Source organism: Polypterus senegalus, chromosome 6, assembly GCF_016835505.1.
Source record: "Polypterus senegalus isolate Bchr_013 chromosome 6, ASM1683550v1, whole genome shotgun sequence".
In the NCBI taxonomy this organism is placed as follows: Eukaryota; Metazoa; Chordata; class Cladistia; order Polypteriformes; family Polypteridae; genus Polypterus; species Polypterus senegalus.
In genome coordinates this window covers 154,794,145-154,938,323 of record NC_053159.1, presented here as the reverse complement: position 1 = coordinate 154,938,323, position 144,179 = coordinate 154,794,145, and the positions used below count along the sequence as shown (strand labels likewise).

The 144,179-nt window shown below is 38.0% G+C and overlaps 1 protein-coding gene across 2 annotated transcripts; it reads right to left on the bottom strand.

The window, feature by feature from the left end:
- Positions 1 to 39,447: 39,447 nt before the first annotated feature.
- Positions 39,448 to 129,421, bottom strand: wnt6b (wingless-type MMTV integration site family, member 6b). 2 transcript variants are annotated; one of them, XM_039757400.1, is made up of 4 exons: positions 128,668 to 129,421; positions 123,375 to 123,595; positions 65,603 to 65,904; positions 39,448 to 41,017 (listed from the first exon to the last, which is right to left on the bottom strand). In XM_039757400.1, the coding sequence occupies exons 1-4, from the start codon at positions 128,739 to 128,741 to the stop codon at positions 40,556 to 40,558; spliced, it is 1,059 nt and encodes a 352-aa protein (XP_039613334.1). In that variant the 5' UTR covers positions 128,742 to 129,421; the 3' UTR covers positions 39,448 to 40,555. The 2 variants fall into 2 exon arrangements, with proteins under 2 accessions (XP_039613334.1, XP_039613333.1); XM_039757399.1 differs by having other exon boundaries at positions 128,439 to 129,415.
- Positions 129,422 to 144,179: the final 14,758 nt, after the last annotated feature.

Sequence of the window (144,179 nt, the reverse complement as noted above, 5' to 3'; positions counted from 1 at the left end):
AAGATGGAGCAACGTGTCACACATTGGTAAGGAGCATGGCAGAAATTGAGTCCTTCTTCGGCAACAGGGCAATTTCAAAGGGGCTTTGGCCACCACGGTTGCCGGATCTGATACCACCTGACTTCTTCCTTTAGAGTATGCTAAGTATCGAAACAAGCCTCACACTTTGGAAGAGTTGAAGGAAAACATCCAATGTGAAATTGGAAACTCTTGCCGATACGTTCAGGAACATGGAGGAAATGTGTCTGGCAGAAAATGCAAACCACTTCCAGCATCGCATGTAATGTAATCGATTACACATACGCCAAGGTATATAGTGTATTTTTTGGTTTATATTGCGTCATCCTAACAGGAGTTACAACAGAATATCCGGGGCCTCTTTCAAGTGAATCTCCCTGTATTATATTATGCCATTTTAACCAATCCACTCAGACACTTGTTTTAACTTTTTAGGATGAAACAGTACTAGTTATCTATATTCAACTAATGGTGAATGCAAGAAATTATTTCTTACACTTTTTCACTCTTCACCTAACTTTCTAGAGGGGCCTTATTAAAGATAATATATTTTACTCATTAATTTTATTGCCGTTAAGGTAGAAAGAACAGTTGATGCCTATAAGTCCAAACTTGAAATGCTAAGCATGTATTACAGCAGCAATGCCTTGTTAATGAGCAACACGTGTTGTACCTTGGTTGTGCTCCATGCCAATTCTGTGCTCACATGGCGAAACTCACATTTTAGCATCTAGCACTGTACTCTTATACCCAACATCTTGTTGTCCAAAATAGATGAAACTTGATATTTTGCTGGAGAACTTGTTACAAGCAATTTACAAGAGTGATGACCATCTGCTCCCATATTGCGATTTTTTTTTTCTTTTCTGGAGTTATCGTGTTTTGATCTGAGACCACAGAATTAGGCCAGAACTAAACTGAAATCATGGCATAGTGCTGTGGTTTCTCTTTGCGAAGGTTTTCCATAAGTGGTAACTCAATCAAAATGCCTTGCCAGTTTCCTTGAAGTCTTGTTCCAAGTTTGTAAGGCGTTACTGTTAAAAACAATACATGGTAGAATGAAAATTCTCATCTTAAACAGCAGTTGGGGTACATATTAAAAAATGAATTCTTTTTTTGCATGTCTTGATTCATCCAGGATCCCATATTTCATTGTGTGGAGAATCTTTTTACTTCTGAACCTGTTCTTCAACAGACTAGATATCAGTGAATGTATTTATTTATTTTTGACCAGGGAAATGCGTGGCATGGTGATGAGCAAAACAATTGCATGTGCATCAAAATTTAAAGGTTTGCTTTAAAAAAATAAAGTAGCACTTTAGTTTAGATACTGCAAAAATGGACATATTACACATTTATTCTTATATAACAAGAATGTAACAAAAGCTTCTTTTGGTTATAATACACTTACAAGCATCAGTAAAGTGTACAATGTGGCCTACTAAAATAATTTCACTTTGGAGTGGTCCTTAAATTACTCAAGTGAGACAAATGTCTCTTAATATTGCATACTTCATTATAAGACCTGAGAATCCTTCATATTCTGAAGTCATTTTACCAGCATATCAAATGCCACGCTGCACAGAGATTAATAAACATATTACTGATGCTTTATAACCATAATTAAGACTAATAGAACTGCTTTGTTTAACAATGAACAATTGACAATCTATGAACAAATCTAACAATTTTGCTTTTTCTTTTTCTGACTATGATTTCAGAGCAGACAGTGGTTACCTAGTAGTCACGTGCCTAGAAGTGTTCTGACTCTGATATTCAACCACATCACACTCATTTCAGAATACAGTAGAGTGACTTTTAGCTGCAATGTGAATGTAAACTGAAAAGACTCACGCTTGTTCAGATGAGAGCTTTTTCATGTCAGCTGCAGCATCAAAAAAATGTCAAATGTGGGGAAACGCAAAATATTGGAATATGAAATCAGGGGTTCTACCATATTTAAGGTTAACAAGTAGTTTCTAAAATATGTAGCTAAGGAGCTGTTGGTAACCTTAGTAATTTAAGTGAAGCTAAAATTAAAAGATTTTGCCATATGCAGAAGAACAAGAATATCATAGAAGTAAACATGCTGATCTCCTGAGAGATACCAGCAAAAGACAGATTTTTACCACCCTGCACAGTAAAAAGCTGTAAGAAATGTATGAAAAAGGAAAAACTGTTTATAACACAGCAATGGCAGAGAGAAGGAGGCCAGTCAATCTAGGAGATAGTAATATTTATTAGGACAGAAGATACACAAAAGTAGTTTCTCCCGTCTTCAGGTTTGTAGGACGTCTCTATTGACCATCGTGATCATTCCTTAAGTTATGCCAGAAGTGTTGGACTCTAACAAGTTCATAAGGTGTTGTGTTATGTATTTGACCGCTATTTTTACTTTACCCTCATCACCACTAATTAAGTCAGGCTCTCCGGGACTAAAATGTTGAGTGTAGTTTGTTTTTTTCTTTTTGTAAATATAACAAATTAAATACTGTACTATGGAAGCTCTAAACCACACAGTGAAAAAAATGATGGAAAACCCTTAATCTCATTTGTACGTGAAAATACAGTATCTTGTACGTATGGGATAGTTTCACGTACAGGATGTTTTCATGTATGTACAGGATACTTTCACTTACGTACAATGTTTTTGTGTACATATGGGATACTTTTGTCTACATACAAGATAAAGTTAGATTAAAACAATTACAAAAGTGCATTTTAGGGGTTACAGAATTACTTCTTTACCAAAAAGCTCATCTGAACAATCTTGAGTCTTTTAAGTGTATATTCACACTGCAGCTAAACGCTACTCTGTTCTGATATTTGAATCGTATCTTTTATTTTTTTGCTCAAATCAATTTTGTAAGTGTTCCCAAAACAAGCAAGTAAAGATATATCGTAAATATGTCGTACATGTGCAGTCTGTGAGGGAATGCCCCCAATGTAATAAATTAAAAGCACTTTGCCCTGTTTTTAATTTAATTCCTTGAAGGCACCAACCTTATAAATAAAAGAATTAAAGGTACTTGTTCACTTACTGGATTGTTTCCAGGGTGCACACATGGAGTGGCCATGTGTTTTGGGCTTGGAGTGGACTGGGTGACACGTCCTTCCATTCGAAGGGCCCTCGGGTGAAGAAGTGTGCCTGCTACCCATCATGCTTCATTCCGATGTTCTTCTGGTGCGACCAAGGTTTTTGGAAGATGGAAGTTTGGAAGTGCTTGGAGGTGCTGTGGAATGTAGACAATGTTAGCGTGTGTGTGGTGCAGTCGGCAGAGATATCGTTTTGGCTAAGTGCTTGACCAGGGAGAGAGAGAGAGAGGTGTTAAACTCGGGTCAGATGATAGCTGATCCGGGATAATACAATACAATACAATACAATACAGTTTATTTTTGTATAGCCCAAAATCACACAGGAAGTGCCGCAATGGGCTTTAACAGGCCCTGCCTTTTGACAGCCCCCCAGCCTTGACTCTCTGAGAAGACAAGGAAAAACTCCCAATAAAAACCTTGTAGGGAAAAATGGAAGAAACCTCGGGAAAGGAAGTTCAAAGAGAGACCCCTTTCCAGGTAGGTTGGGCGTGCAGTAGGTGTCAAAAGTAGGGGGTCAATACAATACAATATACACAACAGAACAATTCCTTAAGACAGCATAATAAAAATTTTAGAATTACGGTTTAACAGTAGATGATATGACATAATTAGGTTTGGATATTTTTAGAGTCCTGGAGACCTCATCCATCTAGCTGCATCTCCATTTGGCCATGCCACGGCTGAAACATTGCTCCGATGAAAGGACCCTCTTTCCCATGATTCCTGTGATCCTCCATCAGGGATGACTTTACCATAGGCAGGCAAACAACTTGGCAGGTGGGCGTGGCACCAATGGCCACATTTGGGTACCGAGAAAAGAAACAGAATAGGTGAGGGTTAGTATTCAAATATAATTATCATGTTACTTATGTTATAGTGCTAATGACTAACAACAGAGATGCAGTATGTACAGTTAATCAGCAGCTCTAGTCAGGATATGCTAAACTGAAGTAGTGAGTCTTCAGCCGGGATTTAAAGGCTGAGACCGAGGGGCATCTCTTATGGAAGCAGGAAGACCATTCCACAGTTTAGGGGCCCTGTAACTAAAAGCTCGACCTCCCACTGTTATTTTATTAATCCTTGGAATCCTAAGCAGACCGGCATCTTGAGATCTTAATGTGCTCAGGTTTGTAAGTCATGATAAGTTCAGACAAGTAAGCGGACCTTGGCCATTTAATGCTTTATATGTTAAAAGGAGGATTTTGAAATCTGCCCTAAATTTAACTGGGAGCCAGTGTAAAGATTTAAGAACTGGGGTTATGTGTTCATATTTTCTTGTTCTTGTAATAATTCTTGCAGCGCATTTTGGATTAACTGGAGGCTGTATAGAGAACAGTTTGAACAGCCAGTGAACACCGCATTGCAGTAGTCAATCCTACTAGAGATAAATGCATGAATTAATTTCTCACAATCCTGTTTATTTAGAAAGCCTTAATTTCCTAATATTTTTAAGATGGAAAAACAGGTTTTGGACGACTTTGTAATATGCGCTTTAAATGACATGCTAGAGTCAAAGATAACTCCTAGATTGCGGGCTGATTCAGTAAAATTAATTGGGATTCCAACTGAGTTAAATGACGACAAAATATTGCTGTGATCAGCGTCATTCCCTCAACAATTAACATCTCTGTTTTATCTGTATTTAAAGACAAGTAGTTCTCATTCATCCATTCCTTTAATTCACTAACACAACTAATTAAAGACAACATCGGAGAAACTTCATTTGATTTAAATGAAAGGTATAACTGGGTGTCATCTGCATACGAGTGAAAATTAACATTATGTTTCCTAATGAGAGATCCCAGTGGAAGCATGTAAAGTGAAAACAGTAAAGGTCCCAGTACTGAGCCCTGCGGACACCATATTCAACTTCTGTGTATAATGATGGAGTACTGTCAGCACATTTCTGTACATACTGGAATCGATTTGATAAATAAGAACTGAACCAAGCGAGCACGGGGCCTGTAAGTCCAACATCGTTTTCTAGCCTGTGCAGTAAAATAGAATGGTCAATGGTGTCAAACGCTGCACTTAAGTCCAACAACATAATTACAGTGGAATTTCCTTCATCAGAGGATATCAGAATGTCATTTACAACCCGTGTTAGTGCGTTTCTGTACTATGACCAGTCGAAAGCCAGACTGGAATTTCTCAAATAAATTGTAATGCGTAAGGTGTGACTGAAGCTGACTGGCGACTACTTTCTCTAGTATTTTAGAGAGAAATGGTAAATTTGAAATAGGCCTATAGTTATTTAGTATGTGTGGGTCTAGGTCTGACTTTTTAAGTAATGGTTTAATGACTGACACTTTTAGTGCATCAGGTACTGTGCCATGCAATAATGAACTATTGATAATGTTTAGAATTGGTGCTACAAGAACATCCATTGCACTTTTTACTAGTTTTGTTGGCACTGGATCTAGGGAACAAGTAGTGGGCTTCATTTTCGAAATTAAAGTTACGACTTCCTGCTCAGTTACAGGATTAAAATTATTAAAGTGCTGAATGCAATGTGAGACAGGGTCTGCTAAGCTAGTATTTGGTTTGTACTGTGATGCTGAGATCTGGGATCTTATATTTTTAATTTTCTCATTGAAGAAGTTCATAAAGTCTGTACTGCTAATATCTGTTGGTATTTTGCACTGTTGATCTGAATTCCCATTTGTTAATTTAGCCACTGCTCTAAAAAGTACCCTAGGATTTTTATTATTGCTATCTATTAATGTAGAATAGTATTCTGCATTAATAGATAGCAATAATAAAAATCCTAGGGTACTTTAAAAGTAAAAAGATAAAAGCTGGACTTTTCTCTAGCCAGGGTTAGGTGAGTTCATACCAGGAGAAGGTCAGTGTGTGAGGAATTAAGGTGACTGCAGGGTGATTTAAAGGCAGGGAACAGACCGTTATTCTGATTTGCCAAGACAGGCCAGATTTTCCCTCCAAGTTTTTGGATAGAGAGGGAAAGCAGACTAAGTATTGTTTTTACTGAGGGGCTGATTCTTTAGAGCTCCTTAAAAAGGGATTGATTTTTTTATTTCTTTGGAATATTTTTTAAAGGTGAGTGCCATGTAGTGAATGTAATTTTTTAACATTTTTTTGTTTATCATCTTAATTCATTGTAGTTTTTGTGTGATTTTTTTATATTTTCTCTATGGAACATTTGTTTTTCAATAAACACATCTTTTTATTTGTGACATTATCTATGTGGACTTATTGTCCCAGTGACTCTCTGTCTCGATATTTCATATCCTGCTAAAGCCTAAGAAACGCTGGGGTATGACAGAGACAGATACTGGTTGTTTCATTGTAGGATGTCTGCAAATTTGTCAGTTTGTGATAGCAGGAAGAGAAACAGGAAAAGAAAATTCATAGCTGTTGTTTTGAGTGCAGTTATCCCTGCCATGTCCGTATGTAGAAACCTGTGGATACGCGAGACGAAAAAATCCATGACGATGAGATGTGGAGGGTTTGGAAACTAAATTGTTGTTATAAAAATAGTGTATATCCTCTCTGAAAGGTTTTGATTCCATGTCGTTTTTTGCTAATCTTTCTTCTCTAAAAAGATATGTCTCAAATATTAGAGCTAATATTGGAATTTAGATTCAGTGTGAATGTAGCCTTTTTTCCAAAAATTAAATGCAAATTTCTAAGAACCTCACATTAACTGGAAAATTATTTCCGGCGCCACATCCGAGTGGCAGCCTTTCCAGCAGCTCCGTATATATATAACTTTTTACCTTTTTATCTCTATTTTTATCTATTTCACTGATCACTTCTACCACTTTCTTTTATGTGGAATTGCTCCCTGGTCACTTTTTACTATTTTTTTTTTTGTGAATTTCCCCTTGGGATTAATAAAGTATCTATCTATCTATCTATCTATCTATCTATCTATCTATCTATCTATCTATCTATCTATCTATCTATCTATCTATCTATCTATCTATCTATCTATCTATCTATCTATCTATCTAATCAGGCTTTAGGATCTGTTGGTTTGACACCAGCTTAGCTGCTGTCAACAATATGGTGGCATTCATGATAAGGAAAAACAACTTGAAACAACGAAAAGGAAAATAACAGTTCCAGAAATTACATAGAATAATCAGAACATGTTTGAACTGGATTATGAGTAGTAATCGTAAAAAGGACTAAAGTGAAACTATAAAAAAATAAAAACTTAAAACTTAAAACCTAGACGTGATGGTTCTACTGTAGAAAGGTTTTTTTTTTTTTTCCGAGACTGGGGTTTCAGCAGATCCCCTTTCCCTCTTTGGGCTTTGCATATTCAGACTTTATTTTTGAAGGCTTTAAGCCCTTTTTCAAGTATTTAGGCCTCTGGACCACTTTATGATTTTTAGGCCTGAATTGTGACAACCTGCAACGTCACAGCACTGGGCCATGCTGTTTAAGATATCGGTTCTCACATCATTTGCCTTTGGCTTGTTGTTTTTTTAAAAGTATAAGACTAATTCAAAGTTCCTTTTGCCTTTAAGACAATTCAGATTCTTACTAGGTTTACTGGGGTTACCTGTTCAAAAACTCATAACTTGAACTTCTGTTTATTTTCCCTTTAATAAAGTTCTCTGGTTTAAGTGGCTGCTTAACTTTTCTTTTGGGTCATCTCAAACAAGAACAAATTTCTTTTTTTACTAAACTCTCACTCACTCCAGAAATATGAATGAATAATTTAAGTAAATAAACAATTACACAATCAATACATGTATTGTAAGATGTCACAGTAAATAAATAGATAATAACCATATTTGAGCATAAATAATTAAATGTACCACAGAGTCTGTTTTCATTGCTTATTTCCTTACACATTTATTTATTAAAATTACACCATACATAACATGAAATACGCCATGAAATGAAAAGTAGCTTTACCAAGTGTTGAAAAAGGGTTTAACAAGATCATGACAAAGATATGAGGAAGATGAGAGAAAGTTAGCTCACTGATACTTTGTTTTCCATTACACTAACATTTAAAAAGGCTCAAATTTTACAGTGAGAAGCTGAAATAAAGCTTCACGTGAAATGGGAAGGCCCAAGAGACTAGAAGGGCCTTAATTACAACATTATTTTGCCCCTAAGGCTGGAATAAAAGAACCAGGAGGTGAAATGTAGCAAAAACGAAGAATATGAAACTTTTGTATCAAAGTCTAACTCCAAACAGTACTGAAAGTCAGTCATCTTCCAACCTGTATATCCTAACTACAGGGTCACAGGGGTCTGCTGGAGCCAATCCCAGCCAACACAGGAACAAATTTAGGACCACCAATACACCTAACCTGCATGTCTTTGGGCTGTGGGAAGAAACCAGAGGAAACCCATGCAGACACGGGGAGAACATGCAAACTCCATTTAGGGAGGACCCGGGACTCGAACCCAGGTCTCCTTACTGCGAAGCAGTAGCGCTACCATTGTGCCACCGTGGCGCCCCCAGTACTTAAAGTCCAAGAGGAAAACAGAAAGATCAAAAACTAGAAATTCAGGATAGAAATTTGCAGAGGGATTGATTGATTTTGCTTTTCACGGACAAATGAACTGCTAATCAAGTATTTAAGGCATTTCGCTGATGGATAATATAGGCAAACATCTGAAAACCTTGTTCAATGGTAATAGGGAGCAGCATAACAGAGATCATAAAAAATTATTAATTTGAAATAAAGAATCTAAAATATTTGTTTTCTGTGCTGGAAAGAAACAGATGATGTGATTTTCTGTCTTGCTATCAGATAGTCTACAAGGTAGCAGGCAAGAAGTCATAAACTAGCTAAAGCAAGATTCGATAAACACTCTGAGAAATAAGTTGGCTTGTGTTATATATTCTATAAATACATAAAGAGGAAAGGCAACAACCTTTTATAATTCACAGCACCCAAGAATAGCAAAAAGTGGCCCACGTCCAGCTTACAGAGGAATCGAAGCTTTGCACACATTCAAACCTGTTCTTCAGGGAGTGATGGAACGATCCTTATGGATGACGCTGCAGTTGTGACCCACTTTTGCAGCTTTTTGTCAAATGCCGAGGTGAGCTGGCCAGCTACTGTAGGTTGTGGCTGAGGCTGCTATCCTGCTCTGTTAAAGGCGATGTCCCTGTGCTGCAGATGACCCCATTGTTAGCCATGGCTGTAGAGATGGCCTCTGGTCACGTCACCAGCTTTAGCAGCCCTCACTGAGAGCTATTATGCACTTTTTGCTCCAGTGAGCCATTTCTGGGTCAGAGAGGACATACTGGTATATAGATTGCCCCACCTGTGTAGATTTACCGAGCTGAGTAGGATGTCATACAGTACATGGCTTGAACTATGAACTTGATGTGCTGTGGTTCAGCCTGACAGATGTCACCCGAAAATAACTTTCTCTTCATCACTCCCTTCCACCTTATCCATGCGCCCTGCTGCCGCATGCTCACCATCCTGCTGATTCACTCCTCCTCCACACCTGCCTACACCTCCTCCTATTTCTTCTATGTTTTTCTGCCTCCTTTTGCATTTTCTTTTTTGCACTGTGGTACTCTAATGCTCATTTAATACTTAACTAAGTATGCAGGTACCCAAGCGGACTGTGGTAGAGTTAACAGACAAAGCAAGCCCTTGTGGGCTCAGTCTGGTTCTGTCAATCCTTTTTTTCACATTAATGTTAGGGATTTGTACCACATGTGGTGCATCTGTATTTCTCTCTCCTTGTCATTGAGTAATACCAGACAACTAAGCAGCTTGTCTATAAATATTTTAAAATGTATTTATAAATCATTTTTATTTAATATTTAAATGTTTAGAAATATTTGTATGTTTTATTTTATCTTCCAGCTGATCATGACACTGACTACCACAGAGGAAGACAGTGCAAATGAAGAAGGACTATGGTAATCAGCAGTAAGTATAGGGTCTGCGGTCAACTACTGTTTTGTCCATTAAGATATCAGAATTGATCAGAATCTCCAGAAACCAACATGTGTGATGGTAGAAGCAGAAGATGGACGTTAAACAGCAAAAGGGTCAAAACCAGAAAATCAAGAACACGAGTGAAACTGCCAAGACATGAGACAAAAACCGAAGTCAGAACTTGAAATTTTACAAGAAAAAGTTTTTTAGCAAGAAATCCATAACTTGGATACAGAAGTGCTTTTTTCAACAACCTCCTAACCCGTTGCAGTTCACAACTTCATATCCCTGGTAAGGCAGAAGGTTGTGCTAGTGAAGGCGAACAAACATGGCGATAATTACTAAAACACAAGATGCTGAGAAAAAGATCCAAATGAATGATAAAACTGGGAAAGTAAACATTAAATGAAAAATAAACCTTAGTAAATGATTCTAGAAATCCAATTGCCCACAACCTGCCTCAATGTGTAAAACAAACACACAAAAATGATTAATAAACACCTAATTCTAAAGTCAAAATGATTTCCAGGTCTCTGGTCTGATTTGTATAACAGTTGTTTTAGAACACACATCCAGGATTTAACACTATTCATGCATGGGACACCTCCATATAACGAAAAGGAGCCTCTGAACAACCATTTAAATTATATAAAGCTACCCTGTAGCTGTCACAGCAAAGCAATGCATGCGACTACTTTAGAGGATGAAAAGTAGTAAACATAAAGTTGGTATCAAAACCAGCAATGGTATGGTCAGCAGGACATCTGACTGGTCAGATCTGCCTGTTTTGAGCAGAACTGCAGCCCCAGAGTGCTTTTTGTTTGCTCTTCTGAGTACTGAGTAAATTGTTGGTTCAACATGCCCTTATAATTGAATGTTTTTAATAATATTTTAAAAATGATTAGGGGTTTGTGAGTTGATTAAATCTGAAATGCTAATCTCATTCCCACACTGGTAGTAACATGTGAATGTAACATGCTGAGATGAAGAACCCTACATTATATCTGCCTGCAGAGTTCACCTTTCTGTTTACATTGATTGTTAGACAGCAGAGACTTTAAAATGTGAAAAAATGGGAATCTAGAATCAACTAAATCTAGCAATTCTGAAACACTGTCGACGTTCTTGCTGCCATAAATCATTACTGCATGTTCAGCCACATTGCGTAAATGAAAATTTCAGCTTTTGCAGCTTTTTTGCTTCACTCAGCTTTAAGCTCGTGTTTACTTTTTTTTTTTTGTAAATCATGGACAAAGTAGGTATAAACAGCTACATTTTCAAAGCAGGGAGACTAGTGAGAGATCTGCTTTTGTTTTGTGTCCTTGAAAACCATTACTGTATACAAAGAGGGGAATTGAAAACGACTAGTGTAACCGACTTTTTTCAGATTGAGTTTTTTCATTATATGTTTATTGTTCTAATTGTGTCATTTTTTATGAATTCAGAAGGGAGCTGGGATAGGCAGCAGAAACCATTCCGTGGATTCATCTCCTATAAACATGTAGAAAGCAAATTGCACAGCAGCCTTTCATTTGCTAGCTCTGGCAATTTAAGGAATGACATGGTGTCTATGGTTTCTTTATACCTGGATGACTAAAAAAGAGGCAGAGACAGTTTAGTCTAGAGAGTGAAATGTAGTGGTAATCGACAACAAGCAGATTATCACCAGTTATGAACATGAGTCACAAGCCCATCATCAGCGTCTCATTTCACCAGTGTAGTTTTTGTCACGAAACAAGCAAACTTCCTTCTGCTGCATTTTGGTTTTCTCTAATTTTCTCAGATTCCATCCTTGTATGTTCTGCAATGTTTAGTTTAACTCCTCTGTGTAAATGAAAAATTGCATTTAGCAACAGAATAAACATAGAAAGTTATAAACAAAAACACAAATTATGCAACAGGAGCGATGGCTTGTCGGCAATGTAAAAATAAAATAAAGAAAACCTGATACTCCCTCTAGTGGAAATAACAAAAACAGCCAGAATGTAAATCTGTTGGATTCACACATTCACACATACTGTATATCCAATTTATAAATATATCTCTACATGTGTGAAGTTAATTTGCTCTGCCTATAAAAAGTACTCATCCCCTTGGAAGCAACTTTAAGTCACAGTGGATTTAATTTGGCTTTTTTGACACTGAACAACAGAAAAAGACTCTTTAATGTCAAAGCAAAACAGATCTCTGCAAAGTAATCTAAACTAATTAGAAATACAAAAAAAAAAGAAAAAAGAAAAACAATTGCTTACCTAATAACTGTGTTTTGCATAACCAGTGCAGTGTGTATTTTAATTTGATTTTGATCTGATATATTTTGTTAATCCCTGAGGGCAAATTGTCTTTTTGCATGACCTTCAGGGGGTCAGAGTGCAGGGTCAGCCATTGTACGGCACCTCTGGAGCAGTTTTCAGGTTAAGGGCCTTGCTCAAGGGCTCGGCAGAAGAGGATCCCTTCTTGCAGCAATGGGACTTGAACCGGCTTTGTGTTAATCATGCATGCAAACATGAATTTCATTATAATCTGAACTGCACCGATTATGCAGTCTTAACAGTTATTGTCAAATCAAAACCTTTGATTTTTAAAAGAGCAAGACATGCAGCCATTAATCCTGCACTTCCAATTAACACTGAAAAAGAAAGAAAAGAAATACTCAAATTACTAAATCTGATATATCCAAGCTGCAAGGGAAAAGAATGAAGTGGCACAAACCCAGTGCCAGTTTTTTATAGTGCATGCTGAGTTGCTCTTTTGAGAATATGGTAGAGAGAAAGAGAATGATTCAGGATGTCGTGTTGGAGTGAGTAAAACTATTTACTTGTTACTGACTTTCCCTGTTTCTTGTAGGTACATACTATGATGAATCAGTTCTCCTTTAAGTTTTAATGTCAATATAGAGTTGTAGTTCGTAGAAATCTCAGCATTGCATGATTTTAATTACCTTTATAACATTACTGACCACAATCTATTGCTCATAGTAGGGAGGTCCTATGGCAATCTCTATTTATCCCCTAATGGCTCACCCACCTACTGCACATTCTTTCCACCATCTTGAACATCATATAGAAGGCCTGAGGCCATATACCTTGAACTCTTATCAGGAGGCCCCAGACTTGTGAATACCTCTAAGGCTGAAGTGTTCAAAGTAAAGATTTTTGCTAAATGGTACAATACCAGGAGATGGAAGGCCTTTCTACTGCCAACAGAGTAACAAGTCAGAAGATGAAGGGTAAGTCCAAACCAATAAAACAATCCGATCTTTTATCAAAACCAGGATGTAAACCAAAGTCTTTGTAAGTAATATGATACTGAATTTTTTTGCTCTACATCATTACCTATAACACATCGGGGGTTGGAAACCCATAAATTCCTGGAATTAACCTTTATGATAAAGAGTATAGCAAGTCTCTTTTAGCCACCTTTCAAAATACTCTCCTTCAGATGCCATACACTTGTCCCAGCGCTTCTCCCATTCCTCGAAATGTTTCCTGTGATCATCATTTGTTATGATGTCTACAGTACCCTGGATTTCTCCCATGGTAGCAAATTTTCTTCACTCTCATTGTGAAAAAATAGGTTTGGGTGTGTCACTTCTCTGGACTTTTTTTCCCCCTGACTCTTTCCCATAGACACCCCACAGGTTCAGGGTAACGTCACTGATTAACGGTCTATCCACAGGGGAAAACCTCTTTATGAACAAGTCTATGAAAAACACAATCATTACTATCTCTTAAAAATCTGCTATGGTAGCTTAGAGAAAAGAAAATGACCAAGTACTGTGTACAAATATACAATAAATGCCGTAAATACTCACTTGATCAACTCAGTGCAATACCTGCCAGTGTACATGATGACTACACCCTACTCACATGCTATTGACTGATTCTGGGAATTTTCTGATCCATTCATATCCATAATCATGGATGTAGTCTCTTAGTGCAGAACTGCCTTATGATACTAATGTCATCATACAATGCAGCATCTAGGACATGTCCCTGAAAAAACAGCTGTTTCTTTATGGCAACAGAGCCAATAAATTCTGCTGACCCTAAGAAAAACAAAAGGGCACCAATGCAAAACAAATGATAAATAATTTCTAAATGCAGAAATAGTAATTCATAAAAAAAGCAATTAAATCCTCATATTTAAAACATTAGGAAACAGAATTGTATGTCAATGAGAACAAAATTTTGAAGCCTGAAGCATGAGAATCATAACAGAACCATTTGGGAAAGACAACAGGCAAAAGTTCAAAAACCAACTGAGATAAACTAAACAAAGAAAGCAAAACTGGAATATGGGAAAGGGGAATCAGGGTCAAAGATAATGCAAATTTGAAGCTAGACATTCAAGAGCTATGTTTGGATTCTTTCCTCTAACTTGTACCAATACTAGGATAACAATGGATGCACACCACCATCTTAAATAGGTGGTACATGATGAGTTATTATGAATGGCAAAGAACATGGTAATTGTAAGAAACACTGCTATGGCCATGCAGAGATAATCACAAAATGTATATGGCCATTATCCATAAAACGGAGCACAATAATCATAAAATAAAAAATAGGTGTTAAAAAATGTCTGCACTCCCAAGAACCTTAACCAGATGTCCCCACACACGTGTGTCTCTAGTAATGCAGAGCAGGGTCCCATGCATGCCCTATTGAGGCTCACAGCTGCCCTCTTTTGAGCTGAGCCTAACACCATAGCATACCTTAAGGTTTGACCAGCATAAGGCAGATCAAAGTTCAGGGACTCAGGGGATACTGTATGAACAATGCTAAAAGACAATATGGTGTCCTGAAGATGTTATAGATCAGCATATAACCCCAGAAATAATTCTGGCGTGTAAAGAGCCTACATGCCAGAGCACTGACTGAGTCTGGAGTTGGGAGAAGAGTCTGGAGTAAGAAGGTATGATTATGAAAAAGAGAGGGAGAAGGGAGTGCTTTTGTCTGGTACTGTGAATATGGGAAGGTTGTGATGGGCGAGGTCTGTGGCACTTAACGATTTTTAATTACATAAATAATTGAGTGTGCAGACTTCAGGCAGGAGCAGGTGCATGTGAAAATGTGCATGCACCATTCTGAGGTCGATTGAGATGCTTGGCTGATTGCAAATTCACGTACAGACTAGAGCGGGTCAGTTAAGTACTTAGTTCATGCCTTGGTTCATGCATGTGCCTGTTTATAGCCTAAAAGAGAGCCTGGACAAGAGAAACAGGGGAAAAAAAAGACAATAGATAATGGAGGTTAAAGAAAGAGAGAATAAGAGGTAGGATCGGGAAAGCCCGTGCCATGAGGAATGGAAGCAAGTGGTTGGGTGTGAGTCCCACAGAGAGGAGTGTGTGGCTGACTAGGGCTGGGACACGTGGGAGAAGAAGTGGGGCTATATGCAGTGTCTCCCACAGACAGTACAGAACTAGAAGCGGGGGACGTGTGTGTGGCTTAGTGTTGTCCCTCATGGACGCTAATGGGAACCCATGCCAGGTTTAGTGGGTGAGTACACTTGTCAGCTGGAGTTTCCTATTGCTGCAAGACCCTGAGGGTATAAACAGAGGATATGCCAGATTGTAGAAAGAAGCAATGGGGCTCATGTTTTAAGAAGAAGGATCTGCCATGAGTTTTAATCTTGCTTTTAATGGAATTGTTTTTTGTATTAATTAAGGAATATCACTCCGACTGGACATTTGTTTTATTGAGGATTATTTATTTATGAAGAGCACTGCACCCTTTAACACTAAACACTGTACACTACCTATTGACTGTGTGTGTACTCATTTCCCCGGCTTATCCTCAGTTATGGTTATCAAAGGCTCTGCCAAAGGATGTGGAGCCAACCCAAATCATCACAAAGGAAGGTGAGTCATCTGAACCATTAAAGAGGGATAGTAAGGTCCTTAGGCAGCAGGGTTTTACTTCTCTTGATTTCCATCAAAATCTGAGCTTACCCTGGTGAGACTCTACTTTGTATGTTTTGTTTTTTATTTAACTCACACCTTTTAATATACTTATCTCTCCTTTATCACATTGCTTCCTTCTTACATAGTATCCATTTATTTTCCAGTCCAGTTGTCCTGTCAGTGCTTTCAGGATGCTGATGCCTATCCCAGTAGCAGTAGACACAAGTCAGGAACCAAACCTCTGGATGAAAAAATTCAAAATGTCCTAAAGTTTTTGCAATACTATACTACTGTATAATATTTTGCAATACTAATACTATATTTCACATAAAAGGTTAAACAGAGCCAGAAACTTTCTGGGACATATGGTTTTAAATGAATTCATCACTCCATTCATCTGTTAGTGATCTAGATTCATCTAGTCCAAGGTAGGAACCACCCTTGGACAGAGGACCTGTCCATTGAAGGGCACACCGGTGTTCACTCATAGATTCAATTTAAAGCCCCCCAATTATCCATATCTGCATATTTTTGTGATGTGGGAGTAAAACTGAAGCGCCCAAAGGAATACTAACACAAAAGTACAGAGAACGTGCAAACTCTGACATGAGCGGGTGTGCCCTGTGATGGGTTGGCACCTCATCCAGGGCTGATTCATGTCTGGCAGTCATGACCCTTAGAAATGGGTGGATAGTTGGAACTTTCAGCATGCACGCCAATGCTGTGTACTTCTGACTGCATAAGGAAAAGCCATATTAAAATCCAGAGGGAATAATGAAATTTGTCAGAAGGATTAGGATACAGTAGTTATTAATGTTTTTAAATTATAGAAAGAGACATCTCAGCTCCCTAGAGCGTATTGGTTTCATAGTGATTGCAAGGCACAAGGCCTCCAGTTAGTGTGGCTGGCCATTTGTTTCATGCATTAATTTCCTAAAGCCTATCTGTTTTGTAAGATATTTAATTCATACATCTGCGTCTTGTAGCCAACAGTCTTATATGTTGTTATTTTTTTCATTTTCTCATGTGCTTGCCTTGGTTTATTCACTCTGCTGCTATCTTCACTGTCTGTGTTTGCTTGGAACCTAAGCGAGCATTTGGATGTGAAAAGGCTGAGACACTTCAACGTCTGATATTAGAAAGTGCTAATAACAGGAAAATGAATCATGCAAAATGCAGACAATATCAGTTTAGTGTCTGCTTTCATTGTCTTCTCCATAAGTAAAGCTTATCAGGGGCCAAGGGGATCTAGTCCTCCCAAAATCTGACCTTAAATGTTACGTACAAAAGACTAACTGTAGGCTAATTTAATAAGAAAAAAAAACAAACCTCTGGACGTGGTCCACCAGCCTTTGAAACTAACCTACACTACTATCTAATAAAACGCTAAGGTCTGTGTGTGTGTTTCAGGTCTGTCTGAGCGAATTGATTAGTGAGTTTTGCTTTCATGTGATTGGTCAGTTTGGCTCTCATCTAATTGATCAGTTTGGATTTTGTGATGCGATCAAAAGGAAAAGTTTCTGGCAAGAGAGGCTGAGACATACGAGGAGGAGTCAGAAGAGACATGTCAAGGGTCACCTTCAAAGATGGAACATATAAAAGCAGAGAGGAGGCGAGCAAAGTGCCTCGAAATGAGCATCTATATAGCATCTTTCCCATGTTCAAAGTGCTTCACAGAAATTATAAAAATTTTAAAAAACACAAAAAATAACAAATGTACAACATCGAATACTAAATAATATCCACATAAAAGACTAAATAAAAAATGCAGGAAACACAATACCTTGAATTAGAATAAGGGACAAAAAACCAAATACATCCATCCATCCATTATCTAACCCGCTGAATCCGAATAGGGTCACGGGGGTCTGCTGGAGCCAATCCCAGCCAACACAGGGCACAAGGCAGGAAACAATCCTGGGCAGGGTGCCAACCCACCGCAGAAAAACCAAATACAAAAATACAAAATACTACAAAAAACCCTTAAGCAAGTAACATGATATGTGATTCAAATTAATTTAAAAATGCAGACATTAATCTCCAGTTTTACCGTTCAACCACATTACCTCTGCATTTTTAACCCCTGAAAATGGAGACTTTTGAAAAAATGTTCTCAAGAGCCGAATATTTCTGAAAACGCCAGCTCAGCATAGCATTGTGGACGGGTGAAAATGTAGACTTTCAAAAACGCATACTCTTACTGTACTCTGATTTTCTTATGCCTTTTACGTAGCCCTTCCATGATTGGATCTTGCACATTACATTTCATTCCGTGATTGGTCAACCTACATGGAGGAAAAAAGCATATTCCAACACAGCAGAGATGTTTTTTGTGGCACTTCTAGTGCTGCTTACCTGTATGCATCTGAATTACATTTTATACAGTTCCAATGCTACATACCTGCATAAAAGGCCAATAATTTACCAGTCACTACCATTTTGTGACAAATCCCTTGGACAGCAGTGTTACCAGAACCAGGTTGAGCTGTGATAACAGACCAGAATGGGCACCTACTAGTAAGGAGCTACAGCAGTCCATGCATGATGTAATAAAAGCATGGAAACATTTCTAGGCATCAGAAAAGGAGTGAAAATGAGTGAACACAAGATTTGGTATGTTGGTGGAAGGAAGAAAGTTACTGAATATGATTTATGTGGTTAGAATGAAAAAGGGAGAATTCAAAAATGGCATCAATATTCTTTGCAGAAGGTCTAATGAGGAGCTCAATTTCCTAAGATGAGCTTTAGTGCCAATTATGATGACTTTGATTTTGTAGCAGTTTCATTTTTGAAGAGTTAAAAATAAAGGTGCCAGAGTAGTTCTTCAGAGCGATGCCATAGGGGAGCCATTTTTTCTGCCAAAATACCCATTCACATGAAGGTTCCAGAAAAAAAATCTTTATTTATTTAGATCTGTAACAGGCTCCATACAACAAACAGGCATGACTAGATGGTAATAGATTTGTGAAATTCCAATGGGTCCTGATTTGAAAGGCATATATACAATACCACAGACTACCACAGAATTAAATCTGTTAGTGTCCTGCTAGGCAGCCTACGAAACATTAAATATTTCAGTTTTTTTTTCTTTTCTCAATCAATCAATCAATCAATCAATCAATCAATCAATCAAACAACTTTATTTAAAGTGTAAAATCACTATGCTGCATGGTACACAAATTAGAAGAATACATGAGACATGATATAAGATAATCAAATAAAACATTAAAAGCTATGTCAACAATGAATTATATAATAAGGAACATTTCAGGGATGGTAGACCTGACTGAATTCCAAGGCACACTGTAATGAAGGGAGTGAAGGTGATTTAAAAGTCTCAATTGAGTGCGCTTCTCTTACACATAATGGCAGGCCATTCCAAAGATAAGGTGCACGAGAGGCAAATGCTCCTTGATCAACTGATTTTTTCTTAACTGAATGAATGACCACAAAGACCAGCATTAAGTAAGCGAAGAAGACGCACTGGAGTGTATGTAGTTAGCTCAGCTAAGTAAGGAGGTGCAACTCCATGCAAGGCCTTAGATGTTAAAAGACGAACTTTAAAATCAGCTTTTGCTTGTACTGGTAACCAGTAAAGGGAAGCTAGAATGTGTGTTATGTGCTCAAATGTTTTTGTTTTTGTCAACATTTTAGCTACAGCATTCTGAACGAGCTAAAGACTTCTAGTGGCACAACTAGGAAGACTGGAGAAAAGGGCATTACAATAATTAGAAGTCTAGAAAAGACAAAAGCTTGTATGAATGTTTCAGCATCACACAGAGATAGAATAGATCATATTCTTGCAATATTACTAAGACGAAAAAATGTTGTGTTAGTAATAGCCTTGATATGAGACTGGAGTGTAAGACGATTATCGAAAATTACTCCAAGATTTTTAATGGTTGAACTTTCACAGATAGAATAGCCATCAATATTAACACTCATGTTTTCACACCGATGTCCATATTTGGCTGGTCTAACAACCAATATCTCTGTTTTAACAACATTTAAGACCATTTTTTAATTTCTGACAGATATGCCTCTAAATTTAGCAGTTGGGAAAAGTCATTTGACTTTACAGGTATATATAGCTGCGTATCGTCAGAGTAACAATGAAAATTAACACCATATTTACAAATGATGTCGCCAAGGGGAAGCATAGAAATGGAAAAAAGCATGGGGCCAAGAACTGATCCCTGGGGTTCACCAAACTTTACTTCAGAAAATTCAGAAATTGCATTGTTGTAACTTACATGTTGAGTTTTGCTTGATGAATAAGAATGAAACCATGAAAGTACCGTCCCCTGGATGCCAATACATTTCTCCATATGGCTTAAAAGTATGCCATGGTGTACAGTGTCAAAAGCAGCACTTAAATCAAGAAGATGCAACACTGACATCAACTTTGAATCAACAGTGATCAGCACATCATAGATTACTCTGGTCAAAGCAGTTTCTGTAGAATGACAGGACTGAAATTTGTCAAAAAGATTATTGTCAGATGAGTAGGCATTAAGTTGATCAGCGACAGCCCTTTCAAGTAATTTAGACAACAAAGAAAGACTGGAAATTAGTTGATAGTTATTCAAAAATCATTTGATCATAAGCAAGGTTTTTTTAAGCAATGGCTTAATAATGGCAATTTTAAAAGTGGAGCACACAGAGACAATGGATAGTGACTTATGTGGAAAAATAAAAATCAGTTATTGATCAAATCTGGTGTGCGTGCCAAGGGCCACGAGAAGTCTGTCTTGCGACAAGTGCAGCTTCTGTTTTCTCTAACAAACAAGAAGTTACAAGTGCCCAACTGATGACCTTTAAAATTGTGTAACTACTGATCCAAACAAAATTATTGTAAAGATGTAATGTCTTGAAATTCTTGTGCAACTAAAGTCATAAGGTCAAATTTTGCGCTTAGCATTATAAAAGATTTAGGACACCGACTTCTCGGCGCAGATGAAGGGCAGGTGTCCTAGGACTGTGCTTCTCTGTCATTCTTACCTTTGCCTGGTGTGTATTAATAAAATATTTTTTACTAACTTTAATTATATCTCTCTGTCTTCAGTCACGAGAAACGACAATAGAGAAAAAGTGTCCACAGTTTTCTGCCGCCCAGACGTGGGGCAGGAGACGGCCGGCTGACTCCTCGAGCGGGAAGATCTCAGCGATCTGTCTTCTTGAAGCAGACTGCCGCTACAGTGTACACCAGCAGCAGAGTAAGCAGCTCCGATAAAAGTTAGGACTGCCCTGTCCTGAGACGACTCCTGCGTGAGGAGTCCCCGGTCTCCTTCTGGTACAACCACGGTGACTGAGAAGGCTCTCTGTGACTTAAAAAATGCACTTTCGGTGGCACCAGCCTTGGGCCTTCCGGACTTTTCTCGTCCCTTCACTTTGTTCGTGGACGGAAAGGGGGGATATATGACTGCAGTTTTAACACAATTACATGGGGATAAACAAAGGCCAATAGCTTATTTTTCGAAAAAATTGGATCCTGTGGCCGCAGCACTTCCGCCTTGCCTTAGGGCTGTGGCTGCCACAACAGAAGCTGTGCTAGCCAGTACAGATATAGTGCTCATGAGCCCCCTAACAGTAAAGGTGCCTCACGCTGTACATTCCATTTTAGTACAGGCTAAGACCTCCCATCTCACTACTGCTAGGGCAATACACTATCAGAATGTACTCTGTACTTTGTCAAACGTCACAATTGAAAGATGCTCCACTTTAAATCCAGCCACCCTGTTGCCAACAAATAACGATGGCGAACCGCATAATTGCCATACAGAAATAGCAAAGGTTGTAAGCCTCGAGTAGATCTACAGGAAACACCTTTAGAAACTGGAGAAAATATTTTTGTAGACGGATGTTCTTTGCGATTGGAAAACGGAGCACCCTCAACTAGTTACGCAGTGGTCCAAGGGGACCGCCTGCTGGAAGCAAATCGAATTTCATCAAGTTTAAGTGCACAAGCAGCTGAATTAATAGCGCTCACCCGAGCATGTCAGCTGTCCGAAGGAAAAATCATAACAATTTATACAGATTCCAGATATGCCTTTGGAGTCTGCCATGATCATGGGGCATTATGGAAATTGAGGGGATTTAAGACCAGTACTGGCAAGCCCATCCAACATCAAAAGTTAATCGAATCCCTCTTGGAAGCCATAACTAAACCATCAAAACTAGCGATTGTTAAATGTCAAGCTCACACAGGAAAACAGGACCTTGTCAGCAAAGGAAATGAATTGGCAGATTACTTTGCTAAAAGGCTGCATACAGTAACACACCAATCTCTTTATTCCAACAGAGAAATGACAAGGACCCTGATAATCAAATTATTTCTTTACAGAGTGCAGCCACGGACATTGAAAAGAAAAAGTGGTCCAAAGAAGGATCCCTCTCTGATGGAGTCTGGACTCATCAGCAAACTAACAAACCTTTTCTCCCAAAAGCTTCTTTTCCAGGTATGGCAAAAATAGCCCATGGCCTCGACCATGCTGGGAAAGATGCCATGGTTCAAGATGTTGAAAAACATTGGGAAGCTGTAGGCTTCTCTACATATGCAGAGCAATTCTGTAGACGCTGTGCATTATGTCAAAGGTTTAATGTAGGAAAAGGCACTCAGGTAAGTCCCGCCGTTACTCCTAACCCAATGGGTCCGTTTGAACACCTCCAAATGGATTTTATTGAACTAACACCGTCTAAAGGTTACCGATATTGCCTTGTGATTGTCGATGTGTTCTCCCGATGGGTAGAAGCTTTCCCTTCAAAACGCAATGATGCCAAAACGGTTGCTAAAGCACTAATTAAAGAAATTATTCCAAGATGGGGCATCCCGCAAAAGCTACAGACAGATAATGGTACTCACTTTGTGAATTCCATTATAAATGAATTGACTACCTGGCTACAGATCAATGTACATCATTACTGCAAATACCATCCACAAAGTGGGGTATTGTGGAACGATGCAATGGCACCCTAAAAGCTAAGCTTGCAAAAATTTGTGAACAAACCAATTTATCCTGGCCAGATGCTTTACCCCTGGCTTTAATGGGATTGAGGGGCGGACACACCGGCAATTGGGGCTATCGCCGTTTGAAATCCTGACCGGACGACCCATGCCCGTTGGCATGGTTATAGGAAATGTGAACCTGCATACTGTGGACAATGATCTTCTCTCTAGTCTTACAGGCCTCCGAGCGTCCCTGAAGGAAGTCCACGAGCAGGTTAATCAGGCTTGGAGAACCAGCCCTCCATCTAAGGACTCGCCAATTCCCTTGGGCACCTGGATCCTGGTTCGAGACACCCGGAGGAAACATTGGCATCAGCCTAGGTGGAGAGGACCGTTCCAAGTTCTTTTGTCCACACCACACGCTGTAAAGGTTGAAGGATTGCCCGCCTGGATTCACGCCGCACTGCAAAAGATGGCACCCATAATATACATACTCTTGTTGTTTTTTCTTCCATTATCCACTTCACGGGTGACACTGACTTTCCAGGTTGAGGAAACTGCCTCATACCAGGTTGACTTTTGTGCAATTGTTCTGGAGTGATGTGTTTGCAAACACAGGACCAAATGACTGGGGTTATGAACCCTGGCAGGCTACTCAGTATGGCCTAAAGACTCGATTCTCTATTTTAAAGGGACATGCCTCTCATGAGTGTGCTAAGAATCAGTGTAACCCATTAATCATTACTCTAAAGAATCCTTCTTTGCATGATTCAGGAACTTATGTCTTAGCTGCATATGCAAGTGGTCATGATCCCCGAGGACTCTTTCAAATTAAGGTCAAGACACCTGCTCCCTCTCCTCTGTCCCCCTTTCCTACTTAGTTTTTGACTACTGCATCCATGCGAGGAAAAACCCTAGTCCAGGCTTTGAATCTAACCACCTTAACAAGCACGTTCTCAGTAGAAACTGGTTATGGAGACCAGAATAGATGGTTACTTATATTATAACCAGCAGCGTTTCCTTAATTTTACTAGAAATGCTATAGAAGGTATTCATGAACAATTAGATCGTACCTCCCTAATGACTTGGCAAAATCGTTTACTTGCTGAGAAAGGTGGAGTATGTGCTATGTTTGGTGATGCTTGTTGTACATATATCCCTAATAATACTGCACCTGATGGGTCCATTACTCGAGCACTAGCCAGCCTAACATCTCTTTCCAATGAACTTGCCACTAACTCAGGCATTTCTGACCCTTGGGATCGATGGTTCATGTCCACCTTTGGGTCATGGGGCCAAAGGCTAAAATCAGTATTTATTTCTTTGGCAGTAGTATTCATTGTCCTTTTACTTGTCGGATGTTGCATTGTTCCTCTTATTCGCTATATAATATCCAAATATTTCACTGCTTCTATAGCCAAGGCCTATATGCTACACGAGGAACATATGCTCCAAATTGCCTCTTCAGTTTCCTCATCCCTTTCCCCCTCTCCTCCTCCTTCCCCATCCCTTACCTCCACCTTCTGAATTTTCTTCACTCTTTGTCATGCCCAGATTGATAAAAAGGGGGGAATGTGGAAAAATAAAAATCAGTTATTGATCAAATCTGGTGTGCGTGCCAAGGGCCACGAGAAGTCTGTCTTGCGACAAGTGCAGCTTCTGTTTTCTCTAACAAACAAGAAGTTACAAGTGCCCAACTGATGACCTTTAAAATTGTGTAACTACTGATCCAAACAAAATTATTGTAAAGATGTAATGTCTTGAAATTCTTGTGCAACTAAAGTCATAAGGTCAAATTTTGCACTTAGCATTATAAAAGATTTAGGACACCGACTTCTCGGCGCAGATGAAGGGCAGGTGTCCTAGGACTGTGCTTCTCTGTCATTCTTACCTTTGCCTGGTGTGTATTAATAAAATATTTTTTACTAACTTTAATTATATCTCTCTGTCTTCAGTCACAAGAAACGACAATAGAGAAAAAGTGTCCACACTTACTGTATTGATAATATTCAAACAAGGACCACTTTTCAAAATTTGAAAAACTACAAGAGGTCCGAGACATAGTGCCTGTTTTCATGAAAGCAATGGAGGGGTCATAACCATCATTCTGAGAGGAATGTACACCATTGATTTTATCTCTAACTAGCTAACATAGCTGAAATACCTGGCGTTGCCCAGAAGGAACATAAAGTGTTTTTTTTAATTGTTTGAGAAATATATAGGTAAAAAAACCCACAAGTTTAAAAATAAATTAACAAAAAATGAACACTCACTAATGTGCTTGTCTTGCGGTCTGGTATGTATGCTATCATTCAGTTGACACTCTGAACCAGCCAACTCTATTTAATTTGAAAAGCAACAGGGGAGCGGTGGTGCTCCGACATAAAGAATACTGGCAGTCAACTCCAGTTCGCCTTCTGGTGGTCGTTACGAGTGTCAACTGGATGATAACATGCATACAAGACCACCAGATCACCCCCCCAAACTACCCAGAATGGGGTGGGTTAGGGTTGATTTCACCCTACAGCATTTCTAGTCGACCAATGAGAAACGTGTACCAGGTTTATAAATTTTAAGACTCTTTACCCATGCAAGTATTGCTTTGCAATACGCCACCTGCGCTCAAGTTTTCTGAAAGTCTCTTTGAGTGTACGGATGTCATCTGAAAACTATGGTGCACATTTCCTCCGGGTAAGTTTTTTTTCTTATTAGGAAACCAACAGAATCCAACGTTTTAAGCAATGCACTACTAAGATTATCCATGACATTTTCAAGGGAATCATATTTTGTAATATATGCATAAAGTATATCTGGTAGATGATCATATAATATACACTTAGCATTACCATCAATACAGCGACAAATATATATACCAGGCTCAGGACACTTAATTGGAGTACAGAGAGAGACAATGAAAAAGACACAGAAATGATCAGAAACTGGAACCTGTGAATTTAATGAAACATCAATGTCAATTCCCTTTGTGAAGATAAGGTCCAGTGTGTTTCCACGGTTTGAGTAGCATCCTTCACATGCTGGGTAAAATCTAAACTCACAATGAGATCTATAAACTACATTGCTTTAGCATTTGAACTGTCCTTTATATGCATGTTAAAATCACCCAGAAAAATTATTTTATCATATTTAACAAGAGCAAGTACACATTAGGAAATTACTCAAAGCACAAAGAACTAACTTCACATGCAAAGAACCCATCCCAGAATGAAATGATGCTTGTTCAAGCAATGGCTTTATGAGGAACAACACAACCCAGTAAAGAGCCATAAAATGTCATTAAAGAACCAAAACAAGATTGCAGATTTACATTTCACTGAGGCAAGTTGTAAGCTAAGAAAACTCAGATGAACACCCACTTATATGAGAAATTTATGTGAGTATCAAAAACTCAGCCCAAAGCTACAAACAATACGGCCAAGTGGAAGTATGTAGATACAGAACAGAAGAGGGCCAACGACAGAGCCTTGAGGAGCTCCTTGTGTGACTGACATTGAGCTGGACCTGCTGCTGCCAACATTACTATCAGTCAGTAGGATTTAAACCACTGGAGCTCAGTGCCAAAGAATGTTCTCCATTCTGGACTGTACAATATCATGCTTGACAGTATCAAATACCACACTAAGGTCTAACAAAATTAATATGCTGACTGGCCCAGAGTCTGCTACCATAAGCAAATCTTTAGTTACTCGAAGGAGTATGTTTTCATAGCTGTTCTGTGCTCTGAATGCAGACTGGAATGATTATTACAAGTTAAGTAACTGGTGAGTTGGGAGGCCAGAACACATTCAAGAACTTTAGACTGAAAAGGTAAATGAGAGATAGGCCAAACATTGTTCAGATTATCGACATCAAGAGCAGACTTTTTTAACACTTGGTTTAAGAAGTGATTTTCAAAGCATCTGACACAGAGCCACTGCTGTAACAGTTGGGGTTATGGCATGAAGGCAGAATTTGTAAGTGTGGTGGGTATGGGGTCTGGTACATAAGTAGAAAACCTCATCTTATAGGGCAGGTTATTAATAAATGGAAATGAAACTGGCAAAAATTTGGAAAAGGAGCTGGATGGAGAGGGTAGACAGAGAAAACACAATATGAAGGTGAACTTGTATTAGTTGAATCATTTGGGTTTATAATTTGGTATACTGTATTAATCCCAGAGGGGAAATTCTCTTTTTCGCTTCCCCCAAGTTTTAGGGGCAGAGTGCAGGGGCAGCTATTTGTGCAGCACCCCTTAAGCAATTGCAGGTTAAGGGCTTTGTTCAAGGGCCTAACCGAGTAGCATTTCTTCTGTCACTGACGGGATTCTAACCGGCAACCTTTGAGTTACCAGCCCAGATCCTTTTATTGTAGAACTTTTCAATTTTTGCTCTTGAGGTTGCTCTACACTAAGTATCATAATGGGCTAAGAGTAAAAAGTATCCATCCATCCATTTTCCAACCTGCTATATCCTAACCACAGGGTCATGGGGGTCTGCTGGAGCCAATCCCAGCCAACATAGGGCACAAGGCAGGAAACAAACCTCAGGCTGGGCACCAGCCCACCCCAGGGTGCGCGCACACACACAGCGCACAATTTAGGATCACCAATCCACCTAACCTGCATGTCTTTGGACTGTGGGAGGAAACCGGAGTACCCAGAGAAAACCCACGCAGAGAACATGCAAACTCCACGCAAGAAGGACCCGGGAAGAAAACCCAGGTCTCCTAACTTCAAGGCAGCAGTGCTACCCACTGCAACACTGTGCTGCCAAGTCAAAACTAGTGATGATAAATAAATACCAAAAATATCTAAAGTTTGCCTAGCGTTGGAGATATAGTAGAGAAATAAATGTTTTCATACAGTTATAAACACACACACTCATCTCCATCAGTCTTAACATCTGTATTCTTTGTGCAGGTTGTTCAATTTGGGATTTCTGGTGTGTGTATATTACAATCTACATGTTCACTACATTCATTTCTGGATTTTCTGCTCCTTTATTTTATGCACTGCTTGGGAATATACAGTACTAGCTGTGCTGCCCATCCAAGACTGGTTGAAATCTAGTCAACATAGACCTCAACAATGACGTTTGAAGTGTACCGACAATTGGAAAGTATTTTATAATGTAATAAGTGAGTATTTGTTATTTGTGTAATGCAATATATATGTATGTCTCTGTGATACTGGATTCATCAAAGCAGTGTTGTTTGTGATGTGCTATCTGTTGGAATGACAACAGCAATGAATTTTAATACTACAAATGTTTGTAAAGCACCATCTGTTGGAATAACAGAGACATAGCAATTGAGCAGACACACAGACACCAAAACACACCATCGCTTATCCTTTTATTAAGGTAGATGCATGAGATTCGTATTCTGAAGTCTATAAGTGTCATCTATGAACTGCACCTACAGTAGATAGAAGGCTTTGGAGAGAATGACACATGATCATCGGTCCAATATGACAAAGGAAGTAAGCTCTTCAACCTGGGAACAACCTGTAATCAGTTCAAATGTGATGTACAAAGTGATGCTTATACTGTATCTGTATGGCCTGTGTGTGTAAGAGCGCCTCTGGATTACCATCACTTAGAGGTGAAGAAACACACTAATTTTAGTTAGTGGAACAAATTTGTTGAGCAAACCTTATATACTGAGTTATGTGGTGATGTTTCCACCCTACATCAGTGAAGAATGACTGGGCCTTTTTGGGTCTATAGTAGCATTCATTTACCTCTGTAGGTGAAGTATGCAGGGATCCTGACCAATGAGAGCTGGAAGAATTGGTCCCAGGAGTCGAACAATCGATGAGCTATTCATACTGTAATAAAAAATAATTATAATAATTTTGAGGAGAATAAGCCTTTCAGCACAACATCATTGACTATTCATGTGAACTTAAAAACTCTAATCAAGTCAAGATGTGAAATTCACCAAAGCAGTGCCTTCCACACTACATAGTAATTTGTTCATACCTGAAAAACCTACAAAACTTTGTTCATGAAAAGTGAGTGAGTGTAAAGTCAAGACACAATGAGTGTTATTAGGGATTATAGAAGAATACGAATTAACAGTTCTCTGATACCATTCCTACTTACACTTAATGCCAACTAATGTCTGCTAGCTGTTTTTCTTGTGACAGAGTCAGTGCATGAGAGCATAAACATTTATTCAATGCTAATATTTCTGGTTCAATAATTGTGATGAGCAGCAACATTCACAGTATAGGTTTATAGGGTCATTATTGTCCCATGTACATTAGAACATTAGGACATTTTTCTCCTAAATGAAATCCCCTAAAACCCCATTACTTGGTAATTTATTGCATGTGCCTGTGGTTCTCTGAGGGAAAAAAAAAACATTCTAACAGTCAGTCAGTCAGTCATCATCCAACCCGCTATATCCTAACACAGGGTCACGGGGGTCTGCTGGAGCCAATCCCAGTCAAAACAGGGCGCAAGACAGGAAACAAATTTTATATTTTCGTTAGAAACAGTGAAGGCGGGAGGAGTAGTAATTGCTCGTGTCCGAGAGTGTTATGTGTCTGTGAAAATTCCAGGAAGGTGACTATGTAGAAGAGTGATGTCATTTGTTTTTGAAATTCTTAATTAGCAGAGTTAAAAATAAAAGTGCAGAAACTTTTTGAACACCCCTAGTATATATATATATATATATATATATATATTAGGGCTGGGAATTGATTAAAAAATATCAACTAAAAAAAACAGCAGCAGCCCCCGCACTGTCCCCTGAAGGACATCAGTTTTAAGGATCACCTAATTCTGATTACCTTACACAGCAACACTCATGTGTTTTAGACAATTTTGCACCCACCTACACACTACACACTGAATTATGACTTTTTAAGTAACCTTTCATGTGGTCCTTATCAAATGCCTTCTGAAAATCAAGATAAATAATATCATATGCACCTCTCTGATTTTATCTTTTTGTTGTTTCCTCATAGTTGTCCAGCATATTAGTAAAATAAGACCTGGCCCATCTGACCCTATGTTAACCGTCCATTACCACTCATGTTTTTGCCATGTGATGGCTCTGTCTTTTCCTTCAAAATGCCTTCCATTAATTTACCCATTATGCAGTTTAAGCTTACTCATTTATAGATACTTGGATCTGCCCAATCATCCTTTGTATATAATGGAATAATATTTGTATTTTCCAGTCCTTAGGAATTTCCCCTATGTACAGTAAGTTTTGAAAACTTTTCAGCTGTTTTCTCACTGTGATGATATCTCGCATTGTCACCTGGTGGAATCTTCCAGATTTACGTGAAGTAGGCGTGCAAGTATAAACATCCATCCATCCATCCATTTTCTAACCCGCTGAATCCAAACACAGGGTCATGGGGGTCTGCTGGAGCCAATCCCAGCCAACACAGGGCACAAGGCAGGAACCTATCCTGGGCAGGGTGCCAACCCACCGCAGGACGCAAGATAAACAGTTAAACACTTTTATAGCAGAAGCGTCCACATCTATCTATCTATCTATCTATCTATCTATCTATCTATCTATCTATCTATCTATCTATCTATCTATCTATCTATCTATTATATAGTGCCTTTATCTGTCTATCTATCTATCTATCTATCTATCTATCTATCTATCTATCTATCTATCTATCTATCTCTCCAGGGGACTGGGATGAAATTTTCCCTGAATTACTGTCTATTGGTGACTTACATTCTTAGCTGTGTGTGTGTGTGTGTGTGTGTACCTTGTAATGGACTGGTGTTTGGTCAAGGGTTGCTTATTGTTGTGTCATGTTTTGGCCTTCTTGGCTCTGTTTTGGAAAAAAGTGTGTTTGGAAGATGTGTGAATGTACAATAATATGAAAACCAGTATTTGCACTTTACTAGTCTGTTAAATGACATACAAGTAAGAAATGAGAACATCAATCACCTGCTCAACCATAGTCAAAGCAACAGCTGATTTGATACTTAAAGGACAAGTCTAGGATTTTTCAAGTCAAAGTTATTTCTTCATAAACATTGTATATATGCATTTGCCAGACAAAATTGTGTTCTAAAGTTAAGTGTTTTCTATACATTTTTAAAAATAATTCTAATAATCATTCTCTTTAGTAAGAGAATCAGAGAGAGGGACAGACACACATACAGGCACGTACGAGACAGACACACATACAGGCACGTACGAGACAGACACACATACAGGCGCGTGCGAGACAGACACACACACACACAAAGGCACACGTGAGACAGACACACACACACACACACACAGACGCGCGCGAGACAGACACACACACGCAGGTGCGCAAGACAGACACACACACAGGCGTGTGTGTGCATTGTTGCAATGTTACTTTTCTTAGTTGTTTATTAAATTATGGATTTTTCAAATGTTCATTTTTTTCCCTGTGCTTAAAACTCATTAAAAAAAAAGTTTTTTTAGCAAGCGCTAAATTCTTGCAGTGTTAGTTTTCTCTGTTGTTCAAGGTTTTCTTTGTATTATTCAATGTTTTTACATTTAGTTTACTATTTCGATGTGCATTCAATGGCATAATAAACTATACTTGTGCTTAAAAACTTAAAAAAATATATATTTACAAACACTTCATACGGTCTGGAACGGATTAATTGTATTTACATACAATCCTATGGGGGAAATTACTTCGGTTCACGACCAAATCGGGTTACAACCAGAGTTTTGGAACGAATTATGGTCGTGAACCGAGGTTCCACTGTATTACTGTCAGACAAAATTACAGGCATTTCATGGAAATACAAACCAGTATTACTGAGAGAGAAAATTAAAGGCACACAATACAGTGACTCATATTACAGCCACATACAAGGTCCCTTGCCATTTAGTATAGACTGTTCCTACTAATGTTTATGCACTACTGTTCTAGCGCCCGTTATTGTAACGGGCTTAATGTCTAGTATTATATAATAATCTTGCTCATCCTGGCGTTTTCATAATGGAAGCTATCGGGCACGGAGCACTACTGGAAAATAAAAGCTTAGAAACTTACCAAATATATCCATTTTGAAGTGGCAAAAGTCTAGATAAAAGAAAACATGCCTTCTGTATTCTGGAAATAATAATTTTATTACATATTTCTGGAACTATTTTTCTTGAGGTTAAGATGTAATTTTTATTTGCTTGTGAGATAGGAGGAAGAGTTCTCACATAGATGCAGCCGTAATTTAACATGATACTAAGAATGTGGCAGGAAAGGTTTACTGTGATTTTGTCTTTCAAGAGGAGACCAACACCCCTGGGGGTGAAAGGTTATTGGGAGGAAGACTAACACTAAGGTGGCGAGCAGAGATGGTTTTCTTTTAAAATGGCTGAATTTCATAATACTTCTGTTTCGTTGTTTGAAAATGACATGTGTAAGCTATTTTAAACCATGTGTGTATTTTCAAGATGCATATCAAAACTCAATAACTTTTTTGGCATAAAAAATGGATGTATTTGATAAGTTTTTAAGTTTTAATTTTATAATTTTGACTGGAAACATATTAACTTATCCATTAAGAACTCTTAGCTATATTGTAGATGAAAAATACAGCCTTTGCTCAATGAAGGAGTGCTTGGCTAAAAGCTTTCTGATTCCTAACAGGTATTTGTTATGTCTTGTGTAGAACTTAAGAATATCTGAGCAGCACAAACACAATCAGGGTGCATTTGTTGAATTTTGATCCTCAGCTAAGTGATGCTGAAGACCAAACCAGGATACAACTGGAGTGAACTGAAGGCAGCACCACTACTTTTAGAGTGTGAGCACTTGGAAGCAGCACATGTAGAGGCTTGCAATCACTTAATAAAGGCCCACACTGGAACGATGAATGGGATTCAACCTGAAGAAAAGAGAAAGGACTTGATGAGATGTTTTTAGATAGAAGAGTCTGGTACGGCACCTATAGATAGGAAACCAATGAAGGTCGAGGGATGTAAGGATTTATTGCCGACTCATCCTATCAGTTATTTTGTTCACAGTCTTTTGCTAATTGAAGGCAATTAAGTGTGCTCCATGAAATGTGCTGTACAGTTTATGATTTATTTTTATGTATGGACTTTTAAATCAGAATTGCAGGTATATCCTTGTTTCTAATATGAGTATATTCCCAGGCAACATGAGTTACTTAGGGTTATAGAGCAAGATGGTAGTGGGACTTGAATTATCATCCTGGCCATTTATAGTCTTTTATCTTTAAGCTAAACAGCCAATAACAATATTTCTTGATTATTAATAGTGCATTGTGAAGGAGTATCTCTGTTAAATATTTTGGTTTGTAGTTGTCCATATATTTTGATCATGGTAACAGGTTTTTCTTACAGAAATCGCTTAACTAGAAAAGAAACCTTTGCCAGTTACACGTCTTGTTTAATTTTATGGCTTGTTAGTGTTTTCATTATGCCATGTCAGGTCATTCGAATATGATAGGTTTGTTCCTTTCCAAGGATATCATCCAAATGATTTGCAGTATGAAATACATATATAGTTCTCAGTCCTTCACTTTTATTCCTTTCCAAATATTTTGTTATACCAGATAGTTCATGATGAACACACTCAGGTGTAAACGGAGACAAGTTATATGGAGAATTGCTGGTTCCTTTGTTATTGCCATCTTATTGCTAAAAAGAAGTAATGTAAAACAGTGAATGCAGCTGTTTAAAACTAATGTAAGTGGAGTGGGGAGGATCTTAACAAGCAATACAACTAAAATGAGGTATAATAATTTTGCTCGACCAATTAATGCGTCAACAGCATTAACTGGCTACTCATTAAGAAATTGGATTGGAATCTCCAGTTTGCTGTGCCCTGGTATATGAAAAGTGAGCTGTTAGTACTGGGTGCACTTGTACTGGTCAGTTTATCTGAGAGATCCTACTGGCATGGGGTGGTTCAGACATACCAATCAAACAAAACTGACATCTTGCAATCAGAAGGTTGGAGTAACCAGACAGAAACCCTTGTGGACACAAGAAGAACTTAACCACTTCACAGTGACAGAGAACAGGCGAAGAGTGAATCTAGGCAGTGGTACCCTTGAGTCACCATAGAAGCAACTACATTTGGGGAAAAACGCATAGACTGAAGTTTAACTCCAAAAGGAATGTCAGAAAATCAACTTTTAGTATTTTCTTTCATTTTGCTTATGCATATTAGGGTAGCCATCTCGGTCCCTTTCATTATTTTGTAGAAAGAAAGAAAGAAAGAAAGAAAGAAAATGTTGAATTTGAAAATAGGTGCATTGGCATTGGTGGAGTGTGTTCATTTTTGATTGGCAATGTGCAGATATTAGAAAGTTTTCATCCTAGAAACAAAATTTGTGCAGGATTATTGAATAATAATAGCAGTGAACATCCTTGAAAGTTTACATGTGAAAAGTGTTTTAAAAAATCAACTTCTCAAAATACAAAAAATCGGATATTAAATAAAGTCCAAATACAGTAAATTGTTAGGCAGGATTATTACACCTACTGTTTGAGCCTGTGGAAACAGTGCCATCTAGTGGGAAAACTGTCATATTTCACTGCTTAAGAGAAGTACCCTCAGACAGGCAAAGATCGGAACTAATCTTCATCAGGCAAGGAAACCACTAATGAAAAGTGTGTCATTGAGTGGGCTGTGAATCAGCACTCGTGTGCAGCTGCTCTTAGACAGGCTGCGTGCCGCTCTCTGGGAGAGCCTGCTGAAGAACAGGTGGAGTCCGTCAGGCTTCTCCTTTGCAGCAGTCTAAGGCAGGATATCCTGGTTAGGTCTCAATTAAGACGCATTTATATTTATACTTAAAAATCAATGAAGGCATAGATAGTAGAGACCCTCTGTAAATGTACATTTGTACAGAAATATTCAAAAAAAAAAAAGAAAGGAAGTAGAAAGAAATCTATTGGCTTTATGTTAGATTAGCACACTTCCTAACCTAGTACTCTTATTCTTTTTATGACTTTCTGCCAGAAGGGACACTTTTTTAAAAGCACATACTGCAAGTGAATTGGCAATTAGAAATGTTAGGGTTTGATGTTTAACATAAATTCAAGGTAGACATATCACGAAACTCTGGATTGTAAAAAGACTGCGAAGCTTGATTATGGGTGTGTACATACTGTATGTTATGTGTATACTATATATGGAGGCTATATTTATACAGTATAAGTGTATTTTTCACATTCTGCTCATAACATATCTGTGTATATATACAAGCATATATGTACCGTATAATATAGTACACAGTGTGGGTGTGTATTTAAAAGGGAAAGGGTGTTTTTAATAATGACATGCTATCATCTTAATGGTCATACCCAAATACAAATTGTTGTTTTACCTTGCCAGTTTTTTTTATGCAAAATGTACAATTCCTGTTTGTACAAAGTATAGACTGACAGTTTATTTCAACCTCACATGACCTAAACCGAAAAGAAGTATCTGAAAAATTTTATTTTTGAACCATCGACGTATAACAGGAGTCAAAATGTTAGGCTGCTGGCAACATTTTAGTCTGTAGCCTTACTCCGTCTTCAGCCCTGCTGGCTCCAGAGGTTGGATTCCTGGAAAATATTCACTTGTGTAGACTTGCAAAGCACAATGTAATACAGAAGGACCTTTTTTCAGCTACATAAATAACTCAAAACAACACCTAATTTTTCTGCTCAACCGAAAAAAAAAGTTATTCTTTCATGCAATTTTACATAAGACAATTACAATAGACAGATATATATATATATATATATATATATATATATATATATATATACATATATATACACACACACACACAGTATTATATATATATATATTTACACATACAATGTATTAAATATATATATATATATATATTTATGGAACAGAAGGTCTGTGATACGGTTTGCATATTAGCAGTTGGAGATCCACAAAGGGAGAAAATGAATCACGTATCATAAAGTAGTTTTTATTCCTGAGCTTTCAACCCCTACCAGGGGTCTTCATCAGAGGATAATGCTTAGACTTACAAGAATCAAAGGCAATATAGAGCAATACCTTACAGGGGAAGGATAGGTCCGTGTGGGGGGGTGAGGTTGTTGGGAGTAAAGTCTTGTTTATTATGAATAAGTTCTTCTTAAGTCTGCATATGCTGGATTTATGTCCAAGTGTCTGTTGATGGCGTTCTCATTTGATAACCAGGATTCAGCCAGCTCTCTAGCACTTTTATTATTGGCTTTAAATTTTACTTGTACATTGTCCCAATTAAATGTATGTCCTGTTGATTTAGTATGCTTATAGATCAATGACAGTGCGTCCTTTCTTCTGACGGCGTTGCGGTGTTCCTGTATACGTGTTGCGATTCTTTTTGAAGTTAGGTGTCAGAATAGCACACAAACCCACGAACAATCTGCGCACGGTCCTCTTTAATGCCAAAAACAAGAAATCGACAGCAGAAACACTAAACGCAGTATACAGCATTCCATGCAGTTCGTGCTCAGCGGTATACATAGGACAAACTGGTAGGGGTTGAAAGCTCAGGAATGAAAACTACTTTATGATTCGTGATTCATTTTCTCCCTTTGTGGATCTCCAACTGCTAATATATATATATATATATATATATATATATATATATATATATGCATATATATATATAATATTTAGATGTTTTCCCCAAAAAATATGTCTCTGTTCCATTGCTAATTCCATTACAACATCATTGGGAGATGGAGCCTATCCCACAGCAGCACTGGATGCAAGACAGGAAACAATGCTGGTCAGAAAGCCAGTCTATCCAAGAACACTCTAACTCTCAAAAAGTCATTTTACATTGTAACTTAATCTGAATCTGAATCTTTGGGAGAAAAGGAAGGAATCTGAAATAAATTAAAGAATTCCCTTCAGGCTTGGTTAGAACCTGGAAGATCCAAACAAACAAGGCCTGGAGCTGAACCATCTTCACTAGAGGCATGAGGCAGCAGTGCTAACCACTCCAGCTCTACATTGCACAACAAACATTAACCCATTATTTATTATATAACGATTATCATTCTTTTAGAGCAGGGGTCCCCAACTCCAGTACTGGAGAGCCACAGTGGTTGCAGGTTTTCATTCTAACCCTTTTCTTAATTTGTGACCAGTTTTGCTGCTAATTAACTTCTTTTCAATTCATTTGAGTTGACTTGCTCTTAAAGACTCAGGCCTCTTAATTGCTTCTTTTTCGTTAATTAGCAGCCAAACAATAATGAGATACAAAATGAGACAAAACGTAACCAGCAAACTGTGTCCATCATACAGTATCTGAAAATAAAGAAAGACAAACATCTCAGGAATGTTGATCTGCTCAGGTCCACAGAATATTTTAAAAGCGCTCTTAGAAAAGACAAAATCAACAATTTCAGAAATGGATGCCATGAAATTAAAGAACAGGTTTATTTAATGACAAGACTCGACGGTTAATTAAGCAACTGGTTGGAGTGAAATTGGTTGGAGTTTGAAGCCCTGACTTAATTGGTCTTCTGTTGGCTTTCTCACTTCATGTTTCATTTCTGTTTGAGTGCCATTTAAGGAAAGAAATGAAGCAATTCAGGGGAATGATGAAGAAATTCAGGAGAACAAATCTTAAAACAACAATTAAATTAAAATGAAAGAAAAGGAGTTAATTAGTAGTAAAACAAATTAAGAAAACGGTTAGAATGAAAACCTGCAGCCACTGCGGCCCTCCAGGACTGGAGCTGATGACCCCTATTTTAGAGCATGAGTCCATTTTATGGTTTTAAAAGAGAACAAAAAAATTATAAGCATTTCAGAAAGGTGAAAGCTCCAAACTGACAATACCTGGTCTGGAAATCGAAAAGACAGCAGTTCCAATTACTCTACCTAAATAAAGCCTTGCTTGAGACAGATCAGTTATAATTTCAAACATGGGTTATTTGTGTATATACGACAGAAGGGTTGCATCCTGGGACTGCCCTGAATGAAGTTTGCATGTTCTCCACCTGTAGGTTCCTCCCACTGCCACAAGATACGCAGGTTAGATACACTGACGATTCCAATTGGCCTTGGTGTGTGTTTAGTAGGTGTGTGTGTGTTTGCCTTGCAATGGACTGACTCCCTGTCCAGGGTTTGTTCCTGCCTTGTGCCTTATGCTAGCTGAGATAGCCTCCAGTCCCCTCCTCATGCAACCCTGGTCTGGATTAAGCAGGTTACAAATGACATTCCAAAAATCGAATGTCTGTCTGTGTGTGTGTGTTACTAATACAATTCTGCACTCTTTGACCAACTGGAACCAAATTTGGCATAGTTGTTCTCTAGAACCAATATGTCAAGACAGACTGGTTTGGAACCCAAAATGTTGACCCTGGGGTCCCCAGAGTTTTTGCTTTTCCTGGTGTGCTACAGTTTGCACACCAGTGTCACCTGCTTTCTCAGAAAAAGTAAAATATTCAAACAGACTAAAGTCAGACTAGCAGACAAAATGACCAGAGCTTAACATAACTTACCAGGGCAATGCTGTGTGCCTCTTCTATCTAATGTAATATAAAATGGAATATCATGCACTTTTGCAGTGCATTGTGAGGCTTGATTGAGCGTGGAACCGCTGTGCAACACAAAAGAGAATCAAAGGGTTGTTGTTTAACTCCTGCTTTGTTGGCATTTCTTAATAATTTAAGCACTATGAACTGTTCACCTTGATCTCAGAAAACAAGTTAGACATGACAGCATTCATGGATACCACAATTCTGGAATCCAATTGGATCCAAAAAGAACAGATCCTTGACTCACGAGAGTGGAAACATTGACAGGCAGTGTGGATGACCGACTGTAATGGTAGCAATAATAACAGGGTCACCATTTGAAAAATAACATACACCTTTCTAGAAGTATACCCTGCCAATGCTGGGTACTTCGGCTAGTATATATAAATACAGTACATACAGAGAGAGAGACACACACTGTATTAAAACTGTATATGCAGGCTTTGCATATTTTCCTCATAATATATCTATGTCTACTTTATATACAAGTGTATTTATGTCTAAGTTATAAGTGAATACAATTGTGTACGCACAAGCTTGGCTCCACGTTACACTAAGTCCTCAGAACCTATTCTTCCCTTTTGATGAGAACAACCAAGATGTGTGCCACACCCTGGATAATACCCCCTAAGTTTGTGTCTAAGAAAGAAAGAAAAAACAAAAATGTTTAATTTGTAAACAGGTGTATGGACGTTGCAAGGGTGTTGCCATTTTGACAGGCTGTGTGCAGACATTAGAAAGGCACAAACAGCGGTTCTGCCCTTGTGAATGAAAATATAAAAACACACCCCAAAAGGGAATCCTCATAGGAGTGCAGGAGCCCCGTGAGGAACATAAAAGTAAAGCATCCTTCAGTGTTGCTCACATGAAACAGCCCTTACAGGTTCCTGTGTTTTGGTTCGCCACACAGCAGTCACATGAACACATCTACACTACATGCAGTACATTTAGTTTACCAAGTGCCCCCTTGTGGTAACACACACACACATGTGCATAAATACCATGTGTATATACAGTACATAAATATACACATAATATATTCACAGTATGATGTTCTATAAGCATAGGTACTGATACATTTGAAGTAGAAGCCGATTTACAAATTGTTTAATTTTACCACATTTTCACTTCATAAAAATACACAGTTCTTGAGTAACCACTTAAAAAATGTTTAAGAACAGTGTGCAACAAAACTAACCATGTACATCTTTTATGCTTTCATTTTTTTTTTTTTACAAATCAGTTATACAAACCATATGCATATTCCCATTTACACTTGGACATTTTTTGCCATATGTATTATTTATTCCAAATAAAGTGTTTTAGATATAAATTCCCCATTTCACTGCAAAGTAAAGAAGGTTGTATTTACTGTGGGATCCCCATGCTGATAGGCTGGGCTGCCCACTGATGGATTCCAGCAGCTTAAAATATCATTTCCTAAAGCAAACAAATTTCATTAGCCATTAAGGTTGTGAACATTTTCAGCCATCATTTATTTAGGTTTGTGCAGTGTATCCATTTGGCATCAGAATGTTTTTAAGTGTTTCTTTCCAGGTCACTCATGATGCTTACCATAAGGCCTAAGGAGAATAGAGGCTTTATTTATTAATATATGTTATAAACCCAATAAGGAAATTGACCAGGAACGTAACATTTGAACTAAATGTGATAAGCCATGCAGAAAAGATGCTAGAGAGAATAGAGTATGTGCTTGAATGAAAGTGTGGCAGTTTAGTCATAGTGTGGGATTGCAGACGCCCCATTCACATAACATACGAACTTGGCATTAAACTCTTCAAATGTCTAAAGAACTGGTAATGTCCTCGTTCATAACCAAGCGCTCAGTAAGAGAAGAGAATTCCACCAAACAGGCTTTTGCATCCAAAGTGCTTTAGAACAAGGGAATGGTAGTAGTTTCATTTGAATGTCCTACATGGTCAAATTATTATAAATTAAAAATATAAAAAAAAAGAAAAGAAAAAAGATGGACCCTTTTTCATGACAAACTAAAAAATAATCTCTGTCTTCCTTTTTTATCAATCTGGTTTTCCAGTTCAGTTTTGTTTCCACATCCCAGACAGATTAAAATCAGCGACTGCAGCTTTGTCTGGATCCAGTATTTTTCACAATCACTTTCTAGGAGCTGCAAAGCCGGTGGTCATTTTTCTTTTTTATCCTTCCAAATGAGATCCAACATTATAGACACAGACTTAACTCCTTCCTGACAGAGCATTTCTTGCACTGCACCACGCAGCACCAGTGAAACCGGCACAAGCAGTTCTCTTCAAACACCGCCGTCTCTTCTCTGTAGCCTCGTCCGCAACATAGCAAGTCACATCCACTGACATCCATTGCTGTGCTATTACACACACGCCCTTTGGTACCCAGGGAGCCAGTCTTTCTGTTTGGCAAACAAAAGTCAGGTGACTCCGCAGAGTAGATGAGATCCTGCTTGTCTGGCGGTTTAATGTTGTGCCCCACAGGGATGAGGGTTTTACCATCATTGCCTCCCATCACCTTAAAGGCTCCATTAAACCTTTCCAGGAGGCGATCACCCACTTCGCGAAAATGAGGCATTTTTTTCCAGCAGGTTCTGAGTGTGCATGAGCCAGACAATCCGTGACATTTACATTCAGTTCTCATATAATTCTTCACAGCCTGTAGTTAGAGACAAAGATAGATTGGTTAGATAAAAGCAGACGCTATTTGAAAAGAATTCACCTCCTCTTGCCTCCGAGCCATCTCAAAGCTTAGAAGGCTTGACGGCAGGAATCACTTAGATATACACTTCTGATAATTAGCCATGATTAATGCAATGCCCTTATCTCTACCAGCTTTTTAATTAAGAAAACATACAATAAAAATACAGTGGAACTTATGAAAAAGGGGCAGTTCATGCTATAATTCTATGTAAAATGAATCTTTATGGGCCTTTGCTGCTAAATGCTGGATTGCTGCTCAGTCGAAGGTTGTCTTCCTCAACACCACACCCCGCACCTGCCCAGTTACCTGAATATGACCTCTCTCTAAGCACAGTTTAAGCTGTGTGGCGGCATTTCAGAATGTGATAAAGTGATACTGACAAAGAGGGTCAAAGGTGAACACTGGGCAATTTATTAGTATTAGGTATAATTAAGAGCGGCAGTCAAGCATTCACCAAATGCCAGCCGGCCACTGTCTAAATCTAATGATATGGTAACTATTCCAAACCTTTACGTTTGAAAAAATACAGTTGGTGAAGAAAGGGTTCTTGCTTGTGAAGACTGTGATTAACAAGGAATTACAGAACAACATTTTTTGATTGTTTCATGTGTTGGTGAAATGTTTTGTTTTTTTAATTAAGTTTGACTAGATTCACCTTATTTTGACATAGCCCTCTCTTTATAGATTATGAAAACAGAACAGCAGTTCACACAGGAATAATAAAGCAAAAAAAATGTACAAAAATGTCTGAATCATATAAAGCACTTAAACATAGCTGTCTTATTTTTTTTGTCCTGATGGTTGTTCACAGAACCAGCAATGATCTTCTGATTTCACGCTAAGTAGATATTATCAGATAAACTGATCTCAGAGAAAGGAAGCAAGCTCCTTGAATCTAATATCCTGGCTTTGAATCTTACAACCAGTTGTTTTCTGTGTGCCATGTGCATGTTCGATCTATGTCTGCATAGGTGAATTGGCAACTCTAAATTGGCCCTGATGTGAGTGAATATGTGCCCTGCAGTGTGATTTCTGCATTGTGCCCTATGCTTCCAGGACAGGACAGGCTGCACACCCCGTAAAATACTGAATATGTGTATGCGCGTTTCTGAATGTAGAATATAATATATCCATCCATCCAATATCCAGCCCACTATATCCTAACTACAGTGTCACGGGGGTCTGCTGGAGCCAATCCCAGCCAACACAGGGTGCAAGGTACGAAACATATAATATAATATAATATAATATAATATAATATAATATAATATAATATAATATAATATAATATAATATAATATAATATGGCAAAATGGTTACCACTGATTCCTCCATCTACAAGTGTCCAATCAGTGTCTGCATATTCTTGCATGCATGTTTTTTCTAAGGGTGTTCCAGTTTTCTCTCACATTCCAGAAAGACATACAGGACACATTAGTCAGACAAGCTACCTTTGCCTGGTATGAGTGAGAAGGTGTGTGTGTGTAAGTGAGTGTGTTCTGTAAGTGACTGTAACCACATTACAGGTTGGTTCTTGTCTTCCATTTGCTGCCTTCGGGGTAGCCTCTGGCTCCCCATGACCCTGAAGCTGGATTATGTGGTTTTAGATAATGACTGGACAATTGATGTAATAAAAAACAGGAAATTGATCAGATTGCTGTCTCATTCTGAGGTTTCTTCATTTTTCCAGAATGTCCAGCAAAGATATTAATTGATATCTCCAAACTGCCCCGACTGTATTCCCTGTGATTCAGGGATGGTTCCTGACTTGTTCCAAATGTTGCAAGGACAGGCACCAGCAACCTGCAACTCTGTTGAAGAAAAAATGTTTTTATGTTTTATTTATAGTACATTACATATGCTGGCTTATTTATATACAAAAATAATTAAAATGCCTGGTATACTTGTGTGTATATGCGTAGAGATAAACTGGCAACCTGCCACACAATGTGAAGTGATGCCACAGCTGGAGAAGCCTTATGAATGTTTGAAATATACTAGCTATGAAGAGTACAAGGTCAGAGGTTCATATTAAGGAGGAGGACTGCCCATGAGGGCAAATGGCACAATACAAACCAACTATCACATAAATAGATTAAGAGAAAGAGGGGCATAACAATGAGTTAATAGCATTGCCATCTCGTAGCACTTTTCAGACTGTTTTTTGGTTTACAGGCAGGAATTGTGTGCTTCTCCTCTTTATATCAAAATGCAATGAGTTTCCTCAGTGTGGCTGTATGTGTGACTGCAGATTTTCTTACCCCTGTGAAAGTGAAGCCTTACGCAAACCATGGTGTTTGAAGGAAGATTAAGACTATAGTAATAGGACAGAAATTTGTTCAGAATCTAATGTCAAATCTTTATAAGTGTCACAGGCGGCTGAGGTTGGAGCCCAGCCGGGACGCCCAGGAGAACCGGAGGAGGGCTTGTGCCTCCTCCAGACAGTGTGGGGGCGACCGCCTTGGTTGTATTGGGGGCCACGGGTAGAGGGCTTGGAAGCCCAGCCCTGTAGGGGCCCGTGGCCACCGCCAGGCGGCGCCCCAATGCCTGAAGAAACCTGGAGCCCAGCACTTCCGCCACACCAGGAAGTGCTGGGGGGAAGAGGACCTGGAACACCCGGAGGACTTCCGACTACACAGTTGGTGCTTCCGCCAAACGGGGGTGTGTCGACGGAAGCTCCTCAGAAAGCACCTGGAGCCCATCTGGGCGTACATAAAAGGGGCCGCCTCCCTCCAGTCGACAGCAAGAGTCGGGTGGAAGAGGACGGAGCTCGGAGGAGAGGAGTGGAGGCGGTCAGAAGGACTGTGCAAGGCATTGTAGTGCGGCCAGGACTGTAAGGGGTGATTGGTGCTGCGGCACTGGGTTTGTGCACTTAATATATAGTATTGCAAATAAATATGTGTGTGGTGAACCAACATGTCTGCCTGTCTGTGTCCGGGCTGTACCCCACATAAGATAATCAACTATTTCATTCAACACTCTTCACATATTTAACGCAGATGGTTTCTCAGTTACTCAAAACTATGGGCTGGAAAGAGCATATGGATTCTCACACGGAGAGACTGCAGCCTAATAAACAGACATGCTTATTAAAAATAAACAGAGCAAAACTTTGTAAATTAGCAAAGTCTGATTGGTCCAGAGACCTGTAGTCTATGGAGAGGCTAACCAAGAAATTCTGAGAAAATAACAAATAGAGCAAGTGCTCATACCTTTCTCACTAATCTTCTAATGGGCACTGACGTACTATTATAAAAAGCCAAATTTCACCCTTGGGAAACTTAGTTAGTTCGTTCTATCTATCTATCCATTTTCTAACCCGCTGAATTCTAACACAGGGTCACGGTGAGCCAATCCCAGCCAACACAGGGCAGGAACCAATCCTGGGCAAGGTACAAGGCAAGGACAACCCACCGCAGGACACACACAAACACACACTAGGGCCAATTTAGAAACGCCAATCCACCTAACTGGCATGTCTTTGGATTGTGGGAGGAAACCGGAGCGCCCGGAGGAAACCCACGCAGAGACGGGGAGAACATGCAAACTCCATAGGGAGGACCCGGGAAGCGATCCCGGGTCTCCTAACTGCGAGGCAGCAGCGCTACCACTGCGCCACCCTCTATCTATCTATCTATCTATCTATCTATCTATCTATCTATCTATCTATCTATCTATCTATCTATCTATCTATCTATCTATCTATCTATCTATCTATCTATCTATCTATCTATCTATCTATCTATCTATAATTTTTAATACTACTGTGGACATAATGCAACTAAATACAATTTACTTTTCAGGGACCACAGACCACTTCTCTTAAGAATAAGAGTCAGCAAGAACTGGGTAAAGAATTAAGAAATTACAGTTTTTTGACATGCAGCTTAGTTTGATTTTTGCTTACATAATGTCATGCATGTGCGGCAGATGGTTGCCTTCCAGGCTCACGTAAGGTATGTGGTACCACCTTTGTTTATTATTATTACAATGCAGAGGAGAAAGATCAGGAAGGAAAGCAAATATATTTTTTTACCTTTAAACACATACATTAATATTCTTTTCATAATATATATGCAACTCAAAGGAAACACAATTAAGAGTTTCATGTATTCTCATGTAACAGAAATGTGTATTACTGATCATTACTGATTTTCATATATTTTCGTCCACCCATTTTTGGCATACACAGTTGAATACAAAGTCACAGTGGAAGTATGAGCCTTCCTGACAGTAACAGGGCCCACTGAAAGAATCAATGCTTGGCTGGACCCAACACTTGAAATATTCAGTTTCTAAATGACATATTTGCATGGTCTATAGCGTGAAGGAAGAAAGTTGAGTGCTGCAGAGTCCAATGAGCAGACACACCTATAACGAATCCAAGAGGTGCCTGAGTGGTGTGCGCTGCTAGCTACTAGACTACTTTTTCATCACATCGGTATCGGTACTAAAATGATAGTCTGTAAAAATTAAAGAAGACACGGAAGCCAAAAAACAGACCGAATTATACTATACATAGACCAACATATAGAAAGAGACAATCTGCTGCATCTTCCTAAACAATAAATACATTGAAATATGTATTTATATTGGTAACTTCTAACTATATGATTAATGTTAATTGATTGTTGACTTAAATGTTAAGGCAATTAAGAAAACCAATGCAACACAGAAAACATGTTGTAGAAAAGCCAACTATATGCACTAGATGAACACCTTTATTATTATTTGCAGTCATTCTCACAAGCACATTACGGTTCCACAGTTCTGAGATAGAAATAAACACTAAATGGGTTATCAGCTGTTCACACAGTAGTAATCTCTAGAGTGCAGTTCATTCCAGCTGCTTGCATCTGGAGTATAGAAAGAAATCAGACAAGATACCATGACAGCTACACATTTAGCACCCCACAATGCCACCTAATGTTTAGAATATGTATTGCTCCAGGAAGACAGACCTGGGTCACACATCATGGAGCCAACTGTCTAAGTCAATTGTGGCTTCAGGAAGGTGACAGTTATATGTAATGCAAGCCTCTTAACATAGTGAGGAATAGCATTATTTGTACTGACAAAAGATCTATAATTTGGCTTTTGGAACAAAACCCAATTTTTAAACTGTGCATTCCAGATATCATTATTATTACACAGAACCAGATTCTGTCCTGATCCAGAAGACACAGCTGGAAATCAGCATAAGACTTACTGGTGGATCCAAACTTTTACTGCCCTAGGACAGCTCTTACTTGCTGTGCCTCTCATCTTGTGAAAGGAATAACACACTCCACATTTTTTGCTGTGGCCAGAGGGGTTAGACACTCTAGTCACACAAACAGCCCGGTTTAATTTATAATTATGGAATTGACAGCATGTCTCAAAACGTGCACATTATAATGATATACTAATCTGTGACTATCTGCATGCCAGGTACACAATATCTGTCACTTAAAGTCTGTGTTTTGGGGATGTTTTTCAGCTTTATTAGAAGAACTAGCTCAATGAAATATGACATGTCCACTTATACTGCTGCTTTCATTTTAAACAGTTCTCACAAATAGAATTTTAAAAAATCTGGTGAGAAACAAGCACCAGTTAAACCAAGTTAGCTAACATAATTTATTATACATCTTTGACTAAAACACACTGTCGTAAACAAATATTAGTGAAAACACTGTATTATAATAAAAAAACTTTAAACCTATATTAAAATTCAAATGATCTTCTATCTTTCCACATGCTTTTTATTTTATTTGAAAATGTTGGTTAATTTTTGTAACTACCTTATTTTGAAAATCACTGAAAAAAATGTCATTTGACTGACTTACTGACTGAGAAGAGCCTTCCAGTTCATGCTGAAAACAAGCTCAAGGACGTTTTTAAATTTCAACAAGTATGTATTTTGAAATCATAAAAGTTTCAACAATACATTTTTGAAGTGTGGCCTAGTGGGAAAAGTACTGGACTGAAATCTTCAACCAAATGCCATAAAAAATTGGACTATCAGACTGGACTTGTAAAGTGACTCAGGATAGTATTCAATATAGAAAGCTAGTAAACACAATAAAGTAAAAAATGTGTGTTTCGCGAAACAAGCTTTATATCATGTCATACTTTAGAAATATAACTGATTACACAGTCCTTCAAGCTAGCACACAACGGCTATTCACATCAAGCCTAACTACTAATACAGAGCTTGGCAAATTTATTTTGCCTTTAATTAACAAAGTTTATTATTTGGCATTATATCACAAATTACATTTGTTAAGTAGGCAGTGAACCTTTTACAAAGTAAGTCAAAATTAAAGCTGCCTCAAAATAGAAGAATGGAAAAGCAACAGGACCAGATGAAATACGAGTGGGAGAGAGTGTGAGAGAATTTAGGGAAAGAGAGAGCAGATGTGTTGTAAGATCTAACGCAGAAGATCTATGAACAGGAGAGAATACCAGAAGAGTGGTTGTACCCATTTATGAGGAGAAGTTGGATGTGGTAGAAACAAGAATGTGGAGGTGGATGTGTGGAGTTACAGATAAAGAGCAGAATAAGACATGATACAGTCAAAGGTACAACAAAAGTGGGAGAGATACCTAAGAAAGTACTGGAAAGTAGGTTGAAGTGGTATGGACATGTGATGAGGAGAGACGATAAATATGTGGTCAAAATAGAAATGAGAATGGAAGTACAGGGGCATCAAGAGAAAGTGAGGGAGGATCAAGTGGAGGTTGATGGATAAAATGAAAGACTGGAGACTGGACTGGACTGGACTGGAGAGGAGGTGCAGGACAAAGCTGTATGGATAAAGTTGATAGGTTCATTGACCCCCACATATAAATGGGAAAAGAAGTAGAAGTATTTTGTCTTAATTTAGAGCATTTCCTTGTAAATATTTGTAGAATAAATACAAATTTGCTTTACCGAAAAAAATGTCCATTTTGGTTTGACCAATTTAGATGCTGGATTTGGTTAATACAATTTAATCAGGTTGATCCAAAGTTTGATTGATAACCTTCTCTGCTGTGCATCTACATGGAATGAAGAAATAGCACCAATGGAGAACAAACAGCCATGTTAGACATCTGAGCACAGGCAGAGTGAAATATGCAAAAGGAGCTTAGCACGTGAGTGTGTTAGGAGTACGATCAGCATTTGGATACAGCTTTGTTTCTTATTTTTATTACATTTTCAATAATAGTAAAGGGTAACAAAACTGCTTAGTTGCAGTTCTTCACTTATTCTCAGTATAGTTTTTTACGAAGCACAAAAGGAAGAGAATAAAAAGGAAATCTTAGTAGTGAGTGGACAGGCAGAGAGTCAAGAAAGGTCTAGAATGTTTACAGCTATGGAATACAATCAATGATCTGAGTAAAGTGTTTTTGATGATAAATGGGATGCACTGAAGAATTTCAGAGTTCACTGTGGGAGTAGGAACATTCTCCTCATGCCACTGTGTGTTTTTTACCCAAAGACATGCTGTCATACTGACTAGAGATCCAAAACTGTCATTGTCTGAGTAAATCTGTGTGCTCTGCAATGGACTGCCAACCAATCCAGCTGTGATTCATGACAATAATAAATGTAAAGACTCCATTTACCTATTACTCTACAATGGAAACTACTACCAAATGCAAAACCCACTAGTTGCTTCATACATTGTATTTTGAAAAATCTTAACTAGCTGCCCCTCCACCATTAACTTATAGCCTTTAATCACACACTCGCTGCATCATAAGCCTCGTCAATCTGCTTCCTCTATCTCATTACCTTATCAGTTCCTGTCATTATTCAAGGAATACGTTTCTCTGTTGTTTTAAGAAAAATTATTTGCTGATATGCACTTCCTGTCCATTTTGTACATTGTCACTGAACCAGTGAATGATTTAATTTAATCTGAAAGCCGTTGAACCTAATCTTTTAATTCAATGTTTTTTTTTTCATATTGCTAAAGAATTAAATAATCATCCAAGATATGGCACAGCTGGCAACTATTCTATAAGTAATTGTGGTGCACATACTGTAGTAGAGATGAGTTTCTTATATATCTGATAATTTTGTGAGAAACAAACGTTCAAACTGACTATTGTAATTTTGCTTGCTTTCTGCTTTATATGAACAATTTATGAAAGCACATGCATTTGTGTACGGCAATCAATATATTTACTTTTTATTGTACCACGGGTCATTAAAATTTCAGCAGTTTATGCTAAATATGTTTTGATTTTCAAAAAATTACCCTTCTCTACTTTACCTCTTGCTCTGTAATTATAACAAGATATGACCTAGAGGTATTTACTTTAAGCCAGAAATGAACTGCACATATCCTGCAAGGATTGGATTATAAAAAAATATATATTATTCTAGTAAGTGAAATGCTGTTAATTAGGAATCAAATAATTAATGTATCTTTTTTTTAATGAAATAAATATAAATAAACATTTCTTTAAATGGGAAAACACGTACACAATATACATATAGCCATACACAGTGATTATAAAATGTATTTGACTCCTTCTCCAAAAGGACTATTTCACTTTCTATTATGTTTCATTATAAGAGGGTGTCTAGGGAGAGAAGCTGGGAGTGCAAAGGCATCACCAAAATGGCACTGGACATGGTGTGTTCCTATGGAAAAACTGCAAGGCAGAACAAATGTCACACTGGCAGCAGCAGAACAGGTGAATTCCAGTGTGGGAACACAGGAGCTGCTAGGGTATTGCATTCTCTGCATGTGAGCTGAGCACCCTGGAAGGATACAATTCAAGGTCACCATCATAAGCAAGATAGAGTGTGTTCATGCAGAGTTCTGCCAGGACACTAGAGGGCAGATGACAGCAACTGGCATGGATGCCTGATCCTCCATTCATAGACAGAAGTGGGGCCAAGGAGGAAATGACAGTGTTGACAACACCCTCTGGTCTCTGGAGGACACATACTCATAGATAGAGAACATGTTTCCTAGTCTTACAGGTGGCAGCATGGAGACTTCATGGGGGAACCTGTCCATTTATATGGGTAACTTTTGCAACAGAAGTGCAGGAGCGACAAGAGGAAGTTTTGATCTAAGGGAGGCTAAGGGAGTGTAGAGATAGGAGGTATTCATCAGGTTGTTAGACAAAAGTCCATGGCTAGGAAAGCAACAGAGGGAGAGAAAGAGAGATGGGAGTTGAGGAGAGTGTTTGTGTGATATCTGAGTCACCTGACCTCAGGAGCAGTAGGTTTAGAACTTTGCCCTGTTTTTAGGTACTTTGTGTTCCACCTGTAACTTTTGAGTTGTTACTTTCTAGAGGGGTAATGACCCAAAACTTACAGTGAAGGCCTAACTGGATTAGCTTAAAAGAAAAAAGCTTAATGTTTGGTTGTAAGCATGTGCCAATCTTACAGTGCATTGCCACATCCATCACTTGAAAAACCACCCGGATTGGGAACCGAGTGCAACCGTGCAATGAGTGACAGCTTGAACAGTTATTAGCTATAGTACAGTATTGGCCAATATATAATTCAACCAGTTATTGGCTTATGAAATACTAATTTTCTTTTTTTATTTAGAATGAATTTAATAGTATATATATAATTTTTCTGTGGTTGCCTGGCACCCTGCCCAGGGTTTGTTTCCTGCCTTGCGCTCTGTGTTGACTGGGATTGGTTCCAGCAGACCCCCATGACCCTGTAGTTAGGATATAGCAGGTTGGATAATGGATGGATGGATATATAATTCAGTTCAGGGTCAGTGTCATCATTGCGGGTTTCCAGGGCTTTATCACCTGGTCTCCAGTATCCAGGCCTTGACCTTTGATCTGACCTCCATGTATGACTCATGTGAAACCCTGCAGGGGACAACCCCAGCTTGTTGATCTGAAGTTTGATTCTTGTGCTGATCATATTCACGATATATGCTAAAACTAATGATGCGCCTATTCAGAATAATCTTCTTTTAAAGCAACTGTATGCTAAAATATCCAGCTTACTGACATTTGTCTGTTTCCTGGCGTTTTACTCAGATTTATATTGTAGGCTTGTTAAAAATTGTTACACTGAGAGCTGACTGAAGGGGTTTATGCTTGTAAATAGAAAAATAAAAAATATATTTTATTTTGTTTAATTTTCAATCTCATCCAGGTTGCAAGGTGAGCTCAACCAATTCCATTCTTACAGGACATACCATACATTGTTAGTATTCTATTGTCTCTCTATTATAAAAAAAAAAAATCCTGTGGAAGGAATGACTAATAGACAATACGTTATCTTCACGTTAAGATCATGAAGGACAAATAAAAGAACCGCGAGACGAACGAGAATGGGCAAAAAAAAAAAACAATAGTGTAAAGGGAAGCAGCACACACAGATACAGGTGTCTCAGTGCACATCATTCAATGTACAAAACATAGATTTACACAATAATGGAACATACATTATGAGAATCTGTGGACCCGCAACAGTTAAAGCAATGACAAGTTTAATTTCAAAGAAAACACAATTTGGTCAGGTGTATATTTATGATGATGGAGAAACAATCAGAACGCGAGCAGCAGAGACACAAAGTAGGAAAAAGGACAGCGGCTGCGAGCAGTGTTATTCGTCCTGCAAGAAAGAATTTAACCACGCCCGGGGCCGTAAATAAAGGACAAGTATTGTTTTTACAATGTCACGCGAGACCAGGCAGTGACCAATCATTTAAAACAAGTCCACAGACATCTAACCTAGCAGTTGTTGGATAGCACCTGTCAAACAAGCATCATGTGCTCCCAGCTCTTAAAACAACGGCAAGAGACAAGCAAAACGTGCAGCTCGCCAGCAGCAGGAAGACAGCAGATGATGTGACGGCATATCCTTAGCGCGCGTTCAGCTGCCCCTACCCTTCACAACGCAAGCAGCATTATATGTCTGGCGAGGAAGAGATGTAACCACGCACGGGGACGAAAATAAAGGACAAGTATTGTATTTACAAAAGTTTTTAAAGTAAAAGTGAAAATAATGCATATGTAACAATTCCCAAGAAAATAACAAATCTCTTTAAATTGTATGTTGCCTGCCTAAGGTAAAGTAATCCCTGATGGAGGATCACAGGAATCGTGGGAAAAAGGGGTCCTTTCATCAGATTAGCGCTATTTCAGATGTGGGATGGCCAAATGGGAGAGGCAGCTTGATGAATGAGGTCTCCAGGACTCTAAACAAATCCAAATCATATTATGTGACTAGCAAAATACCCGTGCTTCGCAGCGGAGAAGTAGTGTGTTAAAGAAGTAATGAAAAAGAAAAGGAAATATTCTGAAAATAACGTAACATGATTGTCAATGTAATTGTTTTGTCACTGTTGTGAGTGATGAGTGTTGCTGTCATATATATATATACACACACACATAAACATATATATATACATATCCATACATATATACATATACACATATATATACACCCACACACATATATACATACATATATATATATATATATATACACACTCACCTAAAGGATTATTAGGAACACCTGTTCAATTTCTCATTAATGCAATTATCTAATCAACCAATCACATGGCAGTTGCTTCAATGCATTTAGGGGTGTGGTCCTGGTCAAGGCAATCTCCTAAACTCCAAACTGAATGTCAGAATGGGAAAGAAAGGTGATTTAAGCAATTTTGAGCGTGGAATGGTTGTTGGTACCAGACGGGCCGGTCTGAGTATTTCACAATCTGCTCAGTTACTGGGATTTTCACGCACAACCATTTCTAGGGTTTACAAAGAATGGTGTGAAAAGGGAAAAACATCCAGTATGTGGCAGTCCTGTGGGCGAAAATGCCTTGTTGATGCTAGAGGTCAGAGGAGAACGGGCCGACTGATTCAAGCTGATAGAAGAGCAACTTTGACTGAAATAACCACTTGTTACAACCGAGGTATGCAGCAAAGCATTTGTGAAGCCACAACACGCACAACCTTGAGGCGGATGGGCTACAACAGCAGAAGACCCCACCGGGTACCACTCATCTCCACTACAAATAGGAAAAAGAGGCTAAAATTTGCACGAGCTCACCAAAATTGGACAGTTGAAGACTGGAAAAATGTTGCCTGGTCTGATGAGTCTCGATTTCTGTTGAGACATTCAAATGGTAGAGTCAGAATTTGGCATAAACAGAATGAGAACATGGATCCATCATGCCTTGTTACCACTGTGCAGGCTGGTGGTGGTGGTGTAATGGTGTGGGGGATGTTTTCTTGGCACACTTTAGGCCCCTTAGTGCCAATTGGGCATCGTTTAAATGCCACGGGCTACCTGAGCATTGTTTCTGACCATGTCCATCTCTTCATGACCATCATGTACCCATCCTCTGATGGCTACTTCCAGCAGGATAATGCACCATAAAGCTCGAATCATTTCAAATTGGTTTCTTGAGCATGACAATGAGTTCACTGTACTGAAATGGCTACCACAGTCACCAGATCTCAACCCAATAGAGCATCTTTGGGATGTGGTGGAACGGGAGCTTCGTGCCCTGGATGTGCATCCCACAAATCTCCATCAACTGCAAGATGCTATCCTATCAATATGGGCCAACATTTCTAAAGAATGCTTTCAGCACCTTGTTGAATCAATGCCACATAGAATTAAGGCAGTTCTGAAGGCGAAATGGGGTCAAACACCGTATTAGTATGGTGTTCCTAATAATCCTTTAGGTGAATGTATATACATATATACACATACATCCACATACTGTATATATACATATATATATACATATCTACATATACACACATACATATACATACACACATACATACATACACACACATATTATATTATATATTATTTTCCTGTATAAATCGTTGGTTGTTACGATACAAAATGTCAGTTAAATATATCATATAGGAGACACACACAGTGATATTTGAGAAGTGAAATGAAGTTTATTGGATTTACAGAAAGTGTGCAATAATTGTTCAAACAAAATCAGGCAGGTGCATAAATTTGGGCACCACAAAAAAGAAATGAAATCAATATTTAGTAGATCCGCCTTTTGCAGAAATTACAGCCTCTAAACGCTTCCTGTAGGTTCCAATGAGAGTCTGGATTGTGGTTGAAGGTATTTTGGACCATTCCTCTTTACAAAACATCTCTAGTTCATTCAGGTTTGATGGCTTCAGAGCATGGACAGCTCTCTTTAACTCACACAACAAATTTTCAATTATATTCAGGTCTGGGGACTGAGATGGCCATTCCAGAACGTTGTACTTGTTCCTCTGCATGAATGCCTTAGTGAATTTTGAGCAGTGTTTGGTCGTTGTCTTGTTGAAAGATCCAGCCCAGCGCAGCTTCAGCTTTGTCACGGATTCCTGGACATTGGTCTCCAGAATCTGCTGATACTGAGTGGAATCCATGTGTCCCTCAACTTTGACAAGATTCCCAGTCCCTGTACTGGCCACACAGCCCCACAGCATGATGGAACCACCACCATATTTTACTGTTTTTTCCTTGGAATACTGTGTTCTTTTTCCTCCATGCATAATGCCCCTTGTTATGCCCAAATAACTCAATTTTAGTTTCATCAGTCCACAGCACCTTATTCCAAAATGAAGCTGGCTTGTCCAAATGTGCTTGAGCATACCTCAAGCGGCTCTGTTTGTGCTGTGGCGGAGAAAAGGCTTCCTCTGCATCACTCTCGCATACAGCATCTCCTTGTGTAAAGTGCGCCGAATGGTTGAACGATGCACAGTGACTCCATCTGCTGCAAGATGATGTTGTAGGTCTTTGGTGCTGGTCTGTGGGTTGACTCTGACTGTTCTCACCATTCGTCACTTCTGTCTATCCGAAATCTTTCTTGGTCTGCCACTTTGAGCCTTAACTTGAACTGAGCCTGTGGTCTTCCATTTCCTCAATATGTTCCTAACTGTGGAAACAGACAGCTTAAATCTCTGGGACAGCTTTCTGTATCCTTCCCTAAACCATGATGGTGAACAGTCTTTGTCTTCAGGTCATTTGAGAGTTGTTTTGTGACCCCCATGTTGTTACTCTTCAGATAAAATTAAAGGAGGAGGGAAACTTACAATTGACCCTCTTAAATACTCTTTCTCATTATAGGATTCACCTGTGTATGTAGGTCAGGGGTCACTGAGCTTACCAAGCCAATTTGAGTTCCAATAATTAGTTCTAAAAGTTTTGGAATCAATAAAATGACAACGGTGCCCAAATTTATGCACCTGCCTGATTTTGTTTGAACAATTATTGCACACTTTCTGTAAATCCAATAAACTTCATTTCACTTCTCAAATATCACTATGTGTGTCTCCTATATGATATATTTAACTGACATTTTTTATCGTAACAACCAACGATTTATACAGGAAAATAATGACTATTAACAAGGTTGCCCAAACTTTTGCATCCCACTGTATATACATATACATACATATCTACATATATACATATACACACACACACACACATATAGATATACACTCTTTGGGGTGCGAGCAACTGTTGCTGGGGGTGCCAGAATCCATCAAGGAAGAAAAATGAAAAACATTATTTGTACAAAATCTTAATTTATTTATCCATTCCTAAATAATTAAATGGGCAGGCTATTTCGTATCAGTGCAATACGTGTTTGTTAAAACGGATGACTCCTGCTCTTACGTGCAAGTCTGCGTGGATATAATGAACTATCGTATTTGTTCAAGTTCTATTTAAATTTTAAATAGAAGGAATTTTTATTTAGTCGACAGAAATATCTTTGGTAGGAATGAAAGTTAAATGTAGGCATCATTGCATAAATTTTTCTTCACCATACAAATGTAAAGAGTAAATTCGCCTTACACTCCAACCAAAGATATTTGTGTCGACTAAATAGAACTTGAAAAGATATATTTTTTCGAATGTGATCTCGCAATTCAGATCGAGTTGACGCGCACTGACGCATCGAGCCCGCATGCTATTGTGGTTTTGCCTGCGTGCCTCAATAAGTCACCCTCCCCTTGCTCTTACTTTTTTACCGTTCATCTAATGAATACACTGAGTATGGCTTTACCAAAACAATCATTGATGGCGAATAAAGTATCTATTATTCATAAAGATTCAATTGGTGATCTGTCTTTCTGCGTTAACCGCATATTTTTTTATACGTCTCAAACCAAGGGGATGCGAGGGTTAAATGAATCGGGAAGCGCACGTACATACTCAGTGCATCCCCCTCTCGGGAATCGAACTTCGGCGCTAGAGGCGAAGCCTCTACCATTGTGCCACGGTGTGTGGTTTGTCTATTTGAGAGTATGTAGGTCGGGGTATATATATACTGTATATCTGGTAAACCAAACACGGGCGGTGGGCGAGCGAAGTGAGCAGGGGGCGGAGCCCCCTAGTATTCAACAAGAAAATTCCACTCCTGAAGTTAAGTGTTACTTCATATACAGTACCTTGAGCACATTAAGTTATAATTGAGACAAAAATGCTTTTTTTGCTCTAAATAAATTTTGTTTCAAGTTCATTTTCACGTTTTGGAAGGTAATGACATTAGAGAATCTCCTGGTATGGTTATGTTGATAGGTTATTGTCTTTAGGCATATGGTAATAATTGTTATGGTTATGTGTCTTACCGTGACAACATTTTGTTTATGTATGGAAGCCAGCATTAGGAGTAGCTGCCGCTAGGATGCTAGTCCTGGTTACCTAGAAGTCATGTCACGTGATGCCATTGGTATGGCGGTTTAAAAGCCATTGCCACACGCTCATTAATATCTGAGGCTGGTGTTGTTTACTTTTTAGTGTGTTTGACTCTTCTTTGTAAATAACAGTAAAGAATTATGAGGAGCATTTTGACTCCAAGTTTACTAAGTATTTTGGCTTTGATGCCTGATTTTCTTTATCTCTTCAGTTTTGCTTCCATTAAGATTTTAATCCATTTCCTGATACCTTTTTGGCTGCTTATTTTTTTAGCATGGAAATTTGGTTTTTAAAAAGCAGGTGGGCTATGAACTGTTCTGGCAATTAATTTTTTTTCCCTCTGCCTTTTTTTCTTCGACAGAATGGTAAGATCAGGCATGATTATCCCTGTCCAAAGCATATTTCCACAAAAGGTTCAGGACCCCAGAAATACCACAGTTGACCAACTCCTTAATGTTTACTCTTAATGACTTTTACTACAACTAGTCTGACCATCTGCACTGTCTTCCATACATAATAGAAACAATGTCCAATGTGGTGGGGCAGTGGTAGCACTGCTGCCTCTCAGTTTGGAGACCGGGGTTTGCATCCCGGGACCTTCCTACATGGAGTATGAAAAGTAATTTTGAAAGTAAATGTTTCTAGTGATGCCAAATGACCTGCAGATAACCACAACATATCTGAGCATCTGTAACCCATTCCATGTCAATACAGATTCTCATCTAGTGCTACAAACATACAGCATATTTATTATTTAGTTTTGAAATGTACTCAAGTAACAAAAGAAATAATTTGGGAGGATGATATCATACTGAATAATATCTGTAATATCATTTCATATTATTAACAAAACATCATATATTATTAACAAAAAATAATTATAATCAAGTCCCAGACATGCAGCCATATGCTCACTAAGTGACATTGTGAATACTATACAATATACTGAGAAATGACAGAATGAATACAAATACACTCTATGTGTAAGGTGGATGTATCCCATCTTTAAGTTTGATCTTCACAGAATTGCAAAGTACTATATATGCTTTTTGCACTTCATAATTAAAATACTGGAAGGACTGATGACCTTCTAAGTTGTATTACTTTGATCAGCTCTAAGTGTTTAGAATGTAGTCTTGAAAAGTATGTGGTAATACTTTGTCAACCACAAATGGAAATTCAGAACCATTTTAAACTAGCACATAATATCTGTATTGCCAGTTTGTCGGTACAACCTTAAATTTATGTTTAAAAACAGTCTTCTATATTCCAGGAGGGGTCATCCCTATACAAAAAAACTTACATAGACATTTTCTTTTAGTGCTTAGTGTCCATCACATAATAATTCTTCTGTATAGCAAACCGCAGGCCATGGTTGAAACATGAAATTCTGCCATAGCTGCACACTTATACAGCAACCAATCTTTTAATCGTAGCATAATTTGTGTCCCTTATTAGTAATTTATGAGCCAATAAAATTAGGAATCAACCCTCACATATACTTCAGAACTAGGAGCTGAGAATTTAAACTAACTCATTCCGTTAAATTGGTGCACTGCTATAGAAGTGTCATTCAAAGCCACATATTCCTTCATTGTCTTTTCAGAGACAGACACAAAAGCAAAGAGGAGCAACTCGTTTACTGCTTTACCCATTCATTTATCCATTTGATAAACTCAATAAATTAATTTTTAGAGTTTCAGAAGTTTGTAGGCCACCCTGACAACCTCAGACAGAAGGCGGGAACCAATATTTGACCGGACATAGTTTGTTTCTACAATCTTTAGGTTAAACATATTGTTTAACCAAGACAGACAGTAAAGCCAATTATACAACTCAGACATGACATCGCTAATGGCCATTTTCTTAATGCGGTATAATTCACCCCCAGACCACCAGACACAGGCTGCAGCTCTTCCAGTGGAGGTGGCTTCTGAGGGTGTAGCTTTCTTAATCAGCATTTAATTACAACACCCTGCCCTACGATACTCTGTATTCAGTGTGCCTGTTTGTTTAAGCTGTACTTAAGCCATAATTGTACTTTTTCGTTAATACAAGGATAAAGCTAATATGCTAAATATGAAGTTGAGCCTGTATTATTGGTACTCAGCAATGAAAGTAAATGGAAACATAAAACAAAAAGGATGGAGAGCCTCAGAAAAGTAGAAAGACAGTGAAACTGAAAGCCAAAAGAATTGTGATTAGACAAATAAGAAGAATCAAAAAGTAACGTTTGATATTTAGGTTCATCCTAAGACAGTGATGTGTCAAGGTGTTTAATCCACAAAATAAACAGATGTGGAGCTTCTTTTGTTTAACCCAATATGTGTGACCACTCTTCAGACTTGTAATATCCATCCATTCATCCATCCTCTTCCGCTTATCCGAGGTCGGGTCGCGGGGGTAGCAGCTTAAGCAGAGAAGCCCAGACTTCCCTCTCCCTGGCCACTTCTTCCAGCTCTTCCGGGAGAATCCCAATGCGTTCCCAGGCCAGCCGGGAGACATAGTCCCTCCAGCGTGTCCTGGGTCTTCCCCGGGGCCTCCTCCCAGTTGGACGTGCCCGGAACACCTCACCAGGGAGGCGTTCAGGAGGCATCCTGATCAGATGCCCGAGCCACCTCATCTGACTCCTCTCGATGCGGAGGAGCAGCGGCTCTACTCTGAGCCCCTCCCGGATGACTGAGCCTCTCACCCTATCTTTAAGGGAAAGCCCAGACACCCTGCGGAGGAAACTCATTTCAGCCGCTTGTATTCGCGATCTCGTTCTTTCGGTCACTACCCATAGCTCATGACCATAGGTGAGGGTAGGAGCGTAGATCGACTGGTAAATTGAGAGCTTTGCCTTATGGCTCAGCTCTTTTTTCACCACGACAGACCGATGCAGAGCCCACATCACTGCGGACGCCACACCGATCTGCCTATCAATCTCACGATCCATTCTTCCCTCACTCGTGAACAAGACCCCGAGATACTTAAACTCCTCCACTTAGGGCAGGATCTCGCCCCCAACCCTGAGAGGGCACTCCACCCTTTTCCGGCTGAGGACCATGGTCTCGGATTTGGAGGTGCTGATTCTCATCCCAGCCGCTTCACACTCAGCTGCGAACCGCTCCAGAGAGAGTTGAAGATCACGGCCTGATGAAGCAAACAGGACAACATCATCTGCAAAAAGCAGTGACCCAATCCTGAGTCCACCAAACCGGACCCCTTCAACACCCTGGCTGCGCCTAGAAATTCTGTCCATAAAAGTTATGAACAGAATCGGTGACAAAGGGCAGCCCTGGCAGAGTCCAACTCTCACTGGAAACGGGCTTGACTTACTGCCGGCAATGCGGACCAAGCTCTGACACCGGTTGTACAGGGACCGAACAGCTCTTATCAGGGGGTCCGGTACCCCATACTCCCGGAGCACCCCCACAGGATTCCCCAAGGGACACGGTCGAACGCCTTTTCCAAGTCCACAAAGCACATGTAGACTGGTTGGGCAAACTCCCATGCACCCTCCAGGATCCTGCTAAGGGTGTAGAGCTGGTCCACTGTTCCGCGACCAGGACGAAAACCACACTGTTCCTCCTGAATCCGAGGTTCGACTATCCGACGGACCCTCCTCTCCAGAACCCCCGAATAGACTTTTCCAGGGAGGCTGAGGAGTGTGATCCTTCTATAGTTGGAACACACCCTCCAGTCCCCCTTTTTAAAGAGGGGGATCACCACCCCGGTCTGCCAATCCAGAGGCACTGTCCCCGATGTCCTACAACATCCAGAGCCTTAAGGAACTCCGGGCGTATCTCATCCACCCCCGGGGCCCTGCCACCAAGGAGTTTTTTGACTACCTCGGTGACTTCAGTCCCAGAGATGGGAGAGCCCACCTCAGAGTCCCCAGGCTCTGCTTCCTCTTTGGAATGCATGTTAGTGGGATTGAGGAGGTCTTCGAAGTACTCCCCACCGACCCTAGCGTCCGAGTCGAGGTCAGCAGCGCACCATCCCCACCATATATGGTGTTGACACTGCACTGCTTCCCCCTCCTGAGACGCCGGACAGTGGACCAGAATCTCCTCGAAGCCGTCCGAAAGTCATTCTCCATGGCCTCTCCAAACTCCTCCCATGCCCGAGTTTTTGCCTCAGCAACAACCGAAGCCACATTCCGCTTGGCCTGCCGGTACCTATCAGCTGCCTCCAGTAATAGTTTTCCAATATCTCCTTTAACTATTTATGCTCAGGGCATATATACAACATCTACATCAGCTTACATTTATCTTAGTTGCCAAATGTAAAATAGGTGGACTGCTGTTGAAAGTTAACTGTTGTTGCAACCCAATAAAGTTTTTTTTTCATCCAAGGTGCCTGGCAGCCAAATCATAAAACAAATAGCAGTACATCTTGTTGTTAAGATACAAAAGGTTTATGCCTTCGTATCCCAGGAGACCGATTTACTGAATTCACTTTTAATCACATCTTTTGCCTCTGCTCTTGAGATGTGAGGGCTAAATAACACGAGTCTTAACAAGAGCTAGCTAAAAAGGAATTATAACTCGTTTAGACAGAGGCCATTTCATACAGAACAACTGTTACCCCAAAACAAATGCCTTCAAAAAATGTTTTCATGAAAAGTGAAATCTATGTATGTATGGTACCTTTTACCCCTCAGGTACATTTGTATCAGGAAGACGTTACTGTAAACATACCAACCAAAAATATATTAAAATTATGCCCTGACATTGCTTTCAGGAAGACTAACAAATATACATTTTTCTATTCATTCAATGCCTGTGACAATTTTTCCATTACATAAGTTCACAGAGATAGAGCCTATCCCAGCAACATGCTAAAAATGAGAAATCAGGTGGTATCTGGGCATATAAACACATGTACAGTCAAACAGGGCCAGTTTAAAGTTTCAAAATATCCTAACACTCACATATTTGGTTTATTTAAGGAAACCCACAGTCATTCAGTGAGTAACCTCCACTGTAGGTACTGACCAAGCCAACCACTGAACCCAAGAGCATGGAGTTGTGAGACAGTACTCTTAATCACTGCACTACCATGCTTCTTTGGTATATGTTTATCAAAATAAAATTAATAGTGCATGAGACAAACATAGGTTACGAGGTATGTTCACAATGTAATTGTTACTTCTGTGGTTTACGCTGAACACCTATATATTATAAATATTCATACCACTGTATCTGATATGGAAAGCTTAATGTTTGCATGCAAATCCATGGCACTGAGCCTATCTCCACCATATTTTGCACAGGGTGTAAGAGCCAATCTTAGAAAGTCTTTGATGTTAAATTCATATAGTGTTTGCTTAATTTCTATAGAATATTAACAACAACATTTATTTATATAGCACAATTACATACAAAGCGCTTTACAGGATAAAGAAAGAGAAAAAAATTAGACAATACTAATTAACATAGAATAAAAGTAAGGTCCAATGGCCAGGGAGGGCAGAAAAAACAAACAAAGAAAAAAACCTCCAGAATATTAGTTTCTTATAGCTACCTAGAATATGGCATAGCCTTTTATCCCCTGTAAGTTAACACGAGACAGAACTTTCTTTGCTATATCTGTAGAACAGAGTGTTAATTAAGCCAATGAGGAAATAGTTTTGCTTCTTGCATGGACTATTAGATATGTTTTCAAATAATAGAAGGCATACAGTTTTCTGACTTGCTTAATGTGCTTCAAGAGCGACTGTGTGATCAAATTTTGAGACATGAAACAAGAAATAACCCTTAAACATAAATTTTCTCTTCTTTAATAACTATTTTATTCTCTGATTTACCTTGAAATTTTACTAAAACTTTTAAAACGAAGATATTTTGTCTGTGAAATTATTTGGAACACACATCACACTGTAACTAGAATCATCCTATGAAGTTAACTAAACGCTCAGAACTTTCATAATTTGGGATAAACACAGCTACAGCTACACAGGGGGATAACCATAGGGATAGGTTTTGTTCAGAATTTTCCCCTTGCCGTTAGAAGGCATTTTTGGGACTTAGCACAGGTATGCAAAGTGGCTCCTCATGTTGGGCTAGGGTAAGCCAGTGAAATTTTGGTTTGGGGGTCCAATTGGGAAATTTATTTATTGACCGTACCTGCCCTTTTTTTCCACCTCAGGCAATGTTGGGTGCTCCTCTTAGTTAATTTGATTATATTATACTTTATTTGTCAATTATATTATCTAATTTATAATAGAACACCAAGGTCTGTGTGTCCAGCCCCTCTGAACAATCTGATTGGTCAGTTTTAGCTTTGGAGTGATTGGTCAGTTTGGCTATGGTGATGTGCAGAAACAGTTAAGTGCCAGTGTGAGATGCACAAGGAGGTGTAAATGCATATGATACATAATGACAGGGGTTCACTTCAATGACAACAAGTATAAAACCGGATAGGAAATGTGAAAGGTGCCTCCATAATAATGAGAGTGTCTGAGAAGCAGGCTTTATAATAATGTACTTTGAGAGGCAGAGCACATGCAAATACAGAGGAAATGCACTGAAAGTACACTTAGAGTTGTCAAATATTTCTTAATTATTGTATTTGGCTAGGTAACAACTAAATACCTTGCAAATAAAATAATATTTCAAGATCCTAAAAGTACTTCGACAGGCCTAGTTAATTAGAAAGCATCCTGTACTTGCCTAAATGTCATTGATCCCTACTAACACTTTTACTTAACTGTATACACTTGTTTGCAACCAGCCAAAGAATAAACTTTTTGCTCCTCTTCCTTTGTCAGTATGTGATTGTATATTTAAGTGAGATTTACACTTCTTTCAACTGTGTCTTTAACCACCATCATGCACACTAGCAGTTGACAAAATTTGTTGCAGATTGAATCATCCGTCCACTATTCTAGTGGTTTCTTGAGAAATGATAGATTGCTTTCTTTGCCTTTTTCCATAATGACATCAAAGAAAGATGCTGTTCCTCTTTTTACCAGATCCTCCAACTTCAGGAGTTCAAATTCATTTGTCAGCTTAACACGTCAAGGAATGTCGGATAACGGTGGCTATTGTAGGCTTTGCGCCATCTTTTCCTTTGTTTCTGATGAGACTCGTCATCAATTAGAAATTCCTACTTACTACTAGAATTAGTACCTACTTTTTTTGTCATTTTAGCAGTCAATACTAGTCCCCATCCACATCTCCACTATGCACATAAGTTTAAGTTTAAGTTTGCTATCTTCAAAAGAACAATTATTAGAAAATGGATGGATGGATGGTTTTGTCACAAAACATATCCTAACTGTACCAATATCTATTTATTCCAAGTTGTGAAAAGAAAATAAAAAAGACTGGTCTCGTTTCTATCCAAATACCAGAGATGTACAACTTTATTGACAACTCTATGCTGGACTGATTCGGGGGTAGTAGATATGTTGATGAGTCCTGCAATGATCTGACACCCATCCAAGAATTGTTCCTGTCATTCACCTGATGTAGCCAGGACAGACATCTGCAGCTAACAACTGTGTATTGGTCTAAACGAGTTATGAATATTAATGAATATAAAGAATTACAGTTATGCAGTTATTATATACAAAATATTACTATACAAACTATGGTGGATGGCCAGGGCCCTAACATGGCCGGGGCGCCTTAATAACTGAAGGACTGGGTAGAAAAAAGGCACAGGCCATTACCTCCCCCAGAACGCTAGGTGGCAGCACCCCAGATTCCCACAGGCACACTGGGATGTGGAGTTTCTGGGCTCAGACCTGTTGGGTTTCAGAGGTGCTGCCATTGGGTGCTGCAGGAATTGGAGAGCCCTATTTCATTGGTCTTCCTCTACACCTGGGAGTACTTCCGGATCATGCTAATGGGACACCTCTAGTGCTACTGGGTGCAGTATAAAAGGAACAGCCTCACTTCATTCAGAGAGCCAGAGTCAGGAATTGGAGGAAGAAGCTTTCTGGAGAAGGAGTGGAGGCAGAAGGAGACAGAGAGAGAGAGACAAAGACAGAGAGAGGCCAAAGAAGAGAAAGTGTTTTGTGCATTATAACTATGCTTATTGGTGCTTTCTACTGTGCTGTGCAGGTGGGAAACGATTTGGGTGGAGTTTCCCACAACATAATATAGCTTGTTTCTGTTATCTATAGTAAGTGCAATTCCTTTTATATTGCTGGGTCCAAACTGCATAGAAGCAATCACAATTTCTAACACAGAAAGTCTGGCTGTTCACTCTGGACTGTAACGTGTAGCGTTTAAGGAGAGACTGTAAGTGTGGAATAGGGTTTTAGTTGTTGATGGCGTGCCAGCTCTCTGCAGAGGGAACTCGTTCATAACAAGTCAATTAAGAGTCTTCAATGAACTTAATGTTGATATCTTTTGGATATGTCAAGGAAACTGGTGTGGTAAGTAGGTGTTCTTACTATCTTGACAGTATATAAGAGGACACTTTAAGTCCAAATTACATTGAAGGGAATACGATCTAACACAGATTCAAAAAGTGCATCCTAAATCTCACAAAAAATAAGATGTAACTTGTGGCACTGTTAGTAATTCAGGACAATTTACTCAGTTTTTCCAAACTTTACTGTGCTTGATCACTTTCATCACTGCTTGAAACTATTAATACGAGCGGCTTTTGTTCTGTTTTAGCTTACACTGCCAAATCATTTAAGAGATAGACTGTAAACCAGTAAGTCTTTGATTTAGTTTCTACCATATGTAAAATATATTTGAACAACTAAGCTACAACTCTGCACATCAGCTATTGTTTACTATAAAAATGCATTATATAATAATTCCTTGAAAAATATGCCCCGTTTTTAATTTCTCAATGTTAACCAGTGTATTCTAGTTAGCTGGTTTCACTGGACAATCTTAATATTTAACTATTCACTATGAGCTTTAATAAAAACAGCATTACTGTACCAGTCGGCCAGCTTCATTATTATGAAGGTCAATTAGAGTCCTGATGTCACTCTTTCCTTTTTTCCTTTTGGCATCCATAAACTGCTTGGACTTCTCATAACCAAACTCCACGTCATCTCCGCAACCACCCCATTCCCACTTGGAACCATCTGCTCCTGGCCCAGAGGTGGGGAATGGGGGTGCTCGGCTCCTTGTAGCTTCACATCCACACTGTATAAGCTCCCCCATGCTGCATGCTTGTGTCACAGAGTGTGTGACTCCAGCTGAAGTAATCGCATATACAAATGCAGTCTCCCGGATATCTGAATGGAAAAGAAAAACACAGTAAAGAACATTGGCAATTGCAAGAATCCATGGATCACATTCCTTCCCCTATTTTTTACTTCCACTGGCTGGCCTCCACTTCATTATGGCTCACGTACAGTCTCAAAACTTGTATTATCTGCTTAGCTACATTGATTGGTCATCTTAAAGACCTTGAAGGTACCTCTCCGTCTAGCATTCAGATGAGATACCAGTGCCTATTGTAGTATCCTTTCCGAAAGTGAGGTGACCATAATTAAATATAATACATAAATAAACCAGACCTTCCAAAATAATAGGGTCATTAATCTTTGCAATATAGTACATGAGATCAACTTGGGTACACAATTAAAATATTTTTTTGTTTTACGTTAAAGGTTGCATGTCACAAGTGCCAGAGAGTGTCAAAAGGACGTGACAAAGGAAACTGATTCAGTCACAACTGTTTTATTAACAATATTATCTTTATATATAATACGCTACCGTGGCTGTTCGTTTGTCTGTCTGTCCAGGATTTTAAATCACCTGTAGCTCGCAAACCGTTTGAACTATTGACTTGAAATTTGGTACACATATACTACGTGACGTTTACTATCCACTTTTGGGGTGATGATTTTTATTACTCTTTTTATTTTTATTTTATTTTACTGTAGAATCAACTCTTGGCAGCATTCAGCAGGGTGGGCCGTGCGGCACTTGCGTATAGGCGCCGTTCTTATTCCCTACCACCTTTGCTAATCATTCTTGAGGCAGATTGTGGGACTTAAGTGAAAAATTAAAGAAAACGTACTAAGTAATTGCAACACAAAAAAATTAACTTAATCAGTTTAGTGCGAAAAGATGCCGACGAAAGAAGTGAAGGAGTGGGCTGCTAGGGTGGAGAAAAGAAGAGCTGCTCTGGAAGCAAGTGCATCAACCTCTGAGCAAACGAATGCTAAACAGAGACAGAGAAAGAAAATGACAACTAGCAATGCTCAAGTCAAGTGTGTTCACTGCACGTTATTGTGCAGTACGCTGTTACTGGTTTTAGATAAAAAGCAACAGCAGACAACTCTTGGAGCCCGGAAATCCATCGCTACATATTCTTGCAAATGAAAAATCTAATTTAATACTTTGTCATCAGCTACTAATCACCGTTGTTCTAAGTAAACAGTGGTCTCATTAGGGTCCCATAGACACAGTCTACTACCTTCTTTGAAGACTGTATGCTTGTTCTAGGAGGCTACATGATAATCAAAAGTGAAAGTAGATAACAGGAGAATGAAAATGAAACCATATAATCCAATCCATTAAATGGTGCAAGCTATCTGGAAATCTCTAGATGGAAAATGTAAAATTACGAGTTATTCACTGAGTCCCCAAGAAAGTTACTTAACCTGTTTGTGGACTATCTAAATATCACATGCATTTTACTTGTAAGTTCCTCTCATGACACTCAAGGGCACTGTACAGAGGTAAATTAAAAACAGAGACATATGAATAAAACAAATAAACAAGATACAACAATCAAATTGCAATAAGATAAAAGCAAATTTAAAAAGATGTCTTAGTTTTAAAAGAATAATTCGTGAAAGAATGTTGAAAGAAAATGGGTAGGGCTTTCTATAACTTGGTATCTGCAAAAGTAAATGCTCAATCACCCAGTAACTTGTGTTTAGTGTGAGGAACGATAAGCAATTCTTCATTAGAAAACCATAAATTGTGACCTGGTTTGTAAAATTCAAACACATTAGAAATGCGGATGGAAATTGTATATGTAAACAACAACAATACATAAATTTCATAAGCAACCACTTCAAGGACACAAGTAGTTATAACATAACATTATATTTTGTATAAGTTAAAACTGAAGCTGCAAAGTTCTGAAGTCGCTGGAAGCTGTTTAGTAATTTTCCTGAAGCACCAAATGTACAGCATTATAACAGTTAAGATGAGTAGTAAAAGCAGGAATAAGTGTGTGTTCAACAGCATGATAGATAAGAAAAGGTCTAAATTGACAAATGTTCCCAGCAGAAAGTTGGCAGATCTTGTTACATTCTTAAAGTGTAAATTTGTTATTTTTCAAATCAGTTATTTCTTCACAAATATAGTATATATGTATTTGCCATGTGAAATTGTGTTTTAAAGTTAGTATGTGCTATCTTTAAACTAAAAAAAATAATTATTGTGCCTGCTCTGGTGCCTTACAATGGAGGGCTATGGGGCATGGAGGAAAATCTTAAAAACGTAACCTAACACATCGATTTTTCAATCTAAGATGAGTTGTTGAGTATTTATCCATGCCTTCCTTGTTTCAATAAAAGGGATCTGGAAATCCTCATTTTATCACATATTCCTGGTATTATATTTCTTGTGGTAAAGATATGTTTTCTATTTACTGGAGCAAATTCTCGCATAAATACGAAAATAAATAAAAACAAAACCAACCATGTGGCATGAAAAGTTTACTGTGATTTGGTCTGTAGTGAGAAAACTGTGAACCAGGGGTGTGAAAGTACATTTAGATGAGATATATGGAGCAGTCCCTGGTACATTTTGGGGATTGTTGTTAAAGATTTGAGCTTTATTTCACTAATTTCTCCAACCAATGATACAAGTCTTGATTATTAATCAATGATGACCATTTTCTGAAAGATACATCTTCAAAGATACATGAAGAACTTTGTTGCTGCTTTACAGCTCCAGAATACTGGGCCCAAATCAGGGGCCTTAATGATGAGTGTTGTTTTTGCACATTTTGGGTTTTCTCTGTACTTCTGTTTTTATGCCAAAGGGAAGGTCAACTGGCAACTCTAATATGGCTTCTGAAGAGGGATGTGTTTGACTGTGCCCTGCAAATAAGAGTATATTCCTGCTTTGTCCCTGAGGCTCACAAGGATAAGCTATGGCTCTAACGGCATGCTACATATCGTTTGTCATGAAAGATAATACAGAACTCATATGTACAGTAATAGCAATCAACACCAAATGATAAACATAAATTATTTTCCATTCATCCATTTATTTATTTATTTATTTATGAACCAGCTTAATTCAGTTTAACAGACGCAGGGAGCCACAGAGGACCTACAAGTGGCATCGGGTGAAACCGAGGAAGGAACTTTACACTGAGCTAACAGTCTAAGTGCCAGCAATTGAAACAGAAGCTGTGGGAGAGATTTGAATGTGCAACCTGAATTAGCCAGCAGATTGATCTGCACATGCTTGTTTTCACTGTGCATGCAGGACCATAAAGACTTGCTTGTGTAAATTACATAATGAATTAATAATGGACTCAAAAAATCCATTGTTACTGCAAGATCTGCCCAGAATAATTCTTAAAAAAACATTTTAGGTTTTTCAGCTTTGTCAACTGTATTAGACAGGGAATTTGAAGAGGACACAGTAGTGTTGTACTGCTATTGACCAGCCGAGAGGATAAACATTCACATACCTTGACGGTTAATACCAAATTCACAGAAGCATTTTAATCCTGACAGAACATTGTGCCTCCTTCTTTTCACTTCAACTTATTTCTTAATCACAGAATAATTGCCTTTATTGAAATCTGAACTGTTGTGACTCAAACTTTTAAATTGTTCGCATTTATCTTCAGGCACTTTTTATCTGAAGCATTGGCTGTGATCAGCAGCTTCACTTCAGGTAATGTCATCATGACACGTGTGGACAGAATTGCAAAGAACTCCAGAATTGATTGAATAATTGACTTTGGTGCTGTCAAATCACAATACTTTCATAACCACCATCCCCTGGCGCCTGCTAGAATATTACTGTTTTGCTTTTTTTGTAGCAGATAGTTCTGGCAAGGATTCCATTTTCAAAGCTGAGCTTAAAAAAAGAAGTCAAAACTTTTCAGAGTTTTCGACCAAACAAGAAATAACGAAGAAGATCAAAAACTGAAAGTCAGAAACAGAGAAAAAAATGTAATCTTATACTAACTTGTTAGTTCTTCAGCACTAAATCTAGGTCTTTTATCCAATGAGTGTACACGAGAGAATGTGTGCCTCCATTTATTATAGTAGCAGCACAATAATGTGACAGGTTGTAATCTGTCAGTATCATGTGACTAGCAATGTGATCGCAGCTATAAACTGTTCTACTAGGGGGAAAACTAGAAGTGAGCAAACAAGGGATCCTATGAAAAAAATGCAGTTTGAGGCAGGCAAAGATTACACTTGGAAAATTAATGAGAGACAAAAATCAGTCAAAAATTGCAGAGAAGAGAGAGACTAGGCTGATTGTGGAATTTTGAAGAAAATGAATAACAAAAGCAAACCAAAGTGCTTCTTAGACTGAGTTCTGCCTGATGTTACCAGGATATGCACCAGCTCCTTGCGTCACTGTAATTGATTTACTGGGTTAAAAATTGGATGGATGGAATTCAAAGTGTTTATTGTGGTTTTAATTGTAATCTAGCCATTGTTTTTCTTAGACCACTGTCACGTGGAGCCAGCCAGATTCTATCTTGACATCACTGGAGGCATGACAGGAACCAACTGTAGATAGGATGCCAGATCGTGTTGAAAATACTTTTGCAACATACCTACAGTCACTTAAATAAATTCAGTTTGCAAACTCTGATTGTCTACGACATAGTGTTTGGAGTGTGGAAAAAAAAATACTTGAGTAAAAACTTTAAAACATAAATAGTGAACGTGTAAACTCTGTAATAAACAAGGACAGGCCAGAAATTATCCCTGGTGCTATAAGTGACTGCGCTGTAATAATCTCTATTTATTTATATATGCTGTAGATAGATAGAAGTGATAAGATGTCCATCAGTCCATCATCTATGCCCCTGCCAAGGCGTAATCTTCTCCCGTGTCCATAAGAGGGCGGGAATGTCTCTGATGAACAAAGGCAAGTGGCTGGTGTAAAATGGTAAATGGTGCAGCATACGCTGACGCGTGAATTTGTCCATTACTGGAATGCTGACAAAGAAAGGCAACAAGAAACACAAAAGAAGAGGGATGAAAGCGCTAGAATGTCCAGTGAAAAAATGCAACAAGATGTACAAAGAAAAGGGGATGTAAAGCATGTCTGGTGAACAGAGATTCGTAAATGCATAACATTGTACTGTAAAGCCCGTTTCAATAAACGGGTGTTTTGCTATGCTAGTAACTACTATTATTCCATCGCTAATAAGTCAGACACCTAGATAGTGATGTATTGTTTAGTGCTGCTGCTTCAAAAGTCTTAGGAGTGAACCTCTACCCTGGCACTGCCTGTGTGGAGTCTGCACATTCTGTGTCTCTATGTGGGCTTTCCTCAGGTTATTATGGTATGTGCTTGTTAGTATAACGGCAACTCTAAATTGTACTAGTTTGTGTGAATATGGTGGTGTGCACAGCTGCACCCCATCGTGGCTCCTGCCTTGTACCCGTTGCAGCCAAGATAAGCAGAGGTTCCCCATGATCCTGAACTGGGTAAGCAGAGTAGGAAATGAGTGAAAGAAAGGATAATAGGTCAGATATGATAAAAGCATCCAAGACAGATGTGGGGAGTGAAAGACTAGGGATTACTGGAAACTGGGGTGAGTATTATTACAGGAGATAATTTTTACTAAATATTCTTTTGGACGGATCAGGGCTTGTGGAGAACAGTCATCAAGGTGAGGCACTTGTTCACTTACTGCCAAATGGCGAATCTGAATCATTAGTATACTGTATTCTCTTTAACTCCTTTGTGATGAGTTAGCGTGACATATACAAATCTCCTTTTTATTTTTTTTAATTTGGCCAAATGCTTCTGAGTGTACATTCTTTTCTCTGTGTGTCCCACATTGTGATTGTTTGTGTTGAATAAAGAGATCATGCTGTTCAGGCTCAGATTGCTGCTAAATTTGATTCCTGCTTGCCTGAGAAAGGAACTCTTGCCTTCTCCACAACAAATTACTGCCATGAAATAATCCCAGAAAGCATTCACTGTTACCATTTTCATGTGCTTATTTTAAAAGCAAAGGTATCATGCTCTTGTGTTTGCAAGTTTTTGGCACACTACACCACATTCCACCAGTGCGATTTCATTGGTGTTCATTTTTAATGGACTAGTGAAACCAAAGAAGGTGATCAAGAGTAAAATTAGTGAAATATGAAACAGTGCCAGAGTTTCAAATAATCAAAAACATAAAAATCTTTCACAGGGATACACAATCATTCTTAAGTAAAAACATACAATTAAGCTGATACTTAAAATTCTAGTGAAGCTGTCTACACCTTCAGCATATGAACAAAACCTATCATGCAGAATATGGGAATAAAGATAAAAACAAACAGGCAGAATAATCTCCAGATATGACAAACAAATGTTTTGCCTAAGTAGCTCTTCACCAGACATAAAAAATAGGATTAAACAACTTTACATAAGAATAGATTCTGGAATCGCCAACCTTTCCCTCTGCAGTGTACCAACTTCATTATAATATGTCATTCGTAATACAAATGTTTAATTCTATTAATAGACAGATGCACTTTAATTATCCCCAGGGGGAAATTTAGCATTTTACAGAAGGTCTTTAAATAAATAAATAAATACTATACCCACACTATGGTCTGAACACATGCCAGAATGACTAAAAAGAAAACACAAATTAAACAGAAATAAAGCATCAGACTTGGCAGTCACAGTCACAGTGACACGTTACGCAGATGTATTACTGTTGGTATAAAGAAGACCCCGTGCCATTTCTTGACACATTTCAGCTGAATGATTCGCTAAATGAAAGTCCTTAGTGTTAGGTTGTGAAAAAGAGGATGTGCAGCATTGTTCATAATGGCACTCAGTTCTGTTTTAATTCTCTCCTTTGCTACTTCCTTCAGGGGGTCTAAAGTGAGCCTGCCCTTTATTTAACTTGTTGATTCAGTGGGCTTGTTTTGAAGTCATGCTGTCAGCCCAACACACCATGGTGTACAAAATGGCATCTTATCCAGAGTTGGTTCCTGTCTTATGATAAGCTCTAGACCTTCAACCCTGAATTAAGTTAAGCAGGTTTGAGGTTATATTATATTAATAGAAATGTTTACCTAGAAATATATTTTAATAAATTTGCCAAAATATGATCTATTAATAAGCACTACTCCCTCAGGGATTCAGCATCTTGGGTTTGAATCCCCCACCCAAGTTACTGAGTGCAGTTTGCATATTCTCTGTTTGTATGTGTGCATTATTCTCTGAGTAGTCTGGTGATCCTCCTAAATCACAAAGACATTTGTTCAGTTTATTGGTGATTCTAAATTGACCCTGTATGGATGCAAGTTTGGATATGTGCAGTGCTGGGATCTTTTCTTATAGTATATCTGCTAAGTTGGTAAGGCAGGATCAAGCATGAGTCAAACACATACCAAAATAAATTTCCCAGTCAAATAAAGTTTGTTTCAAAATGGTTTAGATGAAAATTCAAAGAAAACAGTCCACACAAAAATACAGAAAAAGTTGTTACACACTCAGAACAAAAGACAAAAAAGGAAAAAATGTTTCTTCTTTAAACTTAACTTTTTCTCATTAATCTTCAGGTGTTTTCTATACTTTAAGATGAGAATTTCTCTGTGCTTTACTTGATACAGTACATTCAGTATGTTCTATTTGTATAGTGCTGCACTTTCAATAGAGCATTTTCACATACAACTGGGCACAGTATGAAACTGTGTGCCCTCCATACCTGACCTATGACAAGGCAGTTCACTACCAGGGCTGTTGGTTGCTGTCTCCTTGATGTTGCTGAGAAAGGCTTGAGCCCTCTATGACACTGAAATATTATGCTGTTAAATGTTATATTATATTATATCCTGGCTTCTCTTTGGGTGTTCAAAGTGACAGGCTTTAAAGAGACAGAACATGTTCATCTCCTTGCCATGCTCCTGGTTTATTTGTCTCAGTTAGGGTTCTCAAAAGTACTGAATTATCAATAGGTATTGATTTATACATTTTAAAATTACTTCAGTACTCTTTTTCTTCAGGGTACCTACTCCACTGCCTGTATTAGGAGAGTACTTACAGTTCGCTTTGGCTTTTTACAATTGAGCCTTCTGGTTATCAATCAGCATGGCCAGAGTTTGCAGCCCCATTTCCGTCTGCTCACAAATGTTAATAAGACTGAAATTTCACCAACATCTAAACCTTCACCAGCACGCTTAACTGCTGAAATGGCCAGCCAGAGTGGTGTCAGGAAAAATTTTGACTTTGTGGCAAATGGGGCAGAAAAAAACATAAAATATATGCAAGCCTGTATGCAAGATTTGCTACTGCACAATACCAACTAACAGAATTTAGTCAAACTCTTTAAAGAGTGACCCGCAAATCAATATAAAGAATTTTGAGAGTTATCTTATTTTCTACATTTTAAACATTAATAAGTATAAACCTGTAAACTGTTGCATTTGAGGTAGGGATGTGACTTTTTTTTTTCTACAGGTTAAAATGTTTTTTGTAGTCGGTTAAACTTTCAACACATCAAGACAGGGGTTATCAATTATTTTTATCTCTGGTAATTTTTTTATTCTGTGCTGTTCATTCAAGGACAATACTCCATTGCTCCCTTGATTTTTAAACCCTCACCATATATGCTTCAGAGCAACATCATGGAAAAGCACATTGACATGTTAGTATTTCTTAAAAAAAATCTGGAAGTTATAAAGACAGTAGTTGTAGTTTATTTACACAAAAATGCAATGTGCTCTGTTTGATTTATTCAAAGCCTTTAGTGTTAGTGGTCTGTCTGCGTGTTCATTTTCCGAATTGTTTACAAATGAGCACATTAATGATCTTTTTACTTGAATGTTTATTAAGCAATTGTTTTATTATGTTTATGAATACTATTTACAGAAGATTGCAATACAATTTCAATTAATATTTAATGACATTTAGAGCATTTCATTGTATTACCTCAGTAACAGTAATTTTTTTTTCATCAATATAAAAAACTGTTAACCAGAGTTAAACGTCTTTACTTTTTATTGTTTATAGAAATTTAGTCTTAACTTTTATAAAAGATTGCATTGCTTGAGGTATTTGCATTTAATGACTAAAATTGTTATTACTTGTTTCCATCAATGTAAAGATTGATTTCCAATTCAATTCAAATACATTTTATTGAGTTACATAATATACTGAATTGTGTATGGAAAATGATATCACATTTCGATACTTTTTGTACTTTGAAATTTTGTTACTGTGACAACCCTAGTCTTAGTGTCACCTTAGCCAGTTTAAACCTGAATATTTCAGTAACCCCCTTATAGTGCTATCCACTCAGCTAACCTTGTCAAGTTCCTAGTAACATGTCATCCAAATAAAGGTAAGCATGTTCAGTCCCAGCCAGTACTTGGATGGGAGACCATCTAGAAAATGCTTGGATTGCTGCTGGAAGAGATGTTGGTGAAGCCAGCAGGGGGCACATGCCATATGGCTTGTGTGTGGACCCTAATTCCCCAGTGCAGCAATGGGGATACTGTGCTGAAAATATTGGTGCCATCCTTGGATGAAACATAAAACCGAGGTTTTAACTCCCTGTGGTCATAAAAAAAATTACTGGGCATGTTTTGAAAAGTGTAGGGTGTCCCCTGATGCCCAGTAAAAATTGCGCACCACACCCTTTTCATTCAGGCTACTAATCCTCCCCTGCCTCTTATTGACTGACTATCTCACTCACTCCTGCACCAACTAATAGCTCATATGTGGTGAGCGTACTGGCACAAGAATTGCTGCCATCACATCATCCAGGTGGGTGCTACATATTTATAGCAATTGAAGTGGTTCCTCACTTTCTATGTATAATGCTTTGAGAAGGTTAGAAAAGTGCTATATAAATGTAAGCAATTCATACATTTTTAATTAATTTATATGTCGTCTCATGCAGTTGATCTGTGTCTTTTCTTAGTCTTCAGTTTTTACCATTCCCCATTAGTATATTTGATCTCATGAAATTCTTGCTACTTACATACCTTATAACATTGTAATTATATTTCTGCACCTCCACCTACAGCATTAACCCTAAAACTTGGGAATGTATATATCAATACTACAGTCAGGCCATCTAATCTCCTGAAAAATAAGTGCATTAGGCAGTGCCAACTGCCGAAGGGGAGCAAATATGTGGAGGAATTTGGTAGAAGATTACAGATTCAATGTCTGCTCCATACCACCCTTAACAAAAGCAGCATAATGTTTAGACTCCTGGAATTTCTTACCAACAATGACAAACATCGCTGATCATGAAAATAACAGCATTAAAAATCAGTATTACTCTTATATTATTTGGGTTAGAATCGGGAGTGTGGAGGCAATAAAAAATTACTATTTCCTCAGACCATTTACTATTGTTCTCTGCAAGAAATCAGAAACATTTTCAAACAAGATGGTAAAATCATTTTAAAAAGGAGACACAATGGTTGTCTCATTCAGAAGTAACTCAAACAAAAACTTTAGTGGCTCCATCATATCCTTATAAGGTTGAATAGCAAAATTCCAAAATTATTAATTCTTTCATGCATTTTTCAAATTTGCAGCACTGGGTGCAAATCAGGATCCCATCCTGGACATGGTGTTAATCAACAGCTTTGGCCCTAAATCCAATGGCAGAACATGAAGATGGACTTCTCACACACCCACACAATGGACCAATTTAGACACAGTTAAGAGTGGTGTTTGAAAAAATCACTATAGTAAAGTATTGCTGTGTTTTCGTTACAATATAACACCAATATACCCATGACAAAATCTATGGGAATGTAAAAGGAAAACATGTTACTCGTTTTTGCATTGTCTTAGGTACCCTGCTAACACTATTAGTACTGCAGAGATTGTCATACAGACGTCATTCACATTTAGCTTCAGGATTTGGTTTGATTTTGATTTACAAAGAGTTGCAGGAAATAAAGGCCATGATATGAAACATGTGGGTTGCAATCATCATTAAATGAAAATCAAGCACTCCGGCAGACACCTAACAAAAGAGGTCTCCCTATTTAAGTTTATCTTTCATGCACAGAGCATTATGAGAATTATGCGCAAAAGTCAGCTAAATTTCATTTATGCCGAGTCCTGATTGGCCAAAATTCACTTGTATGTAATAATACCAACAATAACATGTGCTAATCTGGCTTGATAAAAAAAAAAATAAGTTAAATTCTTCAAATAATTCCCAGTGTTTAAATAAAATGAAACCTTTACAAGTACCAACGAGCCAAAATCATATTTTTCTTCTGGTGTTAAAGTGTAATAACATAATTTGACAACAGCACTTACTTGGTCTAGTCATATGATGGTCTAATGACATATATCACATACTAGCTGTACCCCGTGGCTGTGCCCACATAGTAATGAATCAGGACAAACTTTGAAAATCAGTGGGACGTTGGCACTATACCTGATCATGTTCAGCTGTGGCGGGAGAGTGCTCCCTGTGTGGGGAGAAAAGCACATGGCCATGAAATCTCTGGCATTCAGCAGCTACCCTCTAAAACACATGGAGCTCTGAGCTTTCTCTCAAAAACATCAAATGTTACTCTTTAACAATCTGTACATGATAATGTCTGTTGAACAAACAGGTATGTGCACTCCAACACATGGCAAGACATAGACCAACTCGCCCCCCTGCTCTCGGCCCACAACCACTCTCTTGGATTTGCATAAATACATCAGTACCGCAAGCGAACTATGGTCCTTAGCGCAATGAGAGAAGTTGCAAAATCAACTGGAAAGTTCAAGCAAATTATAGAAAACAACCAGATCTAAATCCGTTATGTAATTCTCTTGTGAAAAGCGGACAGACAGACAGACAGAACGCGCTTGGACCATGAAATTTTTAAAACCATTTCTTAGAATGAATCTATGGGCCAAGGGTAACCTAAATTCCAAATTTCAAGTCCCAAGTCCATATGGTTCGGGAGATTTTGTGATGAGTGAATCAGTGATATTTGGCTTTTATATATATAGATTGTATGGAAACATATTGTATATGTAACCCACAGAAAATTAAATGCACAATTGTATATGTTTAAATTATATATTTTACATATTACACATTACTGGCTTACAACAGTGTCAAAAACATAAGGGTGTTGTGTGTTGTGTTATTTTCTGCAGCCTAAATATGTACGTATTTCCAGTTTTACTGCGAAGACTGCTGAAACACTCAGAAGTCTTAATTGGTGTGAATTCAGTCATGGAATTTATTATTAGGCATTTCAGATTGATATTTATCTGCCTTTATGGAATTTATTTCAAATTTAAAGCAATGAAAAATGGGAGTAATAAATTGCAATCAAAATGTTACAACAGTAGTATTGGTATATCATGGTGTCTCTGGCAATTCACACTCCTACCAATTAACTTAATACACTGTAGCAGGATAAAGCACTCTTGTGGCAACCACCCAAACCTAGAATGATGGCAAGGAAGCCAAATGTATAAAAAGTGGTGCAAAATTGCTACAGCGTACAAGTGAGTGGTATACACATGATAGTACAAAACAATAGAAACTAAACTAAAAAGGTTCACACAAGTTGAATTCAGACGTTTCAAGCTGTCCTTTCTCATGTCTCATCTCTGTTACTCTCTCCCATCCATAGCCTCTTCCTCACACTAGATGAGCTTACAAACGTTAGTAAAAATTTGGACTGTCTAACTTGAAAAGGCAGTATGTTCAGACTCCATTCACTCCATGATCTTGTGCTGCCACCTAACAGATTGGAAGAAAACAAATGGACTCCTGTTAATCCATACTTGTTAAAGGGGAGCAATGCAGATTTTCTTTTTGGCCTGGGACCATGGGCTGCCCTCTATAGGTCTGGAGGTGCTCTGACTAAATGCTAATCCTCCATGCTCTCTTTCTCAGGTGGAAGGAACAGATATTTATTTTAATTTTTACTTTATCCAAATGTGTATTAACCCTGATGTACTGTTTGAGGTTTACACTTAAAATTTTCAAAAATGATCACAGAGGGAAAACTGTTCCTTTATTGTCTAATGAGCATGCAACATGTCAGCAAATTGACATAACCCTGGCTTATTTTTGCTAGTACATAACTTGTTCTGCTATCTCATTTTGTGGGGCAGTTATGTAATGAAGGTAACCCTTTGAAAGTAGTAATTTTACACAAGATACCTAGGTTACTTTCACATTACAAGTCTCGCTGCTCAATTCTGATTTTTTGCTCAGATCAGATTTGCCTATTTTGATGGTTCACATTCCAAAGTAAAAGTGAATTTTATCTAATTATAATGTGAACGCATCTCTGCTCAATAATGATACACATGTGGACCTTGACACATTTTTGCACGTGTCATCCGCATCACCAACAACAAAAATTTATTTCTGTATCCACATAGCCCATAAAACATCGGCTTTGTCTTACATTAAGGCAAAAAGCTAGATTTGAGTCACTTCACTCTGGTAATGTGAATGCAGCCCTAGTAATAATAAGAGGAGCAGAGTGGAATCGAGCAGTTGCACAGTGGAATGTGAATCTTTGCCCAGTCGTTTTTTCATGTTGAAAGCTTTTAGACCAAACATAGATATATCATAATTACTGATCTTGATTGCTTGTCCTGTACCGTCATTTTGCAATCTACAATATGTAAGGAGATTTAGAAAGCTTCACTTTATCATTTTCTCAAATGTATTTACAGCAGTTTGGGATAAATGAGAAGGAAAGAACTGTAATGTTTAACTGTAATTTTCCCTTGATTCCATGGTTTATTTTCTAGATTTTAATTGCTTACGCCACCTTAAATGGTTCTAGTCAAACTCGATGTTTACAAGTTTCCCTTATTTATTAATTTGTTATTTAAAAATTTAATTGAAATAAAATATTCAGTTAAATGGCTAGACATGATATAAAAAATACTATTTGAATTTGAAGATGGTTAAGATCTATAAATGCCAAAGGAGTTGCAATGATCCCACTAAACTGAAACGATCTGCTTGACTTTCATTTATTATATTGTTTTCTTTGTTTGTGTCTGTATTAAGCTTAACTTCAAAGATTCATTTCACTGTATTTTCACTATGCACAAACTGGATATCTTAATGAGCAGTACAAAAAGTCTTTCTTCAATCTATAATGTATATGTTGGCAATCGTCATAAACGCCATTCTAAAGCACATTGCTAGTGGAGTAAATATAGCAGGGAGACCCAAGAGACCATGATGGTTAATCATATTTCCAGGCATACGCAGTCAGGCAAAGATGTGATTTTAATAACACTGTAGTTTAGTTTCAACCCTCTAGTGGCTGCCTCAAATATATTGCCCATGACAAATCTTCTTCAGTGATGTGCTGACATTGTGGCAGAAGAATCAATACATGAAAGCAAGAATTACTTTTACTGTTATTTCAAAGAAAGCTAAGCAATAACAAATAAGTCAAATTCCAATTTTAAAATCATGGCACTCGATTTCTCTAAATTAATCAATCAATCGACTTTTATTTTAGGTATGTAAACACCCACAATGGGCCAATTTAGAGCAATCACTTAACCTTTGAACATCTATAGGATTTAGGAGAAAAAAAACTAAACAGACATAGGGAGGACATACAAATGTTTCACAGTGAGTTGCCAGACCAAGATTTGAGTCTAATCTCTTGGACGTTTCAGGTAATAGCACTAATCTCTGTGCAATATGTTGTAAATGACTAGCACAGTGTTTTGATATGTTAATTCTGCAATGGACAGGAAGGTAGTGTGGGCAGATCAAACCTTGGTAGCTGTATTAATGAATTACATTAGATGAACATGGAAATGCTTGTGTAAAATGTAACAATCCAACCAGAATGTTGGCTGCAAAATACATCCATCTTATTTATGGAAATGCTTTGACAGATAAGATGTGAGATTCAAAGTTTGGCCCTCTCTTACATACAGTTCTAATATCACAGTGACTTGCCAGGATCCAACAACTTAAGAAGAAACACTCAACTCTGATAGATAGATAGATAGATAGATAGATAGATAGATAGATAGATAGATAGATAGATAGTGTCGCATGCGGCTGGGGGTGGAGCCCAGCCGGGACGCCCAGAAGGACCGGAGGAGGGCTTGTACCTCCTCCAGACCGCAAGGGGGCGACCGCCCTGGTTGTGTTGGGGGCCACGGATAGAGGGCTTGAAAGCCCAACCCTGTAGGGACCTGTGGCCACCGCTAGGTGGCGCCCCAGTGCCTGAATAACCCTGGACCTCAGCACTTCCGCCACACCAGGAAGTGCTGGGGGGAAGAGGAGCAGGGACACCCGAAGGGCTTCCGAGTGGGCAGCCGGAGCAGCTGGAGCCCATCCGGGTTCCTATATAAGGGGCCGCCTCCCTTCATTCAGCGTCGGAAGTCGGGTGGAAGAAGGACGGAGCTGGAGATAGGATTGGAGGTGGCTAGAAAGGCACTTGGTGACTGTGAGGCCTGGACTTTGGGGGATCGGTGCTGGAGGCACTGGGTTTGTGCACAGGACTGTTTGTTCTAAATAGTGTATAAAATAAATGAGTGTGTTGGGTGCAAAAACGATGTCCGCCTGTCTGTGTCCGGGTCCCAATCCACAATAGATAGATAGATAGATGTAGTTGTAGGGTGTTTACAGTTTCAGGGTTTGTCCAGAGCTGATGAACATAAGGTCAAAAGACATTTGACAAATGAGATGAGACTATTCATTTCATCAAATCTGATTGCTTAGCTAATAGCTAAGCTGTCCCAATATCTCATCCCGATACTTGTTGAAAGTTATCAAGGTGTATTCAACTATATGACTTGGTAGTTTGTTCCAGATTCCCACATTTCTTTGCAGAAAGAAATGCTTCCTGGCGTCTGTCTTAAATTCATTTCTCCTTATATTGCACAGGTCTCATCAAGTGTGCAATTTCGGTATTTAGTTAAAGGAATTTAATTGAATCTACTTTATAAGTATCTTTGAGAATTTTGAAAACCTGAAATATGATCCCATGCAGCCTCCTTTGCTTGAGAGTAAACAGGTTTAATTCAGTAAGGCTGTCGGAGTAGGACATGTCCTTAAATCCTGGGATGCACTTAGCTGCTCACCTCTGCACAGCTTCTTAATGCTGTTCTTTTTTGAAGCATTTGGTCATAATATTCAGGTTTGAGGTAAAAGTCATCGTCATTCATGATATTTCAGGCAAATCAAAAACTATGACAGCAATACAAATAAAAAGAAATGAACCAAATACCATGGACTGAATCCACCATTAAGCTAAACTTATCCCAGTAGAAAACGTATGTCTGTGAACTTGCTTCCCTTTACTACACTCTCACTTCTCAAGGATTTCAAAAGAATGTTACAGTTAATGATCTAAGACAATTGAAAAAGCCATTAAAATCAATAATGACACAGTAAATCAAAATATTGTGACTGGGAACTCAAGTTCCTGCTGCATTACGATAAGCTAAGCATTCTAACAGGTTGGTATAGACCCAAAAATGTAACACATGATGGGACAGTGCACTTTTCTGAAGCTCTCCTTCTAAATCGTCTTTAAGATTATCATTACTACAGTTGACCAATTGATTACCTTCATAAGTAGTCAGTTTGAATAGACTACTATAAACCTACAGTTAATTTAAACAGTAATTATTACTTTCAGGAAACATTCTAACTGAATCATGTTCAGTTTCACAGCAATTAGATTAGATTAGATAGAACTTTATTGGCTTTTACAGAGGCCAAAACCTATAAAATTCAACCCCACATACAGGTGGGAAAGGATGAAAAAGAAGAAAACAGGAGCTCAATAAATAAGATAATAAATAAGTGTATATATATATATATATATATATATATATATATATATATATATATATATATATATATATATATATATGTATGCAGTATGTATATATATATATATATATATATATATGTATGCAGTATGTATATATATATATATATATATATATATATATATATATATATATATATATATAAACTGCTCAAACAAAATTAAAGGAACCCTTTGAAAACACATCAGATCTCAATGGGAAAAAAAATCCTGGTGGATATCTATACTAATATGGACAAGGTAATGTGTTAGGAACGAATAAATGCCACATCGTTTGATGTAAATGAAAATTATCAGTTTTCATTATCAATTATCAACCTACAGAGGGCTAAATTCAAAGACACCCGAAAATCAAGGTGAAAAAATGATGCAGCATTTTGCCAAAATTTCATTGCAGCAACTCAAAATCATTGTCAGTAGTTTGTATGCCGCCTATGTGCTTGTATGCATGCCTGATAACGTTGGGGCATGCCAATAAAGAGATGACGGATGGTGTCCTGGGGAATCTCCTCCCATATCTGAACCAGGGCATCAGTGAGCTCCTGGATAGTCTCAGGTGCAACTTGGCAGTCTCGGATGGAACGAAACATAATGTCCGAGCGGTGTTCTATTGGATTTAGGTCAGATGAGCGGAGGGGCCAGTGAATGACTTTCTTCTTCCTGGAACTGCTTGCATACTCTCGCCACATGAGGCCAGGCATTGTCATGCATCAGGAGGATCCCAGGACCCACTGCACCAGCATACGGTCTGACAATGGGTCCAAGGATTTCGTCCTGATACTTAATGGCAGTCAAGGTGGAGTTGTCTAGCCTGTAGAGGTCTGCGCATCCCTCCAAGGATATGCCTCACCAGACCATCACTAACTCACCACCAGTCATACTGAATGATGTTAGAGGCAGCATAACATTCTCCACAGCTTCTCCAGACTCTTTCACGTCTGTCACATGTGGTCATGGTGAACCTGCTCTCATCTGTGAAAAGCACAGGGTGCCAGTGGTGGACCTGCCAATTCTGGTATCCTATGGCAAATGCCAATCGAGCTCAATGGTACCGGGCAGTGAGCACAGGGCCTACTAGAGGACATCGGACACTCAGGCCACCCTCATGAAGTCTGTTTCTTATTGTTTGGTCAGAGACGTTTACACCAGTGTCCTAATAAAATGCTTTATTACAGAAGTACTGTCTTTTTTAAATGTAATAACCTTCAATTCCTGTCCTTACTTTTCTTTCTCCAAATACCCAATCGCCACATAATCAGCTCTGTAATAGATGTTAAGCCATCTGTAAGCTTAGAACTCCGACTCTTCAAAAGTTTTAAGGAACATTGAAATATCTTTGTAATGTTTAATTATTCTATCAATCTATTCTTCCAGTGTCAGGCCAGCCACAGCAAGAATACAGCATGAGGCAGGAACAAACCGTGAACGAAGCTCAAGCTCCTCGCTAGCTCTGCGGCACCGTGTAGTTCGAATTAAAGTGTTATCTGTATAATATAATAAATATATTTTGCTGCATTTCATCTTAAAAATGATATTGTCATCATATGTAAATACGCATTTTATAAAGTGGCTCAGGTTGTGCAATATTATAACCGTATCATAATTACAATGACCTCACTGTAAACTTGCAAGTACAAACAGTTCTACAAGGAGCACCTCATGGACTGATTGAGTGCATGTATAATTTTTGGAATGAAACTGTTTGTGAACCGAGAGGTCCGAACAGGAAAGGCTCTGAAGCGTTTGTCGGATGAGACCAGTTCAAATAGCGAATGGTTGAGGTAGTGTGTGCTTGATGCTGTATACAGATAATTCTCTTTCTGATCAGCTGCTGTACAGCTGTGATTCACACTCAGATACAGTGATATAAATACTCCGAGTGGTGCAGTGAGAGTAATATGGAAAAAGATGATCCAATGTGGCAACCCCTAACGGGAGCAGCTGAAAGAAGAAGAAGAAGGTGCAGTGAGAGTAACAATGATAAAGCAGCTATTGTATTTAGAATAGTTTGACCATTCTGTGGACCATTACATTGTTACAGGTTAATTACAATCAGATGCATTAAACTAATAAACAATATGCATTTAATTTCAGTGTATTTATAAAGCCGCGTCAGGGATGTGGATATGAAAAAGAAAGGGAAACCACACAGGAGCAGTAGCACTGCTTTGACGCTGGGTGCCGCCAGTCTGCAAAACCAAGCGCAGAACTTGAGTACGACAGGGTATGAGCTACCGTGGAAATGTGTGTGGCTTTACGGCAAGTTTCGGTTTTATACATCGCAATTTGAACGTGGAAACGTTCTTACGCAACATTTCTGTGCGTACACACAGTTTATACATGAGGCCCCTGGTGTTATATTTAGAGTCAGAGGGGTACATAGTAAAAGAAAAGAAGACATGGCTAATCCTTGTGGTTCTCCATTGTTGCACACATCTATATCAGAAAAGCAGTCCTTGAGTCTCACAAATTGTGGTCTGCCAGACAGGCAGTCTATTACCAGGACACCACAGGCTCATCCACCTGCATATCTTTGAGTTTACCCCTTAATAGGGATGGCTGGATGTTACTGATGCACTGGAGAAATAAAAAAAACATAATCCAACAGTACAATATAATACATCTTTGCTGATCATTAATCAAACAAAATTTGGACTTGATCATTTCTAGCTCACACTGTCTGACACCACATTTCAAAGGTTCACTTCAAAAGTTTTCATTTTATTTTTCTGTTGTTCACCACTTTTCATATTTTGCAAATCACCCAAGAACAGCTCCTGGCCACTACACTCAAGCTGGTAGAAATACAACTGAAGGGAACTCAGTTTTTCTGTGTATTGCATGTTTTGGTTTTAATTTAATTGTGCAGCAGCTAATCAATTAGTCTCTAGCTCCATGCTACACTGAATTGGATAAGCAATCTTAGAGCACATTCAAGTCCAGTCAAGTTGTGTTGCATGCACTTGTACAGTGCATTGCCGGACCCACTACACGATAAAACAACTCGGGATCCCAGTTGGCAATCCCCCAGGCAGACACGCGGTCCATTCCCACCCTCCAGAAATGACCCTCTATCTGCCACAGCCAAGTGTTACATGGGCGACCCCTTGGCCTGGTCCAGCCACTCGGGTCCCCAACAATGAGGATTTTACGAGCTGGATCACACACAGGGAAACGTGCCACATGGCCGTAGTGCCGTAACTGACGCTCCCTCACAATACAGGTAATGTGCCTCATTCGGGACTCCATGAGCAACTGCTCATTCGAAACAAAGTCAAACCAATGGTACCCAACGATTTTCCGGAGTGACACAGTACCAAAGGAGTCCAGTCTTCGTCTCAGGTCACTGGATAGAGTCCATGTCTCGCAACCATATAGCAAGACAGGACTCTAAAGTCTTGGACCTTCATCTTCTTGCATAGATATTGAGAGCGCCACACACCCCTTTCCAGTGACCCCCTGCTCTCCCAATCCATCTACTGACTTCATAGGAAGAGCCACCAGAGACATGAATGTAACTGCCAAGGTAAGTAAACCTCTTGACAAGGTCGACACTCTCTCCACAAAGAGACACACTGCTGATGGCTGTGTTAAAGATGTAATAAAAGACCTGGATCTTGGTTTTTATCTAGGACACTTGCAAGCCCAGACACTCAGACTCCTTGCTCAGTCTCTTGAGCGCCCTGATCAGAGCCTCCATTGACTTCGTGAAGATCACAGCATCCTCAACAAAGTCAAGATCCATGAATCTTTCTTCACCAACAGATGCCCCACAGCAGCTGGACCCCATAACCTTGCCCAACGCCCAGTCCATACAAGCATTGAACAGAGTAGAAGACAAGGGCACACCCCTGATGAAAAGATGGATTAGACCAAAGATGGATGGAAATATGTGTTGTACTTTATAGCATGCTGGGCATATAAGTAGAAGTTATACAGTATATTTAGCTGTAAAAACAGAATAGTTAGGATGCACTAACTATGATAACAAATACATCCTATGCTATCCAGGCCAGGCTACAGCCTATAATACATTTCTATGTTCTCGAATTATACTGTACGTGCAGGACACGTGTAGGGAACTATGGACTCTGATTCCTTCTCACATTCCAAAGATGTGGAGGTTATGCTGATTGTTGATTTTATCAGCTATCGTGCCCTGAGATGGCTTGGTATCCCTGTGTTGGTTCCTGTCTTCTGTACTATGCTGCTGGGATCAGCTCTGGCTCCTGCTCCCTATGACTACTAAATTGGTATATGCAAGTAAAGTGAATGGAAGGACAGATAATGAAAAGTGCTATACAAAATAAAAAAACTGGCTAATTTCCAAATGCTTATGAAATATAGAGAGGTAACATTTCATAGTAGAGTTAAAGAACACAAGTTTCAGCACATGCTCTATTATTTCATTCATCATGTTACATTTAGGCATAATTTACCCACTCTCATCCACCCGGCTGAAGGCACGCTTAAAGTGTGAATCAAGAGCAGTAGCACAATGAATCAACTTTTATGAAATTAAAAAATAGCAATGAATTGGTTAATATAACATTTGGGAATTAGTTAACACTTAGATAAGGCTCGTTCACTTTGCCAATTTTTAATATGACAGCCTTGTTAAGGAATTTTTTTTTTCTTTTCTAGTCAGTGACGGTGGTTATGAAATAGCAGCATTTAAATCTCTCTTGATTTGAACTCCCTTTTTTCCCTTCAGGACACAAATTCCAAACAAATTTTACCAGCAGCCTCTGTCTGGACCTGCCACATTAAGCAGTTGATGCCAGAAGGAGCTTCTACAGGAATTAGCAAATAATAATTTTCAAGAGTACAATCTTCACATTATTTGAAACCAATGGTGCATGCGCTACTTTATTAAAAAATCTTGATACTGGCTTTGCAAATAGTAAGTGCAAGTATTGAAAGGTGACTGCAATTATATTTGACAAGATGGCTTGTTATGATCCGAACACAGAAAATTCCACATGGCTGTGTTTACAGGTTCTTAGATTAAATGCTCAAGTTTACTCACCTTTGTTAGAATATTTGAACCTTTTTTTTTCCAACATGCTTAAAGAATTTTTTTTTAATATTCATGGTACACAAATGGTCTTTCTGCATGGACTATCTTTAATTTTATCAGAACATTCTCAGACCCTTTGAACCCCACACTTGGAAGTCTAGATAGACCCTTTCTCAGCTGCCCTGGGTACAAGACAGAAAACAGACCTACACAGGGTTGTGTAAGGAAAGCTGGAGTACCTGAAGCTGAAGGTTACACCATGTAGACATGGGTATAACAGGCAAATTGGACAAATGGACTTTTGGTCTATGAGGCAGCAGTAGTATGCACTACACCATAGTGCCTCCTACTTTAAATTGCAAAATATATAAAATTTTGACAATATGAAAAGCTAACCAAATACAGACAAATGCAGTGATATAAACACACCAAGCGGCCACTTTTTTAGGTGCACATCATAATGAGCTGATCCTCTATCTATGCTCAGAACAGACTAATTTGTGCATGGACTAAATAGGATCCAAAACGTGGCACAACAATGCTGGCCAGTGATTCTTCAAAATGGCCTGGTAGTAGGTCTCTTATCTTAAGAGTACCTTGCATCTTCTTTTACAGATTGACACCAAAATTGACATTCTGTTACTTTGGGGGATCGTACTCTGAGGGCAGTTCCTTTATTTTCCAGGCATTGTGGCATGAAGGATTATTCTGATAGAAAAACAAAGCTTTGGTTGGGTAAATAGATAGATAGATAGATAGATAGATAGATAGATAGATAGATAGATAGATAGATAGATAGATAGATAGATAGATAGATAGATAGATAGATAGATAGATAGATAGATAGATAGATAGATAGATACTTTATTAATCCCAAGGGGAAATTCACATAATGCAGCAGCAGTATACTGATACAAAAAAACAATATTAAATTAAATAGTAATAAAAATGCATGTAAAAGCAGACAGTAGCTTTAAATAATGTTAGCATTTACTCCCCCGGATGGAACTGAAGAGTCGCATAGTGTGGGGGAGGAACGATCTCCTCCGTCTGTCAGTGGAGCAAGAGAGTGACAGCAGTCTGTCCCTGAAGCTACTCCTCTGCCTGGAAATGACACTGTTCAGTGGATGCAGTGGATTGTTCATGATTGACAAGAGTTTGCTTAATTCCCGTCGCTCTGCCACAGATGTTAAACTGTCCAACTTTACTCCTACAATAGAGCCTGCCTTCTTAACAAGTTTGTCCAGGCATGAGGCGTCTTTCATCTTTATGCTGCCTCCCCAGCACACCACCGCGTAGAAGAGGGCACTTGCAACAACCGTCTGGTAGAACATCTGCAGCATCTTATTGCAGATGTTGAAGGACACCAACCTTCTAAGAAAGTATAGTCGGCTCTGACCTTTCTTACATAGAGCATCAGTATTGGCAGTCCAGTCCAATTTGTCATCTAGCTGCACTCCCAGATATTTATAGGTCTGCACCCTCTGCACACAGTCACCTCTGATGATCACCGGGTCCATGAGGGGCCTGGGCCTCCTAAAATCCACCACCAGCTCCATGGTCTTGCTGGTGTTCAGTTGTAAGTGGTTTGAGTAGCACAATTTAACAAAGTCTTTGATTAGCTTCCTGTACTCTTCCTCCTGCCCACTCCTGATGCAGCCCACAATAGCAGTGTCATCAGTTAACTTTTGCACGTGGCAAGACTCCGAGACATATTGGAAGTCTGATGTATATAGATTGAACAGGACCGGAGAAAGTACAGTCCCCTGCGGTGCCCCTGTGTTGCTGACCACAATGTCAGACCTGCAGTTCCCAAGACGCACATATTGAGGTCTGTCTGTAAGATAGTCCACGATCCATGCCACCAGGTGTGAGTCTACTCCCATCTCAGTCAGCTTGTCTCTAAGGAGCAGAGGTTGGATGGTGTTGAAGGCACTAGAGAAGTCCAAAAACATAATTCTTACAGCACCACTGCCTCTGTCCAAGTGGGAGAGGGATCGGTGTAGCATATAGATGATGGCATCCTCCGCTCCCACCTTCTCCTGGTATGCGAACTGCAGAGGGTCGAGGGCGTGGCGGACCTGTGACCTCAGGTGGTGAAGCAGCAGCCGCTCCATGGTCTTCATCAGATGTGACGTCAGAGCAACAGGCCGGAAGTCATTCAGCTCATTAGGACGTGATATCTTTTGGACTGGGGTGATAAAAGATGTTTTCAAAAGCCTTGGGACTCTCCCCTGTTCCAGCTCAGGTTGAAGATGCGCTGTAGAGGACTCCCCAGTTCCAACGCACAGGCCTTCAGCAGTCGTGGCGATACACCATCTGGACCCACTGCTTTGCTGGCACGAATTCTTCTCAGCACTCTGCTCACATGAGCTGCTGTAATTGTGGGTGGGGATGTCTCACCTATGCTGGTATCAGCAGAAGGATGGTTGGAGGATGCAGTACTCTGAGGTGAGAGTGGGTTAGGGTGATCAAACCTATTAAAGAAGTTGTTCATTTGGTTTGCTCTCTCCACGTCTGTCTCGATGGTGGCACCCCACTTCGAGCTGCAGCCAGTGATAATCTTCATCCCATCCCACACTTCCTTCATGCTGTTGTTCTGCAACTTCTCCTCTATGAAGGGATTCATCTGATCAATAACATGTTCACATATTCTGTGATTTTTAAATTTTGCTCTGCTGGACTAAAGGGGTCCAGTCATTGCTGTAAAATAAAATGCATATCCATTGTGCTTTAACCACCAGCATGCACTGTTTTTCAACATACTCACCTTTTGCAGAACCTAAAATTCATCAGACTAGGTGAGACGATGGGCAGAGTTTGATATCTAGGCTAGAGGGTGCCTGATGAACCATAAGTAAAAATCTTTTTGAGTCACAGCCATACTTTTACATATTAACATCATACCCCAAATTACATATCATAATCTGTTTGTAATATTAAGTTACAATATAAACTAAATCTCACTTACAGTAACACATTTAAAACAGAAATTACAAAAAAGTACATAAGTACAATTAACAGTATTTAAATGACAGAAAACTTGTTTTAGTTTGTTTGTCTTCTCTTTGAAAGTATGGCAAAATATTTCCTGCTATGCGCTCCAATAAACACACGCTATCGGCAATATACAAATAACCCAATTGTGCTCCACTCACTTAGAATCTGGAACCAATGTAGAAAGCATTTTAAGACGGAGAAGCTTCTATCTGTGGCACCTCTGCAAGAGAACCATCTCTTTCAACCTTCACAAACATATGCAGTTTTTAATATCTGGAAAAAATTTGGAATTAACTTGCTTAGAGATCTTTATATAGACAACGTCTTTGCTTCCTATGAACAATTATATTCCAAATTTAACATTCCAGCTACACATTTCTTTCACTATCTTCAAATCAGGAACTTTGTTAAACAGAACCTTCCAGATTTTCCTCATCTTGCACCCTCATCCATGCTGGAAAAAATATTGCTCAATCTCAAGGACAGACTCCATCTCTGCAATATATAAAATCATTTTACAATTCCTCCCTTTCAAAGATCCAAGAGGACACTGGGAAAAAGATCTCTCAATTAATATATCAGAAGAGGAGTGGAAAGTAGCAATGCAGAGAATTCACTCGAGCTCCATATGCGCAAAGCATACAATTATACAACTTAAAATTATTTATCGAGCACATCTGTCACGACTAAAACTCTCCAAAATGTATCCAGGGCATGATCCAACCTGTGAACGCTGCAAATTAGCTCCAGCCTCACTAGGTCACATGTTCTGGGCCTGCACCAAATTAACATTATTCTGGACAAAAATTTTTAATTACCTTTCAGACAGCCTTGGACTCACAATCCCTCCTAACCCATTAACAGCTGTGTTTGGGGTTCTTCCAGAGGGGCTTAAAGTGGAGAAAGACAAACTAATTGTGATTGCATTTACTACACTTTTGGCACGCAGACTTATTCTGATAAACTGGAAGAATCCAAACTCTCCTCTTTAAGTCAGTGGGAAACTGATGTGTCATATTATTTGAAATTGGAAAAAATCAAATACTCAGTTAGAGGATCCGTACAGAAGTTTTTCAAAACATGGCAGGATCTAATCAGTAATATTTTAAAATAAGTTCATAAAGCACAGAGAATTTATTAATTTAGGTATGTTTAAAAGCTGTAAAATTTTTATGCCGTTTGGCTTGCTCTCTCTCTCAAGGGTGGGGATCGATCTGTTCTTAACTCTATTTTTCTTTTTGTAAAAACTTGATTGCTTTGTATGAAGTGTAATAAAATGAATAAAAAAAAAAAAAAGAAAGAAAGTATGGCAAAATAAGCACTTTCTATTTTTCAAAAACAAGTTAGACAAAGTACGCATGGCGTAACTCTTGAGGTGTGTTCTCGGTTTGGGTTAACTGTTATGAAAGTTTGAGCATTTTTAATTCTTTATCTACTTCATCAAAGGGACCTTTTGTTTATTAAATATTTTGTCACGATGATTGGGTGATGGTATGATAGTGGTTTGCTCAAACCGTCGCAACACTGTTTGTACAGACAGTTCATTCTGGCTTAATCCGACGACGTGCACACACGACTCTATGGCCATTTCAATAGCTTGGACAGACGACGGAGGATTTGTTTTACTGACAGGAGAGGCTATCTGACATGTAAAAGAAAATACTGTACAGAAAATTTGCAAGCTGAAACGACTTCTCTCAAGCTAAATGTGAAGAAGTAAACTGCAATAATTGAACTTGTACAAAATGTTTTTCTGTTTGTTTTAAGTACAGGTGACATTAAAGAGAGAGTTGCTTTGGGTAGGAAAGATTTAATTGTTGTATTCATTGTTTATTAACACATTTCCTTTAGCTGTGGCCTTTAAAAATTTTTGATGAAAAAAATTACCCTTAATTGCATATTTATCTATTTATAACTATTGCTTATAAACTCAAAAACATATAATGTTGTAGAAGTGGTGCACCCAATCAAGTAGTTAGGGGTCCACATCAATGACAGATTTGACTTATCTTGGAACACAAGGGAACTATATAAGAAAGGGAAGAGCAGGCTCTTTTTCTTTCTGAGACTGTGTTCCTTTAATCTGGGAAGTGATGTCTTTCACATCTTCTACTACTCTAATTTTCTGAGATGTAGTGTGCTGGACTGGTAACATCACTTCAAGAGAGGCCCACCAAATACACAAGCTAATTAAAAGGGCAGGCTCAGTTATGGGGCACACTCTGGGCCTCCTGGAGCTCCTGGCAAAGAAGAGGATTAAAACAAAACTGAGTGCCGTTATGAACAGTGCTGCATATCTTCTCTCTGACACACTAACACTGAGGACTTTCAGCCAACGAATCGTTCAACAGGAGTTCATCAAGAAATGCCACGGGGGCTCCTTTATACCAAAAGCCATATGCCTGTGTAATGTGCCACTGTGACTGTGACTGCCATCTCAGAAGTTCTCTTTCTTTTAAAATTTTCTTCCATTTTAGTCATTCCAGTATGTATTCAGACCATATTGAGTGTGTATATACACTTATTTATCTATTTATGTATTTATTTCTTTAAAGAGGTTCTGTAAAAAAACAATTTTCCTCCTGGGAACAAATAAAGTTTTATCTAAAATAGTTAAACTAATTTGGCTACAGCATATCGTTATTAAAACATGAATAACAGGCTGAGATTACAATGATCTTATATATACTTATATGCAATTACTTGGAATTTATTTTAACCATCTACCTGTACTTACTGTCTCTGCGGTGCTCAACAATCTCTACAGGCTTCAGACTATTTATTAACTTGAACTTTCTCTGCTAATGGAATTTAAGCATTTTCCTATGCTGCCACCTACTGCCACTTTAACCTGCACACTATTCTATATACTGTCTCTAAAGTCTACCTACTGTACAATCGTTAATGTTTAACATCATTACATAAAACCTGAAACAGTTAGGAAAAAACTTTTTTTATTTAATAGTCATGTTTCGGCAGTTAATAAAGCTTTTAAATTGCAACATACCATATGTATTTGTAGAGATTTATGATATGAATTACTTTCAGTTCAGTAAAAAAAAAAATATTTTTCTTTAACCAGAAAATTAACCACCTAAGGACATTAGCTATTGGTTGATTTACAATTATGTTTTCCACAAGATGAATAATCTGCCCTGGTAAGTGTTGACCAGGTTGGCTGAGTCCACCAGTTCTTACATTTTCGTAGTGGGTGAATATAACCTAAAATTAAGGTCCCACAAGGCCTCCTTCTACATGAGAACACTTGTAAAAAACAAAATCCACCTCATAGGGGCATATATAGAAAACACTGCAGTTTAAATTAAAGAAAAACAAAACTTTCAGGGACAAATACAAACATGTTGTATATCATATGGGTGAACCTGTCATGTTTCATTATTCATTTTCAATTGATGTTTCACTAGCTTGAAAACAAGAAGATGTTACCCAGAGAAAATCACAAAGCAACTTAACAAATCCTGACATAAATTTTGCACATGATATAGCACATTTACAAAGAAATCAATTACAAGGGTCTTTCCTAATATTCTTGCTTAAATTTGGTCTCTAACATATGAGAAGCTATAAGCTACCATGAAGAAAAAAACTTATTTTTAGAAGCCACAAAAATCTAAATTTCACACCCTATTCAATGCTACATCACAAATGGCCACACTGTCCATCTTTATAATTATGCTTATAATTATTCTACACAGTCTTCAGACACTGGGTCAGAATCTTTAACCAAGAGCAACTTAAAGTAGACATCAGCATCTAAGAGAATGAGATCGAATCCAAGCCCTGTCATATTGTGTTCCATTTCTACATTCTGCACATATATATCAGAGTTTTATACTTGGCACTCCTATATTTGAAATAGATTTATAAGGTCTTTATTGTCATGTGTACAGAGTATAGTGAAATTCTTACTTGTGTGTACCATGCAGTATGTTGCTGCTCTCCGGAGCCATGATTAGCATATTTTAAGTAACAGCTGCAGTATGTACTCTTGGCTTAATGCATGTGTACATTAAGATGATTGGTGACTCTAAACTGGAATATGCTATCCATCCATCCATTATCCAACCCACTATATCCTAACTACAGGGTCACAGGGTCTGCTGGAGCCAATCCCAGCAAACACAGGGTGCAAGGCAGGAAACAAATCCCGGGCAAGGCACCAGCCCACTGCAGGGCACGCACACACACACCCACATACCAAGCACACACTACGGACAATTTAGAATCGACGGAATATGCTATTTATTCCAAAATAAAAACATTTTTTTTATCACCAGAATGGTACAATACATTGAACCCTGTGAAAGGAAAATGTGATGTAGTGATTTCCTTGCAACCCTGCATATACCGTATATACTCGCGTATAAGTCAGGTCTTGAAACCCGAAAAATCGGTCATAAAATCACACCCCAACTTTTGCACCCGTTCAAAAATGTGACACATAAATTTTTACATTTTTTTTTACATCTTCTTGCCTTCTACAATCTCACATCAGTTTCTCAGCCACATCACATTTTGTTATCGCAGCACAGCTACCAATTCCTTTCACCACTTCAATGACTTTTAATTTAAAGTCAGCTTCATATTTTCTTCTGATCAAACGCTCCATCGTAGATAAGGGATGCTCTTACGATAAAGAAGTATTAGGTTGTGAGACACAAAAAACACAAAACGGTGCAAACGTTGTTTTGGAATAGTTTGAGTATTACCGTGTGGTCATGCAGGCACAAAACAAAAGGCAGTGTGCTGCGTGGTTATTCTCTCAGGTGAGCGTTAGCATATCATAATCTATTGGACCAATAGCGTGAGTTTTCTGCATTCGACTTATACGACCAACATTATAAAATACTGGAAATTACACTGTAAAATATATACGGTGAGTGAAATAATACTATGCACATGATTTGGATAAAATGACAAGGTGGAAGGATTTGGTTTTAATGCTTAAATTGTAAACGGCTCTCACATTATGTCATTTTAAATTGTTATATCCTTACCAAACATTTAATCTCACTGTGGATTATGGCCGGCAGCATATCTCGGCCAATACCCCCAAGCCACCAGATGGAGACCTCCCTGCCACGTGGAGATGCCCCAAATTCCAGAAGGGCATCATGGACTTTGGAGTTTTAATGCACAGCCATGCTGGATAACTTCGGGGCCACCAGGGGATGCTGCAGGGAGGCCCAGATACGTATATTTTCCATACAGCCCGGAAGTACATCCCAGTCACGGGGACAGAAGAAATGACGTACTTCCAGGTTGAAGAAAAAGGAGTTTTCACCTGACCTGGAAGTATTACAAAGTCACATGGACAGAGAGAGAGAAACACTTCCAGGTCAAGAAGTATAAAAGGACTGTGGGAGATCCCAGCAGAGAGCTGGAGTTGGGTGGTAGAGGACAGAGCTGCTGGGAGTAGAGGATTGTGTTTATTGATTATTGATTGGAGAATTGTTAATTGTGGAGTGTACAGTGCTTTGGGCACTATTATTGAAGATAATAATAAAAGAATCTTCTTTGTGCTTTTACAAGTGTGTCTAGGACGTCTGTCTGGTGGGTTCAACGGGGCAACAGCGTCCACACTCACCTTTTGTTTTTATGAGTAACAGTATCCACCACATGTTTTTTTTTCATTAGCACATTTAATAACTATGCTTTATAACTTCTCATGTACTTTTTTACTACAGCGGTATAAAATAAAAGTGACATGAATCTGAATAATGCACCTTTTTTATTTAGCTGGTTCATGACAACTCCTGAGCATATTTGAACAAAACTGTAATGACATCAACTCTTTTTTTTCTTTTCTTACAGTTCTGAAAAGATTCAGATTTTATGGGCTAATAATGATTAACCTCACTAGGTAAAGTTTAGAATTTTACCTTTGAATGTATCACCAAGAATGCCTAAGGCTCACAGAAAAAAGCCCACATGCACCTGATTACATTTCTTAATCATTCTCCAAGGTAGAACACTTTATATGAATCATGTGAAGCATTACGAAATTCATTTAAGTGCAGCTAAAGCCAGTGAGTAAAATCAGCCTCAACTAAATCGCTTTTTTACTTGTAACTAACTGTTTATGTGCAAACACCTACGTACACACAGTACATATCTAGTTTTAGTTTGGTTGGTGTTAGATGTTCAAATATCTCCTGAAAAACACAAAATGAAGAGGAATTTAAGAAATTCAGATGCTTCAGAGAATATTTGTCTGTCTCCACAGGAGAAGCTGGATGCAATTGGTCCAAGACCCTCCTTAAAACTGAATTGGAGTGTTCACTTCACCCCAAAAAAGTCAAGACATCTCAAGGAGGACCATCTGGGGTTAAAAAATAGGCACTGGCCAGAAAAAGAGATTTTCTTAGGTACAGTATAATAGTACAGCACAGGGAATGGGCCCACTAAGGTTAAGCGTGGCTGGAAATGTTAGACTGTACCTTAATATATTTTTCTGCAAATCAATATGAAGATATTAGGACCACCAGTATGTATTAAGTTCTGTAAGTGTTATTGCTGCCAGAGAAATGAATTCATTAAGGGCACGAAAGTAACAGCAAAACAATGGAAGCTTGGAATATGGCTACTACAACTCCTCTGAGCCAATTAGTGATAGAAGAAATCATTACAAATCGATAAGAACATAAGAAATTTGGATTAGAAGAGGAGACCATTCAGTCCATCAAGCTTGCTTGTTTAGCTCATTCTTAACATCTGAGCACAATGTCTGTTATTATTATTATTATATTGCTATTAATGTGGTTTGTCAGATGCCAAACACCCAATTTCTCTAAAGGAAATAAGGGTTTACATGGCATTTTAGAAATCAGGTTTCTTTGGATAATCGGGTTATTGATGCGCATGTAAATGCACTAAATGTCTTTGAGAATTTTGAAGACCTGGATTAGGTCCACACACAGTCTCCTCTGTTCGAGACTGAGCAGGTTTAATTCTCACAGAAGGATATGTCCTCAAGTCCTGGGAGTCACCTGGTTGCTCTCCTCTGCACCGCTTCAAGTGCTGCTATGTCTTTTTTGTAGTGTGGTAACCAGAACTGCACACAATACTCCAGGTACACTCTTACTAGTGTATTACATATTCAAAGCATAACATTATGGAATCCTGCTGCCAAAAAACAATGCAAGAAGCTGTTTCAGGGACATTTACAGACCAATAAAGACTGAGAGGTATAGTTGTACTAATATCAATTAGCTGCCATTGAATTGGATAAAACAAACAGAAGTGATTCTGTATCTTGGACTGGAAGAAACCTTGTGATAGATTTAAATGTAAATCAAATACAAGGCTACAATGAATCTCGAGACAGAGGTTGAGGTGACTTATGGTTAATTAGCACAGGGAGAGAGGGAGATAACCAAAGCAATGATAGGTGAGAGAGACTGTTCTGAAATTTTAGGAACTGGAAAACACACTCCACTTGACTGTAAGGGAAAAAAGATTATACATAGTGGACCATTGGAGCAGCAGGTTATAGTTTGTTTTTTCTCTTCATTCTTATTCTTTTATTATGTTTTCTCCCAATATGTTTGATTTAGGAAATACATGCTATTTCTTGACAAATAATAGATTTCATTTCATTAAACCCAATTTGGGACATTCTTAAGATGCCTCTTTCTGTCAGTTAGTATAAATGCAGTACATCTAATCTAGACACACTGTCTAGGGTGGGCACTGAATTTGTACTTGATGCTGTAGGGATAAGTTCCCAGTTCCCATTAGATTAAGGTGATAAAGTAAATGGATATTTTATTTCTTTCACTTTTATGTCATATTAATTTGTATCTTTAGGATATTTTGTTAACCATACAAAATAAAAACATAAAGTATATTTTACATAGACTCTCTAAATCATCTGCTTATATGAAAAGCTCATTAAATGGACAAACACTTTAAACAGTAAGCTTTACATATTTATTTGGCAATCATTCTAAAGATATGTAAATCTGTAAAGGTTAAGGGAGTAGCTGAACCTGAGCATTTGAAATTGTATTTATTTATTTATGTTATGTTATGTTAAAGACCTGGTGGATAATAAAGCATAATATACAATTGCACTTTATCCACCAGAATGCAGGTTGCAGAAAAGCAAATGAAGTGAAGCATACACTTGCAGATATGCCTGTCAGTACATTGTTAATAAGATGGGTTTCATTGAATTGCCACTCTAAACAGCAATGTTATGCACATCTTGCTGTACCTTTTAATACTGTATATCTATTTTTAATGTATACTTTTGAATTCAGTTGCACAGTACAGGCTGCACACTGAGCTATATTTCACTATTTAGCCTTCACTGTCTGCATGTGACAAATAAATAAACTTTCAATCTTCATTTAAAAATGATTTTACATTTTAATTCCTTTGAAAAACATACACTAGTAGGCAAAAGATGTTAAAATTCAACTTTAGCCCTACTATTTGGCAACATATCTGTTACTGAGTAATCCTAATCATTCTGCAGTGATCTAAATTGTCAACTGTGTTTCTAAGCCATATGCTCTTTAAAGTAAATGTTTCAGCATGCACAAAGAAGGAGGGTAAAGGTGTTAGTGACAACCATTGGGACACTTTGTAATCTCTTAACAATCAGATCAAAAGAATATCATCATTATCTGTTGAAATGTTGGCAATTGGGCAGTTGTATTTGTTCTCCTTTGGTTAATATGCTTGTTTTTCAGTTTTTTTTGGGTGGGTGAGCAAAGTTATTATTAGAATGCAAATAATTGCTCAGGAGAACAAGAAGTTAAGTGTAAGTACTTCATGAAATTTGTTTTAAGAAATGATCATTTCCATGGGAGAAGGCTATAAGGAGTAAAGAACATTTTATGACTCTCTTTTAATATTGAAACTACTGCACTCACCTTTTTTTGAGGGCATAATGCATTTTAATAAACATGGGCTTAGTTTACGTAAAGATGGTCACATACGTAATACCATGGTTAGAGTCGTTCAAAAATAAAAAAAAATAAAAAAAATTGTAGAAAAATGTTAATATACCAGTAAATCATCTGAAGAAACACAAAATGTCCAAAAGCAATTAGTATCTCAAGGTGTTTGACTTAAATTAGCTAAAAGCACTATTTAGCTGGCATGATACATGCATTTAATAAACTTTGTATTTATATAGGGGTCAAATAAATGTTGTTGTCGTGCAATGCTGAGAAGGAATTAGTTGTGGACAGAAAATGAGTCAATCACAGGGCACACTCACACAAACACCCACGCTCACATGGGGAAAGTATAATGTCTTCATCCATCCATCCATTTGCTAACCCGCTGAATCCGAATACAGGGTCACGGGGTCTGCTGGAGCCAATCCCAGCCAACACAGGGCACAAGGCAGGAACCAATCCTGGGCAGGGTGCCAACCCACCGCAGGACATAATGTCTTCAACTAACCTTAAATATACATCTTTGGGATGTAAGAGGATAGCCAAATTACCCATAAGACAGTGCTTCTCAAATAGTGGGGCGCACCCCTCCCGTGGCTCCGTCAAGGGGGGCGCGTTTGACCTCGGGGAACATGCTTTTTTTATACTTGTACTTGTCCTTATAACAATTTTATAGACAAATGATACTATTTATAGTCGCGTGGGGGGCGCGAGATGTTTTCTTCTTCCTAGGGGGGGCATGACAGAAAATAATTGAGAAGCACTGCCATAAGACAATGTGCACTTTGACAGTGACCAGGCCAGAACTCAAAGCAACTATGTAAGCATTACATTTAAAAGAGGATTGTCTGCTATATCATATTTCTTATATCTTATAGAGTGTTTGTAGAATTTTATGTGATACTGGAATCTTGGTTCTCATTAACAAAACCTTTTTTCCCTCCACAAAAGTCACGGATGAAATGTCATTCAATTTAACACTGAAGAAGAACATAATTGTTTTTGCATATCAATTATTTTTTATGTTCACAACCATTTAACAAATCCAAACTCTCTTACTCCCTTCACCCCCTAACAAAACAATGAATAATTGCTATTTCAAAATTGTAGCCTTAAATTAGCATGGAGCACATATAACCACAGGTTTCATAATAAAAGAGTGGAAAAAATCATTCCATTAGCTTGATTCAAAAATACTATCAATCAAAAAAATATGCTAACCCAATATGTCTGTCAACAGACCCTGAATGCTACTTAAGATGACACTGTCTAGGGCAAGGAAAAAATCAGTAATAGACAAGACAGGAAATCTCATCTGGTGGAAATGCCACCTGATTCTGTCATTCTAGGACTAACACGGTTAAGGTTGAGTTATACCAGAAAAACAAAATTCAGAACTTGTCAAAATGCTTTCAGGTCAAGAACATAATTGTGAATGATTTTGTCAGGCATCTGCTTCATTTGGTCAAACATTTTGGGAAAGTAAACGGAGCAGATGTTATTGGAAAAAAATCTTTGCTTCTTTATCAGGCATTCATGATTTTCCCCTTACTGTCTGAAGGGATCCTACTCCATTGGGCCCTTAAGCAAAGGCCTTAACCTGTAAATTGCTTCAGGGGTGACCCTGATCTCTGACCCCAAAAGGCCACGTGAAAAGATGTTTTCCCCTCGGGAATTAATATAGTTTAATACAGTTTGCCAATATTATAATAACCCATCCATTTTCTAACAATTCTGGCATATTACCCAATTGGACTTAACAACTTAATGAATAATCTAACACAACACTGTCAGCATACAATCTTATCCTCCTCATTTATATGAATTCTGATTAAACGTTTAGATATTTCAGGATCTCTGAGTGAGTGGTTGATACTAAATCTCTTTCTTTCCATGCTTTCTATATAGTTAAAGGTGGAAATATCTGTACTGATTTCAATAAGATGAAGTCCTCTATGTCTTTCTGATTTGTACTTTACTCGCTGTGATATATATTAATAAAATTACTAAAATTAACAATGTATTTAAAAAGGCTGCTATAACCACTGTGCCTTTCTTATAAAATGGCATGCACCTATACTTCAGTATATTCCGAAGTAAATCATCACACACATGCCGAAACATTTGTATATGTCACAGGCAAACTCTTCAGAAACAAATGTGTTCTGGATTTAGACTGATGGAGACTTCTGACCAATACTACTGTGTTTGTTAATTGCAACCACAAATACAAGACAATAAAAATCAGAGTCAAGCCCCTTATTATTTCAAATGACAAAGTACTACAGTTATTTAATGGTCGATCTCTAAAAATGTCCTTAAAAGCCTGTATTCCAAGCCGACTAAATGGCACCACATCTTTCTCACCACATGTGCCTTACATTTATTTTACAGACACACACATGCACACATTTGTCCCTTACAATCTTTACTCATTCTTGATTCCCTTTGTTCACCATTGCATAAACAGTTTAATTTATTCAACTGTAACTCATGATTCTGATCATTTGAATATTGATTTGAAAGATGTGACACCACACACAGGGATGCACTTTTGGGGACTTAGAGCAAGAAAAAAAGGCACAAATATACATTCACTTCTTGTTAAGTCGCCAAGTGCCCCTCTTATATTTTGGCAAAAATCCAATGTCTGTCCTTAGTTAACCATACATGCTTCCCTGGTAGCCAGAAAAGTTATTTTTTGTGAATTTAACCCATGCGTTAAAAATACTTTATCTGGCAGCTGCTAAAGTATCAAAAAGGAACTGGATAAACTGTTTAACATACCTCAAGGAGAACAGTGAAATCTCTTTTCCTCGCAATGAAAAATAAGCTCACCAACTAATTCACTTTTTAGGTCCACTTTTACAGAGCCAATGCGACACCCTCATAACTTTCTTAAATTAATCCCAGACAGCGTATGTATCAAATGCTAGCAGAGGCAGATAGGCAAAAATTGTAATGAGCTTCATGGAAACATCCAGCAATGACTTCTGTTTTATGCCAAAGCTAATTTGATCTGTCCAACATGTGGGACCAGCTCTGCTTACAATGTTCATTCTATCGCTTATGAGAAATACATCATGTATCCTTCTGCTGAAAAGCCTTCAGGATTAAAGTTAAGTGCCAGCAATAAAAAATAGCTTAATCGGTAGGCTGTATCTTGCTTGATAATGAATAAAATGTTAAATATTAGATACATACCTACAAAAGCTGTTTTTTAAATTACTTAACCTGTGGAAAGTTTTTGCAAAAATAGATCTTTGTCAGTCATTTTTTAAACAATTATTGTTTTTGTTGTGAATGAACAAAATAATTTATTTTGAGAGATAAGAACCAGTGAAAATGCTTCCAGGAGCCTTTCCTAATCCACATTTATTCAGGTATTTTGCAGACCTACTTATTTTTTAACAGGGTCATGTGACACACGTGCAGATTTCACACCATGTCTGACTATTTTTGAAAGCATTGTGCAGGTAAAAATTTTGATATGGTGGTGTGCAGTTTTTTGGCCTCCAAGGATGGCCAATGTTAATAGCGGATAAACATTGATGTGGACATGTGTTTCGAGGAGGAAAATTACAGCGGCAAAACTATGTCTAAAGCCCAAACACTGCCCCTTGTTATCAATAGCATTCATTGGGCGGGACTACAGCACCATGAGGAGCTGTCATTGGGCTAGAAATATTTCCAGGATCTGGCAACACTGGTTGCACAAATGGGTACAGTGTCCAGGAACCTCATTTTTTAAAGCTGGCATATACACAAAAAAGAGGCTTGAGAAGGGCATACGTAACTTCACACATACTCGTTGGGATTTATAAAAGAAAAGTCGATGGAGGAACATGCATATATTTATGGCAACACTGATCCATGCGTATGCAAGATTTCAGAGAAACTGGGACATGATGACACCTTTGATAACGTGAGGAAATCCAGCCAAGCCAGCTAAATAATGAATATATTATTATAATATAACAATTATTGTATATAACACTTCCTATCACTGAGCCAATATTATAATGAGTGATAACATTACAAACATATTAAACTGCAAACCTATGGCATACAGACTGTATTTCAGTTCCATTTTTAGGGGACCAAGGCTGCACATTTCAGTTTATATCAGCTACCTGTTGTCTCTTCTCAGGGAACTGGCCAACAGGTCAAGAATATCTCAGCCAAACTTCACTTCATTATGCATTTTGTGCTGAAAGCCATTAGCTGACTGAGGAGGTGCAACATCCAGTTTTTAACCATATGGTACAGGCGCACATACTTAAAACATTGCATATTTTTGCCAACATAAAGAGGCATACTGCAGCAGTGTCCATTTCTCCGAATGTAATTACATCACTTTACTACATTCATATTGCAATAAAGGCACCTAGTGAGAATGACACTTTTTTAGGTACACCTGTTCAACTGCTTGTTAACCCAAATATCTAATCAGCCAATCACATGGCAGCAACTCGATGCATTTAAGCATGTAGACATTGTCAAGACAACCTTCTGAAGTTCAAACCAAGCATCAGAATGGGGAAGAAAGGTGATTTAAGTGAATTTGAATGTGGCAAGGTTGTTGGTGCCAGACAGGCTGGTTTGAGTATTTCAGAGACTGCTGATCTCCTGGCATTTTCACACACAACCATCTCCAGGATTTACAGAGAATAGTCCAAAAAAAGGGAAAGTATCCAGTGAGTGACAGTTCTCTGGGCGAAAATGCCTTGTTGATGCCAGAGGTCAGAAAAGAATGGCAACAGTAACTCAAATAACACTCATTACAACTGAAGCATGCAGAAGAGCATCTATGAACACACAACATGTTGAATCTTGAAGTGGATGGGCTACAGTAGCAGGAGATCGCATCAGGTACCAGTCCTCCCAGCTAAGGACAGGCATCTGAGGCTACAATTCGCATGGGCTCACCAAAATTGGACAACAAAAGATTGGAAAAATTTTGCCCGGTCTGTTGAGTCTCGATTTCTGCTGTGTCACTCGTATGGTAGGATCAGAATTTGGCATCAACAAAATGAAAGCACAGATCCATCCTGCCTTGTATGAACATTTCAAGCTAATGGTGATAAGTTATTTTCTTGACACACATTAGGCCACTTAGTACCAACTGAGCATTGTTTAAATGCCACAGTCTACCTTAGTATTTTTGCTGACCATGTCCATCCCTTTATGACCTCAGTGTACCCATCTTCTGATGGCTACTTTTAGGAGGATAACACGGCATGTCACAAGACTGAGTTCACTGTACTCAAATGGCCTCAACAGTCACCAGATCTCAATCCAATGCTGCACCCTCGGGACGTGGTGGAACAGGAGATTCACATCGCTGATGTGCAGCTGACAAATCTGCAGCAAATGCATGATGCTACATAGACAATACGGACCAAAATCCCTGAGAAATGTTTCCCGTACCTTGTTGAATTTATGCCACGAAGAATTACAGCAGTTCTGAAGTACAAACGGGGTCCAACCCGGTACCAGTAAGATATGACCTAAAAAAGTGGCTGGTGAGTGTATACTATTCATTATATCAGCAAACATGCCATTACAGATGTCAGGTGATAATGGCTACCTACTCAGACACTAGCACCTTATTTTTTCCGGAACCTCAGAATGAAGAAGAGCGATGCTATAATCTTGCATACTCAGTTGCAGAGTGCAGGCAGATGCTCTTGAATACAGGTGGCATGATCTCAACGCATCAGGAGGAAGGTTGCTCTACCAGCCAATAAAGATTTGCAGCATTGTGATTACATATATAGGAGGACATTTACACGGTGGTTGTGATTTACAAAGAGTATGTTGTGTAGAAATGTGGGTATGGTGGGTTTTATAAAAATATTATTTTTGTCTGAAATATGCATTTTCCTGTTTTTTTGGCATGTACAGATTCTTATACTCGAATCCATGATAAGTTTCATAAATAAGATCCCAGGTCCTTAAGGATGTGAAGCATAGAAATTCTTCATAGGTCACACACACATATTCACATTGGGCTAATGTTTGGTCATCCATCAGTATAACCTGTCTGTCCTTGGGAAATGGACACAAGAGGAAACCCACACAACAAATCTAGAATCCCAAACCATAACCTGGTAGACTAGAAATTAAACCCTGCAGTTATAAGACAACAGTGCTAACCAATGTGTAACCTTAGTATAAATACAGATCTAGTGAGAAATTATCATTTTAAATCACTGTGAATGAGTAACAGTAAGCTTTGAATTCTGCTCTTCTAGACTGTGTCTGATATTCATTTAAAAGCAAGAAATCTGAAATAAAGGAAGCTTGATGGGAATCAGTTAAATGATATCTGACAGCCATGATGTATCTAATTCTTAAGGGCACAATAAATTATCTAGAGACAGACAGAATTCTTTTTCTCCAATTAGGAATGTACATTGTCTCAGGGTTTTCATAATTACTTCATTACAACGCAAAAGAAACATGTCTCAGCATTCACCAAGTCTTCCAGCAAAATGTAGAAACGACAAGGTAGTGTGTTACATGGAAATAACAACAAGAGTGGGCTACCAAAAAAAAAAAAAAACCATTAGTCATGAACATGTACGTTGAGAAAAAAATGTAATTGTGTTCTTGTACTATCCTGGTTTAGCTAATCACATGTTTTGGCTTTAAGCTGATGCTGAATTTTGTACTCTACAATATTTTAATGCATTGATAACAAAGCTACTCAAAACATATCATTTACTATTTGCCAAGTGATGTGGAAGTTAGTGTTGCTGTCTCACAGATTGTGCACCTAGTCATTTTTTACGTAAAGTAAGTAAAGACATACATGTTAGAGTCAGATTCAGAGTCTATAGTAGGCACATGAGTGAGTGGGCTGTGTGATGACCATTATAATTGTTAGATGTTGGTATCTGCTTTGGTATTTCTGCCTGTCGCACCTCCGCTGGTGTCTTTAGGTGAGCTGCACAGTTGTCAGCTGGAGGCCACCATTCACTATTCATAAGCAACATAACCAAATACTGAGTACATTCCTTGCTTTCAACCAGTGGCACCAGAATAGACTCCATCTCTTTGTTACCCTGAACTGGATTAAATGAGTATGAGAAGGTTATGTTATTAATTGTTGCCCTTGGCTTTTTTATTTTTTAAAGCATTCTATAAAGCTTATGAAGCTTAGTAACTAATTTATTGTAAAATAACATCTAAACAGAGTAAAGTAATACTTTTATTGATAAAAACAAAATTCCGACTTCTTGTAATAAATATACTTTCAAAATATCTTTCAAATATTAACACTAATTTTGAACTATGCTTTGTCTAAAATTTATTACTGAAATATGTAGCCTGTTTAGGATGTGTAGATCCTTTCACGGTAAATGGTTTAATTTAATCAGTAAACCTTATTTTATGTTGCGTCTTTTGCTGTAAGCACCTCTTCACTTAATGACTACAGACTAGTGGCACTTATGTCATGCATCATGAGGATCTTTGAAAGACTGGTCCTAGACTATATTAGTCCTCTTGGGGTAGACCACCTAGGTCCATCACAATTTGCCTATCCAACAAAGATTGCAATAGAAGATACAATTATCTCTACTCCTCAAGGCTTATTCTCACATTGAAAAAGCTTGTAGCACTGTGAGCACTATGTTTTTTGATTTCTCCAGTGCCTTCAATACCATCCAGCCATTCCTGTTAATGGGTAAACTCAGAGATATGCAAGTGGATGAGCTTGTGGTGTCCTGGATAATTGACAATTTGTCAGGCAGATTGTAGTTTGTGAGACTCAAAAACTTGTGATTCTGGTGTGCATTTGAGAGGGGTTTATTGTCTATCATAATGTAAGTTTTTTTGTCATAATATAAAATTATTTATTTATTTATTGTTTTGCAAAAAGCCAATTTTCCACCTATGGACAAATAAGGTGCTATGTATCTCTCTGTCTGTCTATCTATCTATCAAATCAAAATGATGAGATATGTCAATCAATTGAATGTGCATAAAAGTTGTATGCAAATTCAGGAGAAAAACACATTACAACAGTGATGAACATGCAAGGGAGCAGGTCATACATAGTACAGTGGTTAGTGTTACTGCATTGCAGCTTCAGGTGGCTAAATTCAGATCCTGGTATAATCATTGTCTGATGAGTATGCATGTTGTTTTTTCCTTCTTCTCTCCAAATGTTCTAGTTTCACACTAACATCACAAAGACACTCATGTCAGGTTAATTGTTAACTCTTAATGAACCCTTTCTGAGTGTGTGTTATTTTGTGGTTAGTTTAATGGGATGCTCTTTGACAGACTGATGCCCCATCCAGGAAAATATTCTGCTTTATTCCTAGTGCTGCCTGGCTGACTTTGAGCTCCATCTGATGTTAAAGAAGGAAAGAACTACAGTACCTCTGTGTCACTGGGGTCATTATGAATGTGGTGTGCGAAAGAGAACACTCTTTGAACATCTTATATTATAACATAGAAATTAACATGACTGGTAATACTAAAGTGTACCACAGTATGATAACTGAATAGAAATATTCAAATAAAATAGAAAGGACATTCAGACAACTATGACATCTACACCCATGGAAAAATATCAGAAGATCAGACCTATCTTTAGTTTTAGATTTCTAAACAAACAAACTGCCTTAATAATGCACGTGTCAAATTACAGATTCCAATCCACCCACTCACAAGCTGTTTTTTAACATTAAAAGTGTGTACCATAGGACCAAAACAACAGGGTCAAAAATTGTGTACATACAGAAACAAAATTCACCCAAAAAGCATGCAAGTCATGAATAGCTAGATTACTGTCATTTCAATCCTTTACCAACAAATGTGTCAAACTTTATTCTTTTTATACTACAGACCGCACATTTTCGTACATTGCTTAATAATGAATAGCTTTTTTCTAAAACGTAAAGGTTAGTTTTAGTTTAGCTTATTTATAAAGCACATTTAAAATAACCAATTTTGACCAGAGTGCTATACATTAGAATGAATAAAGTAAGAAGAACTGCATTCTAAGAAAGGATAAAGTTAAACAAAAAAAAAACATAAAACACAGTAAAAATAGTAAAGAAACCAATTCTGATTAAAAAAAGATGTGTTTACAACCTGGGTTGGTCCCAGCTGTAGTAGACCTGACATAGGCAGATATTTAGTTCCAAACCCTAGGAGCGGCTGTTACAAAAGCTTGTTCAACTTTAAGTTTTAAGCAAGTTCCCGCACTACTAAGACTGCATGATCAGCAGGCCTAAGTTGGCGAGATGGAATATAAAGGTATAAATGGTTGGAGAGATAGGAAGGTGCTAACCCATTTACGCACTTAAAGATAAACAACAGAACCATAAAAATTAACCTTCTAATGGACCAGAAATCAACAAAGGGAAGCAAAAACTGAAGATTTATTAGAACACTCTAGATTAGAACAGGTCATTCAGCCCAACAAAGCTTGCTAGTCCTATCCACTGATTTCTTCCAAAAAAACATCAAGTCAAGTTTTGAAAGTCCCTAACGTCTTACTGTCCACCACACTAGTTGGCAGCTTATTCCAAGTATCTATCATTCTATGTGTAAAGAAAAACCTAATGTTTATGCGAAATTTACCCTTAAGTTTCCAACTGTGTCCCCGTGTTCTTGATGAATTCATTTTAAAAAGCAGTCTCGACACACTACTGTACTAATTCCCGTCATAATTTTAAACACTTAAATCATGCCACCTCTTAATTTTCTTTTGCTTAATCTGTATAGGCTCAGCTCTTTTAACCTTTCCTCATAATTCAACCCCTGTAGCCCTGGAATCAGCCTAGTCGCACTTCTCTGGACCTTTTCTAGTGCTGCTATGTCCTTTTTGTAGCCTGGAGACAAAAACTGCAAACAGTATTCCAGATAAGGCCTCACCAGTGCATTGTAAAACTTGAGCATAACTTCCTTAGACTTGTACTCCACACATCCTGCTATATAACCTAACATTCTGTTAGCCTTCTTAATAGCTTCTGAGTACTGTCGGGAAGTCAATAGCTTAGAGTCCATTATGACTCCTTCAAATAAGGTGTACTCTCGATTAAAACTCACATTTTTACTTCCTATGTGTAATACTTTACATGTACTGACATCTAATTTCATCTGCCACAAATCTGCCCAAGCCTGTATGCTATTCAAGTCTTTCTGTAATGATATAACGGATTCCAAATTATCTGCTAATCCACCTTGTTACTTATATTCCTGTCTAAATCATTTATATATATATAAAAAATAGCAGCAGCCCCAGCACTGACCCCTGTGGAACACAACTCTTAACATCAGCCAATTCTGATAAGATTCCTTGCACCATTACCTTCTGCTTCTTGCATGATTTATGGTTATGCTTAGGTGTGCCACGGCGTTTCAGACCAATTGTAGCTGAGACAGTACTTTAAAACTTTATGCCCTTGCAATATCTCTCAAAGTAAGAATTTCACTACACTCTGTACATGTGACTATATTGACCATTAGACTACTTATGTGATTTACCAAGCACATAATGCAGAAATATTGGTTTTAATCTTTCTGTTTTCTTTTTCCTTTGACCAAGGCAGGGGCATTTAACATATTCACTGTTACTATTCACCATATTAGCTAGAGTCATTAGTAGGCTACTATATCCTTTAAATGAATGTTGGTTCAGTCTTCAGGTTTACTTCATATTCCAGGTTAAAGTGACTGTTTAAGCTAGCGCAATGAACTCTGGTAAGCTTTTTTTTGTATGTTTTCTAACAGCTGTGTAGTTGCATATGCACAGCTGGAAAATCTTATCTTTAAAATTTGTATGCACCATGTACTCAGTATGCATTTGTCAGTAACAGCCACAGTACACAAGCTACAATACGCATTAAGATGTCATGCAAGTACTATACGCAGACAAAGCGTGTTTGGAAATATGTTCTGCCAAGTGAGTGCCCATGTGCCAATGACAACTACAAAGTCAAGTCTATGAGCTACCTTATCTTGGACAAGCAGCGGTCAACAGGTTGTGGTCTCTCCCAGGGCGTAGATCCACTGAGCTCCTAGTGAGACATTCATTTTATCTGTGCACAGCTCTGAAACAGGAACATGCAGGCATACCCTTCCCTGTTTCCAATTACTTTCATAACTGATATGAGGTAACGTCAAAAATATTTTTATACGATAATTTTATTTTTTTGTTATTCATGTCCACACCCAGCCAAACCAGACTACCTTCCTATTCAGAAAAAGTCTATTTTTAATAAACTAGAAATTAGCCGGTGATTGTTTTAGTTGGGACAATTTTATTCTTTATTTCTGTTAAAAAATATCATTCCTGTTTAAAAAGTCAGTTGCAGAATAATAACCATAAACAAGATATTTTAAATAAAAAATTGTTTGAAACGTTTAAAAGTTGTGCTGGGTATTTGTTTGTTGGCCTGAGAGCCTTTGTGGTTGCCTATGAGCTCTGGTTACCTTACTTCACTTATTTTTCTAATACTTGTTACTTAAACAACAAATCTATAATAAGAATTCCTGTGAAGTTGGTAAATACTGCAAATGACATTTGAACCTAAAATTAACTTGGACTATTGCTCAAGATGAATAGATTTCATTTCAGAGTTTGAGAGGGCATGTAAATGATGAAATCACATTTTAACAGCAACAATGAGATTCTTTAATAGATGTAAGACTTAGTCGACAATCAAAAATGTATAAGAATCTCTGCATATAGGAGGCAGGATCAATGCTTTAAGCAAAGCTAGTTTTTATGCCAGGGAACTCAAAGGCTTTTGTTGGAACAAAGTTTCCAGGTTTTAAGTAACTAATATATTTGAACCTGTCACTGTGATATACTGCACCTGAGGCACATGAACAGAGTTATTTTCATTTAAAGATGCGTAATATCAACAAACCCATGTGGCCGCATGGCGCAGGCATTTTGTATCACTGCAGATAGGCCATGTGGGTGCCAAAAAAAAGAAAGAACAAGGAGAAAAGGGATACCACTTTTCTTCTGTAATAATAGGGTATTTACCATATCCCTGTTTAATATGTGCATAGACTAATTGTTCTTAAACTAGATGTGTAAATGCAATGTGTTGAAATTACATACTTACTTTGAACTTGGAAAATCCGTACTCTATATTTAATAACACATTTGTCAACTGTATTCTGTACATTCATAATTTCAGCTAAACATTAAGTATATGGTAAATAATGCATAATCGCATGGTATTTACAGAGGTAGTTATAGAGTAATTACTCTGTAAATAACCATAAGCTATGGGGAGTAAAACAAATAAAGTGCTATAAACACCACATGAGGAAAGCCTTAGTACAATGAGATGCAACAGTCATCTTCTACAGTACACAGTATATGTCCTCCAAATACAGGAAGCATGCTACACACACACACACACACATTAGTCAAAGCCAGTGTCAGTATCATTGGATTGTGCGATGCCAAAGATCTTTGCACAATGAGCAGCTTGCATAGAAAAGCTGCTTTTGCATTGTTCAAAGACATTACATAATTAGCACTTTCTTACATTTTGTCAGACTATTCAGTTTTGTAACCTGTTATTTAAATACAGATTACAGAAAGGCACTGCCCAAAATGCATTATAACATGAAAGCAGTGCAAAGTAATTCCTGAGTATTAACAGTCACCTGTTCATTATATTGCTTAGTTCAATAATTTACTGAATTTGTTTTAAATATTACAGCAATTTTACTAAACTGGTGTTTGTCAGCTTTCGGATTTACTGATATCAGTAGGCCCGTAAAATCTGTTCATAATGTTTTTCTACAACTTTGTGATGGCCTATGCAGTTTTCTATGCTATAATGTGTTGGGCTGATAACATCACATCAAAAGAGGCCCAATGAATAAAACTAATTAAAAGGAAAGACCCCCTTATGGGATGCACTCCAGACCACTGGGAGGTAGCAGTAAAGGAGAGCAGGAAAACAAAACTCAGTGCCATTATGAAGAATGTTGCACATCTGCTCTCTGACACACTAACACTGATGAATGTCAGTGAACAAAGTGTGTCAGGAAACACAACTGGGGCTCCTTTATATACACTTGTATAATGACTCACTGGGACTGATACTGCCAAGTCAGAAGTTTTGTTGTCTTTCTTTTTGCATTTCTTCCACTCTGAAGACGTCACTTCCAGTCCCGGCCCCGAGGACGACATCACTTCCAGCTCCGCCCTGACGACATCACTTCCCCTGACCTGCCTTTAAAACCCAACTTTTTCTGTATACACTTGTGCTGAAAACTTTGCCTATTGCAGCCTGGGTAAAGTATACAGGTGGCTACCCCAAACCTTTTCATGTGTTGAGGCTATTCATTTCACTACATATATATATTATTTACAGTAGAGTTTTAACTCCGTCACTCATATAGTCAACATCCGTACGAGCGTATACTGTTTACTATAGCATTGTGACTGAATGTGTGTGTTTGTGCTATGACGTGCGACTCCCCGTCTTGCATCCAAAAACTCGAAGCTGAGTCTCAGTACTTTTAGGAACACCAGCTTTATTCAGCTTGAAACAGCAACAGCGCGGTTATTTATTGTAGCGGGATCTGCCACTAACTATACACAGACACAGCAGTCAGGCAGGGTCGGGGGGAAAGTAACACTGTGCCCTGCACATTTATAATGTTCCTTGTTCCTTGTATCACCCATCGATGGCAAGCGCTTATAGCATGTCTGCGATCTTTTCGGATTGGCCTTTATGGCAAACTGCTACAGCGCTGGGAGACTGCGATTGCTCTTCCGTGTGTTGTCCAGTTAGGTGGAATCCCACAAGAGTTTAGAAACTCACTCACACCAGCCATAATTCTTTTCAAAGGTAAAGTGCAGGTTAATTTGTTTTATGTATTTTTACTTTATATTTTGTATTAATCCTTTTTATATGAATAGTTTTGGGTTGTGGAACGAATCATCTGAGTTTCCATTATTTCTTATGGGGAAATTCACATTGATATACGAGTGCTTTGGACTGCGAGCACATTTCCGGAATGAATTATGCTCGCGAATCGAGGTTCCACTGTAATTAGCTGCGGTAGAGTCGGGAGCAACAAAAAATAGACTACACTCACACTCGCAACTTGCAGTTCTTGTTGCCGATTGATGCTTTTTTTTTGCGGTGGGACATTGGGTAATACGGAATGTTGGATAAGCGAAGGTAGGATAAGCAAGACTCTACTGTATTTAAAAAGCTTCTGTGAAAAGCCACATTTCCTGCTGAGGAAAAATAAAGTTCTATCTATCTGTCCATCTGTCCATCTGCCTGTCTGTTTGTCTAACTCCATGAAACAGACCAGTTAATCCATCAAGTCTTGGTAACACGTCAATTTCGATACTGCAAAAATATATCTATTACTCATTTACTCTTATATAGCTAGACCTTAACTGAGGCGTCTTTTGCTCTTCATAACACTTATTAAACATCAGTAGATCTGTTATTCACTTCTGTGCTGTGTGGTATATTGACACGATTGTAAAATTACTTGTTAATATAAAGAACTCAAATGTCTTATACTAAATATGTAATATCAGGAGAAGTATGTCTCAGTTAAGCCACTCACACCACTTCAAAGTGAAGTTTTGTTACTAGGTCAAATTGCAAAGATGAATAAACACTTTATTCTGCTTTGTGAGTGTTCTGAACACCCAAAGAAGTATTTGTTAAGGTCTTGTTACATAATCATAAATGAGTAATAGATGCATTTTTGTAGTACATAAATTAAAGTGTTTTTGTTTTGTTTTTCTACAGCACCTTTCAGAAATAATCATACTAAAATGCACTGCATAATGTAAAAACAAAATGGTGTAAAACACAAAATAGGCTGATTACAACTCAAGCACAATAAAAATCACATTGAAAAGTGATTCATCTTAAGTGGTACAAGCAGCCACAAATTTTCTTCTTCAGCTTGGTTCTGCATTAACAAAACAGACGTATGACTTTTTCATTTCATTAGTGATTGAGTCTTGGTTTGGCCCATATGAACCTGCTTCATATGATAAGCCACATACTTGTGTCACTGCACACCAATATACCCATTTTGTATGGCACCCAATATCCAGAATGTTGTTTATGTAAAACACCAGCTTGAATGTTATGCAAGGTGTATGTTTATGCAGCAAAGTTATCAAATTCAGGTGTACATTTAAGAAGAGAACCCCTAACAATGAAAGTGAAAGTAATAGAAGTGATTTGAACAAGAGTTGGGAGGCCTATTTCTAATGTGAAAATGGGCATCTGCAATTTATAGGGACTGTGTAAAAGAAGTTCTTAATGCACTTCCAAAAGGGGGCCTTTCAGATTTTCAGATATGTATGCCATTAATATCCATCACCATCATCGAGGCAGACTCTGACAAAGTGAGTGCTTCATTTTCATGAGCATACCCTCCCTTCTGGAACTTGAACTGAGGTTTCAGGTGTTTCTGCATCCTACCATGAAGAAAACTCTTAAATAATGACTCTCAAGTCCAGCCCTGTGGATCAGTAAGGTTTTAGGTGCTCATCCCAAAATACTTCTGCTTTTAACTAGAATCCTTCAAACATTAACCAGGCTGTTTCTACCTTTCTTTGTTTCTTACTTCTTGTGCCGATCCAGAAATTACAAACAGGTTTGCTTCTTTCTAATTGCAATAATGTAACAATAATGTATTGGTTTCTCACTGAGGTAAATCAAACTTCTTTTTCTTGGTTTTTAAGAGTTTTGTAATGTGCTGGTCATTAAGCCAATTCTTACTAATTAGCAGAAAGGTGATTCTGATGCTGCACCCACCTTTTGCTTTTATTTGCACCTATTTCTGCACTGCACATCTCTTGTTGGCTGTGTTTGGATACAATTAAGACAGCAAATTCTGCAGCAAAAAGTGAACTAAACAGAAAGTGGTAAACATAAGTTAAGCATTTAAGCACAGTTTTCTGGATATCGTCCAAATCAGAGGTCTCAAACTCCAGTCCTGCAGTGCCGCAAGTTTTCATTCTAACCCTTTTCTTAATTGGTGACCAATTTTTGCTGCTAATTAACTCCTTTTCCTTTTATTTTAATTAACTTGTTTTTTAATATTTGATCCCCTGATCATTCCTCTGAAAATCTTCATTACTTTCCTTAAATGATACCCAAACAGAAATGAAATGTGACATGAGTGTGCCAACAGAAGACCAACTAAGTCAGGGCCTTCAACTCCAACCAGTTGCTTAATTACTGTAGGTGGAGAATCTTGCCGCTAATTAAACCCATTCTTTAATTCCATGGCTTGTTGCTGCTCTTATTGTGTCATATCATACATTTCCAAAATGGTTGTTTTTCTCTTTTCTATAAGCACTGTTAAAATGTTTTGGGGACCTGAGTAGATCAACACTGCTGAGACCATCTTTCTTTATTATCAGATATCATATGATGGACACAATTTGCTGGTTACATTTTGGCTTATTTTGTATCTTGTTATTGTTTGGCTGTTAATTAAGGAAAATGAAACAATTAAGGGGTCGGAGTTTTCAAGAGCAAGTTAATTAAAATAAAAGGAAAAGAACTAAATTAGCAGCAAAACAAGGTCACTAATTAAGAAAAGGGTTAGAATGAAAACCCGCAACCACTGCGGCCCTCCAGGTCCGGAGTTTGAGATCCCTGGTCTAAATGTAAATATCATACTACCATACTTTTCTAAACACAAAACAGGAGAAGAAAACATGAACAACTAATTAAACAATCATATAGAAAATTAGAAATGAGAGTGAATCATTAATAACAGATTCTGGTTGGAATAAAAAAGCTGCATTCAAAAGGGCACATCAGGACTGAGGACCACTGCTCTAAACCTTATCCATGATACAATTCATAAGCTTAAAGGATTGAACAAAATAAACACTGTAAAGTATGTGAGTTGGGCATGTTGATTTGGAGCTATCAACTTCACCTTCAATGCATTCTCTTGCAAATTTTGCTTGCTCTCTACTTGCTTACATGACTGTCCTTCAGGGACAAAGAAACACTGTTAATAATCCTAAATTGCCCAGACAACATGTAATTTGGTAACGATGTAACTGATTAGCTTCACGTTGAGTTCTTACTTTGCACCTCTTTCAGGTGGAACAAGTTCCATGTTCCTTATAACAGAACTATGACAAGAGAGACAAATGGATGGAAGGAGGGATGGATAATGGAAGGGTTAATGCCTACACTTTTTCAGTTTAATCTTATAGTATGTTTACATTAACGTTTTCATATGCATGTTGCCACAAGTTACTGCACCTTCTCTTCCAAAACATACTGTGAATAATAGAGGAACCAATTAAAAGATAATCTAATAAGGTAGAATGCCTCAGAGCCAAAAGCATGACCCTAAGTTTGGAGGAATCTGCTCACAACAAGAAGCTCTGAGAAGAGACATGGGAACATGCCCCTTTCTGTTACACTGTCTGAGTACAAAATCAGTTTGAAAGACAGGAATGATAGTCTGCTGTTCTTCACAGGAAAGCAAGGAAAGAACTCAGCCTGAGGGGCTGCTATAGGCATCCCCAGGAGGACCCAGATTTCCTGCTAAGATTCATTTTACATCAAAAAGACCACACAGTGTTAGGTAGAAACTGAAAATAAAACATTTTTTATTTTATTTTACACACGACCAACAAGCTAATTTGTCCTGGATGTCTGCGTGTTTGTGAGTGGCTGGCAACCCTACTATTATTAATATTAAACTTGTGTTAATATTGGCACAGAAAACTTTAGAAAACTATTGAATTATATGACTGCATTTCTAGCTGTATCTGCATGAAAGTTATTTTAAAATATTGACTGATTTAAATATTTTTGTAAGTTTAATGGGAATCCAAAAGCTTAAGTTTAAGGCAAAGAAAATATTTTGCAACTGTAATTTAGAAACTAAGTTAATTTCATTTTGTTCTGATACATAAATATTTTTCAGTGTTTCTCTCCTTGAGTTGTCATACCAGGGAAGTACTAGCTGTAGGATCATTGCCAATGACAATGTTAGTTTAAAAATGCAGATTTATCCAAAAAATAAGTAAAAAAATAAAAAAATATATATATATATATATATGAGAAATGGCCAACAACCTTACCTGGCCAGGACATCCTCGGGATGAAAGGACTAGGGGAGAGAGTGTGCACTAATGTGGGAGCATTATCTCCCCCAAGGCACTAGATGGCAGCCCCTCTGGACTGCAGCTGTACCTCAGATTTCCAAAGGGCAGCATGGGACATGGAGTTCCTCAACTTAACCCTGATGGGCTCTGTGAATGCCTCCAGTGGGTGCTACAGGGACTGGGGAACCCTACGTCATGGGCTTTCCATCTCACCTGGATGTGCTTTCGGGTCACATGAACGGAAGACCAGAAATACTACAGGGTAGAAGATAACAGGAGCTGCCAGCCTCACAAGGAAGAAGCAGAGTCAGGTGAAAGGTGAACAATGCTTGCGAGGAGGAGTGGAGGGAGGCAGAGGAAGAGTGAAATGAAGCCAAAGAATCCATTGCTGGACACTATTCACACTTGCAAGTATAAAGTCAACAAAAAATCAAACGTGATTATTATCAGGCAAAGTAAACTATAAACCTAAAGAGAAGATTAATTAATTAATTATTACTTTAATATTAAATATTACTTTAATAACTCAATTTAATAACCATTTATTTTTAGAATGCTGTATCAAATTTTTAGTTTGTTGTTATCTTCATTAATTCAATGTTTACTGCAATAATATTAAGTGCCTATAAAATGTTCTCACCCACTTGGGCGTTTTACATTTTATTGTCATGCAACACTGAATCACAGTTTGGCTTTTTTGACACTGATCAACAGGAAAAAGTCTCTCTCAAAGTGAAACATATATTTGCAAAGTGGTCTAAATTAATAATAAATATAAAACATAAAATAACTGATCACATAAGTGTTCACTCCCTTCAAATCAGTCAGTACAGCTGCAGTTTGGTCTCATCATAGAATCTTCTTCCAGCAGACTTCAAAGTCTCCCCACCCTAGCTAAGATGTCCTCGGCATTTTCTTCTCTTTGCCACTGTCCCATGAAGTTGCAACTTTTGAAACAGGCTACAGTTTTTGTAAGCACGGTCTTTCCAATTCTAGCCACCGTAACTTGTAAATGCTTAATATTTATTATTTGGCTTTGAGTGGCCTTTCTTCAGGTCTTCTTCTTGCATGTCCCACGTTTTTCTGGATGGCCTGCTCTACACAGATTCACAGCTGTGCCATACTCTTTCCATTCCTTAATGTTTAACTGGACTGCATGGGACATTCTGTGACTTGGATATTCTCTTGTCTCTATTGCCCTGACTTTTCATCGTGTTGCTTGGAGCATCCTTCTGTCTTCATAGTCGAGGTTAGGCCACAATATTGGCTTATCACAAGCTGGACTTTCCACATACAAGAGTATTTACACTACAAACAATTTAAATTCCTACAGGAAGATGATCTCTTTTGAACTAATAATTTCACTTCTAAAACCAACTGGCTGCACCAGTGATAATAAAAGTGTGTCATAAACCACTTACACCTGAACACCAGCAAGACCAGAACTGGTGGTGGATTTTAGGAGGCCCAGGCCCCTCATGGACCCTGTGATCATCAGAGGAGACTTTGTGCAGAGGGTACAGACCTATAAATACCTGGGAGTGCAGCTGGATGACAAATTGGACTGGTCTGCCAATACTGATGCTCTGTGTAAGAAAGGTCAGAGCCGACTATACTTCCATAGAAGGTTGGAGTCCTTCAACATCTACAATAAGATGCTGCAGATGTTCTACCAGACGGTTGTGGCGAGTGCCCTCTTCTATGCGGTGGTGTGATGGGGAGGCAGCATAAAGAAGAAGGATGTCTCACACCTGGACAAACTTGTTAGGAAGGCAGGCTCTACTGTAGGAATAAAGCTGGACAGTTTAACATCTGTAACGGGCACTAAGCAAACTCCTGTCCATCATGGATAATTCACTGCATCCACTGAACAGTGTCATCTCCAGGCAGAGGAGCAGCTTCAGCAAAAGACTGAGGAGATTGTTCCTCCCCCACACTATGCAACTCTTCAATTCCACCCGAGGGAGTAAATGCTAACATTACTCAGAGTTATTGTCTGCTTTTACATGCATTTTTATTATTCTTTAATTTAATATTTTTTTTTGTAGCAGTATACTGCTGCTGGATTATGTGAATTTCCCCTTGGGATTAATAAAGTATCTATCTATCTATCTATCTATCTATCTATCTATCTATCTATCTATCTATCTATCTATCTATCTATCTATCTATCTATCTATCTATCTATCTTAATTATTATAGACTACTTTACAGAGATCTGTTTTCACGTTGACATGTAATAGTCTTTTTCCTTTGATCAGTGCCAAAAAAGCCAGATTAAATCAACTGTGATACAATGTTGTATAACAACACAATGTGAAAACTTTCAAGAGGGATGAATACCTTTTACAGGCACTGTGTTACAGAGAAATAACATCTTTTTAGCATTTGTTTTCTTTCTTTTAGACCACCATCGTGCCCACTGATCATTCTTCCCAAAAGACAGAAAGCAGAAGACAGACTATAAGATCTAAGACTACTTTTAAGATTTAAAATGAATAGTCGTACCCATTAACTTCTGCCATTTTATTCATACTTCCCTCTTACTTTGGATGAATCGCTAGTACTCCGTTTACTCTTTCTATGTGTGGCTGTTTCATTTAGGGTAGGAAAAATGAGACAAGGCTTGTGGAGTGGATAGCACTGCTACCTACGCAGCTCCAGGAGTCTGGATTAAAATCAGATATCCAAAAGAGATGAAGTTAGGAAAACTGGAAACTCTGGATTGGCTCCTGTTTTGTGCCTTATGCTACCGGAAATGATTAATAAATACAGATAGATGTGAATAGGGAGTGAAAGTAACAATCACTTACCAGTTGTTGTTTGTATAGAATTTAAATGTCTACAGTACGTGCATTTTTCCTGGGTTTTCATTATAATGAAGTGTATGCTCATAATGGTTAGTGTGCTTACATCATATGTTTGCATGTATGTGCCTGTGAGAATGTGACCCAGACTGGCATCTCATCCACTGTAAACTGTGGCTTTGCACCACATGATTCCTGAGATCCTGTCACAGACAAAGTGTGTTTGGAAAAAAGATGTGTGGATGCGTTTTAGCTTGGTGGCAGTATTTGATACTATTCCATCTGGTAATGGACAACATCTGTATTGCATCCAGAGGCAGCTCTAGTTGCGAAATAATTTAGCTGACAAGTGCAGGATAAATTTGTACTCCCAGTTTTTCTGTACAGTGTCCCTTTCCTAACTACTTGATTTTCCTCTTCTTTAGCAAGTGGTTAAGAATTAAATAATCAAATATGGGAGAACATGTCAGAGTTAATTTCATGTCAACAATTCTACAAGAAAATACCTAGCTGTTCAGTATAATTGATATTTTATGGCTTTGTTCATGGATGTAATGTTTTCTTAAAAGCATGATAAAAAAAACTACAAATTTCAAACAGCTAGATGCTAACCATTGCAAGGCAGTAAATGTTTGAATCTTCTTTCATTTAACTATCTGTACAACATCAATAGCTGCTCCATTTTACATAAACACACAGAATGCATATGACCATCCAGTGAATATTCAAACCTACATTGTTCAACACAATTCAAACCCATGTAGCAACGGCTGCAAGAAAGAAACCAGTTCTGCAATGGCATCAAGTCACAGGGCCCACGCACATCTGATGCCACCCATGCTTAGTCAGTTTAAAGTTGGAAATTAATCTAACACACTAGTTTTAAGATTTGAGGAAAGAACAGTGTATCTGATGTAAAACAATGCTAACACTACACAATGGCCAGGACAGTATTCACATTTATATCCCTGAAACTAGAAGACAACAGTACTAACCACTGTGTCATAGACACACACACACATATACACAGGCTATAATTTATTGGCTATTCTGTCTTGGGTCAAAGGTGTAAATTCATTATGACCTTTAGACGATTCCCATGAAGAAGTATTCCAACACATTCACCAAAATTGTTAAAGATGCAAGCTTGTAGATCCTGATCCATGAGAGCTGAAAGGTATCTCTTTGAAGACCAAATAAACACTGACAGGAATTCAGCTCACATACTTAAAACACGTTTTTGTATACTACTGTTTTGTAGCCACAGGCTACTGTGAATTTGGAAACCTCCATGCATTAAACCAACACCAACATGCACTCAGCCCTCATGATAAAGCTTTCTTTTACTGCAACACCTCAAATATGTTTACAATTTTGGCTCTCATTTACCTTAACTATCATTAACTTGCCCCCATTAAGAGATTCATCTTGTAAAACATATAATGGATGATTTTCTTAAGCAAGGCTGTAAGAAAGGGAGGAACGGTAGAAAGAAAATTGCTGAGTAAAATTGCTTTACATGGCATCTAATGATTTCTATCACTCACTTCAAAGTTTCATGAAACAAAGGTAGCTCACTGCATTTAAAAAGTAATTTAGCCGAGAATATTAAACCTGTAATATGATGCCTACATGAAAATCAGTGGTTCTAATTTTTTTTTTAAATTAGAAATTTAATAGTTTTGAAAAGAAGTAAATACTTACATGGACATTTCTGACTATCAAAGACATTCTGCATACCTATTGATATTACGACAGGAAGACGATTTAATTTATTAAAAATACTTCTGTTTAATGATATATAACCTGATTCATATTCCTTGATTAAAAGCAAACTAACAATAAATATATATCTGATTAAATGTAAGCTGTTAATTAAATACACACAGTTTCTCCTCTTCACTCCTACAGTAACATTTCAATAATGACAAACTGAGCAATTAAATTATTTCATGTATAGTATATTAAAACAATTTTTACTGTTGAAAATTCATATGTATTTCCTATAGCCATTACATAATAGTCAACACCAGTCTAAAATAGAATTATGAAATCAGTTCTGTGTGGTTATTGACAACATAATGATGAGCACATGATGGCCAGCCATTATTGTAATTTCTACACGGAGTCACAGATTGGCAGAATACGAGGAAGTGCATTTTCTCCAACTGGTGCTGCCCTAAATGGAGTAATCAGATTCTGCAAAAGTCACACAACATGCGTTATCAGGGTCAACGTGATGGTTAATGCTGCTGCCTAACTATTCAAGGACACACCTTTGAAAAACCAGGTCAGTCACCGCACAATCTCCATGGGTCCACATGTTTTTTTCTATTGATACACCAACTTCCCTTATATAATGTAAAAAAAAAAAACACATGCTTAACATTAACTGGTAATGTCAAATTAGCCAACTGTGTGTGTGTGTGTACATAAGTGTTCCAAGCCCAGGACTTGCTGCTGACTCCTCTCAACCCTAAATTGGATAAACAGGTTCAGAAAATAGATGGATAGATAGGTGCTTCATCACACTGGACATAATATACTGTATATCATATTTAAAAACTTAGGTGAATAATAATTTTACTATATAAAGACAAAAAGGCCCACATTTTTACTTTTCTATTAAGAGGAAATTAACTCAGTTGGAATAAATGTACTTTTTTAACATAATAAACAAAGGGTAACAACCAAAATGTAAAATTCTCCAAAATTGTAAATATCATGAATGATGGAAAGTAATATAATATTTCTTATCAGTAAAATTCCTTTTCAGAAAACATATGGCCAGTAGGCTTTCTGATTCTTACCTTGCTGTACTATTTTACCAAAATATTTGTTGTGACTTGTGCAGTTCCATCGTCGAAACCTAAACTGGAACTGGCATTCCCGCACACCCAGCTTTGCTCCTTTTGCTACTTCTTTGATGATTTCAGGCTCAGTCTGGCAGAGTTCAGCCTGTTTTCCAGCCAAGCGTTTTGTCTTTCTGCAGATACTGTTGGGATCCATGACCAGAGGGCTTCCTACTGCCCTGAAAAGTATCCAGAACACCACAATGAACACTCAACAAATGATTGCATATCCTTACACAAATAGCTTTATAGCAATCACACTTTGCACTTTGAAACATCTATCATTCAGTGCATTCGTTTCAGACAAAATGTGATTTTACAAGCAGTGCCTATATAAAAAACAAAATATATAACCTATAAGGATACATGTGATGACATTTTAGTAACTGTGATGTTTAGAGGAAACTAAGGAAATGAAAGAAGAACTTTAAAAGAGGAGTTTTCAATATAAATACATTCCATCCTGACTTTCTTTGTCAGTCACATTGATGCTCAAATCCTCAGTTCAGCATTCATTTCAAAAAGACTTCTATGAAGTATATGGATAGAAATATAAAGAAAAGATCAGTACAAACATTAAGACACACATGAAATTTAAAACTCAGAGGTTTTATTAGGAATGCATTCTAGTTCTATTTTTTAATAGAGATTACAGATAATTACTTTAATTATAGTGTATATGTATGCCATTAACATAGATATAAATCATTTAATAAAAGACAATTATAATTACTGTGTGAGGCTATGAGGTAAAATAATTATGCTGTGGATAATTAACTAGAGGTATTAAGAAAGAACACAGTAAGTGTTTTATATAGGGCTTTCTCCATCTTTTTCTCTAAAAAAAAACACCTGATATTAGTTCCTAGCGTTTGCAAAAACCACACTGTAGAAACTAAAGAGGTCATATCTCCATGCATTAACATGAGTAACTGTATTAAAGATAATTGCTTCCTGAATGGGAATGAGCATATTTCAAATACTGAATGAATGAATGAATGAATGAATGAATGAATGAATGGAGGGATTTTGGATAAACAGGGTGATACAGAGGCATATTCTGGTTAGTGCAGCCACTACTCCATTGCAGGATTCCAAGTTTGACTCTTGGTGCACTTGCTCTCTGTGAATAGTTTTTTGAGTTTGAGTTTTTTCCAGGTAGTGCATCCCAGCAATACACGTAATATACTAATTAGCAATTTTAATGTTGCGTAGACAGACGATTCTTTAATAGAAATGTCCAGAAAAAACCTTTTCAATTAGCTTTCTAAATAATTTGCTTTATTTTAAGTGTATGCAATTATATGATGTGATCTTCTTCGTTTCCATCCATCAATCCATTATCCAACCTGCTATATCCTAACTACAGGGTCACAGTGGTCTGCTGGAGCCAATCCCAGCCAACACAGGGCGCAAGGCAGGAAACAAACCCCGGGCAGGGCGCCAGCCCACCGCAGTCTTCTTCGTTTAATTTTTTTTCATTTTACTGAATTAACACAGATTTAAGGCCACACATCATTTGCTCACTGAGTAAAAGTAAAAAGGCTAACGGATTCACTATAGGTGTCTAATGTGCTTATTCCACAGGGCTCGATCTCTTGACCTTCAAATTGCTAGCTCTTTAGTCAAAAGAACACGTAGATCAGATTAAGTAATATTCCTTTAGCCCATGAAGTTACTATTGATCAATTTTTCAGTGTGGAAATAAGGTTACAGCTACCTTTACCAGAGGTCAAGATCAGAAATGTACTCATGGGCTTACCCACCCAACCATACGTGAAAACTGGAAGAACATGCAAACTTTATTTTGAATGCCTTCCTATGACAAAATGGCTAAACATATTCTTGACAAAGGTAAAAGTTAATTAAAAACTGACATGACATATATATGTAGTATATACAGTACAGTGCTATATATATAATGAAATATATATTTTGCTGTCTACAATCTCATTTTTGTAACCTGTCACAAGGGTTACATATCTCATTTCACCATCTACTAAATATTATTATTGCAACCAGATTTTTATCCGCCTCTGCCTCTATTATACAAATTACTGGATGCATTTTTGTGGTCACAAATTTGGAAAGCAACAAAAAATTGAATCATTCTGTGAATTCTCTATCTGTGTATTGACATGCTTTGATACAGACCAGTGTGTTACCTATTCTTTTGAAAGGGTGGTGTTAGAAAACATGTTCTGCCAACAATACCTAAGGAATGGCATACCAGTCAATGTTCCCTAAATGCTCTAAATGTGATGTGAGCACATAACATACTGAAAGTACTATTTTATCTAAAATCAACCATTCTGAGACTTATTTTTCCATTGTTCCATTTAAAAGTAGAACAGAAATTTTGTAGATGGACATGAATGTTTTTCCCTGATCCACATAAACATTTTCTAATATCTTCTCTGATTATTTTTCTTAAGGATAAATAATACTATACTTATAGATTAAATAGGATGGCTTGAACTAAGCTGTCTGATTTAAAGTACTCTCAAATGTTTCTACCAAAAACATCTCCAAAGCACTAAAAACATGAGAGTTGGACTTAAAACATGACTGTAAAACTAGATCAGTTTCAGATGTGTGTAATTATAATCTGTTTTACAGTCCCAAATGTCAAAGTTACAGATTTGATGATCTGAATTAGATGGGATGCTTTTTGTTTGGGCTGTTGATTTGTCTTTCTGTTCAGCCAGGCCAATTATTGTTTCTTTCAAAACTCCATAATAAAATTGTACATAATTAATGATTTCATACACTGCAATGTGTATGTCTGAATTGTCTGTGTATACTTATGTTTAAGTGTGATGCCTTTTGACTTCTGCTTGGCTGAAATGTATTTTTTACAGCCCTTGTATGTAATGTTTTCCTACATTATGTTTAGTGTCAAGAAAATGTCAGGAGACAACACAAAGTCATTAACGTAACATATATATATATATATATATAAAGCAGTTTTGTACTGACAAGTCATGACAAAGCAATGGCCTAAATTCTAAATAGTTTAAGTCAGAAATATTTACTTAATAGGGCTACCCATTACACCACACAACATCAGTGAAAAAGTTGAAAATTGGGCAAAGCAGTAAAACAATAAACATTTCTTTGAATGCAGAGTTTTGTTCAAATTATTCACATCATTACTACATATTTTATGAAAAGAATGCTTTAATTAAATATATTTTTTCAACTATTGCATGGTCTTACAGGTATTAATAATGTATAACGAAATTGGAGAAAAAAACATAGTTATGTATATATTCTTTGTTCTCCCAGTGGAAAAAATCTAAATAGAATTTAATCACAGTATAGAACTCCACATTCATAATTTAAATGTATTAAAACAGTGTCCTTCCCATATCAAAATATACCACATATGTTACTGTATATAAAGTATTTTAAACAACACACTGAAAAAAAAAACCTGTTAATCCAACGCTTACTTCAAAAAGTAAAATACAAAGTGTACAAAATGTATGCATATATATGTGTATGTGTAAATTACATATATAAATAATTGTAGGGTATGTATGTATCTAGATAGAAAGACAGTGTATACTATATATATATATATCATACACACATACACTGTATACATATACTCTAATAATCATTGATTTATGTGTGTGTGCACACATATATATAATATATATATAATTCTCAGACTTTTATATATATATATATATATATGTCTGAGAATTATTACAGTCCACAGAGACATGAAAGTGGTATTTTGAATGTTTCTTTTTAAAGATGTGACTCTCCATATCTATGAAAGCCCTCTTTTCTTGACCTTGTAGGACTGGAGATTATCAGTAGGAGGAATTTCAGCATGTTGAATTGGGAATTGTTTTATGATGACATATCCATTGCCTCCAGGTCCACCTGAAATTCCAACTCTGACCCCCTCCTGTCTCATAACTTTTGCTGAAGGCTATTGCTTAACTCTTCATGGGCTAAAGCTAATTAAACACCAAAATTAACACATTTGAGTTTGTCTGCAAGGTGCTAATTCACTCTGTCATGTGAAAATTAAAAGCATTGTTTAACAGTCAAGCCCTGTTGTGAGAATAAGTGAAAGCAGCACAAGTGAAATGATGATCAATTGAAAACAGATTCTGTTGTTTTCTTGGAGAACAACTTGTAAAGAAGTGGTTTAAATGCAGATAATAAAACATACACACATACAGCATATTTGTCAGATTCCAAATGACTGCTCTTTTTTGCACTATAAAGTCTCTTTTTAAATGTGATGTGTATCAAATTTTAACTAATTGTGTGCATCATCCTCATGTGGTTGGTTATGTGTGCCCTAATGAATAAAGCATGTGGAGAACATGGTAGGATGTGGAGAGTGTAGCAATGCAATTTTTACATCCATTACCCCATTCTCTATACTCACACATTTTGTCTCAATTTCAATTGTTGTTATTTTAGGATTTATTTTTATGTTTATTACCATCACGGCCGTGAACATATTTGCTTCATATTCGAAACGATTAAAAGTTTAGTGGCAGTAAACAAAAGAAACGTTGGAAGTCATCAAATTTAACATGCAACTTCCCATTTCACAGCGTAAAAAGTTGTGACACTGATAGTTCTTGCTGGACCGCATTTTAATTTCTCGAGATATGTCATTAAGCTACTTTTCTACTAAAGTATTCTGTGTAGCCCTGGACAATTCACGAAGAATACTGACATGCCAAAAATACTTCACAAATTGCCATTGAGCGTTTCTACCATATCTAAAATGTGAAAAAAAAAAAAAACAACGCTAAACGAATAAGACAAAACTTTTTCTTTTTTTTTTGGCTTTTATGCTAAAACACACCCTGCATAACTTAGAATCTCCCCGTTGAGTCTCAGACCGGTGTCGGAGATGACTGTCCTGCATACTGTCGAATGACATTTGTATCTCACATACACTTGTCAAAATACTATAAATTAACAGATGTTATAGGATTGCCCGAAGGCTGCGAGTTTATCCCAAAAAGTTTTAATTTAACTCACCACCACAGTCCAATAATGTTTACTGGACACAGGAGAATAAAAAACAGTGCAGGTTGAGTTCTGGAGAGAAGCAGCATCACGACTACAAAGACACTATTCCTGACCAAAGTAATTTTAGATCGATTCGGATATTTCGGAGCTCTGGCACTGTCCAGAGACGGTGTCTTGTGCAGTGGGAGAAACGACAGAAGCTGTCAAAAGGCCTCTTTGAAGTGCGACTCAGAAGTACCTCGGTGAGAATTGAAGAGTTCGGTGAGTCAGCCTGTCCCAGAAGAAGAAGAGATTAACGGAGAAACAGAACATCTTCCTGACAGCCAAATGACAACCGCGTCTGCGACGCGCTCCTTAAAGAATGAACAGTCAAGTCCTGAGTCAGAAGTCCCTCATTCCAAAAAAGAGCAGTTCTCAATCACGCAGCAGATATCCCTGTGCCAGAGGGCGGCGGATAGAAAAGAGACGATCTCCGCGTAGCGACTTCAACTGAGTCCCGCCACCTAAAGGACAGAGCTAAGTAATAAATAGTTAACAATGGGAGATGTTTCCATTTGTCTGTGACACGAGCCAGCATCCTAACAAAGTGCCATGCCGTGTGCAGCGGCTGCAGGTAGACGTCGAGTACATGTCACGAATGCAGTATCTCTAAAGGACGATTGGGGAGTTCTCTATGTCGAAAATAAATAAGTCGCTTTCTTCCAGACTTATAAAGAGCACTAAAACTTAATTTTGTCTCCCTCACACGCTCGCTCTTTCGCCGCCGCTCTCGCTCTCTAGCACACTGAGCTCCGTTCATCTCCCGCCCGACCTGACTTCGCTTACAGCCAAAAAATCACTGTCACTCAAACGCAAAAGGGAGAATAATTTGTAGGTGAAACAAAGACATGCGAGCTTGTGTGTGCGTGTGTGTGTGTGTGTGGTTAAGCTATTGGAGAAGAGAAAGAAACATTTCACATGCGTTTTGTTTACTGTAAAGAAATCAGAGCTCTCAGGAATGAGATGATCTCATTTCAGGTGCTGCGTATCAGACCGGCCTGATGGAGACGTTCAGAACGACTGTGGCTAAAAAAGAGAGCGAGATAAGCTAAACTAGAATATGGCATTTTGAATCTGCTTAGAAAGTGGCTCAAAGGAATGCAACCTGGCAGGGATCTTGTTTATTATTACAATGCAATGATGTCGTGCTACTCTGAAATACGTCTTAATACCTATTTATAATGACACCTATGACTGCAGCTGAAAAATTAGGCTCTGCCTGGTATGCGCTTCGGAAAACTGATGAGTGCTTAATGCATTTATTTATTATTCTTGACAGTTGCATTGACTTCGCTCCCCCATGAATCCTATGGAATTTAAAGTGTTTAAAAAAATAGACAAAAAAGATCGATCACAGTTAACCGTTTTTTATATTCATCCTTTTGTGTTGCTTTACCCTCTTTTATTTAAACAAACGGGTGCAATTGTCCAAAAATGGATATGGTTGAAAATGTAAATTTAGGACAATGGCTTGGGATGTGTTTATGTGAATCACACGTTGTAGGTGGTAAATTGATGTAGTGGTTAGTTAATGCTCATAGCTTCAGATTTCCTGGGTTTGAATTTCTGCCCAGTAACTATCTATCTTGACCAAATGAAATACCGGTGGAAGAGTGAAAGAGTTTAGGGGATGAGGGAATAGATGTGTTTTGGGACTGAATGCAGAAGACCTACAATATGATCAGGACATAATATCAGAGGAGTGGAGGAACAATGTGATTATACCCATTTATAAGTGTGGAAGCTATAGATGGATATGATGACGCATACAATGAAAGGGATTTAGAAATAAGGCTTAGGGAGAATACCACCATAGGGGAGGAGCAGTTTGGTTATATCCCAGAGAAAGGAACAGATGATGCAGTTTCTGAGACAGCTCATAGAGGAACATTGAGAAAAACAGTTTTTTTATATGCTGTTTATTTATCTGGAGAAGGTTTATGATAGAGTGCCACATCCAGAGGTCTGGGGGTGCATGAGAGAGAAAGGAGTAGCAGAGATGTTTGTGATGATGAGCCAGGATACGTATGAAGGAGTGAGAACCCAGGCTAGATGTAGTGTTGAGATTGCAGAAAAGATCCCAGTTAGAGTAGGTCTGCACCATGCAGGGATCTTCTTTATATCCCTACCTCTTTGATCTGGTTATGGATGTGTTGACTCATGGGATAAAAGACCAATCCCCAGTGACATGGTGTTATGTAGCACCAGAAAAGAGGAAGTGGGGAGAAAGTTGGAACATTGAAGGAGGGCATTGGAAGACAGGGGAATGAAAATAAAAGAAAGAAGGAAGAATATTTGAGATTTAGGATTCAGAAGTTAGCCTGTGGGGAGAGCTACTGAAAAGAGTGCATAAGAAGATCTAAGATCAGTGGTAGCCCCAATATGGAGAATTAGATGTAGAGATAAACAATAGAGTGGAATGTGGTTGGAACGATTGGAAGAAGGTTTCAGGACTATTGTGTAATGGAAGACATAAGGAGAAGGTTAAAGGTAAAATTTATAAGACAGTGCTAAAACCAGCAATGATATGTGGAGCTCAGACATGGGATGTAAAGGGAGCTCAGGAAAAGAAGTTAGATGTGACAGCAACGAGAATGTTGAAATAGATGTGTGGAGATACAAAAAAAGAACAGAATTAGAAATGAGACAATCAGACGTACAACAAAGGTAGGAGAGATATATAACAAAGTAGTGGTATGGACATGAGATGAGGAGAGACAATGAGTATGTGCACAAAAGAGTAATGGAAGTGGAAATATACAGTAGGGGAAGAGAAAATGAGGGAGGCCAAAGGAAAAATGTTTGACTGGGGAGAATGTGTACGACTGAGTTGTATGGAAAAGTCTGATCAGGCACATCAACCCACACAGAAGTGGGAAAAATTTAAGAAGAACTGTCTATATTGAACATAATGATTATCCCTACATTTGCACAGGCTTTTCCTTTTCAATAATTGCATGTTGTGTTATTTGATTACTGTAAATTGGACCCATGCAATTGAAGATGGTAGCATGAATGAGTACACCTTGAGACTGAAGGGCATCCTGCCCATGGTTGGTTCTAGTCTTGCAGAAAATGCTGCCAAGATTAGATTAGGTGGACTTTATTATCCCAGAGGGAAATTTGTTGGCAGCAGAAAAGTACAAAACATAAAGCAATTTTACAAAGATACAAGAAAACAGTCAAAGACAACAACTAAAAACTACTGTTATCATAAGTATACATGCTCAGGATTAGTACAAAGAAGAAGAATTATGTATAACTATACATAAAGTTAAAATGTACAAATCAGTAGAATCTCTAAAAGTAACAATCCAAAATGCTTATAACTTTAGAAATAATAGATTTCTTTTTCTGTTTACCCTTGGAAACCTGAATCTGCAGCCTGATAGCAACCGTAGAAATCTAGGAAAAAGTGAAAGGTGACTGCCTGACAGAACTTAGTTGACCTTCTTTCTAATCTGTTTCTGATACAGCTCAGTGACAGAGATGGATAATATTGTACTTTCCAATGGCACTCATCTGGATAAGCAGGTTATAAAAGGATAATAATTGATAATGATTAATTAATTTCATGTATATAGTAATTTTCTAACTATTCAGAGTGATTTACATTGAAGGTGGGGAACAATTTCAACCACCACCAAAGTGTAAAATCCATCTGGATGATGGGGCACCATAGTCTTGAGCCAGTACGTTCACCACACATTAGCTGCTAAGTGGTGAAGTACTGAGAGAGATACCCAGTTAGATACAGGTGATGGTTATGGGAGTAGAATTGATAAGGCCATGGTGATGATGAGCAATTTAGCCAGGACATTGGAGAACACAGTACTGTTTTTGGAAGATGCCCAGCGATTTTTTTTTTTTATGACCACAGAGAGTCAGCACTTTGGTTTTATGTCTCACCTGAAGGATGGTTCCAGTTTTTACAGAACACACAGACCATAGGGAAAGTGCCACCTAGGCCTCAACAACACCTCTTTCAGCAACAATCCATATTTTCCTTATTGGTCTCCCATCCACGTACTGGCTGGATTCAGATGGATTACTTCTTCTGAAGTACAGGTGGTATGGTAAGTGCTTCTGTGTAACAGCTTCAGATTCCTGGGTTTGAATTTCATCCTGGTCAGCTTCTTTAGTGAGTATTATTATTTTCCCTACATCTACACAGGTTGATGGGAGCACAAATGAGAATGACTTGAAACAGACTGGTATCCTGTCCATGGCTGGTTCTAGTCTTGCAGGCAGGTAAATGGACACTACCTCCCAGGGACACTCAACTCAGTGAGCACATTATAAAATGAATGGATGGAAAATAGGTGGACAAATGTTATCAGATGCATGCTCATCTGATGATCACCTAAGGAACCATAAAAACGGCTTCTAAATTCACTACAGACCATAAGTAAACATTATGAGAAGGACTTACAAGTTATAGTGTGAACTGATCAAAGGAACAAATGCCAATAATAATAACAGAACTAATTGAGGGTACTTATGCCGCACTCTGTGTCAAGTAAATATCAAGGGGAGTTATTGTTAAGCTGAATAATGCACTTGTAAAGCCTCATCTGAAACATTTTGTGCATTTTTAGCTTCCATATTTCAAAAAAGATATAAGAGAATACAAAGGTAAGTAACCCTATTTCAGTACAGTGGGGTATGGTTTAAGCAAGCAGAGGTTAACAGCAGGCATGAAAGAAGTATTTACAATTATGAAGGAAATTAGTGTGCCAGCTGCCAGCTTAAAGTTAGTTTCTCATCTAAACTACAGGCACAGATGGATGCTGTTTAGGGATTGATTTCTGACACTTTTTCAGAAATTTTTGTAATATGTTGAATTATTTATCAGGTAGTGTGGGATGTACTTTGAAGATATTCACATGTTGACATGATGACAATTTATAAAAAGTAGGTGAATAGGGACGGACTAACTTGGGCTTAAATGGCCTGTTCTTTTCAAAATTATTCTTAAGTTCTTGTGTTCTAAATCTAGTTATTCCTACTGCAGTACAGAGAAGGATTCTCTCTTTTCTCTCTTGGTAGTTAAAGCACTGTATAGTATAAACATGAAAAAAATGTGAATTGTATCTAAGCCAAAACCTTGCTGAACAGATTAGGCAATGAACAACCCTCCATTCTATCTACCTTCAAGCCAAGTAATAGCCTGTAAGGGCAATAAAGGGTTTTACAGAAGAGATTATAAACAATCATTTTTTTTTCATAGGCCCTCTCCATAGTCAACATCACCCCAAGGGGCTAACCAAATACAAATACAGAGGAAGGGAAAGACATGGAAAAATATTCTTCATGTGAAAGCAACACAATTTACTTGTTTTGGCCCCGATTCTAAGCACATCTTCTGATACAAGTATAACACTGTGGCATACCTTCAGAATAGCATTTGTTGGTAGCTTATGTTTTTAGTGCCCTCGTGTACCATGCAACCATAAAAAAATAACATATTGAGATTACTTTAAATATTACATTAAAGTAGAATATAAAATTGTATTTTCTTTTCATTTTACCACTTGCAGCTGAAGCACGCTTAGTGCTGTCTGAGATCTGGGAATGGGTGTGATGTCTGCAGAAACTGGAAAAAAACGAAATGATGGCACACGTGCTATGAGTGCCTGTTTTGAATAAATTGCTTTGAACCATATTATCAATTCCATTTGGAGTGTGAAAATGTTGGGGACAGAAAATGGTTATCTCATTAAATATTTTTGAAATGTAGGAAGGAGGTGGGGATTTGTAATTTGCACGTCTCTAAAAGGAATAAAGTATAACCACATGGGTACATTTTCTTAAATAAAAAGGTGTGATGGAAGCTAAGAAGGGCTGAAGGTAGTAAAAGGTAATAGATAAGCCTTGCTGCTTCCTTACGTTACTTCATTTCAAATGAGAAAGAGTTTACTGCAAGTACTAGGCAAACAATATGCCCTACCAGATAAACTGTTTTACTATAAAGCAGAAGGCTGCAAACTCACCCACCTCTACAATTTAGAAATGGCAGTTGATCAGGAGCTGGGTGGGAGTTGCCCCATGATGTAGTTTCCTAGCTCTTTTCATTGTGCTCCAGTCTCCTCTACTTGCTGGCCAACTGTTGTACTACTAGCCAGTATTTATTTATATATTTTTTTATGTTTCCTTTAAATAACGTTCACCACTTATCAAGGCTAGGATGTTGGCCGCCTCTAGGAAGGGTGACTGAGATAGGTGACTTTAAGGGGGGTATTTTTGGTGTTCTTTTTTCTGTCTCTTTGATGTTACAAAGAATTTTAACACATTTTCATGTTTTGTTATGTATCAATTGAATATGTTTAATAAAAAATTGACTGCAATTCACTTACCCTGTCAGTACCCATATTGTAAAAAAAAAAAAAAATACAGTAAGTGTGTGTCTGCAAATTTCATCTATTTCTGGACTAATAAAGCACCATAGTATACTCCCCAGAACAGAAAAGTTCTCAGTGGTGTGAGGGCATGGACTGGATTAAAATGGACTAGTAAATCTTTATATTGGTAAAGATCTTTAGATCTCCTCTAGCAAATAAGGCATATCTCTTATCGTATAGCATCATTAGTGAAAGCTCTGAGTCTTATTAAGTCAAACTGATGGAAAAAAGTGCAGGCTTTGCAAGGAATTTACAATTTCACAGGAGATAACAGTGACGCACTTGACATTACTGAGTGCTTCATGTTGAAAAAAGTTAAAATGATCAGATTCAGCATATTCAGATTATATATTATGAAACAATACAATGTGATAATGCCCAAGGGGGTAATTCCATAATGAATGCACTTACTGAACATAAAAATGCTTGACCCTCCTCTATGTATGTATGTATGTATGTGTGCACACATTTAGTGTGCCGTCTGCATGTACATTTACATGTGTATGCGTGTGCATGTGTTTATGGACAATGCACATAACATCACTTTTCAAATCTGATTTTACCTCATCCAGCTTAAAATCCTTCAGTTTCATGTTGATAAAACTGTAAGTGATTTATTTGATTTATATTGCTGTTAAGCATGCTATTCTTTGTTATTTTCGTCTATAACATCAAAGAGGAATTATGAAAAATTATGTGGCGTGACATCAAAGGTACAATTTTTCAAGTTTCTATTTAAAAGACAAAACTGATCTTGCAATATTTTACATGCACATTGCTGATGCCGTGGGGTGCAAGTTGAAGTGGTGTCGGATGACTTTAGCCTTGTAGGTTTTCTAACATATTAGTTAATAAATGGACAACTGAGAGTGGAGGATGGTAGAAGGCATATCAAATTCCACATAACATAACATTCTCAAACCTGCTTAATCCAATTCTGGGTCATAGAGGGTTCGAAGCCTTTTAAAGCAGCATTTGGAAAAAGGCAGGAACCAGCCCTGGCCAAATTGCCAGTCCATCGCAGAATTCATCCCCACACATACATAAACCCACACATTCACAGGGTCTAGTTTGATTTACCAAGTAATCTAACCATCACATCTTGGATGATATACTATTTGAGAAAAACTAGAGTACATGGACGAAAGCTAATGAATATACAGGGAGATGTCCAAACTACATTTTAATTCAGTAACACTACCCTTTGTGCCACAGTGCTGTCCCATATCTGATCCAATTTTGGTATCACGTTTTTAGGTAATTTGGTTGAAAAGGACAATTTATATGTAGACTTAGGGTAATTATTGTCACATGTACAGAATACAGTAAAATTATTATTTCTTTGAGCTAATCAACATGCATCACGTCACAACACTCTCCAGCACCATGATTAATGCATATACAGTAGCTACATTACCTCAAAGCTTCTGTTGTCCTTACTTGGACAGTCTTTGAATATATTTATATACTGACAAGGACTATCAAAATAATCTCAGATTTTTGTTCCATTGGCAAGCAATGCATTAATGCCCAGGGCATGCTTTATGTTTAGATATATTTTAAAAATAGACAGAAAATCAGTTTAAATATTTAATATCAAATTTTCAAACCCCAACTGAAAATACGTGTGATACTTAAACATCAAACATTTTTTCACAGATGTCTTGTTTCCGAATACTGGAGCGCCATGGAATCAATCTGATTGTTACCATGTGCACCATTGTTCTTTAAAAATGGAGCTGTATTTGGTGTAATATTTATTGAACAATGGACTAATACTAAATTTCTCATGGCAGATACAGTAAACAATTAAAACTGTACATTTGCATGAAATTAAGAAATGTATTTCCGTGTATTTGGTGCCTTCAAAGATGCCATCCATGATTAAAGGTTTGAGGCAATGACAATGCTAATGAAAAAGTGAAGAAGAGGCTACAGTTGTAGAATTGACACTGACTCAAGAAGGGTATATATTCTCTAGTTTCTGAGGCATAAAACTATGACAGATATTCTTCTACATCTCAATAATGTGCACTTTGATAAATAGCAATCACCCCTGGGCTGATATAGTATTTTAATATGCAAAGACATATCGCAGTGCAAACAAGCCCAACAGTTTGCACATGAAAGTGTGATGCATTTTAGTATTGCTGCACTAACCTTTGTCATTTTCAAAATACAAACTATATAAAATCAATGTACAATAATCCATATTAATGGTGCTGGGCAGACTTGGTGTCTAAACACATTATTCAAAGACTTTGTACTGTTGCAGTGGTTACTGTTGCAACCTCAGATGTCCAGGACCCCAGGTTTAAATTCTGGTCTGGTCACTTCCTTTGTGGAATTTACATTTTCTCCCTGTGTCTACATGGGTTTTCCAGCTTACTTCATATATCACAAATGCATGTAGGTTAGTCTAAATGACAGCTCTAAATTAGCCCTGTTTGAGTGAATATGCCCTGCAGTGAACTGTCACGCTGTCTAGGGTTGACTCTTGTATTGCACCTAATGGTGTTACCCATACTCCTAACCTACTGTACATAAGCTGGTTAAGGTAAAATAACTGGACAGTAATAATAATAATAATAATAATAATTCTTTTCATTTATATATTGCTTTTCTCACCACTCAAAGTGCTTCAGTGAGTGGGGAGCCACCTCAACCACCACTAATGTGTAGCATTCACTTGGATGATGTAACCACAGCCATTTTTGCATCAGTACACACACCACACATTAGCTGTTAAGTGGTGAAGTGGTGAGAGAGATGGACATTTAGAGACAATGGATGATTAGGGGGACCAGAATGACTTAGCCATGGTGGGCAATTAAGCCTGGACATCGACATTCACCCGTAGAAAGTCAAGACCTCAGTTCTATGTGTCATTCAAAGAACAGCTCCATTTTTGCAGAGCCCCTAATCACTGCACTGGGGAATTGATCCTCACAAACACCTCTTCCAGCAGCAATGCAAGCTTTTCCTAGATGATCTCCCATCCAACTACTGGCCAGGCTTCAGGTGGATGATCTGTTCTGAAGTGCACGTGGTATGGCTGCTGGCCATACAGTAGCAATATATTATTTCAGTCTTTTTTAATCTTGGGACATGAGTAGTAAAATCATGAACTTAATTTACTAATTTGTAAAGAACCAATCAAAAGGAATTAGCAGTGCTTGCTAGGGGAAGACTGTTGCGATTTTTGTCGTAAACTACAGATTTGAAAGATTTCTTCTTTCTAGAGTGTCTATTAAAGACTGGGTCAGATGTGATGGCTCATTTACTTTCATTCTGTTGGTTACATAATACTACATAATACAGTACTTTGCATTGTTGACATCCAAGGGAATAACAGGCTCAAACAAAAATAATCTTTGGGGCACCAACCCGGCTGACCCTGTTAACTTAACAGTCTGAACAACAGGAAAAATAAATGGTGGCCATTGGAATAACATAGCCTGTACAATTATGGCTATTATATACAGAATGTCATCTAAAGGTTATAGCACTCCTTTGCTCTGATTGCTTTGGACAAAAATGACGGTTGCTTGTAGAAGGTCATTTTTTTTATGGTGCAGTGACTGCAAGTGGCAGAGTCAGTTGCCCTCACTGGGCAGTTTCTCTGTACTGTGCGGCAGTGCCCCCTCTTGACCTGGGGTGGTATCACATACCTGGGAAGAAATTGCATGCATAATAGCATATATGGAAAAGAAAATGACAGATATATAGTACAGAGATGATGACAATTATTGCCTGATCCACACAAACTATTATGAGTATATAATTTAATGGGCCCTGCTCATTCTAGGACTTTGCAACAACAATTTTATTTCTTGTCCAAAATCACACAAGGAATGCCTCAATGGGCTTTAAGGGGCCATTTTTCCGACAACTGTCCTGAACTTTAACTCTCTAAGAAGACAAGATAAAATCCTTGTAGGAAAAAAAAATAGGGAAAAATCTTAAATAAGGTAATTCAGAGAGCGGCCCCCTTCCAGGTAGGATGGGCAAACAATGGGTTTCAAAAAATGGGGTAAAACCAACACACAAAAGAGAATCCAAGTAATCTGATTCACTTTTTCTTTTTTATGTATTTTTCAGTCTCTGTTTGACAGAAGCTTTGGAAGTCAGTGTTTGCTGTATTGTCTAGTGAGATGCAGCAAAACCTATGTATTTCTGACACAAACACATTCAGATGGATTCCCTCTAACATAGTAGGTAATGTTCAGAATAGCTTTGCCTCCATCAGGCGTGCTTTTGGCTGAGCAAAGGTTCATTGCAATCCCACTCTATACAGACTAAAGAGGCAGGTTGAAAAGGCTGGCCATCCAATTTGATTATCTTATTTGGTAGTTGCCAAGGAGAATGCTCTGTGCTCAGGGATATGCAGTGTGAGGAATGCACATGAGCGGTGGTGAGAGCTACTAACAGATAAAGAGAATGTACTGAATGTATAGGAACGGAAGATGGCAAACGTGATGTTTTTCTACCGATAAGATTATATAATGTGTGTGTGTGTATGTGTTTATTATTTAATAAATAAATGTGTACAACATTCTAAGGGTAAGGCAAAGCAAGAAATCTGCTCCATCTTTTTAAGTATGTTAAACTGTGGGTGGCTAGCCCACTTGCACACAAAATAAATACCTCATCTCCTCTCTTTCTCTCTGTCTCAGCCTTGGACTACACTTCTCTAGTAAGAGTGTGTCCTGCTATCTAATGACCTGGAGGGCTTTATTCTGTAGTCCTCACCATTAAGATCTTGAACAATATGTTACCTTTGTCTTTTGCATGGTCCTTTGGCCTCTTTTCAACCATCCATTATCGCCTAATCCTGGCTACTGTAATTGTGGAATCTGCTCAAACATCCTTTCAGTTGGCACCCTCTTTCTCTTGTACCAGTACTCCTGCTTCCATCCTACTGGCTTCTAACATCTCCTGCTTCCCTGTTATGGCATGTGAAGTTGCCAGTGTATTTCTGCCTGGGTGTGTCTCTCTGGTTCTTTCTCATAAATCTTATTTATCCTTTTCTGGGACAACACCTTGCTATTTAGAAAGCCCTTCATTATACATATCATTTGTTCACGATATAAGCTTGTAAAGATACTGTATGTTCAACTTGTACATCCCATCTATCATATTGTTTCTGCTTTAAGTCATAAAACTTCTATCTAAACATCTATTTTGACTATACTAACTGTGCTCATAATAACCATCTTTTAAAAAGTATTATCTACTGAATCTAATTGGGCAGCGAAGTGGAATATAAAATTAGAAAAGTATTGATGTTGTGAGCACTTTTCATTTTTGCACATTCTTATGAGCCCTTTTGGCAATAAAAGGACATTTTTGATAGCTGTTTTGTAGAAAAAGGCTCTAAAAGTAAAGCCTCATGGACTGGTAGCAAGAATAAGGAGCCAAGGACTCAAACACCAGGTCTTTCTTTCATTCCTCTGGTGTATATAGTTTCATTTGAAACAAGAAAAACATGATCTTGAAACCTGCCCTGCTTGAGTAGTGGAATGCTATATTTATTTAATTTTAATATATGTAATCCTATTAAAATACTCTTTAGTAATCTTAAACACGGTTTCTTGGGACACCAGTATTATTCAAAGAATGTCTGGGAAATGCTTTAAAGGTACAGTACAAAAATATTATACATTTCTACTTTTCTGTCTATCTGAGAAACAAACATGTTTTTATTATAAATGTGTGTTAATACAGTGTACAAAAATTCCTCCTGGACATTTCTTTTATACTTACATTTCACTGTACTGCCAGTTTTGCAATGAAAGACCCCACAACGTTTTCCAAATTGCCAGCAAAGGCTCCTTAATCAAGATTTTGTATTACAGTGTGCTTCAATGCAAGACATTCTGTTCCCCTCTAGTCGTGTCAACATTTAGTCTCCAAAGGCAATGATCCAGGTCTCTAAAAGAATATATGAAGTAATAAAAGTGTGATAGAATTGACTAGGCGTGAGTGGCTATGCACAGAGTATGGCCCACATACTGTGACTGTACCTAAGGGTACATCCTGAGAATATCTCTTATCTTTGCTCATTTAAACAGTTTCCCCATCATGTGCACTGCTTATTCGCTTGAGTGACTATTTCTCCTCCTACATTTACTACAACTACTTATTACCTTTTAAAGCTACTAAGAAAAGTTTAACTTGGTTCCAAGTTACAGGGGAAAAAAAAGTATGAAACAACCTTGTGTTCATTTCTGATGCCTCTTGGTTTTTCCTTTAAAATTAAAGGTTGACATTGCAATTTTATCAGCAGATCATTTTTAAGGTTAAAGTACATTTGTAATGTGCTGTAGAAAGCAATCTGCCATATTATGGAAATAATAGGGTTGTGTATTGCTGCACAATTATCTACCTAATAATTACAGCAGGTAAAAAGTAGTGTTTCATTTCTAGTATATAGTGTGCATAAATGCATTTCTACCAACTGTTTAAATACTGAACACAGTTGGTTGATTAATAAAACCATTCATTATTTTGCATTTTACACATAATAAGATGATATGTACTCAGTAAATACACAGTTATCTGCATAATATGTATAGAAGGCTTCTATATGGTCCCAATGAAAACTGAATTCAGTCATGTTTCAGTAGTCAGAGGCTGTGGCCGGGTGCAGGAATGAGAGGTCTGGATGCACTGAGGAAATTTTTGGGTGCCAACCAAGTCATCCCTATTATTGTCCGGAGACAGCAAAATCAAAATGAAACAAAACGAAAAATAAAGCTTGTAAGCATGTGTCCCCTAAGCATGAATTCACAAAAGAACAGAGGTTGCAGTTGTTGTAGTGGAGCTCTCCCTAGAGGGTTGCTCTGGCCAGTAATGACTCCATCTTCCCAGGATGCCTGGGTTTTTATAGCGGCTAAGCCGGAAGGCGCTGGGTTAAAAGCCTTCACTGGGTGGCTTCTTAGCACTGTTGGAAAAGAAAGATATGACAGCATTAACAGCAGCGCCCCCTCTTGTCTCGGAGGGTAATTACATACCTTCAATATGTCAGCGAGGAGGTCTTCCAACACATGTGTGACAAGGCTTAGCATTTAAAGTAGAAAACAATCCATTTGGCTTAGACAACGTCCTCTGCACTTTTCAGAGAAAATCAATGGATGAAGAATTTATATTTTTTCTTTAACAAAACACAATATTTTTGCACTTCAGTCAAAAAATTCAGGTAACTCTTTTTAACATTTGCTAAATGATCATTTTTATCTTTATTGGTCCCAACAAAGTTACTTATTGATAAGTGGAAATTCCTTTTACCATCATAAAGTTGGTAAGTCGATCAAATAAAACTCAAACACCTTAATCAGGATTACTTGATATGGCTGAATATTTTGCAGTGGAGGTTTCAGAACCACTTACCTTTTTATGCTATGTGTCACTGACATCTTTTACCTGCTGGCACTGTAAAGCCGGTAATGCATTATTGTTTTGTAACTTGGTAGGCCCTTTGAAGCAAACTAATTGTACCTGTGACCTTTGCAAATATCCAGAGGGAAGATGCATGTTTCCTCCAGATAAATTACCTACAGATCTGATGCCGTGATTCTCCCCAAAAAAGGCTTCAGTTGAACAGTGTAATCAGCAACAACTAAATGTTAGGTAAAATTGGCTACCATAAGAAAACTGATTTCCTGTTTTTGCTGAAAAATGGTTAGACCTGAAACATTCCACTAAATGGTATGAAAGAAATAAATGTTCATCTGTTTTACTTTATTTTTATATAGTCAGTTTATACACATGATAGATTTCTGATTAAGGTAAGGTCATATTTCCCATTCTTTTATACATTTTATTGATAATTTGTTAGACATCACAATAGACAATACAGTACCAAAGATCACACTCTGTGTAAATACAGAACAGTTACCATTTTCTATTATGACATGTTTCATAGGAGAGGCTCATGAGACTTTATAGCCAGTTTGTAGTCACACAAATTAACAGGTTTTAGTACAGCAAAAAGATAAACAAAAGTCTATGGATGAACATGGTATTTCACTTAGACTGAGGCAAAAATCCATATTTTTAGAAGAAATCCTTCTAACTCTATTAGGCCTCTTAGTAATGGAATGTATGTCAATATATTATTTATCAGAAGTCTTAGAGATGCGGGAAGGGTCAGTGTTCAGTGTCAGCTGACGATGAGTCTAACTTGGTCCTGCGTGCCAGCAGCCATACCACCTGCACCTCAGAACAGGTAATCCACCTCAAGCTAAGTGTGTTTAGGCCTCAACAGTTCTTGGATGGGAGACCAACCAGGAAAGCTTGGTTGGCTGCAGAAAGAGGTGTTAGTGAGGCCATCGGGGTTGGGTGCTTACCCTGTAGTCTGTGTGTGGATCCCAATACTTCAGTCAGTGATGAGGACATTGTGCTGAAAACAATGGTGCTGACCTTTGTATGAGACATGCAACTGTGATTTAAACTCTCTGTGGTCATAAAGATTCCTGGGCATCTTTCAAAAAGAGTAGGGTGTATCCCAGTGTCCTGGCTAAATTGCCTCACATGGCCTGGTCATTTTTCACCTCTCTTACCTCTTCACCATCTAATGGTGGTTAAAGAGATTTCCCACTATCTTGGTAGAGTGCTATTTAAGTATAATTAATTATAAGCGTGGAGGTGTGTGTAAGTGTGGCTTTTAATTAATTGGCAATTTGTTCATGGCTGCTTCCTGCCTTGCAACCCAGTAATATTGGGAAAGGCCCAATATTCATTTTTTTAACATCCCATAAAATCTACTTGGAATTATTTCCACACTGATAGGTGGCCTCACTTTCTAAAGTATTTTTTTGGGTTAGTGGTATTTTATTTACGTTGCCCTATAAAAATTCCAAAATTGTGGTTCTTTGCAAGTTCTGTTTTAGAGATAGTGGATTGTACTGAGCTTCATACAATGAACTGAATATACCAAAAGAACCTGTAGAAACCTGCAGAAAAAATAGCAGCAATAGTCACCTTCAAAGTAATCTCCTTCTGCAGATAAGCATTAAGTTAGACGATGTCTCTATTGCTGAAAAAATACCAGGAATTCAATTTCTGGAATACCCTTGAGTTCCTTTCTCACGTTACACTGGATATCAGAAATGTCTGAACATCTTCATCCTTTCATGGCAGTTTCTACTGTACTTTTAGAAAGAGCCACAAATTACAATGGCGAATAGGGTGGATGATCTAATTTGGTAATTGATTTCTTAGCCAGAAAGTCACAAATACTGAGTGCATCATGGCTAGCGCAGCAAAGTGGAATATAAAATTAGAAAAGTATTGATGTTGTGAGCAC

Excerpts from the sequence above, each read along its gene's own strand:
- wnt6b (XM_039757399.1), bottom strand. The coding sequence starts at position 128,515 with ATGCTGCTTCTCTCCAGAACTCAACCTGCACTGTTTTTTATTCTCCTG. Across the intron at positions 123,596-128,438 it reads AACATTATTGGACTGTGGTG|GGCAGTAGGAAGCCCTCTGG; the intron begins GTGAGTTAAATT and ends GATACTTTTCAG. Across the intron at positions 65,905-123,374 it reads TGGTAAAATAGTACAGCAAG|ATATCCGGGAGACTGCATTT; the intron begins GTAAGAATCAGA and ends TTTTCCATTCAG.